The sequence below is a fragment of the Pagrus major genome, chromosome 7 (genome assembly GCF_040436345.1).
Source record: "Pagrus major chromosome 7, Pma_NU_1.0".
NCBI lineage: Eukaryota > Metazoa > Chordata > Actinopteri > Spariformes > Sparidae > Pagrus > Pagrus major.
The window spans coordinates 29,575,096-29,719,274 of NC_133221.1; the positions used below are offsets into that span (position 1 = coordinate 29,575,096).

Genomic DNA, 144,179 nt, shown 5'->3' on the forward strand with positions numbered 1-144,179 from the left:
CTCCTGCGTTTTGGCCGCTGATGGCTGATGAATTTTGCCTTTAATGTGGCCATCCTCAAAATACAAATTTTATACAAATGCTGTCTAGCTTCCATAACCAGTTGGTTGCCTGAAACCAGTGATAAGTAACACATTTTAAGTGAACCTTGTCTGAACAGCCTCCTTTCCTCTCACAATGAGGTGTTTCAAGAAAACATGAAACAGAATTTGTGATGTGTTTGTCAGAGAGCTGCAACACGTCCTCCTGTGTTCTGGTTATACAGCTATACCAAATGGATCCAGTCTGCATGTTACCAATAAAGAGATGTTGAAAAGCCTTGGTTAGAAATAGAACACTACATTATTAACCCTTTGCTGAGGTGCATCATTGGATGAAAGGTACTCTCCCAGAGTAGGAATCAATCAGATCTGACTGAGATGCATCTAGTGAGTCACACTGTTCTACCAAACCAGGTAAATTGAGTGACATCAGATGCGTGCATTCGCTGTATATATTTTTACCTCCAAGTATTTAATTAAATTCCCATCCTTTGCCACCCTGGGATGAGGAATCTAAAATGGAGGGAAATTACCCCAGTGCAAGAGGGAGGGAGAGGCAAGACTCTCCTTGGCTGGCTAGTCAGTGTTGCTATGCTGTTGTAAGGAGCGAGCGAGAGAGAGAGAGGGAGGAAGGAAAGGATGGAGGGAGGGAGGGAAGGAGGCTGAAGGAGAGAGAGAGAGAGGCCTGGCAGACTGTGGGGGAGGCGGAGGCCTCATCTGCAGTGCTGTGTGTAGAAGGAGCGCTTAACAGCCTTACAAAGGGGGAAGGGGAGGGGAGGCAAGAGTGAGGGAGACGAAGGGAAGGGGTGGGGAAAGGAGCAGGGGGGAGGGGAGGGGAGGAGAGGAAAGGGGGAGTCAGAGAGGGACAGGAGGAGAAGCAGAGAGGAGGAGAAGGGAGAAAGAGGGGAGGATGGGGTAGGGGCAGATGGAGGAGGGGGTGTAAGGGGGAAGGGGTAGAGAGAGGAGGAGTGGGGGGAGGGGAGGTGATGGCGGCAGCAGCGGTGGTGGTGTAGAGACTGGCGCCCCCTGTAGCTGGAGGAGAGACAGAAAGGCCCTGGTGTGTGTGTGTGTGTTTGTGTGTGTGTGTGTGTGTGTTCTGTCAGACACAAAGAGGTGCAGGCTGTGAGACAAAACAGCCCTTGTACTTAACAGGAGGGAGGCTAATTGGTTGAACTGGCCACAGGTCAGTTTAGCATTTGGCCCCAACTGACCCGCAGCCCACATTCACCTGAGCACATGGTGAGTGCATGATAATCAGGGCGACGGAGAGGAGAGAAGGGGAGACAGATGAGAGGAGGGGAGGTGAGGAAGTGAGGAGAAGGGACATGTAGAGGGGGTCGTGAGCAGGTTGTAATGCCATGACGGCTGCGTTGGAGTCGCTGATGGCGCCCCCTGTAGGAAACAGGCAGGAGCAGGAGGCGTGAGATTCCCTTCTTGCATAGAAGGGAAAAGATAAATAACAACAAATCTGTGCCAGTGGAAGTGAGGCTTGTCATGTCGTGGGTACAGCATTTCATCATGTACTTCACATCCTCTGAATATTGCATGTCGCTAGAGGTCATCTAGATTGGGGTGCCACACAAACCAGGACAATAACACCAGCAGAGAGACAGAGAGAGAGTGGAGAGAGGATAGGGAGGGCTAAAAGAAGGCCTTGCAGACTGCGGGGGAGACAAGAGGCCTCTTCTGCAGTGCTGGGTGATGGAGTGGGGGGAGGAGGAGGGGGGGTGCAAGTGGGTGGCTGAGGGGGGAGGCACAGACACAGCAGAGGGGGGGACTGGAGAGGGATGGTTACTGACCTATCCCACTGCTAGCGCCTCCTGCAGTTAGAACAGCCTCGCTACACACACACACACACACACACACACACAGCAAATGATTCATGGAAAGAATATGGTAAAATTGAATCAGAGAAAAGCAAGATAAATGAAAAAAGAAGGGGAAACAGCACAACAGGAAGACCTGTAAGAAAGAGAATTTGATTGTGATGAGTGTTTTCTTCTTGAGACTTATAATCCAGCACTTTGCCGTAGCCTACATAAATCCATGCGGGGGCGCCACAGGTAACGCCTCACAGCAAGAAGGTCCTGGGTTCGATTCCTGGCTGGTGCAGGGGGTTTGCCTGTTCTCCCTGGGCCTGTGTGATTTCCCTGTGGGTACTTTGACTTCCTCCCACAGAACAAGGATAGACAGGTTAGGATATTAGACAATATTCACACAGTGGCCATTTTCCTCCAATATCATGGTCCGGGTAGGAAGTTCAAATGTCACACTGCTGTATTTCAGGTTGCAAGTCATATCAATGTAGGGAATCTGGCAAATTGTTATCATTTCACAGCTTCCTGATTGATCAGCAAGTGAAAAGACAAAATTTGTGAAATTTTGTAGGGAGATAGATACTGTATATTTGTTAACCTATTAGCTAACATTAGAGAACAGCTGAGGTTAGCATTTAACCACTTCCTAACTAACATTAGCGTTTGATACAGCACATATTACATAGTACAATATAAAAGGCATAAATTAATTCTAAAGTATAAAACACACATCTTTGACACATTTAAAAGTGGAAGTGAAATGCACTGTATCTAATTAAACAGTAATGTTAACTAGGAAGTGGGTGAAATGCTAATGTTAGCCAATGGGTTTTCAAATATGTTCAAATATGAAATATGGCCTGATGTCCCTCCAGATTTTCAGTATCTAAGCCGTGAAAAAATAATTTGTCTGATTACCTACTGTATGTATTCTACTTGCAACCAGGGACATGGCAGCATAACATTATCCCAGTATTTGAGTTTCCCACCCTGAGTGTGACTTCAGAGGAAAATGGCCACTGTGTGAATGTATGAATCGCCTGTAGATGTGAATGATTGTACGCTGCCCGGCCAAAAAAACTGTAATATTTTGTTGGATAGCCTTTAGCTTTGATCACGGCACGCATTTGCCATGGCATCGTTGTGATAAGCTTATGCAATGTCACAATATTTATTTCCATCCAGAGTTGCATTCATTTTTCGCCAAGATCTTGTATTGATGATGGGGGAGTCCGGCTGTTGTGTAAAGTCTTCTCCAGCACATCTCAAAGATTCTCAATGAGGTTCAGGTCTGGACTCTGTGGTGGCAAATCCATGTGTGAAAATGATGTCACATGCTCCCTCAACCACTCTTTCACAGTTTGAGCCCGATGAATCGTGGCATTGTCATCTTGGAATATGCCTGTACCATCAGCGAAGAAAAAATCCACTGATGGCTGCTGAACCTAGACCTGACAACTGAAGCCACCCCTGATCCTAACACTGCCACCACAGGCTTGTACGTAGGCACTAGGCATGATGGGTGCATCACTTCATCTGCTTCTCTTCTTACCCTGATGCGCCCATCACTCTGGAACAGGGTAAATCTGGACTCATCAGACCACATGACCTTTTTCCATTGCTCCAGAGTCCAATCTTTATGCTCCCTAGCAAATTGAAGCCTTTGTTTCTGATTAGACTCACTGATTTTCTGATAATTTTCTTAATGCTACACAGCTGTTTAGTCCCAATCCTGTGAGTCCTCTTCACATTGTGTGTGGAAATGCTCTTACTTTCACTATTAAACAGCCGTGTCTTCTGTTGATTTTCTACGATTTGATTTCACCAAACCTTTAAGTTATCTCTGATCACAATCATTCAAGATTTTTTTCGACCACATTTCTATCTCAAAGATGATGGTTCACCACTATCCTTCCAGGTTTTAATAATGCGTTGCACAGTTCTTAAACCAATTTTAGTAGTTTCAGTAATCTCCTTAGTTGTTTTCTTTGCTTGATGCAGGCTGATAATTTGACTCTTCTGAAACAGAGTAACATCTTTTCCACGACCACAGGATATGTCTTCTGACATGGTTGTTTAAGAAATGAGAAGCTCCTCACTGCATCAGTTGGGTTTAAATAACCTGTGTCGCCAGCTGAAACATCTTAATCCCTGCAGTAATTATCCAATGGAAGGCTACCCTGTCGCGAGACTTATGTCAGCAGGGATTGGCTCCAGCGACCACAGGATAAGAAGTTACAGCTAATGGGATGGATGGAGTCCGTGCGGCAACATTCAATTATGACAGACCTGCACAGGGTCAGGGCTGAGGTTCCCTCTGAAACTGGAGAGAGAGAGGAACTCAGACTAAAATCATGGAAAATAAAGATATCTTTATACATGTTGGCCTTTGACCCCTGAAAATGAGGCAATGGCCACTTTATCTTCGCATAGTACAAAGACACTAGTTAGTCTGGCTCTGTTTAAAAGTAACAAAGTCCAATAGCACCTCAAAAGCAGTACTGAGAACTGTAAATCTATACGTAAGTAAAAGTATAGTTGCTAAAAATAAAAATCCCCAACTAACAGTGAAAATTTCCATTTGAGAAACTTACATGAGTAATAGTAAACAATTAGGCCTACTTGGTTAATAATAAAATATGATACTTTCCATTGTGATATCTTAATTTAAAAGTAACATTAACGGTGAAGTTGGCATTATGCTAGGTTAACTGCTTTCTAAAAACACACCAGCTTAAAAGCCCAACAGACCACTAGCTACTAGATGACATAATGTCATTATCGTGATATCAAAGATTAATAGTACACATGAAAAATTAACACAGCTAACAATAGCTAGCGAGCTACATAATTACCTACAGTATATGCAACTTACTTCAATTTGCCTGAGGAGGTTGGGAGAGCAGTTTTTAAAAGCTGACATATAGCATTTTTTGGGAGGCGTAGCAAGAATTTCATCACATGACTGTTCCCCCCCCCCCAAACTTAATCCCTGCATTTAAGAGCAGATTAGTTTGAAAGAAGGTTTAAATGGAAAATGTAGCAAAGTAAAAAGTAGACTACCAGCCCAAATATATACTCAAGTGAAGTGCAAAAGTACATGTTAAAAAAGGAGTATGAAAAGTACTTGTTCCTGAACAAAAACTACGTTTTTTTTACTCATGTACGTTACTTCATATGCTTACTACCTATCCCCACTCAAAAGGTGCTTTCAGACAGCGAGCTGTTGCTGCCCTGACCACTGCCCAGCAACCTCAGTGTTCTGTAACTTTAAGGGAGCTGGTCGCAAATACACCCCAGCTCAGGACTACCTTCAGTCCTTCTAACAGCCTGTACCGTACAACACTGGCTGCTGCTATCCACCTGATCTCATCTCTAAAGAGAGCAGGTTGTAGCTTTAAACTGATGAAATGGTTAAATATATGACACTTTTAATATGGCAAGTTTTGCTAACAAACATTGTTTATTATCCCAGACTAGATAATCCCTCCCTGTCCTTGTCGCTGTGTTTACATTGAAAAAAATTGGAGTCAGTAGTGAAACGTGCTCATGGCTCACCCCTATACTGATGAGAAATCAAGTGAAGTGTTGTAGTCCACAAAACATTTCTGGATCTTCACGGCAAAACAGCACAGCAACATTCTCCTAAACAACAGACGTAGATGGGGACAGCTTGTCTTGTGTAGTCCAACTCTCAAAAAGCTTTGAGATCCCATATTAATTTGAAAAGACGTTACTTAAACGCTCAACGTGTGCTCGCCGAGGTGCATGCTAGTGCTTTTAGCTTAGCAGCTACAGTGAGGGTTTTGGCTTAAAAAATGCTGTACATAACATTTTTTCAAATCAATTTGGAGATTTTGATCACACCAGATGAGCTGTATGGAGCCATTATATATATATTTTTTGTTGTTTTCTTACATTGTAAAACAAGTCCCCATCTACTACTTGGAGAATGCTGCAACACTGTTTTGCTGTAAAGCTGCAGAAATGTTTTGTGGACTACGAAACTTCACCTAACTTTCCATCAGCATGGGGGTGAGGAGATTATGACTGAAACCTAAGTCTACATACGACATTAGCAAAGGATCAAATAAATTCAATCAAATCAACGAAAACAAGTTGGTTGCCGGAAAGGCACAAGCCTTCTTGCAGGGAGAGAGAGAGCTGTCATTGAAGAAAAAGCAGACTCCTATGCAGGTGCAGCCAGCTGCTCAGTGAGGTAGGAGGAGCCAGCCAACCATGGAGGGCTTGAAAGCAACAAACCTAAAAAAAGAAGGAAGGGTCCTTAAGTCACCGAATCTTGCTTTGGGGCTGGACTGTGGTGACAGCTGTGTTGAAGTCAATGGGAGATGCATGGAGCCAACATATCTATGTTGTATGACTTCTGATGAAGAATGCCTCCAGAAAATGACAGACCACACTTCAGAGAGCAGGTTAACCACTGATTTGTATATCGACACATTATTCGTCCCTTGATTAGATACAGTGTAATTGCAGTCTCATCAGCTTTATTTGGATGGACTGGCCCCGTTTGGTCACAGTATTATTAGCCCTGTCAATCATTTGGGGAAACAAAGCAGTAGTTAACCTACTCTCTGAAGTGTAGTCTTTCATTTTCTGGAAGCTTTTCTTCATCAGAAGTCATACAACATAGATATGTTGAGTTTTAGTGCGTTCCTCATACATCTCCCATTGACTTCAATATAGCTGTCACCACAGTCTGTCACCAAAGCAAGATTTAGTGACGTAATAACCCTTCCTTCTTTTTTAGGTTCCTTGCCTGAAAGACCGAAGTAGAGGCAGCCCAAAGTGGGCAATGTCATATAATTGTAAAAACAACAAGTTGTGGTTTTATGTGAGGGAATTTATTGGACTGTTTGTTGATTGGAAGCAGTGACTTCCTTTTGTTGCCTTCAGACAGAGCCAGGCTAGCTGTTTCCCCCTGCTTCCAGTCTTTGTGCTAAGCTAGGCTAACAGCAGCTCTAAACTTGGCATTCAGACATGAGAGCAGTAATGATTTCCTTACCTAACTCTCAGTAAGAATAAGAGTGTTCCCACAGTATTGAACTAGAGTTCTGAAGAGACAAAAAAAAATAAATCCATTACTCATTTCAAGGATGGTTCTTGGCATGAAGATGTAAAAGAAGGGGGGATATTTGTGAAAAAAGAAGATTTTTTCTTTGCCTGTTTTATCATGTAATGGCTCCTCATATTGATTTCCAGGGTCCCTACAAGATACCCAAGTTTGGGAACCACTGATATACCACATTAAAGGAATAGTTCACTCTAGAACAAAATTCAGTCATTATCGACTCACCCTCATGCTGATGAGAAGTCTGGTGTAGTTTCTTATTCCTCAAAGTGCAACTGGAGACCCGCGGGGGGACCCTCCTGCAGCAAAAATCCATATAACTAGCGTCAATTGTGCCCGAGAGGAGTCTCCCTCACAGCCAATTGCACTACGGAAGCCGCGCCGGACAAGATGAACAGGCAGAAGTGCAGGCAGATCCCTCTTGTGTTGTGTGTCGCTCGTCACTCAAAGTAGGAAGTAAATACCAGTGTGTATCTATGGCGAGTCTCGTTCATCTTGTCCGGCGCGGCTTCCGTAGTGCAATCGGCTGTGAGGGAGACTCGCGTGAACGCGGAGCGTGCCTCCAGGCAGATATAGCATAGTGACTGTTTAGGCTGTAAAAATGTACTAAATGACGTCATTTCGAGTAAACTCTGGATGTCACCACTTCAGGACACTTGGATTGCAGCGGACGAGCAGTATGGAGGAATATTACAAAGTTCTTGTGTAGTTTTATGGACCTTTTTGTCTCGGGCGCCACTTACGCTCGTTATATGGATTATTGTTGCCAGAGGGTACCCCCGCGGGTCTCCAGCTGCACTTTGAGGAATGACGTTGATAATGACTGAATTTTGTTTTAGAGTGAACTATTCCTTTAAAGTCATGTTACAAAGATGAAACCAGTCTACAGTACATTGCAAAAACTGTGCCAAAAGGTTACTCTTTTTCACTCGGTGTGGAAAACCCTAGAGACCAAAAAGATCTACATTGTTAAGTTAAACATTGTTCATTCCCATACTACCCACACAGTAATACAAAGCCTGTTGAAAAAAGCAGCAAAGTTTCCCTTTAACTGACAGCCAACACATGTTGCAAATAGCCTTCAATATGCCTGTCCACATGTGAATAAAACTTTCCAGGATGTTGCATGAATAGGGCTGCAGAAACTCAGCAGGTGACATAATCATCATCTCACTGGAGACAGATAGAAAGAGAGACAGCGACCCAGCAGACCGAGGGCCTGCTCTGCGATAGTGTGTGCACTGATGGCAGGAGGAGAGAAGGGACCTGCAGTGAGGGGGAGTACATATGTGCGTGTGTCAGGTTCGGACCTACAGTAATTTTTCCATGGAAAGGACAAGAAGCAGAAAAAGGCTGTGCATGGTCACATTGAGGTAGCTATTGGCAACCTTCGAAGGTTGAAAGAGGATGTCTGCTGCATCACATTGCACATATTGCAGAGGGGTTGGTGGGAGGAGGAGGAGTGAGGCACGGGGGTGGGAGGAAGTCTGCTGGGAGGTCAGACACTTTATCTACAGAGCTGTGTACACAGCAGGTCGTGGACAGGGAGAAAAGAAGGGGAGTGATGAATGGGGTGATCCACTATTGGGGAGTGATGTGTAGGTGAATTTAAAAACCAACAATTTTTTCAGGAAATTAGTAAAGACTCATTAATTCTTGAATTGATAAAATTGTGTATGAACTATTAGTGTTGAAATAAATGTAAACATAAGATTGCATAGGTCAGAGGTCATATTTTGATACAAAACAGCAGCTATAGTATTGAGTCTCATTCAAGATCATTTCAGGTAGACAGATGTTTGCCAGCACAGCGCCTGAACCTGTTCTGTCCAGCTGAAGGACAGTATCTTATGACCTATCATCACATGACCCTGCTGCTATGGATATATCTTCTTTTTTTTTTTTTTCAAAAGGAATGAATATGTTTCACATCACATCCTCCAGCTCCTGGACAGCCTGTACTTGGTTAATGCTTTTATACATCGCAAGGATACACTACATTCCTACAGCATAGGTAGTAATCAGTTTGATTCACATGTTGTATGTAATATGCAGTGTTGTAAAAGGTACCCAAATGTCGTACTTGAGTAAAAGTAAAGCTATCAAGTTTAAATATTGCTTTGGTAAAAGTAAAAAATCACCCATGCGAATAGTATTTGAAAGAAAGTCTTAGCGCATCTGATATTCAATGTACTTAAGTATCAAATACCATTTCCTGGCAAAAAAATATACTTAAGTATCAAAAGTACCAGTAATAGTACAATTACACATATATTTACATGTATGTGTATACTGTATACTATGGGTTGACTGATTATCAGCCTGGCCACTAATTGGATCTGATGTTCAGCATTTTTCTGATCATTGAAGTCAGTGTTTCTTTGTTTTTGTTTTATCCAATGGCCGATAAAGTAAATTAATTCAGAAATGTGCTACTTGTGCTCTGATGCAGCATGCAATCTTCAAAGTAACTAGTAACTAAAGTTATCAAAAACTTTGTGGAGTAAAGTATACTATGCTATACTACTATAAAGTAGCAGAAATTGGTACAGTACTTGAGAAAATAGTTACCATCCATCACTGGTAAAATGGAAAACAATGGCTATCTGGGAGAGGGTGACAACACAAAATATATCAAATCTAGTGAAACGTATCCAAATATTAGTAGTAGTACTACTACTGCTGAACAACATGCTGTGCTTTAGTGCTTAAATAAGTTGACAGTGATGGAAACAGAGAGTACATGGTTAGCACATGGTCCGTGATGGATTTGAAGTCGCGATTGTAAGTACAAAAGAATATTGATTTGTGAAATTAATGAGACCAGGTGACTTCTGAAGAGGAAGAAACAACACAATCTTCTGCTGACGCGCAATAAGTTGGTTTCATGAGGAATAAAACGCACCCATGCTCATTTCATTACACTTAGGACTGTTGCTGCTGGTTTTTCTGGTCTGTAACTTTACTGCTTTAGTTCAATCTCAGTGTTCTTATATTGTCGTTTCTGTCTGCAGCAGGCCGCTGTCTTTAGTGTAAATGTGAAAAACCCACGTACACTACTTATTATCATCATCACCAAGCAGCAGACAGATAAACTGAGTGATGAACATAGTGGAGCATTTAGCAGCCCCCAAGAAGCCAGAAACATCAATTATTTTATAGAGCCAGGACAGTGAATGTAAATGTTGACATCTAAAATAGAACTTGGCTTTGAAAACAAAAGTTGAACTCAAAATGGAAAAACAGGCAATGAAACATAGAGGAAAAGAGGGACCTGAGGACACCGATTAATTCACAGCCTTTAATTGTGCAAACAGGGTAACATTTCGACTCCACTGTGTCTTCATCACAATCAAACATTCGTCTATTTGCACAATTAAAGGCTGTGAATTAATCAATGTGCTCCAGTTCCTTTTGTTCTCTTGAAGTTTGCTGTCCTCCAGCTGAGAAGCATCTAATTCAGCTGTATTTTACTGGATGGTGCACAGAGAACGCTGTTTGAGTTGGCATTGAAACAGTGAAAAGTTGTATTGGAACCAAAACAAAGTGGCACACAGAATAAAACCAGATTGTTACGAAATAAATTACATATTCAAGATGTTGATACAGATTTCATAACTGGTAAAAATAAATGCCTGTGTAGACCATGCTATGGATCATGTGGACACTGACAGCGTTCTAAATCTCCATTTTTTTGTAAGTGGTACTACTGTTATGTAATGTTTCTAATGTGCTTTTTTTCTCTCAGTCCTTTCTTATTTATTATCTTCCCCTCTCTCTGAGATCAACTCTGTGTTCTTTTTTTAATAAATATTGGATGTGTATAATGTCAAGCTCTTTCTGTCTTTTGTATACTGTATTCAACGTTTTATTAATATAAATTTTAAGGTAAAGGTCATTTGTGCAACAAAACTAACAGAGGAGTGGTAGATGACAATCAAGCACAGTCTGAGGTCTAATTGGGCACACGAGTGAAAACACCAGTGCAGGTTGACTTTAAATTCCCAATTTTTTCAATCCCTAGAATGTTGTCTAATGTAACAAGACTGACCTTCAGTCATATGTTTCTGTACTTTATTATGCTATACAATACTTGCCTGTCAATACTTATTATAACCCTCCCAGTTTAACCAATTATCTAAACCTACTATGAATTCATATTACTGTATCAGAAAAAACCCTGATTGGTATTTTGTTAAAGGAAAATATGAAATTATACATTGAACTGGTTTTCATTGACATTTGCTTTTACCACTTCATTACTGCATATACTTTTGGGACTAATAACTTTACAGTGTATTCACAGGCTGATATACAATAAGTGTGTGCATACACTGGGCTGGTAGCCAGTAGCAGTGGGCTTATATGGCTTTTGGCCAGAAGATGTCACTATATGATAAGAAACAAGGTGCAGCCATCAATAACATTTACTATCCACATAAATGTTATGACTACATATATTTGACATCATAATGATTAATATAAAATACTTATTATACAATGATATATTGTTATATAACAGCATAAAGCTGATCACACATAGCATATTATAATGCCAGATTTATTTTATGCAATCTTTGGCAGTCAGTAATAAAAGGAATGAGAGTAACCCACCTATGGTGAACTGTGAGGATTATTAATATCCCTAGGAGAGAAATTACTAATGACGTTTCATCAATTAGAGGCTAGAAACTATTAATTCTAACTGTTTAAGGAATAGTTTCTAAGGGGGACATTAAAATGGAAATTTATATTGTTAAATTTTTATTGTGTCACAATCGTTTTAGTAACATTTAACACAGGGAAATATGTGTGAACACTGGTACTTGAGTCACTGATGGTAGTAGGCTAATTGTGCAATTATTAACCAAATCTTGACAATAGTCCACTTAGATGGGGTTTGTAGGATAAATGAAACCTACAAATCATAAAAGAAGATTTTCCTGGTGCAGTTTTGATTGGAGCAGTGTTGGGAGGCCCTGCCAGGACAGTCTCTGGTGCTGGAAGGTAGAGGGGGCTCTTATTTTGAAATCGAGGGTAGGCGAAAAACAGAAGCTGAGCCTTTTATTTTGAAGTGTCATCTCGCCAGCTCTCCAGGCACAGAGAGAGAGAGAGAGAGAGAGAGAGAGAGGGAGGGAGAGGGAGGTAGGGTGTCATGGTCAGAGGTAGACCGAGTGAACGCTCAGTAGTGGTGTAGCTACATTGGCAGCGGCAAGTATGACAGGAGATAAGTTTACAGGGTGAGCTAGGCTGGTTGGCAGCCGCTGTCGCATTCTTGGAGACACAGGGCAAACCGTTGGACGTCGACAAGTCGTTGGACAGCTCGTGTTACTGGAGAAATAACTGGTGGACACACACGGTTTTTGAATACACACCAGCGGCGGCGGCAGCAGCAGGAGCAGCGCCAGTGTGTTTGGCGGCGGTCCCGCTGCTAGCGAAACATGAACAAAAACCACCGAGTGCCGAGCAACCGTTCACTGAGTGCCGTGGAGGTGAAGAGCAAGGTAACGCTTCATATGGAGACTGCTTTGTCAGTTTATTTGCTGTGTTCGCAGTCTGAACTCTCCCCGTGATGATTACTCTGGCTAATTTAGCCTGCTAAGTGGCTTGATAGCAAGTTATGATGTCACACAAATTACATAGATACAGGCTAGAGCTAAACCAGCCAACAGAGGTATAGTTACTCTGACTGGCTCAATGGTGGCTCGCCATATTTAAAACCTTGATTTTAACCGTGTTGTATTTTTGATTCTTTTGATAAGTTTGATAGCTAGCTAGTAAGTTTGAAGGCGGAGGTTATTGTCAGCTGACGCCGCAGTGAGCCAGTGTCACCTGTCACAGCGTCCTCCGCCGCTCCCCTCCCTGCTCATTTACCGAAGTTTGAGTCAAGTTTTCATTTCAGCATAACCGCAAGGGAAGTCTACGTAAGTTACAAGACGTTTAGCTATTCCAAATTAGCCCGGAAAGACGCGTAAATAGCCGCTTGTCATGTTATTTTCATGTGCGTACAGGTGTCACATATGGCCTGCCTGTCATGGCTCCTTCCGCGACAGGCTGCCTGCCCCCTGCCTGTGGCATGATTAAACACACATGCTGAAGAATGAGGCCTCAGGGCGATTTCTCTGCTCCAAACTAGTTTTCATAGCTACATATATTGACACAAACCTCCACTACCTCTTTAGTTACCAATTAAAGTGTCCCCCCAGCCACTTTACACAAAATAGTGGCATTTTTTTTTAATTTCCAGAACCGAGCAGTCCAGAGTCATTTGAAATTTCTTGTATTTGAATGTCTTAATATTGGGGATCTTGTGCTGTTTCCCAGTCTATGATTGAACAATTCTGCTCTGGACGAATGAATAAGATGATGAGTGTCCAGGTTGGCAGTGAATTGTAGATCATCTTTTGTCAGTGCTGGGCAACAGTAACCACAACACTTGGTACTTCTCATCAACACCACCAATGGGACATTGTGCTCTGTCTGTCTCAGCTAAACAGTTGCCTAAAGATTAGGCATCTTCAGCCACTGATCCAGTCAGACCACACTGATGACTTTGTTTTTCAAACCCTATCAACATGTTATGTGAGAATGCATGTATGCTGAAAACATGCAGTCTCTCTTACCAATGTCAGGCTGCTTTATTACACTGTGTTTTTCAGTTGTGAACATATTATATCGACACATCACAAAGTCTCCATTAATAATTCATCACATGTGGTGTGTTAGCTTGTCCACGTGGATGACAGACTCTTGCATACAGCCGACAGTGGTTTTGAAATTAGCTAGGCTACCACTCACAGCCCCAAATCTTTTCAAGACCCTTTGAAGAAATGTTACTTAATATAGCCTGCATGCATTGCAAGCAAACGTTTGTGTTTGTACAGTTGTGCTCATGTGTGTGTGCCTGTCTCCTCCATCCCAGTTTGGTGCAGAGTTTCGTCGGTTCTCGCTGGATCGGTCGAAGCCAGGTCGCTTTGATGAGTTCTACGGCCTCTTGCAGCATGTTCATCGCATCCCCAATGTGGAGCTGCTGGTTGGGTACGCCGATGTGCACGGCGACCTGCTGCCCATCAACAATGACGACAACTACCACAAAGCCATCTCCACCGCCAGCCCTCTACTCAGGCTGTTCCTGCAGAGGAAAGGTAAGCACAGAGGAAGTGTTTTTAGAGAGTGCCAGTTTCCACCTGTTTGTGATGACAGATCTGTTTTCATATGGAAATACAAACAAAGATCTTGTGTTAGCTTTGAATAGTACAGCATCAAAATATGGGGACGCTGTTGAACAGGAAAGTATGTAATCAAGCTTTGTGTATATTGTCTAGATAATCAAAAAGATAACATTTTAAAAGACCACAGTAACGCCTTATATTTTCAGTTTTTTGGGCTGCATGTTGCCCATGTGTTTTGTCCTCATTGAGCTGTCATTTCAAACAAACTACTCAGCACTCCTGTCCTCGAGCTGTATCCTTTGGTGTCCTTCTCTGACCCACATAGCTAAAGGTCAGCGACCTTGCTGAGAAGCAGTGTTTGTTTCCAAAAACAATCTCCCTGCAAGGGCTGGACAAAACAAGAGAAAGGCAACATAACGCGTGATGAAGAGAAGATTAATATTTTGCTGTGTTTTTTCTCACATCTCTGTTATCAGCATTTATCAAACAGCCCACGGTAATGACCTTCTTTGTTAGCACGGCAGTCACAGGGCAGTGTGTCTTTACTGTTTGATACTGAAGTTCACCACGGACACTTTTTGTATACAATACTCCTGTTGTTTCTTACTTCCTCTCTGGCTCTCATACAATCATTACCAATAGATATCATAACTATGCCCTATACAGTATGGTGTCATAGACAATGCCTTTTATCTTTTCAGTTGCTGAGGGAAATTGTTAATTGTTGCACCCAGAAGTTTTGGTTGGTCTAATTTTTGCTCATGACTGCAATGTGTTATTGGATTAACACAAACGTGTCAGACTGAATTTATACTGTAAATATATGTGATCCTGATTGATTTTTGAAGTGTATCCCTAGCTAATGAGTTGCTTAGTGTGACCTGTTGAATGCAGGGGAGACCCCAGGGTCTGCTCGCCGGGGCAGGTCGATCCGCGCGCTCTGTTGTGTTTAAGCTGTCTCGCTGTGCCATATGACCCTATACAAGCTAAGCCACTTTGTCAGGAGGAGATTAGTGGGGTCACTGTGTAGCGCTGCATGGGACCGTGTTTCAATTACACGCTTCAGACTCTAGCCCCACGCTGGGCTCACTGCTGCTCACACACACTCACAGAAAAACACATGAGCACGCAGGCAAGCAGGCATCACACATCAGTCATGCACTCACACACGCACTGCCTTTTAGAAAAGGTGGAACAAAGAGGAAGACGCACACACACTAATGCAGCCACAACCCCCTGCAGACCCCATTGCCCTCAGATCCTGGTTTCCCTCCTGATTTGTCTGCCCCCCTTTACCTTTCTGCTAAGCACTAGTTGGTCCCAGCTTAAAAGGCTCTGCAGTGTGCAGATGCAGCAAATTGGCAGCTTATAGATAATTTATTATACATCTGCAGACACTAGTTATTATCTCTCGTGATGGCTCTATAGTGAGTTAATGGCTTATCTGTGTCAGGGCCAAGCAATTGTGTCAACACACTGAACGCTAAGCACGGTTTGTTTATGTGGAAACTAAACTATCTCACATCTTTAAAATCCGCTCTCTCTGCAACACTATGTCAAATTGACAGATGATTTTATTTAGGAGAAATAGTTTTTAATGATGATGTGTCCTTCATGACCTTGTTTGTTGTTATGGTGGTATCTGCATAAATTACCCTCCACCAATTGGCGACGGTCCGTTTTTAAAACCTAATTTAGTGAGGTGAGTCAACGGCAAACTCTTTCATGTTATCAGCAGCGTAGGAGGAAGTTCATAGTGGAGGGTTATTGTGGGTGGGTCACACTTAGTCACCTGTGCAACCACAGTTTTAAGTTCTTGACTGCTGAGTAATTCCACTAAATATATCAGATCAGTCCAGAGTTTCAGTCTTTTAATCATAAGCTGGCTTGTAATGTCATCAGACCACTATTATGTCCTTTTGAGACGGCAACTGAGCCATTATGTAAATGTCTTAGATGGTCAGTGGTCAGATGTGATGTGATTGGTCATTATTGCATAAGAGCAGGACTCCAGTCAAGGCGGCAGTGTGGACCAAAGTTTGTTACGACTTGGCATTCATTGAATAGTGCTGTGAAATCCTATTACACACATATGACACAGATATCTGGGAATGTGTTTGGAGCTAATCAAAGTAACACCAAATCTCTAGTCTCAGCGATTGTAAACAGGTTTCTGACAGACACTTTCAGTTGACATGAATTGTGTGTGTGTGTGTGTGTGTGTTAAAAAAAAATGGTGTCTGGGGTCGGCACAGCTCAATCCATGCATGTCATGTGAGGCTATTTTTGGCACTGCATTTTATTTGTCTGGAAGGCTAAACCCAGGCTACATATATCCTATGCTAGGTGCTCTGTGGACTTTGTTCATTCATTGGCGTGTGGATGGTCCGATGGATGTTAGCCTGTGAGTGTCTGTTGTTGCATTGTTGTGGTCTGCTTCCTGAAGAATGCCCACATTGTTGTTGTTTCTGCATCGACGCTACATCACTGACCAGCCATTATTGTTCACTGCTGAAAAATGGGCCTGTGTTTGGACTTCTGGACTGTCTTTGCCAGGCATTTTTAAAATTGCTTCAAAACATCAATACAACTCAGTAGTAGCAGCAGGTATCCCCTACATCTCACCCCCATCTGTGAACAATGTGGCGATGACTTCTGAGCCGGCAGGGAGGTGTCCACTGTTTACTGGTTGTCATGGCAGCAGTGAAGAGGCCCGGTCATAGGTGGATTAAAAGTGCTGGAGTCTCTTTAAGGCTAATGGGGGCTGCAAAGCATGCTGGGAGCAGTACTGCTAGCATTTGAAAACACAAACTGTCTTAAGGTTTGTCTGATCTGTCTTTCTACATTTTCATTTGTTGTTTGAATGCATGTGTTATTCTTTTGTAGTTGTAGCTAGACACTACAGGAGCCATCTGAATCAGAATCAATAGAATCTAAATGATGAACAATCTAGGCAGCACATCATAATTCATTGATAGAGAAGAGTTGTTAAGAGCTATTTCCTGGTCCATACCGTTTCTGCTAAGCTCTGTGTAAATGGAGAGTGCTGTGGACATAAGTCAGCTGTAGAAAGCAAAACACTTCATTGAATAATGTTGATGCTAGCTTCTGTCTTGTTGTCATATCAGGGCTGTTTTTAGATGCTGACAAAGAGCAGCTTTTGCCAGACATGGTTGTTTCACATCTGGCCCCCAGTCAGTGGGTCAGTTGTTGTTTGTCATAACGCCTTGTCTTCTACTTAGCTTGGATTGGAGGGATTCAGTAGTATAATAATGTAATACTTTGCTTACAGTATATTAAATGAAACCCTAACACAAAATGACAATTCTCTCACAAATCAATAGGTATTAAAAAGCTCATGGTTGTAGTAAGAGATTTCAATGAAGTGCTGCACCTTATTAAAAGCTAACTGTGTGCTCCAGATCACATCTGTCAAGACGCTACCTCAGCTGTCCGTTCTGTTAGGGTATTGCTTTGTTGGTTGACGCAAAGATTCCTTAATTTTTTTTTTTTTTTTAAATAATAATAATAATAATAATAATGTAAAAAATATCTAGTTATTCATCGAAGTCCCCCTTGTTCACATTATAGCCCAATTGATGCTGGGTTTTTGAGACTCTAATTCAAGCTTCTTAAATGTGAATATATTTAGCTTTCTTTTTTCCTCTATGACAGCAAACTGAATACCTACCTTAAACAAGACATTTGAGGATGCCATGTTGTGCTTTGAGAAACACTGATTGACATTATTAATTTTTTTTTGTTGTTACCATTTTCTGGCATTTTATTGACCAAACAACTAATTAATAAATCAAGAAAATAAAAGATAGATTAATGGAAAAATGAAAAAAAATGTTGCAGCCCTACCACTGGTCAGGTGGCCTGGTGGATTTGTCTGTCTAGCTCTAGTTGATGTTTTCAGTATTCCAATATTGATATTATTGTTATGATTATTATATTATTATTATTATTATTATTATTATGTCATCCATGTGCAAATCACTGTTTTGTACATAGATAAAATAAATCATTCTGTTGGATGGCAAAAACTTTTTTGTCTTTAACCTGTGGGATATGACTCGAAAGAAGTGTTGAATGTTGCATATCAGGTGTAGTTTCTGATCCAAGCATTGGGGAAACTGTGAGCCGCGCCCAGTTTTATGTTTGATTGGCCCAAAAGAGATGTCCCTGGGTTGGAATGACATGTTTGCCTTTATCAGCCATCCAGAACGTATGTACAAGCTCAGCATGCAGAGTTTCTAGGTTGTCATCCATGTAGACATAGCAGCTTTTCAAGCAGTCTCTTTCAGGGCGTGGGTTTGTTTAGTGACATTGCTCATATCTTACACAGTTTCAGCCCTGATTGGCTTGTTACTCATCAGCAGTAAGGTAGAAGGGAAAGGTATGGAGAGGGACAGGAATGCTTGTATTTGTGTATTTCTCAGCAAGACTGCCTTAGTAATTAGTAACCAGTGCATGAGTCATCCAGTCAAGGAAAAGTATGTACAGTGCAAATGTACAGTGTGAAAGTACAACACAGACAAAGTCTACCCACCCTGCAAAGCAAGCATTAGAGTTTGATAATAGCAGCAGCTCTTAGTGTGATAAGCGTTGTACTGAGTGTGTAAAGTAATGAAAGGGAGAGATGCTGTAGGTGCAGATTGACAGAGGTGGGGTGAGAATATGACAGTCACAGAGAGCTGGATGAAACCAGGACAGCGTGGTGGAGAAAAAGACTTGGATGGATGAGACAAAGCATAAAAAGTCAAAATGAGCGAGGACACAACAAGGAAGGAGAGATTTCTACTGTGAGCTTGCGATGGATTGGATTTAAAGCAAGAGAGACAAAGTGCTGGAAGGTGTAATGGATGTCATTTTCCCTAAGGAGCACACAGGAGAGAAGTTAAGGAGCATGATCTGTGAAAATAATATTTCCACCCCTGCTTTGGATCTCAAGTTTTCCACAGAGCATGAATTATTCCCTGGGATGCTGTATGTAATGAGTGAGGGAATGATGGATTCATAGCACTGGAGGAGGAATGCGTGGAGGAGGAACATATCTTAGGCTTAATAAGAGAGATGGAAGGATGAAAGGGAGAGAGAGTAAACACTATTAAAGAGGGAGTAATGTATAAGGCATTGTTTAGGCAAGGCATGTAATTAGATGTGGGGAAGGGAGAGGGAGTAGTGTAAATGTGATAGGAATGCAACGAGAGGGAGAGAGGGAGGGAGAGAGAGAGGGAGAGGGAGGGAGGGAGGGAGGGAGGGAGAGAGCGACAGAGAGAGGGGGAGAGAGAGGGGGAGAGAGAGGATAGGGGGAATAGTATTAGTGCAGGAGGAATGCAGAGTGAGGCCCAAGCTGGGGAGGGTGGGAGAGAGAGAAAGAAATAAAGAGAGGGAGAGATGGATGAAGGAGGGAGGGAGGGGGCATTTTGGGTGGAATGTGGCCAGTCTCTGATCACGTCTGCTGGCTAGATTAGACAGGACAGCAGGGCAGTGCGGACCCTTGGCTCCAGAGTCCGGCTTCATCAACAAGGGGTATATAGATGGACGGAAAAGAGCGAAGAAAGCCGGGGACCAAAAATTAAAGAAAGCAGATAGCCAGAGAACATTTAAAACAAGGGAAAGCGCACCGCCTGGCAGGCTTCAACCTTGCTCTCTAGCCTTTGAAACCTGGCTGGATGAGCCTTTCTGTAGGCTGCAAGAACATGAAGCGAGGGTGGGTTAGATGGAGGAAGACAGTGGGAGTCCAGGCTCTCTGTTATAGAGACTGTCAGAATTTCTCAGCTCAGAGTTGGTTTGAGAAGATGAATGGTTCAAGGGATTGAAGGAAACAGGGGGAGCTCTGAAAAGAAACACAGACTGGATGGGAAATATGGAGGGAGAAACTTTGGACCAATGCGGAAAGAGAAAAGGAGAGGTGAAGGGGAGGGTGAGGGCTTGGCAGTGGACAAACTGGCAAAGTGAAAGGGAGAAAGAAAGTGGACTGTTGACCACTGTAAACCATAAGGGAGAAACTGATAAACAAGAAAGATGGCAGGAGGGAAAGATAGTGAGTGAGCTGTACTTTGCACAAATGCAGCTACAGTAAGGACCAGGAAGGAGTGTATACATACTAATTGTGTCAGGTGAATGTGTGATGTGCTTTAATGGGGATTGCTGACCTTTGTCAGCTTGGGACTCAAAGACATGTCATAAATGCCAGCTGATATATTGCTGCTGTCTGAGAAATCCTTGTGGCCTCATGGATGTAAACTAATAGGTGATAAAACAAAGAAATGTCACCAAACATAGAGGAATTGGTAATCTGTGGTATCTTTTTATTTTGACTTTAGGGCAGACAGATGTAATTCTTTCCTATTTTTGATTAAAAAGCATTCCTTTCGTCTTCAGGGATTGGTGTTGCAGTGATATTGATGTGAAGCATGATAGCTGATACTCTTATCTGTGAATTTCTTCCAGCACACCATTCCAGCATATTTACCCTGGCTAGCTGCACACCGTAGTCAGCAGGCTCTGACATGCAGCTCTACTGTTGCTTAACTACTGTTACTGTTTGTACTTTATTTGCTCCTTATCCTTTCTTTATTAATTAACAGTCTTTACACTTTAAATAAGCTATATAAAACTGATAACAGTAAAGGATAGGTTCACATTTTCTTTTCTCTAACTGAGAATAACGTGTCTTTGTCCATATGTACATTGAAAAGGTTATTGGTTGCTGTAAATGTGAAATTCCCTTACTACAAAGTAAGGATAGACTTATTATTGGACTGGCCGATTATCATTGCCGATATTCAGTATTTTTCTGAAATATCGGAAAATTGGTGTCTTTTGTGTCTGATTATTGATAAATAAAAATTTATATAATCTGATGCAGATTCCTTTCTCTGTCTGTAGTCACCACTCTGTGGTCTCACTCAATCCCCACAACACCGTGTGATTGCCAGGTTATTGCCTTACTTGTTACTTGAAACCAATCACCACTGAATAATCTAAATCTGCAAAGTAGCTAGTAACTAAAGTTATCAAATAAATATAGGGGAGTGGAAGTATAAAGTAGCAGAAAATGGAAATACTCCAGTAAAGTACCTCAAAAATATACAAATACAGTCCTTGAGTAAGTTGTATTTAAATTTCTCATCACTGGTTATTCTAAATTTTGAGACTAAGTTTTTTTGGTGACCACTAACAGAAAGGATGCTGCATCAGAGCCAAAGTATTGAATTTAATTAAATTTTTTATTTTATTGGCAATCAGACACAAAAACCACCGATACGATAATCGTGAAAATGCTGAATATCAGCCCCGATAATCGGCCAGACTGATAATCAGTATACCACTAGAATAAACCATACTGGTCGGTTGGAATTGTGTTTGGAAAAGATCTCTTGTGGCCAGTATGAACAGGAGGAACAATTGCAAGGACCAATAATCTGTTTAATGGACATACAGTATAGGCAAGTAAGCATTGTTTTAATTGCTTGAGCTATAGTGCTGTCAGCTTAAAGTTCATGCTAGCGATGAGAAATTTGCCTCAGTGATTAGATCTAACTGCTTGTTGGCTGTGTTGTCTTCCAGAGCCAAATGCTGAAAGCAGTACAGAGACACAAGCACAGTGTCCCCCTGCCTGTCCCCCCCCAGTAAAGTCCCTATTCAGACGAATGAGCGACAGGATTGTGAGGCTAGACTTGGGTTCCTCCAGTCCACAAGGCTGCTCCTCCCTCCCTTCTTCTCCTCCATCCTCCCCAATGTCTAGTCCGTCCTCTCCCCTCTCCTCCTGGAGGCTACATATACAGTAGTAGAGCCCAGACTCCTTCTCCTTCAGACATCCCGAAGTGACCTGCCTCTGTCCCCTACCCCACCCTGTCCCAAGCTCAAATCCAGCCTCAGCCCCAGGCACATCCCTGCTCCTAACAACACTGAACACCAGGCCAAATCCAAGCATCAACTGTAGTCCCTCCACTACCAGTCCAGGCTGCATGCCCTCATCAGATCCACACTTGTAGTTTCCACGCCATTAAGTCCTGTGCCTGGTTTGCCTGCATTAGCAACAGCAGCTAGGGAGCAGTTCAGCAAGAGTGCTACAGGGAAAGAGGAGCATATTGGAGGCAAAAAGAGGAGAATCTGCAAGACCAAGAGGGACAGACAGAAGTGGAGACACACAAGAAAAAATGGTTCCTGCTGAGAGATTGACCAGAGTGACTGAGGGACAGATTGAGTGAAGGGCATAGGGGAGAGGGTGAGGAGGAGTGGAGGTATTGTAGGAAGGAGAGGTGTTAGAGGTGTTTATGTCAGCACAAAATAAATTGATGGTATTTCCTGGTATTGTAGCGATGACAGAGTGTATTGCTGTACATGAGTGTAGACAGGCAAATAAAATGTATTAATTCTGCATCAAGCCTCAAGCTGAGATAATTGTACACTGCATACTGCTACGTCACAGCTGGTCCCTCACAGTGTAGATTTTAGTTCCAGTACTTTTGATAAATAGCTCTTGCCAAGACATAGTAATAAAGCCTGACTGATGAGTGTAATGGAGAAATGAGTGAGGTTATATGAGGAGACTTAGAAGCAGGCTAATGTTCATGACTGGAGTCTTTTGAATTATGGATTTAATAAGTCATTTGTCAGATTGTCAGCTCCATTACACATCAAGGCTTTGTCTTTGCTCCAGCTTGCCTCACACCTCTGCAGGTCTCTTCCACATCTTCCTTTCCTGAACGCCTAAGTCATATCAGCCCACTGTGTCGTCTGCTTCTCTGTTTTCTTGCTGTCCTTATTGCGTCCTTCCCTCTCAGCACTCTCCCTTTGACCTCCCTCCTTCCATTTCTTTCTCCCCGTCTTATCAGCAGCATTAAGGCACTTTTATCTGGGCTGTGCCAGGGAGGTATGCTCACCACACCAGGAATAGTAACCCTCTGGGAATTTACTCCTTTGAAAATTTTTATCGCCTCCTCCTCTCTTCCTTTTTTTTTCTCTCTCTCTCTCTCTGCTGTGTCTATTTGCTGTATTTCTGTATCTCCAGCCTGTTTCACGTCTTTTTCTTTGACACCCACCCCTGGTTTTTCTCATCGACACAAGTTCACATTGACACACACGTACACTCCCCCTCCTCCCCCTCTTGTATCGTTCTGTGTCAGGAACACCGTGGCACCGGCAGTGTGGTGAACATCCAGGCTTATCATCAACAAAACTGACTGTTTCCAGAACATGACAACCTTCAGCTGCTTGTTGTTAAAGGAACAGTTCATGCAAAAATTAAAATTCAGTCATTAACTACTCACGCACATGCCATGAAGTTTTGTAGTCCACAAACATTTCTGGAGCTTCACAGCAAACCAAAGTGGACTGTTGTGTTGTGGCATTCTCCTGAACAACTGAAGTAGAAAGGGACTTGTTTTAAAACATGAAAGAACAACAAAAGAACAAAAAAAAAAGAAAGGAAAACATAAAATGGCTCCATACAGCTTGCATGGAATAATCCAAGTCTCCTGAAAACACGTTATTTACACCCTTGACGCGCAGCCAAACTGAAAACACCTCAGACAGGTTGGGCACTAACCCTTTAAGCTAAACGGCTATAGTAATTATTTTGTCTTAAAAGGAGTGCAAATAATGTCTTTTCAAATCAGTTTTGGATATCGGGACTTCAAGAGACGCTGGGCAAGCTGTATGGAGCATTTTCTGTTTTTAGGGGGTTGTTTTTTTTTTTACATTTTAAGTCGCAATCTACTTCAGTTGTTGAAGAGAATGCCACAACTCTGGTTTGCTGTGAAGCTCCAGAAATATTTTGTGGATTGTGAAACTTCACCTGACTTTCCATCGGAATGATGACTGAATTTTCATTTTCGGGTGAACTGTTCCTTTAATGTTGGATACTGAAAACAGGTGTCATGGGTAGATGTTATCATAAAGCAATACAGACCGGCCCTTTGCTTTTAGCTAGAGCACTACTCATGCCTGTCTCTGTACAGTATAATACATCTGTGTGCTGTGACCTTGTTAATAATGCTCCATTCCTCACTGCAATGACTGTAGTTGTAATTAACTGGGTCTAATAGTAGCTACAGTAGGGGTGAGTTATTGTGCCATACAATGAAAGAGTGTTCTACTGTTACATTAATTGTATTACTTTGACAGCTGCTGCATAAATATCTAAAATAATACTGTGAATGTAGAGTCGGTAGTAGTAGTAGTAGTGATAGTGGCGGTGCCTATGACTGTCATGTAGCTCCTTCCTGGTTGTGTTGTGTCACCTGGGCACAGTATCGAGTTTCCCTGACGCAGAGCCCAGTACGACAGGTACCAGGAAGTAAAGGATTGTTGCTTTCATTGTTGTCATCAAGGATCATTATGTTACGGGGAAAGCCAGGGCCTTGTCATCTGCATCATCATCATTGTATTGGTGTGTAAATGGGGAAGTAGCTGATACTGAAGAGTGTCTGTAATGAGAGTGGTGGAGCATAAAAGGATGAGTGATACTAGAGAAACAAGTGTATTAAAGTCAGTCATTTCTGGATCTTCACAGCAAAACAGCGCTGCAGCATTCTCCTTAACCACTCAAGTAGATGGAGACCTGTTTTTAAAAAAGAAAAAACCTAAAGAAAAACCTAAAATGGCTCTATACAGCTCTTCTGACCTAATTCAAGTCCCCAAAAGTCCAGAGATCCCACATTAATTTGAGAAGACGATTTTCCCTTTTTCTTAAAGTGGAAATCTTCACTGTAGAGCTCAGTGAGCTCAACCATGTGTTGCGGATGTAAATAACGTCTTTCAATCAATGTGGTATCTCTGCGCTTAAGGCTTAATAATAATTTCATTTTTGGGTTAAGTTTTCCTTTTAATGTCAACTGAAAAAGGTGCAGCTCTCCTGATGTATACTATATTTGTAATACATTTTTGTAGTTTTATTTTTCCTTCTTTTTTCAAATTTTAGACCGTAAGAAAATAATTATCCTATGAGTAATATTCCTGGGTGGAGATGAGTAGTTTGTGTCACAGACAGCAAAATTGGTGTCAACAGCTGTGGCGTGTTCTGAATGCCTGCACATCCCACTTATTCTGAGCCATTAACATTGGCTCTTTTAAAGCCCGAGTCCAGAGTCGGAGCGTGATGCATCCAGAGTGTGTGAAGAATAAAGCACTGAGGACGATGACGTGTTCAGCCATTGCACGCCAGTTCGCACAAGTGGTTTCCTCTCCTTAGGCAGAGTCGTCTTACTCCCTTCAATGTCAGGATAGATATGCATTAGTTGGTCACTCCTTGTGTCCTTGTGTGCGTGTGCTTGTGTGTTAGTTACATACTACAGCAAGGAATGACTAAGCATCACTGCGTGTGTCCTCGCTTGTGACGATGTGTGTTTGGTTGTCATTTTCTCCTCCATTGCTTCGCTTCCTTTGCTCCTCACTGACTCCATTCAAAGTGTGGGAAATCAAAGCAGCAACTGCATAGTTGGAATACCTAACCTGCACAGAGCCATGGCCAGTGCGGGGCCGGGGATTATGTTTTTACTCAGGCTTTGCAAATTATGCCTTTACTATGATACTGATACACTGCAGGTGTTTCTTCTGTTGTGGTTTTTGTGTGAGGAGATGAGAAGGTAACCGGCAGAGCTACTTTCAGGCACATAAGTTGGTGACAGAGTTAATTTGCGGTTGTTAAAGGAGTGATTTCATTAAAGTTTGGCGACTTACAAAAGACAGATAAAGACAAAAATGCCAAAATCAAAGCAGCTGAGGCTCAGATATCCAGACTCTATAATATGAGTTAAGCTCTAAAAACACTGGATCCTACCTTTCCCCTAATGCAACAAACAACCTCTTTTCATTCAACCTTCTTTGGTAACCTGCACCTTTCAAATTCCTACTGTAGTCTCCAAGCCCAGTGCGACTTAACCTCTGATTATGTCACAGTGACGTCCTCAGAGTTATTTTCTCAGACCTGACAGAGCTCCCCTAGAGCCACAGAAGACATTACATCGTTGTTTTCACAGACTGTGTAGTACTATCCATGGCCAGTAAATTGACCGTTGGCTAAACCCTATTATACCAAACAGTGATTGTCCAAATGACCACTCATGAACAGGACTAAAGAGCCTTTGATTTCTCCACATGTTTAAGGTGTGTGCATAGGGCTGTAGCAAGAGCGTTAGCCTGTATATAAAGCATTAGGAGAGTGCTGTCTTATTTTTTTGTCCTTTCCAAACCGAATAAGGAATGTATCAGACAGTGTGTTTGTCAGCCTTGATTAGCTGAAAAACATCCGGCTAACTAGATTATTACTTACTGTACAGTACATAGCGTTACTTCCAAAGCCAAGTACACTATCATTTCGTACCACATTACAGGCTACGCTAAAAAAAAATCCCTTCACAATAGCACATCCTCTGTGAAGTATTTCCACACTGTGTTGATTCCAAGATACTGCTATATCAGAGTGTAGGGTGATGTTGGCGGTCCTATACTGCTATTAGATTTGGGGAAGTTAACACTCCAACAATCCAAGGAATACAAAAACAATGCTTCTTCATTTCCATGTTCTCCATGTATCATCAGTTGTTGAGGAATTGGGATGCTTACTTTTGCCTGGCACATGTTGCTCTACCTTACATCTTCTATCACATGCTTGTAGCCATCAAATGCATGTACAAGACTCCCTTTATGGTGTTTCTGTTTTAAAAGTCAACTGGGAACATTAAATAGTCAGCAACTCATGGAGCGGATGTTAGCATAGTAGCTAGCTAGCCTCTACTGGTAAAATCTGTTGTTGTAATTAGAGAAATGAGATGCCTGATCGGTCTTGATTTCAGACAAGCATAAACAAAAGCAGTAAGTAAACCGCTTAAAACATCCTTGAAGTAAACAAATGGCTTAAAAAATTACAAAACAATTTAATCTGCCACTGTTTTATGTGAACTGCATATGACATGCAAGAAAGAAAAACAAGTGTGACAGATGACAGGTGTAGCAACAGTAACTAAGGGGGGTGGGGCTCAGCAGATAAAATCAGTGAACTATCCCTTTTGTGAGCAATAAAATAATTTGGAGGGAACTTAAGAAAGATTTGAATGAGTAGAGAAACTGTGGTGGAAGACTGAAACGAGCTCTTCATGCCTGCACTGATTTGTTACAAACTGGTCCATAAAAGTTTAAACAGCAGCGCTGTGTTAAATATCCTCTCAAACTTTTGCACCATAAAACTTTCCTATCTCTTGCCCTCATACTTGACCTTAGATTTTTTTCAATGAATCATTAGCCAGACCAGCTGCATACCTGTACACACTCTGTGGCTGAAGCATACCTTTTATATATTTACAGCCTGGTAGTGGATTGTTGCCCTTTCGCTATTATTGACGACAGCACCCAGACTGTGCTCGTCAGTTGTGATTATTGCGTTATTGCTTTCATTGATAGACCACTGATGGTGCTCTGATATTCTCATAATGCCAAATACTTGGTGTGAATGCATCAATAGCACAATGATAGATACATTAATAAACTGAATAGACTAAAATTAATAGATAGTAGGATTCATCAGATTTTTGAATGATTTACATTTCTGTTAATACACAATGACTTAAGCAAACATATAGAATACCTATATACGCTATATGAAGATTTATTATGTTGTATATAATACAGGGAATGACTGTCATATTTCTATAAAATGCGGCGGCTGAGGGAGTAGATGGATGGAGGCCAACATAAGTATTATATGTATACACATATGGTTGTTTTTATGTAGTAAATGTGACATTTTTTTGTTTGAAACATTTGATGGTAGTGTTTTTTCAGAGTATGTTTGGAAGACTCGAGTTTACAATGAATACCATGAATGTCACATTTGCAAGCCAAATAGGTTCATTTTGTAATATGTAGATGTTCCAAGTCTACTGTATTCTCTGAGTTTCCTACATCTGTAATATCCACAGTAATTTTTGTGAGAATAGACTGAGGACCACCCTTAATAATTAGTTTAACATCCTGATGTAAAGTTAGACTGTCCCCAATATGGAATTACTATACAGTGATCTGTTTGTGCTTCCTTGATGCCATTCATTTACCTCAGCCACCCTCATATGCATAAAAGTTAAAGATCACTTCCACATATGTATTACAGTACACATACAAATTCTCTATTCTGAGTCAAGGTAACATTTGCAAAAAAAAGTATAATTAGCACAATAAATCCTTAAAATTACATTTCTTCAGCCTCATTAAAAATTCTAAATGATATGAATATGCCAAATGTTTAACTGCTGGACAGAAGATGTCTCAAGCTTCACTGTAAGTCCATTCTCAATATGTGCAATGGAGACAAGTTTCCAAACTATTTGTGGTCATGTGTGTAAGCCCGCCTCTTAAAATGAGATTTTCAATGAGCACAGAGAAAATTTACACCTTGAGAAGGTTAATGTGAAAACAGCCTTCTATCACACTCTGCACAGACACGTGCATCAATCTACACAGTGAAGCTCAAACATTCAACTGAAGACACAAGAAGAAAAACACTTTTTAGACTGGAGGGGGACTTGGGAGGGTCATGTAATATATTACTTTTTAGTGTCACTGGGACAGTTGGAGTAGTTTTATTCTGGAGCCGTGTGTGCAAATAAAAAAGTGGAAACAAAAGAAGATCATTTGTACTTCAAACGAGGAACAGTGTGTGTTTATATTGTGTGGTGCCTAAAGGCCTTTGTAGCCAATTAGACTGAGAGCTTTACTTCTGTGCCCTAATGAGCTTTAATGTAACTATGGTTGTTCAGGGTATTTGGTTTCTCAGTGCTGCTGTTCATTAGAGCTCAGGCATCACCACAAAGCAGATAGACCTTACAGACACATGTTTACTGTGTGTGTGTTTGAATCTACGCCTGTCTGCTTGCATATGTTAACTTAGTGTGTGCGCACTTACACATGCTGTCGTCAGGAAGTTGCATGCAAATAACATTTGCAACCAGAACAGCATGTCTTTGCCGTGTGTGTGTGCCTGTGAGTGGCCCTGAGGGACCGTCCCATTCCCCTCAACTATAACTCTATTGTCAGGTCTGGCCTTTCATATGCTGGAGATAGAGGGATGGTTTATATGAAAAGAAGTCTAGAAAGAGTGAAATAAGATGTGGAGAGTCGCCTCCTCCTCTGCATGACTGCACTGCAAGAACAACCCTTGTGTCAGCGGTGGAGGGAGAGGTGTGTGTGTGGCGGGAAGAGCTTTTAACATCCACCTGTATGCCCTTTTTGCATAACGCTTCTCTTTATGGCACTGTTTACATGCATGGCAACTGAGGTGAAGGCATGTAGGAACAGTTTGAACAGGGAAAAAGCTCAGATGAGGAAACTAGTGTTTCACAGACTCTTATGAAGCCATTGTAGCTATATTTTTTCTCATGTGGAGTTGGCCCATAAGGTCAGGACTGGCAAAGATATAGTAAGTGTGTATGTACTGGACTCGTGCCTCATGGGAACTGAAACAGGAGACTGGCCGCTCTTTCTCGAGACAGTTGATCCTTTGTTTTGGTTTTAGAGATGGAGAGGGGAGTGGTGGGGTGCCTACCTGAACCTGAGAGCCTGAATCTTTATCAGCTACCTGAATGGATATTTTCCCAGATTACTCACACACACACACACACACACACACACACACACACACACACACACACACACACACACACACACACACACACACACACACACACACACAGAGGGAAAGACAAACAGCAAGGAGAGAAGTATTCATTGTAAGATTGCCAGAGCTTTATTTATAGAGCACTTTCATCTAAAAACAGTTCACAACAAAGTGCTGTAAAAAGGTGAAAAAGTTGAACAAGAAAGATGTTAAAAATAACACCAGAAATAGACAAAAACTTGACTTTATCAGGCAAAAAAAGATAATGAAAGTCACAAAGATGTTAATCTTTAGCTTCTCGGATGGTGCTGGTTAACTATTAGATAGCCAAGGTCCAGTTTTTCCCTCCCTTACCTGGCCAGCCCTTTGGTCTAGTGTTAGTATAAGCATTGTTGGGTTAAAGTCTATAGTAGCGTGACACTGTACACACTTCCTCCTCAAAATGTACAAAACAAAGGGCAGGGTTTCATGGCATCCCGTGACTCATGTAGTTAAAATTTGGCTTTAATATTCTCGGTTCAGATGTGACCTTTTTGGCACGTCAACCTTCCTCAGTCTCTCATCTGAAACAGAGATGCCAAAAACTCTTTATGGGAGTAGTTTGACATTTGGGGGAAAAGCACTCATCTGCTTTCTTGAGTTTGTGAAATGATACCAGTCTTATATCTGTCCATTAAACATACTGCAAGGAACTTTTAACTGGTTATGAAACAGTCTTAGTTCCATAGTAATCCCTCGATATGACTCACATTAGCAAACGCGACCATCAATGAGAAGATTGGCTGTTTCTGTTTGAGTAAAATATTTATTCTTTCCTTGCCAGTCTCTGGGTTGGATTCTGACTTACAGGACAGAAACTATTTTTCATGTCAGAGTGTTGAGGATGACTTTAGGAGTCTCACAGCCTGAGGAAAGAAGCTGCTCTGTAATCTGGTGGCACGGCACTAAAACAAGTTAAATTGTCTCGCCATTGTCCTCTTTGGACCACAGGAGGCTGCTAGAATCAATAACAATAAAAGTTCCTTGCAGTAGCCACTTAGCTCAGCTTTGCATTCTGTGCAAGTGTAAAAACGATGACGTTCCTAGAGGTGACAACAAGACTCCAGGAAGTCACTGCGCCCAGACACAAAGGAGTAAAACCACTTATAATGTAATGTGGTAATTAATTAGTGAGCTTTACTTTGCTTGAAGGTAGACTGTTTTACATTTAGGCAGCTAACTGCACAAGATGTATCAGGCCGATAAATTATTGGCCAAACATTGGGAAATGTATATTATTGCCTATTGCCTATCTCCGTGTCTGTGAAATTCTAACCGATAAATACAAGTGAGAATGTGAAAACAAATTGTTTTCATTGACTTAGCAAGTGTAGCCCTTACAAACAATGCAGTAACATACAGAGAGTAACTATGTGCACCTTGAAAGTTGGTTTGTGATCCACCGATAAACGAGGAGGAGGAGGAGGAGGAGGAGGACATTGTGCTCATGATGTGAAAACTGCTGCACCTGGGTAGAACCACGCACTGTAGCAATTGCAGTTTGCAATAGGTATTCCATAAGGGTATTAATAATAGTAATATTAAATCACCCTTTGCTCACTACATTCTAGACTTTCTTACCCTCAGGTGTGAATGAATAACAGGTTAGGAATTTCTTTCTAAAATGCACAAATGTGAAATTATCGGTTATCTTATCGGTATCGGCCATGAGAAGCAGTTATCGGTATCAGCTGAAAAAAATCCATATCCTGCATCCCTACTTTCCCCCCCTTTGTTAAGTAGTAATGATTTCATTGGGCCTTAATGTATTTCTTGACTTTGCATGCCAGGATTCACATGGACAATCTGTGACACCACCCATATGCTCATTAAATCTGTAATACAGCATCTCTGCTCACCATATGTACCTGCTGCCACCCACAAAGGCGGGTGGAAGCGTGTCAAAGAGTGTTGATGAAGGACTCTCTGTGAGTTGGACTGAGCGCCTGGTTGGCTGGTGTGGTATTTTGCATCAGTAAGACCTGAGAGGAGCTGTGTGTGTTCAGCACAGACGCCCTGCAGGGATGCCTCGGGCTAAGAGCGGCTCCACTGCAAAACATTATTCATTCTGCTGAAACTACATGATGCAATAGAAAGTCAGCCTGAATAATGACATCATGTGTAAAGAGCCTAGAATGATGTTAAAGGAAAAATTAAGCAGCTTTTGGTAACGTGTGTGCTCTTTGTTTCTCTCTTCCCTTTCTCTCTGCCAACCTTTCCCCCTCCCATTTCTCTTCCTCTTCTGTACTTCCCTTCTCTACTTCCTCTACTATTTTGCAGAAGAAGCCGATTACACGACATTCGGTACTGACTCGCTGACCAGGAAGAAAAACACAGTGCTTTCGGCAGTTCTCCTGCGGCCTGACACCAACAGGAAAAAACCACCTGTGATCATCAGCCTCCCGAGGGACTTCCGCCCCGTCTCCTCCATCATAGACGTGGACATCCTCCCTGAGACGCACCGACGTGTTCGCCTATACAAGCACGGCCAGGAAAAGCCTCTGGGCTTCTACATCCGTGATGGCTCCAGCGTACGGGTCACTCCGCAGGGCCTGGAGAAGGTCCCAGGGATATTCATCTCTCGCATGGTGCCTGGCGGACTGGCGGAGAGCACCGGCCTGCTGGCGGTCAATGATGAGGTGCTGGAGGTGAATGGTATCGAGGTGGCAGGAAAGTCTCTGGACCAGGTGACAGACATGATGATCGCCAACAGTCACAACCTCATCATCACCGTCAAGCCTGCCAACCAGCGGAACAATGTTGTACGCAGTGGGGGAGGAGGAGGAGGAGGTGGAGGTGGTGGGGCGTCTGGCAGCTCAGGACGCTCATCAGACAGCGGAGCCAGCTACTATGGCTACTCATCACAGGGTGGGGTCGCCGCCGCAGTGTCCATGCCATCGCACATCATCCAGAACTTCCCCGTGGGAGAGCTGGAGAGCGACGAGGACGACGAGGACCTGGTGATCGAGGCAGGAGGTGAGGCCGAACCCATCAGACGCGCCCCCTCCAACTATAGCATGCCCTCTCTGCCTCGCTATGAACCGCACCTCAACCTCCGCTCTGCCACCACCTCCACATCCGCACTCTCCATCAACGCCAACGGGACCCTACCAGCCAGCGGCAGCAGCGGATCACTAAGCAACGCCAATGCCACTTCGACCACGCCGTCGCCAGACAGAGCAATGGAGCGGCGGAGCCTGGAGGAGGATGGCACTGTTATAACTCTGTAGACTGTGCATTCACACTCTAAACACTGGAAACCAGAGACACTCAAATACTGCTAAACACACCTGTGGGAGTCATGGGTCAGAAAATCAAACATCCTGTTGCATCATTCAGTGACTGTACCTGAGAAGCACAATGAAATGTGTACATATTACATCTCAACATGACAGAGGCATAAATGTTTGTACATCCTAACATCTATACATGTGCACCCCATACTTGCTCCTTTACATGCCAATGACCACGCATGTGTGCCATAGTGGTGACGCCCTCCCTGGCTCTGCAGGCACAAACACGTCGGAGAAAGAAGTGTAGAAAATTAGGGTGGCCCCCTACGCTCCAGTTTATTTCTAAATCACTAGAAGCACTTGTTTTTACCCCAGAAACTGTTGTTACGGTGAGTTTCCACTAGAGGGCTCAGATGAGACGCCCCTTCCTCCTCATATCTTCTCATCAGTCTCTTGAATAGATAAAGATCCTGTGAACCAGTTCATTCCATAACAAAAACGCAGTGAAGCAGGATTTTCGCTCGAGCATTTGACGACAATCTGTGGTTGTTTTCTGCCTTGTCATTTGACACCCCACCCTCTGCACCACACTATGACCTCCTCCCTTCCCCCAGGTGACCACAGCATGCGATTGGTACACAGTTGCGGTACTTTCCACAACAATCGACCAAGTGCTGAGATCTGCAATAATACTGTAGTTTTTATGTAGGAGAAACCACCTAAAAATGATTCTGGGTTCTTTGTGTTGGCTCAGATGCTTTTAACCACTGTTGTTAGCTGTTTCTCCTCTTCTCACCTGCTGTGTTAATGACTGACTGATAATGAAAGGTTGATTTTCATTCTTGGGAGCAACTCGACTATAAGGCTTGTTATTTTTTTTGTTTTTTTTACATTATTTTAATATGTTTTTTCTGTTCCTTTTTTTTTGTATCTCACAAGTGACTGTATGACCAGTTTCCATCTGACTTATTGGAAAGTGTGAGTCACTCCAGAAACACTCTCCTACCTGGGAATGAGACATCTCAGAATGAATTTCCTTCTCATCTTTCCTTCATATTGCACTCCCTCCTTTTCATGACAAGGGCTATTTCCCCTGCTGCGTGTGTACAAATGACAAAATGTGAATGTCATTTAATTAGTTTTGTTTGTTTGTTTTCTCCCTCTCCATTCTTTCTGGACCATAACTTAACATATCTAATCTCAGTGCTGTACAGTTTATTCATCTCATGTTTTTAGCCAGGCCCTGAGTTCACTCGGATGTGTCCTGAGATTTTCACAAATGAAAAGCGATCTCTCCAGTTCTTCTGCCCATTTTTAAAAAATCTTAAATGTCAATGAACTCAATTAATGGTTCAGTATGAGACAATGTTAAGACAGCTGTTTTCAGAATAGAAACTAAATTGATCTATATGACAGATCAATAGCTGGACTGTAACGTTATCAGCAAATACAACCACAGATGTGAGTTGAAATGAGTGATACATGCAGTGAAAACAGAAACTGCCTGTATCTCAGAATAAACCCTGGTTAGATTGAGTCATATTTAAACAAACACACATGTAGGTACACCCGGCACAATACTTTCTGTATTTGATAAAGGCGAGGTCCTGGCTCTGCTCTGTATCTGGTATTTCCATTGAAGCTGTTGCTTTCCTTTTAACAGTTCTTAACAAGGCTGTAATGAATTTTCTGATTGACAGATTAGGGCCAAATTAAAAAATCCTTTCTTCACAGCTGTCATCAGAAACATTTTCATATGCATTTAACAAGTCCTGAATATTATGTATTTTAGGCTGGATAAACACACTTGATGTTAATTAATTAGAGGGTTTTTTGGTAGTGGAGTTGTAAATTGTATTGTCAGATTTCAAGGAAACGTTCACCCCAAAATTAAAATTCAGTCTGTCAATGGCCGAATCTGCCGAAAAGTGGGATGAAGGTTCGTAGTCCACACAACACTTTTGGAGCATCACAGTAAAACATATGGTATATCCTCCTTAACTTCTGAAGTAGATGGGGACTTGTTTTAAAATGTTAAAAAACTGATTTGAAAAGATGTTATTCACTTTTTAGCTGGAATCTTCAGTATAGCTGCCAAGCTAAAAGCGTTGGCATTCACTCTGTCTGGTGTGAGTGAGTGAGGGTTATTGAGGAGCTGAATTTCAGTTGTTTTGCCCTTATAAAACAAGTCCCCTTCTACTTCAGTTGTTTAAGACAATACTGCAAATCTCATTGGCTGTGAAGCAGTAGAGTAGATAATGACTGACTGAATTTTCATTTTTAGGTGAACTGTTCCTTTAACACCTATTTATCTGCTGGTGAAATCACTTAGAAATGTGTTTTCCAGATCACATCTAATGAAAGATTCTCCACAGACAGAAGTCATTCTCACTCAGTTTTAGTTCCTGTTCTTGAAGCGGATCCATAACATTGATGGGAAGAATACTGTACATCCATTAACGTAACACGCTGCTGCTAACTGCCTCCCTGACATGAGGGCAGACGCTTTCGTATTTTCCTTATTGATTTTCAGCATTTGGTCTCCTTTGAAAAGTGATCAGTTGACATTTGCATGGATTTTTATCTCATTCACAAAATCATGGTTCACACACACTGACTCAGAAATGTTTATTGTAATGAACCACAGCACATTATTCAGATCACCATCACACTAATGCCCATCATTTGTTCTGTTCTTTGTTTGTGATGAGCCTATCAGACAGTGAATATCTGTGACTGGAAACCAACACACAGGTCATATATCGTCATCCATTGTTATAGTTCAAGCTGTTTCTTTAAGGTACTGTCTTTTTGGCCTTTTATGGTACACTGCTGGTGGGATTCTGTCTTCTCTCATTCCCGACATCAAACAGTAATGAATGGTACTCTGAATGGAAGACTATGAGAAATCAATGTTAATTTATTTTCTTTGTTTCTAACTTTACCACAGGACACTGGGATTGTAACCACAGCGACGTTGTTATTTTATTCTCTAATCATGCGTCTGCATATTTTCTTTCTTTGTACACATTTTATGACTTTATTTTTATAACTGATACGTTTTTGTTTATTCCTGATTGTTGTTTTGTTTATAAATCTCATGGTAGATGTTATTGCCCAATAGGAGATGATTTTAGAAGATGATTTTACTGCAACAGGAGAATGCATGTGCAAGACATGACACTATTATTTTTTTTTCCCATACTGTGAATTATCAATATTTTGCGGGAGAGAAACAGTTGTATTAGCACAACCCCAAAACAGGCTACATGTTTTGCTTTGTGTCCGATTTTTTTTTTAAAGTGATCGAGCAATGATTTTTGCTTGCCAGATAAATTCTAAGGTATAGATTTGTAATGAAGATTGTCAGTATTTTCATATCGATGCTATATATGATGTACATTTTTATCACATTTAATGAAAATGTTTTAAGATTCAACTGGAGATGTATGAATAAATTAATGTACACCTGTAATTGCTGATTGGAGGAGCTGGATAAAATAAACTAATATGTAGCAACCTTCATTTTCTTGGTGTCTGTCATGTGTAGAAACAGCTGTGAATGTAAACGTTGTAAAGTGTGGTTCATACATAAACATAAACTGAACAGGTTTATATGATTGTGGTGTTTTAGCGCCATCTGCAGGACGTTTCAGGAAACGGTTTATTTTCCTTGGGAGCGCTTGATTTGTTACAGCGGTGAAAACGCCGAAACCACTCCCTTAACATAAGCAGGGGTGAAACGGACCTCAGACCACCTTTACAATATATTAATTCGGACAAGTTTAATAACGTCTGCCTTAGACTATGTATAGACCGCTGCCACTATTTGACCCCGTGTGGGAGGTTACCTGCCGCTCAGGGTGCCGTAGTCAAAACCCAGACAGCTGAGAATCACGTGACGTGACGTGTAAGCAGCATGGCGGCGCTGAGCTGAGGTAGCAACTCCACTGGACTGACACCGATAGCCTGGCTTTCGTTAGCTTTCCTTGTCACCTGCTCATTCGCAGGACCAGGCCGACGATGACGGCCTGAGAGAGGAGCGTCAACAAGACCGAGAGATGCAGCAACAACAACAGCGGCCTCCACAGCAGCAGCAGCACTCGCTTTCAAAGGCAGAAAACAGTAAAACGAAGAGCATGTTTCTGTCTCGGGCGCTGGAGAAAATCCTGTCGGATAAGGAGGTGAAGAGGAGCCAGCACAGCCAGCTGCGCAAAGCCTGTCAGGTGGCGCTTGGTGAGTGGGTTTGTTTTGTGTATTAGTTTGCCGAGCCCTGTCTTTAATGTCGTGCTTCAGTGAAACATATCGGTCGTGCCTGGCTGGTTAGAGACAGGGGGAAGCTACCCAGTTAGCTAACGTTAGCGTTAGCATCTCAATGGCCTTCGTCTGTTCAGCTGTCCGTTGACGTTAACAGGTTGCGTTAGCTAATGTGTGTGGGCGTCACTTTTACACCTTCTTCATATTCTACAATGCTAACGTCCTGCCTCCACCACACCATCACTGTCAACACCGGCAGGTAAACAAGCTAATATGTAGCTGTCGGTAGCTAGTTATGGCTAGGTTAGCTAGCTAAACAGACCAATCCCTGTGTTGTACGTAGCACTGTCACTCAGCCAGACAGCCCAGTCCTGCTCTGCACCCAGACACACAGGCTATCTAACTCCAGGATACTCTGACGCCCGTGCTTTTCCATTCAACACAATCACGGATAGTGTTACACACACACACACACACACACACACACCAGGCTGTCCACGTAATTGTTGCATTGCTGTTTATATTTCAGCTCAAACTGCCCTGTCTATGTGTGTGCACCCACGTCCACATTGTTGTTGTGACAACTGAAATATGAGTGCACAATATGTTGTTGGTACAAAGCCTTTTAAGGATTGTGATTGTCTGACAGTGTATTGGTATTAATCAGACACATTTAGATGTTATTTGAGGCTGTTTTTTGTTTTTTTTTTGGATGGTGCCTCTCAGTCTTAAAGGGGCACTATGTAGTTTTGGAGAAGAAATTCAAACTCAGAAACAATATAAATGAAGTAATAATACAAGCTCAAGTATGTATCTTTTACTAACTGAATAAAGAAGCTGTTTTCAGCTCCCCAGAACACTGTTTGACGCTAGAAAAGTGGCAGGGTCCGCCAAATATAAACAAAGTAAAACTGTGTGAAATTGTGATGTCCTTTAAGGCCAGTTTGTTTATTCAGTCATGAAAAAGAAGACAGTCGTTTTATTTAGTTTGATTCAGCATAAAATAATTCATTGAAAATAATTCACCTTTTAATTAAATTTCTTACCCAAAACTACGTAGTCCACCTTTTAATGCAGGTGATTTGAGAAATGGGCAAACAGGAAGTTGTGGCTCATCTGAAGGGTACAGTTTTGAGGGCACAGGATTGAATACAAAGAACTAAATGTCAGTGAGAGGTTGACAAACAGGTCGGTGCGTTTGAGCCGCTTTGTCTGCTCCTGTGTCCCCGACAGCCAGTGACACTCTCTCATTATTCATGATAGCAGTTAGAACACAACACTCCTTTCTGACTTCTCACTCTTCTAATGAAGGCTATTTTGTGTGTTTCCCATTCTCATACCATTTTAAGCATCATGAGCATCTCCTCTTTCCCAATGCCACAAATTCCATGTTTCTCTGTTCTGTTACGCAGCGGACTGCAGCCCTTCTCATCTGTTGCATCCATGATTAATTAGACTTGCAGTGGAAAGAAAGATGAGTTGTTAATGGCTGTTTTGAATCAGCCTGGCAAATAAAAAAATGAACTTATTATTAATACATTTATACATTTTGGTCCAGCACTAATTTATACACAATGGAGAAAGCTCACATGTTTATTATATGAACTGACATGTCACACAGGCATAGTTATGTAAAATCTATTTGGTGTAAGACTGATTGTGACATTTCGAGTGAATATTGCTCAAGCTTATTTCCTCTGTCGCCCTGTGATGTGGAGAGTTTGTGAGCGCTGAGTTTAGCAGTGTTCACTACCACATTGTGTGTGAATCTAATCGATTTGGTTGGTCACATCTGGCGGAATGCACATCATTACTCTCGGTGTAGCCAAGGCCGCAAAGCTGGTTAGCTGTGTAGTGTGTAGTATGTATACAGCTTTGGACAGATCAATGTGTGATTTAAAAAAAAAAAAATGTGAAGAAATGGAAATTGATTTTAGGGAAGAGCGTAGGGAGCAGAGCGGAGGGGAATGTTTATATGGGGATTAAAACAAAGACCAAAGATTTAGAGGAGGCTGTTCAGTTGAATGTGATTAACAATAAAAGGAGCAGTGTCAGATTAAATCCTGTTCAAGGATGCAAAGAAACAAACAACAGGTTGTACTGCAGATTTTTGTGATTGGCCCTGTAACCCTCAGATCTAAAGTCAAATGAAACACTGCTGTGAGCTGAAACAATCACAGTTCAGACCTCAGTAACATTTCATCTCCTGTGTCTCCCTCCACAGATGAAATCAAGGCAGAGCTTGAAAAACAAAAGTAAGTATTTTTATGCACATACCTTCTCTCCACAGTGGTGGATATCCTTTTCTCTTTGACATGAAGCAAGAAGCTGAGGTAAAGTCTGCCCTGAAGCAGTCTGCGGTACACCCCTGCTGCTCACTGTGATTTGTGACTAAGGTGATTTGCCGCTTTTATAACTGCTTCTTTGGAGTATATCAGCAGCCCTTCAAACAGGCTTCAGGTAATATATCTGCGGCTATAGGCAAGCTGTTATCCCGACAGTGTGCCATTATGCTTTAAGGTAAACGTAAAGCTAAATGCTCTGCTGAGATATAAATGTACAGTAAAATGTTTTACACTGCACTTTTATCTATTCACATCATCTACAGGAGGTACCATTAAGTTTCAATGGGACCTTTAGTGGTTTTTTTCCCCCATATATGAGCCAACAGTGTGTGTTGTGTTGGCTGCTGTCATTGAGGCATTTCCAGTTCACACAGCTGTTTGCTCTGCTCTCACCCTGCAGGGATGGTACAGTGGTCCCACCCAGAGCCAACTACATCGAGGCAGACAAATATGTGCTGCCCTTCGAGTTGGCCTGTCAGTCAAAGTCCCCCCGGATAGTTAGCACCTCTTTGGACTGTCTGCAGGTTAATGCTCACTGACACACACACACACACACACACACACACAATCACATACACAATCTCACACACACACACACTGGACACAAGAACACAGTAAGCTCAAGATCTTTCTTCTTTACGACTCTTTGACTTTTTCACAGCAGGTATTCATTTTCCTGTATTACCCACTGGTGGTGGAGGGGTGGAAATCTTGCTCCACCTGTTTCACACGTCTCATGTGCACTTAGACCAATGGCCCCATATTCCTCACCATGCATACATAGGCACACACTCCATCCTTTAAACCCTTAGTAGCCACCCATTTGTTGTCACATTGGTTGTAATACATTAAAATTCACCCAAAAATGAAAATTCAGTCATTATCTGCTCACCCCTACTCACCCCTGTTGGAAAGTTGGGTGAAGTTTCGTAGTCCACTGACACTGATGGGGGAGCGATATTATAAGCCTGTTCAATTTATGCATTCAAACTGTCGATTTTTAAATCACGTGTCCTTCCTGTACTTGGCTGTGTGTTTTTAGCCTGGATTATGTGTTTAATTTCTTCTTCAATTTGTCAAATATATTGCTTCCGCTCTGCTGCCAGTAGACTTCCATGTTTGCGATTGGTCAGATGCTGCAAACACCTCCCCTTCATGTGAACGCGCTCATGACTGAATATGGAAAACCTGGTTTAACTTATTGAGTTGATAACCAGCTTTGTGTGACTGCTTACCGTGATTGCTGCTGTTAGGGTTAGTAAAGCCAGTAAACGGAAACATATCCTGAGCATGAACTCGCAATGTAGTACAGGACCCAGTCTAAAAGTCAGTATATCTCAGACTCTGCAGCTTCAATTTTTGACAATTCTTTTTATTAATGAATTTCTAGTCCCCAACTTTATAGAAGTGCACTACTAAATTGCTAAACTGCCTCTTTGCTCTTTTGCAAAAATGCTTAATCTTGATCACATAAACCCTTAATACTTGTGGACACACAAAAATTAATCTTGAATTTCTGTCTCACATTCACACATTCTCATAATTTAGCAAAAAAAAAAACAAACAAATGCCATTGAAATAAACCCTAAACTAGCACACATCAACACAAATGCTGAAACACACGTGCAGTGAATTCTGTGCATTTCACCCCACAACATGGCTCTTTGATAACATAAAGACCCAAAACTACTCTGCCTGTGCTGCTCTAACCTGTGCACTGTTTCTCCCTGACAGAAACTGATCGCGTATGGCCACATCACAGGCAACGCCCCGGACAGTAGAACCCCTGGCAAGAGGCTGATCGACCGGCTGGTAGAAACCATCTGCAACTGCTTCCAGGGCCCACAGACGGACGAGGGAGTGCAGCTACAGATCATTAAGGTACACCCAGGACCTCTCCATACGTCTGGCAGCCTTCAGATCCTCCAGCTGTCAGTGTTGTTGTTTATCTAAGACCCAATCAGGCCAAACACTGAGGACTGACACACTGTAGTCCTTTCAGTCACGGTTCACAGTAGTGGAGAAAATCAGTTTGTGCATGATGCATCTGTTCTTGAGTGAAGAAGTTAGAAAAGTTATATTATGTGGAAAATTTAAATACAATTACATGCCGGATTTGCCATTCTGTATGTTTGCCATATGTCTTCATCACGCTGTCAGACACTTATGCTCATCATTTAATATTTGATCTCTCTGATCATGCAGACACTTCCAGCTTAAAATAACATGTTGTTACAAAGCCACTTTTGTTCACTAACCAGTTCTGTGATTGTGGCTGATTGGTCCAACCAATGAATTTCTTGTAGGAGCATGTTTTTAAAAATGGATTTAAAAGGCTTTTTAGTCTGACATCCTTAATTTGTTGCACCATAATGAATCTAAAGACCAGAAAACTAAAACCCATTCCTGTTATTTGGACTTCAGAAATGAACTTTATGTAAGCTTTATCTGTTTAATACATCCTAATTTCTATGACGTTCTCTCACATTTCCTGGTCACTTCTCTTGGCTTGTTAAGCTGCCTTGTGTTTGTACAGTAGGTATGACTCATGACTGCAGCGTACACTTTCCGTCTCAGTGAATGAAATACACATCCTGGTTGTTGGGGAGGCCAAAGTCTCTGCTATAAGTGGCACACATTTATCACTGTTGACAAAAGATTTATAGGACAGATTAATGACTTAACTGTTTGCATTGCATTCACCACTGAAGGAGACCTGAATGTCAGTGGCCCGCCTGAATACAAAATAATATGTAAATGAATCAGTCATGTGGACATTTGTCAAACGATTTTCTTTAAATTGAAACTCATCTTTTGAGTAACATCAAAATAGACCCCAAACAGCTGAATTCTTCACCGTAGAGAAGAATGTGAACCAAACATTTGCGGCTTTAACGTGCAACATAAGAAGGGAAGTGGAATGGTGATTCAGCAGGTGCAGCAGCAGCGTCTTCTGAACATGTGTTGTGTGATAACTCTTGACTTCCTCCTCTCTCTCTCTCTCTCTCTCTCTCTCTCTCTCTCTCTCTGTCCAGGCCCTGCTGACGACTGTCACCTCCCCGCACATAGAGATCCACGAGGGCACAGTGCTCCTTACAGTCAGGACCTGCTACAACATCTACCTGGCCAGCCGCAACCTCATCAACCAGACCACCGCGAAGGCCACGCTCACACAGATGCTCAACGTTATCTTCACACGCATGGAGAACCAGGCTGTTAGTTCCCTTTGACATTGTTACATCTATCTGACATCACTTTTTGGCAAACCATTGATAATTTACTGCCCTCTCCTCTGCACTCATTAAATTGAATAACCCAAAAGGAATTTCAGCTCATTTGAAGTAGTAATTAAAGCGATCAAACTATGGAATTTCTGTCAAGCAGTATTTTGCATGAATAGAAGCAAAACAAAAAGATTTCTTGGCTGCACAAATGCAAGAACATGAAGGCCAAGCTCTGACTGTGGCAGTGGATGGCATTGTTTATAACCAGCTTCTCACTGCAGCACCTAGAATAGGAAAGTTTTAAAAAAAGTTTAATGTAGCCATTGCTACAACCATGGCCATAATCAGAGCAGAGCAAAGCAAAGCAATGCCCATATAGCCACGTCACGTGGTGGACGTCATGTCACGTCCACCTGATCACAGCTGAAGTCACGGCCTGTCTCATTTGAGACGGCAGCGGCAGCAGCCAGTCACAACAATTAACCAATCAAAACCTCATCACTGTTTTTTGATGTGAATCAGAGTCAGAATTTAAGATATGAACAATCTGCAATTTAAGAACAATTTATTTCCAATGTTCTTTCAAAACAGCCACATAACCTTGTATAACAAAGACTCCTCTTCTCCTCAGGCTCTGGAGGCTCAGGAGCAGGAGAAGGACCGGCTGCGCCTTCCCCAGCAGAACCCGTCCCCAGTCCCAGGTAATTTGAGGTCCGGCTCCCCCCGCTCTGACCGCACGCCCACTCCGGAGCCCCAGAGTTCCCCGTCCCCAGCAGCCAGCTCTCCGGACCTCACTACAACCAACACCACCAGCTCCATGCCCCAACCGTCAGACCAAGCAGAAGACACACCATCAATTAATGGTGAACCTGAGGGTGACAATGCACCAGTTAATGGAGGTGCAGAACCTGTTACACCGTCAAGAGGTATGTGTCAACCCAGGCCTCCAACTCTCAGAGGAAATTTTAAAATCCAGTTCAATTGAAGCATGAAAATGTTTAGAAAATAATTAGTTTTTCTGTTTTGGGAAAGTCTGAAGTGGATTATGAAGCTTCTTTGAATCTTCATGACTCTTCATACTGTATTTGTTTACATTAGATTCAGTCTTTGAAGACGAAGGTGCGGAGACACCTCCTACAGCAGCTCAGCCAGCAGAGGAAGGGGACAAAGCAATGAGCAGTCCAAATTCAGCAGAGTCAGAGGTGACTGAAGGAGAGGAGGGAGAGCATCAGCCAACACAGATGCACAGTGAAACAGGTCAGTACCTGCTTGTCTTTATGTCTTCTGTCTGTTTTTGTTCTGATAAATATCAGTACAGTTGTCGGTGACGATGTTTTTTTCTTCTTGGTTGTGACCTGAAAATGCCTATCTGGCTTCTCCTTCAGGAGGAGAGCACCCAGCTCACCATGTCACTGAGCAGACAGAGGTGCCCCCGCCCAGAGTCAGAACAGAGGGTCAGCAGATGAACGGCATCATAGAGGACCGCTCTTCTGTTTCCTCAACTGATATGCTGGTGAGCAGTGTTAATCTTCTTCTTCTTCTTCTTCTTATCATTTGTGTGTAGGGGCAATGTAAGCTTTTATCACAGATCACAATTAAAACCGCTCAGGAATATCCTGACAAGTGACTTTAAAAAGCTATCTAGCTTGATAAAGTAGAGTCCTTTATTGATTTCCTGATTTATTCTGGAGTGCAACAAGGTGAAGTCTGCATTGTGCCGAGCACACCCCCCACAAAGCTGAAATATTTGTGTCTTAAGAAAATGTAAGGTAAAGTGATTCCAGTATTTTTTTAGTGCCTTGAGCATTTTTGATGATTATTGGGATAATGTCGTGATTAGCAATTATTTTGGCCAGGATAATGGTGACATGAAATCTTTATATCATCCCATGCCTGGTCGTGTGCAGAGGGGACTGCAGCCTCTCCTGCTTGGCTGAGTGAAACAGGGTGGAAATAACATTTGAACTGCTACAAAATGGATAAAGTTAATTCTAAAGTACTTGTGGATGATTAAAATAATAAACGTGCACAATTTTTTTTTACCTCAGTGTCCTGGTGTGACTGTGTCATGCAAAAATAGTTAGCCATAGGTAAGGCACCCTGTATGGACAATGTTTATCCACAGCTGCTACGATAATCACCATTTAAGTTTCAGACTAAACTTTAGGGGCTTTGATTCAATATTTTTATATTTTTTTATTTATATATGTATTTTTATGTTGTAAACATTTGTATGTGTGTGTACTTTTTTTTGTGTACGTTTGCAGGCAGCCCAACTACTAAACTTATCAAATAAGTAGAATGCTTCTGCACAAAAGAATTAAGTAAACATAGTGTGTGTGTGTATATATGTGTGTGTATATATGTGTGTGTATATATATATGTATATATATATATATATATATATATATATATATATATATATATATATATATATATATATATATATATATATATATATATATTTATTTATAGTTACAGCATTCTACTTATTTGATTCTTATCAAGCAAAACCGATCATCAGCACTGTTAGTTCCTCTCATCAGTTACACTCATGCACAGCCAAGGCAAATTGAAGATTTGTAATGGTTAGAGAGAATGCTAACTCTGTTTATTTTTAAACATGATGGAGAAGTAGTAAGTAGTGACATGCATTGCTGCTATCAGAATATAATGAGAACTTCTTAGGGAAGATCGATTTTAAACTCCAGCCTCAGGCATTTAGGACACATCTGGAGCTCTGCCACAAACCTCAGTCAATATGGACGTGTCCCAACACAGAAAGGACAAATCAGAGCTGTTGCTTTGCCTTTTTTTGATTCGACTGCCTTTCTTCATCTGTCTCAGGATGCTGAGGCCTTGCAGGGACCCCACAGTGCCGCCCGTTTCTCTCACATCCTGCAGAAAGACGCCTTTCTGGTGTTCCGCTCTCTGTGCAAACTCTCCATGAAGCCCCTCGCTGATGGACCACCAGACCCAAAGTGAGTGTTTTTTTGTTTTGTTTTGTTTTGTTTTGTGACAATCCCTACCTCTAAATACATGATAACTTTCATAACCACTCCTTAGAAGTCTGACCATATCTCAGTTGGCCTTTTGGTTGGTCTTTTTACATCAAAACATGAAGATATTTTTTAAAAGTTTCCTGTAACATCCTGGCATCCTTATCTGGAATCATTATGTATGATGATTACCTGTATGGTAATACAGAACATGCATCTTAAATCATCAACACTCATGCTCTGTGCACCTTTTTTTTGTCAAGCAACAGTTTTCCACAATAAAGTCTTTGGCTTTACTCTTAGTGTTTCATCTCAGTCTCCAGAGGTTAACTTGCCCTTTTCCATCCTGGTGTGGCTCTGTCATCTCTAGTTACTGTAACATTAGACCCTGAACCAGTCATTGTGAATAGGCCAGAGTAAACTGAGCCCGGAAGAAGCTCACAAAGAAGTCAGTCTGGCCTACATTAAATAAATACCATGATGAAACACCTTTATACCCAAGTATCTTGGTTTGCCTCAAATCAGAGTAAACTGGACCACTTTTGATTGTTGGGACAATTTCCATTCAGGATGTCCCAGATATGCCTCTATAGATGTCTATTTTCTTATCTTTAAACCTTAAAGCGACATTATGTAACTTTTTTCCTTAAAATAACAGCTTGTGAATCATGTTGACGGTACAGTGTCTTGTAACAGGGTGAACGGTGTCTCTGTCTCAGCCACTCCGCCCCCCCATTACTTGTTTCTGCACTATGTAACTACACTTAGAGGGGAGGATCACAGCGTTATGTTTACTTCCACATACAAGATGCCAATTTCTACATAATGTTGCTTTAAGCTGTACAGTGTAACTGATGCACATACTGTACAACTTCTCTCCCCTGCAGGTCCCATGAATTGCGATCCAAGATTGTCTCCCTGCAGCTGCTACTCTCCGTGCTGCAGGGCGCCGGGCCAGTGTTTCGCACTCATGAGATGTTCGTCAACGCCATCAAACAGTATCTGTGTGTGGCGCTGTCCAAAAATGGCGTCTCGTCTGTGCCTGAGGTCTTTGAGCTGTCACTGGCCATCTTCCTAACCTTGCTGTCCCACTTCAAGGTCCACCTGAAGATGCAGATTGAGGTACAGGACGCAGATGAACAGTATCAGCTGTACTGTCACCTGTGCTGAGTTAGTTTGTCTGGCATTAAAGTTTTCAGTTTACTTATTAGATTTTTAAAACTTTTAGTTCAACATTGATGTTATGTAGTGACACTGACATTTTATCTCCTTTCATCCACCATCCTCAGGTGTTTTTCCGGGAGATTTTTCTGACCATTCTGGAGACATCGACCAGCTCCTTTGAGCACAAGTGGATGGTTATCCAGACACTAACACGCATCTGTGCAGGTACCACTAATACAATCTTTTCTCAAAATAAAGTTAAGAGGATAAAAATACAGGCAAACTAAAACCCTTTTCTGACATGAAGTATTTCAAGTTGTAAAAGCAAACTTTTTGTGGCCAAGCCACACCAAAGGGAAGGCCAAAACCTCAAGACACACTCGTATTTATATCTCTGCAAAATAGTCTCTATACTACATGTTATCTAATCACTCTGTACACGTTATTTTTGGTTCCCTGGAAGGGAAAATACTGTACAAAATACTGATATAGAAAATAAAAAGTCAGTCATTAGTTGTTATATATTGCAATAATAATCTATAATAGTAACCAAATAGAATTGCCTCACGGCACACCATTTGGGAAACACTGTGTTAAAGTAATGGCCTTTGGTCATTCAGACATAGATGACTTATGTGGTACTTTACGGCTTTATTTAGAGATGACAGGAAATTTATGGAAAGAATACCAAAGCCCTATTCGCATTGGGACTGGTATTAATGATGTGATTTAGAAAAACACGTCCGTTTTGTGTGGCACATTCACACAGGATAAGTGAAGTCTGTATTTCACTTGAATATACAGGCGAATATGATGTCAAGGCTCTGCGTAACATCAACACCACTTTCCGCTAGAGTATCGAGCATAAATACACATTTATAGCTCATTAAGATCAAGTAACAGATGCTTTGTGGCTTGAATATGACAACCTTTTGTTGCTCCTGACCTTCTTTGTCATCACTACAAAACAAGTAAGAAATTGATTGTGGCTCATAGTGCTGAATAGCAGTCAGTATAGCCTGACTGCTATTCAGCACTATGAGCCACAATCAATTTCTTACTTGTTCTGTAATCTGACAACAGAAACAAGATCTTTATCACGTTATCACATAACCTCTGTGTTTGGTGAAGTACAGCAGATAAGATGCATGAAATTAAGATCACAGAGAACCTCCATAATTATTACAAATTACAAGAGGTCCCCAGGTGATATAGCTCCTGTGCAAATAGCCTCAAGGCATTGGGACTCATTTATTCATCCATGCAGTTGGTATGGATGAATAAAGTATGAGGAGGGAGACAGCTGGTCTGATTATTACTGAAGTTGTACAAGGGTTATTTTTAGCCGTGCACAGTGAGAGTAAAAGATCCTTTTGATACACTGATGCGACATGAAAGGAGTCTCCTCAACAATTCGGAATCAGCTTATTCATTGTGATTCACCCGATTCAAACTGATTTTACTTGCTTTAAGCAAAGGACCTGAGAATTATATTCTAGAGATTGTAGTAAGGCAGAGCAAGATGTGTATTTAATCGCTCTGTGTAAACTTGTGCTGCCTCTGCCTTTGTGTTACTGTGACAGCTTTATGTTAAGACGTGTGTCACAGAAATGTTACAGGTCAGAACTTAAATGTAAAAGGGACTCAGGCACTTATTCAGACTTGAGACCAGATTATAAAAATTACCGTCACATGTACATTTCAAGGTGCATGACTGAAAGGGAAGGGACTTAGCTCTCGCAGTTATAGCTGCTTCTCATGACTCTGCTGTAGTTGTCACCATTGCTGGCACTGATCAAATATTGCATGATTTTGTGCTCTGTAAGCATGAGCTACTGCTGACTGCAGTGGGCAGAAACAGATGGTGGCAGTAGCTGATAAATTAATATCTCACAACATTCGAAAAAAGGCTTTGCCAGTGTAAGTTAATACAGACATGCATTAGCAAGTGGATCACCCTGCCATGTTGTATTTTATGTTAGTGCAGCTTGGAGTGATTCTACTGCTGATATTTCAGTTGGCAGTGGTGCATCTATCACCTTGGTCAGGTTTTGGTGATGTTGGCCCACCATTAGAGCCTTTAAATTCTTTCTGCAGGAAAACCCTGAGCAGAGATTTTTAGGAGTGCTGCAAATCCAGTCATTATTTTACCAACATCTCTCTTCCCCCCCAGATGCCCAGTGCGTGGTTGACATCTACGTGAACTACGACTGTGACTTGAATGCCGCCAACATCTTTGAGCGCCTTGTCAACGACCTGTCAAAGATTGCTCAGGGCAGGAGTGGTCAGGAGCTCGGGATGACCCCTCTACAGGTAATTTCTTGCATATTGTAAGGCTCAACACCACAGAAGCACAAGTTTTGATTTAACAGGCTATCTTTGGCCCTTTTCTGACCTGGTATTAACATCTGTTCCGAATGAATGGATCACAAGTTCACTGCTCTAAGTCCGTTAGTTCACACCCGGCATTAACATGCATCTCGAGAGACCACTTGTGATCAGATCTCACTTCCCCGCTTTATTTACTATAAAACACTTACATCAATGGGTTAAATGGACACCATGTTTTTTGCACAAAGTACGACATAACTTTATATAATTTTTTAATTTCAAATTATTAAAAATGTGTCATAGACAGCGTTTCACAAAGTTTATAAAGTTTCTCCTAACTCAACAACTTATGAAAATGCATCATTTTTTTAATGATGTCTTGGGACTTTCTCCACACAGGACAAAGAAGTAGACTGTATTAGTCACTGTTTGCTGTATTTATAAAATTTGACATGTTTACCGTCAGTAAAATGTTGCCTAAATTCATACATTTTGTGTTAAGACACTGAGGCAGACAGGCTGGTACAGCAACCAACGCTTATTACGAGGGAAAAAAAACATATTGTGTTGCATTTAGTGCAGAAATTGCAAAAAGGCCGAAATTATTTACTCACTAAACAGTTCTCAAAATTACACAATTTTAATGGAGTCTGGTGATCTTACAGTAACTAGTTGATACTAGTAATTAAGCTGTTCCCTACATACATGGTTATAATTATACATTTAATTATAAAGTGGTCAAAGGTGAGGCTGGACCTTCTGGCCATGGCCTCCTCATAGTCATGTTTTGTGTGTTTTAGCACTTACATATGTACGTGTGTGTTCTATATATCCACAGGAGCTGAGCCTTCGTAAAAAGGGTTTGGAGTGTCTGGTTTCCATCCTCAAATGTATGGTGGAGTGGAGCAAAGACATGTATGTCAATCCAAACCTTCAAGCTAACCTGGGTAAGTGTGTAGTGTGCAGTAAATATGTTAACAATGCTCAGGAGAGGTTGGAAGTCTACATATATAATTATTGTGTGTGTGTGTGATTTGTTTGCAGGCCAGGAGCATCCGTCTGATAGCGAGGGAGGAGAGTTGAAGCTTCCAGAGCAGCTGACGGGACGTCGGGACAGCATCAGCTCGCTAGACTCCACCGTCTCCTCCAGTGTGCCGGTTTCCCAAGCAGACCATCCGGAGCAGTACGAGGTCATCAAGCAGCAGAAAGACATCATCGAGCACGGCATCGAACTGTGAGCTCTTTTTCTCTGCCTGGTTAGGATTTACATTAGGATCAGCCTTTAACAATGGATTAGTATAAAAAAATGTTCCCTTTTATACTTAATGCTTAGAGACGACAAGCACTGATGTTTTCCTCTCATCTCTCCACAGCTTCAACAAGAAGCCGAAGCGAGGTATCCAGTACCTGCAGGACCAGGGCATGCTGGGTGCCACAGCTGAGGACATCGCACAGTTCCTTCACCAGGAGGACAGACTGGACACTGTGAGGGATTACACAAGCTGCTTTAATTAATAACACTGTGTTCTCAGGCAACAAAAACTTTCATTCAATTTAGTAATGCCCCAACCTCTTTACCTCTATGTGCACAGACCCAGGTGGGAGAGTACCTGGGAGAAAACATCAAGTTCAATAAAGAAGTGATGTACTGCTACGTAGACCAATTGGACTTCTGTGGGCGGGACTTTGTGTCAGCTCTCAGAGCGTTCCTGGAAGGCTTCAGGCTGCCTGGTGAGGCCCAGAAGATTGACAGACTGATGGAGAAGTTTGCTGCTCGATACCTGGAGTGCAACCAGGGGTAAGGTTAAAATCATATCTATTATTAAAAGATGGGGGCTTCGAGAGATTTTTTGCACGAGTAAGGTGGGTTTTTTTGTTTTCTTTTAGTCTTTACAAGTTTTCATTTGATTAAAAACAAACCAAACATTCGACTGTTGCAGCAGCTAACTGTTGCCTGATATGTGTCCTCTTTTACAGACAGACTCTGTTTGCCAGTGCAGACACTGCCTACGTGCTGGCATACTCCATCATTATGCTCACCACAGACCTGCACAGTCCTCAGGTGAGAATTTTATATCCCGATAACGATATATATCCCGATATAGTATTTTTTTCTTGGAATTATATATATATATTCAAATCAATCACATCTCAGCACTATTTTTGATAACCATGTGAATGAAAGGCAAATGAATGGCACTTTCTCCTTTTATTCGTGAGTTTTTGCAGGAATGTCACAACAAATTTGTAAACAAAAACTATTCCAAGCTTTTATGTAAATATAAAAAAATAACGGTGTGGTGTGGTGTGCTAACTGCTAGATGAATAGTATAACCAAAGCACAAAGGAATCTACCAGTGCTTGCATGTGTTTGATTGGTCACAGCCAAGCAGATGCCTTAGAGGATGACATGTTACATTGCGGCAAAAGTGGCAAAACCCTTTTAGCAGGAGAAAAAAGAAGAAAGAAACCTCAGAAGGAGCCATAGAGGAGGAATCCCTCTCCCAGGATGTGCAGGCATGCAATAGATGCTGCAAGTACAGAACAGAACAACAGTATCACAGAGTATACAGATCTCAAATATAAAATAACTGACAGAAGTAGATATAAATCCTCTGGTATGCATTGACCACTGGATCATTCACATGAATGAGGGGCCAGCGCAGGTCTGTTTCTGTCTCAATGCAGCCTTCTATAAATAGCAGCTGCCTCTGATTTATCACTGCTGACAGACCACTGTGACAGAGGAAATTGCATGTGAAATTTAAAGTCTGGGAAAAGCAGGTTTAAAATATGGCCGAGAGTGAGAATAATGCACGGGAGTAAAAGTGAGAGAGAGCAACAAAGAGAGATTATGAGACAGTGTCGGAAAATAAATACTTCGTTGACAGCAATAAGGAAAAGTAAATGACAAGATGCATCACACCGCAAACAGCACCACACAAGACAAACAAAACAGCAGCAGTCTGTTTCATTGGTGTTCTGCTTGTTTCTTTTCCTGACTTTTAATAATCTGACTCACTGGATGTAGTCCACATTCTCCTCCCCTTCCGTTATCTGTATGTTTTGGGTTTCAAAGTCCCGGTCACTACATAAAACAGCAACGATAACCTCTGAGCTAGCAGCCTACACGTTGAAAACGGCAGGTTCTCTCACGTGAACCTGCTTGCTAATGGTATGAACATAAACAAGCCGGTTGGGTTCATTTTTTTGTGCAGTTTCATAAAAATCAAGCTAAATTGAAAAGGTGCTGTGACAAATAATTCTGCATCTCTGATGCATGATGGATGCTAACACCTAATGATGGCAAGATTAGCATTTTATTTCATGCATATTCAATGCTTGAAAAGCTCGACAAATGTTTTCCGCTGTGTCCCATCCTCATACTCCCATGTCCTCCCTTTCAATTAATCACTCCAACTACCTTATTTGATCCTTTTCATTTGTGTAGGTGAAGAACAAGATGACGAAGGAGCAGTACATCAAGATGAATCGTGGTATTAACGACAGTAAAGACCTGCCTGAAGAGTATCTATCTGCCATATATGATGAGATTGCAGGCAAGAAGATTGCCATGAAGGAGAGCAAAGAGTTCTCAATCACCCCAAAGTCCACCAAGCAGAGTGAGTACAAGTATGCTTTCATACACATTCTGTCTGGATTACCCATTAAAAAAAACAATTTTCTCTGAAGTTTGCTTTCCGAGTAGAATATCACACTCACACAGGCTGGTAAAGAGTGAAGGACAGGCTCAGCATTTCTCTGCTGGCTGAAAAACACAAAAACATCAGAAACATGAATGTCCTCCTCCCTCCAGGTGTAGCGAGTGAGAAGCAGCGTCGCCTGTTGTACAACATGGAGATGGAGCAGATGGCGAAGACAGCTAAGGCTCTGATGGAGGCCGTCAGCCACGCTCAGGCTCCTTTCTTCAGCGCTACACACCTGGAGCATGTCAGGCCCATGTTCAAGGTGTCACTTTGCACTTGTTTCATTTACTTTACATTCCTGATTGAACCAGATCTTTAACTGTGGGATCCATATTGGGACCCAGTAAAATATCAGATGTGGATGTACTGTAAATGTATTTCTGTGTGTTGCAGCTGGCGTGGACTCCCTTGCTGGCAGCGTTCAGTGTGGGACTGCAGGACTGTGATGACCCAGAGGTGGCCTCACTGTGTCTGGAGGGGATTCGATGTGCCATCAGGATCGCCTGCATCTTCAGCATGCAGGTCAGCTCATGTTTAATACACAAATTGAGCCTTATATATATATAATTGTAAGCAGCTGTAAAAGGTGTTCATTATGACCTTCCTTATTTTTTTCTTAACAAGTCACATGATACATCAGTAATGTTTCAGGCTCAGTAATGAAAACAAAATGAAACTGTGACTGTGTAGTAACCGGCCTTCCTGTCTGTAGCTGGAGCGAGATGCCTACGTTCAGGCCCTGGCCAGATTCACCCTGCTGACGGCCAGTTCCAGCATCACAGAGATGAAGCAGAAGAACATTGACACCATCAAGACCCTGATCACTGTGGCCCACACTGACGGAAACTACCTGGGAAACTCCTGGCATGAGGTGACTTCCTGCTGATAGGGCTGGTGAACATTAGTGGCACAGAGAAATATTCTCAGAAGTAACTTAATCTGTAAGTGAGTGATAGAATACAGGTAACTCACAGTTGCTAGTAAGTTGGTACAGAATAGTTTGAATCTTTGAAGCTTCATCCAGAACATTGACATTTGAATTCTAAGTCATTCGAATGCTGCTTTATGTTCACGTCTTTTTTTATTCTGTTTACACCTGGTATTTCTGCACAGTTTCAGATAAAGATTAAGCTACACTAATTAATCATTATTATACTATTTGTTGAATTACATTCCGGTGGCTGCCTGACATTGTTTCCAACTCATGTGATCCAAACTTTTCCAATAACTCCAGAGTGTTGTAGAGCCAAAAGTCAAAATTAATTGAACAAAGATGCATGTAATCAATTCCAAAATTCCTAACATGTTTTTACATGACAAATGATTCTGCTTGGATCCATATTTGTTGGTGTTTAGCCTTTCAAAAACAACATCTATACTGCGATCAAAAAACTGTTTGCTCTACTGCTTGCAGCAAACAAAAGGAGGCATGCACCTCTTTTAATGGGGCAGTCTATTTTTGTACTTTTGTGCAACCACAGCTGCAAATAAATCTTTATTGGCTTTAATGCTCTTATAGAAAATTACTTAGAAAGACGAACTCCTTTTAATCTGCTGAATCACTTTAATCAAAGTAAGGATTTCATCTGAGAATATTTTATGTTTTTAAAGTGATAGATTATGATGACAGACGTTCAAAGCCTCATTTAAAAAAAACCTTAATAGAAGCGTCGAATGTGAAAAAATTACGTTCGGAACAGCCCTAGTTGTCATTATTATTATGCTGCTTTAGTTTTATCTCGGTGTCCCTAATACAACAACCCTTCAATAAATCCTGACTTTATTAAGGTTGTAATGTTCATTTTGAATTTAAACTCATCATAAATAAAACGTACAACTCCTGGAAGTAATTTGTGGTTTAATTGTGTGTGTTGTAGATCTTGAGGTGTATCAGTCAGCTGGAGCTCGCCCAGTTGATCGGCACAGGGGTAAAGACACGCTACATCTCAGGGGTGGTCCGGGACAAGGACGTCGGCATCAGGGGCTTACCCTCCGGCACAGAGGAGTTCATGCCCCTGGGACTGGGTGAGACACATACATTACATACACAGCATAATTGTCTCTATCTTAAGGATTCCCATCGAAACTACAAGTTGTGCTTCTACAGTAACTGTAGTTAAACTAAATTGAATCCACTGAATAGCCTATATTAACTCAAAAGAAGCTTGTAGAAACAATGGCTTAACAAAAGTTTTAATGAATTACAACAGACAGGCACACATTCATACATTCTGCATTGTACCTTTGTCACTGTCTTTTTAAAGGTCACATACATTTGTTGTCTGACTGAATACATTAACTTGTGTTAAATATGTTTGATGTTGCAGGTAATCTGGTGGGAAGTCAGGACAAGAGACAGATGGCCCACATCCAGGAGTCAGTAGGAGAGACCAGTTCTCAGAGTGTGGTAGTAGCTGTGGACAGGTAAGACAAAGTGCTCACATACAGGACATTAACAACCTAATGAATGAATAAGTATCTGTTCTTCATGGTGAATGAAAGTTCTCTCCACTGCAAGTAATAAAACTACTTTTGCATTTGCAGGATCTTCACTGGCTCCACCAGACTAGATGGAAATGCAATCGGTAAGTGTGTCTTCACCCTTACACACAGTAACACTGGTTCTGTATGTTACAAAGAAAAGGATGATATTCATGGTGTGTCGCTTTTTTAATTGTTTCCAGTGGACTTTGTGCGGTGGCTGTGTGCGGTGTCCATGGATGAGCTGGCCTCAGCACACCAGCCGAGAATGTTTAGCTTACAGAAGATTGTGGAAATCTCCTACTACAACATGAACCGTATTAGGCTACAGTGGTCTCGAATTTGGCAGGTCATCGGAGACCACTTCAATAAGGTTGGTGAAGTATTTAAAAACCTGAAAACTCTTAACCAGGCAGAAGCATCAGCTACAGTCTCATGTATGTCAGTGAGGGGTGGTGCTGGAGGCAGCTGTGGGATGACACAGTGTTTTGCTGGTGCCGCTTCCTGTTGCTCTGTGCAGAGTTCTGTCCTGTAATGCCTTGAGGACTCAGATTTATTACCCCTACAGAGAGATACTGTAGGAAGGTTTTTAAATTATTCCCACACAGGCTGTGTGTTTGCAATTGCAGCCAGACATTGTCATTTATTTAATTGTAAGTTTACAAGCACACAGCACCCCAACAGCTACCTGCACTGAAACTGTCCTTTACAGAGCTTTTCATTTATGATGCAGTTTCACTTAAAATACAGATGGACAGTTTTTTGGTACAAAGATCCAAAATGGGACTGGACATTGGATCAGTAATGACAACAAAAGGTTGTCATAGTCAAATACAGCTACAAAACAATCTGTTATTAGCTCTAAATGAGCTGTAAACATGTATTTATGCTTGTAACACATGCAGAAATTGAGCAAAACGACTCTAAATGATACTTTTGATGTGGCTGTGATGAAGACGCGCTCTACTTTTCTCACGTGGAGTGCCCTGATAATACTAGTCCGTACGAATGCGGCTTAATTGATATTTCTGCTTACGACTGTCTTCCTGTAGGTGGGCTGTAATCCCAATGAGGATGTAGCCATCTTTGCTGTGGACTCGCTGAGGCAGCTTTCCATGAAGTTCTTGGAGAAAGGAGAGCTGGCCAACTTCCGTTTCCAGAAAGACTTCTTGAGGCCTTTCGAGCACATCATGAAAAAAAACAGGTACGTAACTGAGCTATGGATATTTAGAAGTAACAATGGATGGGCACACATTGGTTATATACAGTGGATAAAAAGGAAACAAAAGTGTTTTTTCAGTAAGATATTTGTTCCATCATATATTGTAGTGGAGTTATAATAACTATTTAAAAAACACAGCATTACACCATGTTAATGTCCTCCCTTTAGGTCCCCCACTATCAGAGACATGGTGATCAGGTGTGTGGCTCAGATGGTAAACTCCCAGGCGGCTAACATCCGTTCAGGTTGGAAGAACATCTTCTCAGTGTTTCACCAGGCAGCCTCTGACCACGATGAGACTATAGTGGAGCTGGCCTTCCAGACCACCGGGCACATCGTCAGTGAGTATGAGTATAGCTCTTTCCTCAGGTGATAAATAACAAGTGGCAGACATTGTCTTTTGTCAGACTGTTCAGCTGACAGTGAGACAGTTCCTCAGTCCTACTTTAGCTTTGATAAGGCTGTGAGATTTCCTAAGATTTTAGAAACCAACCAAGCAACAAATTGAATCAGCATCAAGTTCATTCTTGTTTTCTTACTGTCTTTCCTCCTCTTCATCACTCTCCCCTCAGTGAACACCTTCCAGGAGCACTTTGCAGCCGCTATTGATTCGTTCCAGGATGCAGTGAAGTGCCTGTCAGAGTTTGTGTGCAACGCAGCTTTCCCTGACACCAGCATGGAGGCTATCCGACTCATACGACACTGCGCTAAATACGTCTCAGAAAGGCCGCAGGTAGGAGCAACTGTGTTTTACTGTCCTGGTTCACTGCAAATATATAGTTTGCAAATGATTTAATATAAATCTGTAATATTAAACTTTCTGAATTCATGTTCTCCTGCGTCCCTGTCCAGACCCTGAGGGAATACACCAGTGATGACATGAATGTTGCCCCTGGTGATCGGGTGTGGGTTCGTGGCTGGTTTCCCATCCTGTTTGAGCTTTCTTGTATCATCAACCGCTGCAAGCTGGATGTCCGCACCAGGTAGGAAACGGCTCAAACTGTTACTTCACTGCGGTGACGAGTTTACATTTTCGTAACAGTTTTAACTACACTGTTCAGCTGCCCCTAGTGTTTTACCTGCCCTATTTGATGCAAAGACAAGACATATAAAAATAAATTAAATAAAGCAAACTAAATAGGGTATAACACAAACCTATGCATAAAACTCAAGCGTGACTGGATAAAAACAACAAAATTTAAGAGAACTTATTCCACAGATATCTTGGTGCACCCAAATGAGAGTAAAAACAAAGACTGCTGAGCCTCAGAATTGAGTGAAATTAACATGCCGATTTAATTATTGTAGGTATAACTTATTATACAAATGAAATCTGAGTCAACATCATTAATCTGTAACAATTTTCAACAAAAATATTTTTAAAAAATGGTGTTTTGTATTATAAATGTGTTTTTGTTTAGTTTGGGAGTGTTGGTTGGACAAAATAAGACATTCGAAGATGTTAATATCGCCTTAGGCTCTGAGGAGAACATGCATTTTTCAATATTTTGTGGACATTTAATACTGAAATTTGCTCGATGTTCATTTAAAAAAATAACTGTTAATGGGAGTAATCTTTAGTCACATTACATGTTTACAGAAAGTACAAAACATTCATCCACTTTCCTGTAATGTAAAGTTTTTATACCTGTTTTTAAAAACTGTAATGCAGTCTTAAGTATTTGATATCATCTGGTGAGCTGTTCACTACAGCTACATTTTTGACCCGACACTGAAAGTATTTATATCCAAAAGAACCATGTTTATGCATTTCTGTGCCTCCTATTATAACTATACTGGTCTTTCTCTGGCCATTTAGGCATTTACTGTATATGCATGACTTGCTGCTAAATGTTGAACCCTGTTATCAACCAAGCATGAAGATTAAATTAAAAATAACCAGACATTGGTTGAAAAGATGATATCAGTATGGTGCAAAGAAGCCTCTGACTCATATTGCAGTGCTAGTGATCCCACACTGGCTGCAGAGCTGTGAAGTAACCACACTTATGTGTCTGATGTTTGTGTTTGCTTCTGACAGAGGTCTCACAGTCATGTTTGAAATCATGAAGAGTTACGGTCACACGTTCGAGAAGCACTGGTGGCATGACCTCTTCAGAATCGTCTTCCGCATCTTTGACAACATGAAGCTCCCTGAGCAGCAGACAGAGGTCAGAAGCTGCCAACTCCCATGGTTGTTTTATGTTTTGACAGGCCGCTTAAATATTTGAAGGATATCCTGTTTTGTGGTTCGGAGGAGCAGAAGACCTTAAAAGCTGCCAATAATTTATGTACACGTACATAATGAGAATGGGGCAATTTCAAAAACCTTCCGTACATCTGCTCATGTTTGTTTCTTGTTTGCTTCCAGAAAACCGAGTGGATGACAACAACATGTAACCACGCTCTGTACGCCATCTGTGATGTGTTCACCCAGTTTTATGAGCCTCTCAGTGAAATCCTGCTGGCTGACATTTTCACACAGCTACAGTGGTGTGTCAGGCAAGGTGGGTGTCAAATTCATGTCGACAGTAGTTGGGGACATTAGTAAGGGATTGTATAAAAAGTATTGCGGTGAGGAGGACGAGGAGCTGAAACACACAGTTCACTGACTGGATGTTCTTCATATTTTCTTTGTACACTCTGTAGGCACCTCACAATTCAGTTTGATTCGGAATCCGAGGGCAATGATGCAAATAAACAGATACATTTATTTCCATTATCTTTGCTCAAGCTCAGATGTCCTCACCAAAATTGGGTTTTACAGTTTTTGATTACTGATTTTTCTGCATCGAGACATAATCGTTTGAGAGAATCATGATACATCCAAGAAGCAATTTCCCCCTCTCACCCCTATTCTTGAATTAGAAAAAAATTCCAACACCCGCCCCCTAATATCGCAAAACAGTATATATAACATTATTGAGTCACTACAATTTATACATTTTCGCCAAATGGCACATTGCAAGTGGAACTGGACAACGTTAACATAATACACTGCACCTTCAACTGATATTATCACTGGTATTTAAAATTGCTGAGGGGCTGAAGTGCTGTAACTTTTTTGCCTCATTCTGCGTCCCAAATAATAAAGTTAGAAGAGATGATGTTACAGCATTTGACATTAAAAGGAATAAATTATTGATTTCAAATGAGAAAAAAATATTAAAGTAGATGTACAGACTACTCTCCCCTCTACAAAGAGAAAAATTACATAACTGCTATCTCATTTTGGACCACTCCAAACTAACTTTCTTACAAACCAACCTCTTTAGTGTTTTGGGAAACTTGTTGCCTTTTTTGATAGCAGGCAGTAAAGATTTCACAATAACGAGGGCACAGAGAAAAAAGTAAAGGACATGCAACAAAGCTGAAACCACAGATGCCCCTGTAATGCCTTAATAATACCTTTTAGCAGAATTTTCTCCTCCAGTGCACATGAACGATGAAGCTGTGCATTACAGTATCACAATCCAAACATTCATCTGATGTAACAGGATTCTTTTGTCCAAAGCGTTCAGTCTCTGACATGTTTTGAAGTGGTGACCTTTCCTCTACAGACAACGAGCAGCTGGCTCGGTCAGGGACAAACTGTCTGGAGAACCTAGTGATTCTGAACGGGGAGAAGTTCAGCCCCGAGGTCTGGCAGATCACCTGCTCCTGTATGCTGGAGATCTTCCAAAATACCAGCCCTCACGCGTGAGTCTCTGCACTTTTAACCAGGAATTCACTCCATTTAGCTTGAATTGAATCACCTGAAAATTTTAATGAAACTGCATGTGAAACATTTATGGATGTAGGCTAATGTAAGTAAGTAAGTAAAGTTTATTTGAATGGCACCTTTCAAACAAACAAAATCACAAAGTGCCTTACAAAAATAAAAAACACGATTATTTCAAAGTTATTGTGCTTCAGTGATGCAACAGAATGGAAGTTATCACCACATCTGACTCCAGATCTGCTTTTCTGTTTGCTTTTCACCTCAGCTTGTTGACTTGGCGACCGGCTGGACAGGAAGAGGAAACTGCAGATGGCAAACATTTTGTATGAACATTAACACATACACTCATTAACTTAACAATAATCAGCAGATACTTTGTACTCGGAAACATGATGAACTGCTTTTAGCCAATCAAAGGACTGTTATATTACCTACTAAACACCACTTTAGAACAATGACACTAACCTGTGAATGTCCATGTTGTGTGTCGCTGTGTGTCTCCAGGATGCTGATTTTGACAGCCAGTCTCAGAGCAGCTACGACAGAGCTCTGTCTGAGAGAGGACACAGCCAGATGTCCAGCGATGACACCTGGAAGGGCAAGTCCAATGCAAGTGAGTACACAGCATTCACAAGCACAGACACACACGCACACACTCTCATACACACGTCTAACTTAAATTCTACTTGAAAATCTATTTGAACATGGAAAAAAAAGTGATTATCCAAATAGTTAGTGATTAATTTAATAGTTGAAAACTAATCGATCAATTGTTGTAGGTCCAATTTGTCGCTCTACTGTTGCTGTAAAAATAATCTTACATTGTTGCTTTTTGTCCTTTATCAAGTTAGTTTTGCCCTCAATTGCTCATATCTCCACACGTGTCGGGTTTTTCTGTGCAACAGGAGTTTCGGACCAGAAGCTGTTTGCAGGGCTGCTTATTAAATGTGTGGTACAGCTTGAACTCATCCAGACCATAGACAACATTGTCTTCTACCCAGCAACCAGCAAAAAGGAGGATGCTGAGAACATGGCTGCTGCACAGGTAGGTTACAACAGCTGTTGTATGGGTTCAGTGTTATCTCAACATTGGCATCAATTTATTTTGTGATATATTTGAGGAAAATGTGTCACAGTTGAAACGGTAAAATAAAAGAAGAAGAGAAGGGTTGTGAAAGCTGATAATCGCTCTTAACTTTCTCTGAAATGTTTCTCATTAATCTGAACTATGGGGAAATGATCAAATGTCAGATCAGGCCGAGGCACACAAAGAAAATCTTAAAAAGACAGCCCTAATGATTCCTTAATTGTCAGATATACTTGGCTCAAGTTGTCTTAAACTGTCCTTCTGTCAGCGAGATGCTCTGGACGAGTCGGAGGCTGAGGGAGGCGAGGCGGGGCTGGATCAGGGCATGTACAGACACATGACTTCTGCACACCTGTTCAAGCTGCTGGACTGTCTGCTGGAGTCGCACACCTTCGCCAAGGACTTCAACTCCAACAACGAACAGAGGACAGCGCTCTGGAGGGCAGGTACATAGAATGGAAAAGTCCATTGTGATATTACAGCTCACAACATTGTATCCCTTTTGTTTGCACTTGTTCTATATATTTGACATTCGGTAGCCTGTTTAGAAAATGAACATGTAATGTAAAATCTTTGTTTAATGTAAAGTCTAAATCAGAAAGGTTCAGCAGAAGTGAACCTGAACATTTTGGATGACCTCTGTGAGAGAATACTTTCTTTGTGCTGAGTATTGAACCCACCAGAAAGCTTACAGACATGTAAATATGTTACATCTGCCTTTGCACGTTAGGCCCTTTCTCTTGTTGTTTCTGTTGTTGTTTTTCAGTGTTTTTTTGCATTTTCTGGTTAAAGAATTGACAGTGGAGAGATGACAAAAAATAAGGGGAGAGACAGAAACTCTTCTCACAAAGATTGCTCAATACTGATGCAAAGCAGGCATTCCAAAAGCAAATTAGGCATGACATGCAACACAATATCATCGGCATCTAGCGTGGCGTATAACATACATGCTGGACAGTACTTTATAAACAAAGCAATGGCATAATATGGCAATAATAACCATTTACCGTCACTGTGATATGGCTGTTGATATCGTCCTCTGTCTGAAGGGTAAGGAGCTCCTGGACCTCACTGTCTCCCCAGCTTACAGACATTTTCAGTTGCTGTTCTTCTTCAGTTAGCTGCTAACTGCTGCTGCCAGCTGCCCTTTAAATCTCCCGGTTGTGGGTCGCACACAAAACACATCATCAAAACGTCACACTCCTGTCCCATCCTGCTGCCTCGTCAACAATAATGATGACCTCACATTCACATGTCTTTGTATCTTTTATACACAATGGCCAGCTGCAACAGTGTTGCCTTGAACAGGCTGTTTAAAAGGGGCTAGAGAATGCCATGCAACAGAGGTCCCTGGCTAGACTCACACATTGTAGTTCTTAGCTGTTAACCTAAACCCCCAGTGCACCCTTGATTATTGTTTTAGCATTTTGTGCCTTTGCATTTGAGAGAGGGGTGTGACATGCAACGAAAGCCAGAAACAAACCAGGAACGTTTCAGTTATGTGTCTTAACTTTTATGTCCCGTAAAGGCCCTCTGTTGTTTTTGTCTTTATTGTTTTTAACTAATGATTGTCTTTCTCTTTTGGCTCAGGCTTTAAAGGGAAATCTAAGCCCAACTTGTTGAAGCAGGAGACCAGCAGTCTGGCCTGCAGCCTGAGGATCTTGTTCAGGATGTACTCTGATGTTCAGCTGCAGGACTCATGGCCTGACATCCAGACACGCCTGCTGCTGTGAGTTCATGATCATTAATATTTGACGCAGGCATAATAAGATGGCCAGCGTTTCATTAGAAGATGAGACTGGTTACTCAAATGGGACCAAAAACTGTATTTTTCAGCCACAGATTTGATGCACTGATTATTTCTAGCAGCAGGAGGGTGTATGTGGGATCGCCTCAAAATAGACTACAATGGTGATGAAGGAACTAACACCCAGTGCAACATGTGAATAAGCATTTTTATAGTTTTTAGACTACAATGGAGCTCTATGGCACAGAGGAAGAAGCTATATCAGGCTGTGGACAGAGTATTTGTTGATGGGACTCATTGTTGGTTTTCATGTTTTTGTGGGATATAAGACAAATATGAAAATATAGAATATAACCAGACTGAAAATTGACATTTGTACAAACTTAACAGAAAAGGCATTATTAAAAAACATAGTTGACTTTAGTGCTTTGCAGTTGCTCATCCTCATTACCTCAGAATCTCACCAGTGTGTGATTGTCTGGTTAAACGTGCAGTACTGGTGTTGAGTGAGCTGTTTAACACATAGCTCATATCTCATTATGTATTTATGAAGCATGTGTATGCATTTAGTAGAATATATTGGTATGCTGGTGGCTGCTACAAATCACCTTGTTGTGTTTGTCACTGAGCAGCTGCACCGGAGCAGTTGACTCATGTATTACATCAACAATACGTATGTGTGGTGTTAATCGTTACATGATTGCCGTCTCAGTTAGTGATGCATTATAATAATGATAATAATAATGATGATGATGATAATGATAATATTAAAACTGTGGCAGCTCTGATACGTGTGTGTGTGTGTGTGTGTGTGTGTGTGTGTGTGTGTGTGTGTGTGTGTGTGTGTGTGTGTGTGTGTGTGTGTGTGTGTGTGTGTGTGTGTGTGTGTGTGTGTGTGTGTGTGTGTGTGTGTGTGTGTGTGTGTGTGTGTGTGTGTGTGTGTGTGTGTGTGTGTGTGTGTGTGTGTGGTCTCTCTCAGGGTGTGCAGTGAAGCTCTGGCTTACTTCATCAGTCTGACCTCAGAGAGCCACAGAGAGGCTTGGAACAGCCTGCTGATGCTGCTGCTCACCAGGACGCTACGGCTGCCCGATGAAAAGGCAAGAACACATTGCTTCAGGATTCAAAGCCATATTTGACAAAGTTAAGATCCAGAGCTCCATAATGTTTGCAAACTGTGGTGAAATCTGAACTAGGATCAGAAGTTACAGAAAGGCCTGTAGCAAAAATACCATGAGTTGATTAAGTGTCCATTACTTAAAAATTACAAACAAAAACAAATTGACCCTTGTAATTTCTGTCTTTTTTTTTATTTCTGAAAAATGTTTGTGATTACAAACACTGTAGTGAGCTGTCACCTATGAATCACGCACTTTCAGTGTGCGTGCATGATTCACTGATGATTCATGGCAGCCCATGACTCAGGTTTTCTTTTCAGGGCATTTTAGGCCAGAACTGTAGCAGTTTTGGGATAGAAAACAACCAGCAGGCAGCTTGAAGCAGTAGGAAGTGTCGGCGCCATGCAGCCAGCTTTAGTGGAAAACACCAATACCACACAAACCACTGCATCAACAAAAATGATAACAGCATTGTTAAAGTGGACTGGCCGGCACCATTCTCTTGTGCAGGGCCTGATGTCAAATTTGGGTTGTTGTAACAACAAATCTTAGTGCTACAAATTGTGTTTATTTGCCTGAATGCAATTTCATAATTCAAGGAAATTGCCTTTTTAAAGCCGCAAAATACAGCAAAAACATAAATCTGTCTGACAGAAACGGCTCTAAACACATAAATTTAACACCCTGCTGTGAACTCTTTGGACTCCCAGCAGCGGCCACACATCCCAGAGAAATTGCCCTTCCTTTCTCTCTCATGTATGTTCCTAATATTTCCAAATACACTGGTTACACCTTTGGCAAATAAAGGGATCAAAGCACATACAGCATGCTCATTTACATTTTTTCACTGTCTGCTTCTTTTCCAGTTCAAGCCCCATGCTTCCTGCTACTACCCCCACCTGTGTGAAATGATGCAGTTTGACCTTATCCCTGAGCTGCGGGCCGTCCTCAGGCGCTTCTTCCTGCGCATTGGCTCCGTCTTCCACATCGCTGCTCCCGAGGTGGCGCCTGCCCGGACCCCTGCATCATAGAATGGGTGGGTGCGTGGTCAGGTGTAGGGAGGGATGGAGAAATTGAAATGAGTAGATCACAAGTGGACACATAAGAGACTTTCCCCCTCTTTTGGACTGGAACAGATTACAGAGGGGCTGTAATGTGAGGAGGAAGACGACAAAGACTGTAGCTTTTCTGTCTCGGTTCAGGACTCTGAAAGCATTAAAGTGTTGAGCTTTTCTACTGCACTCAGCTTGTAGGAAAGTGTTTGCCCTGTCCTTCCTTCCTCTCTTTACTCTCGGGGATGAACAGCACTGTGACCAGCACTCTCTGCTGACTGTAGTCATTCATCATCCCCCTGACTCTCATCTCAAAGTGTAATGACTAGAAATAAAACTGTAAACAAATAATTTATTGACATTGTTGCAAACCCTGTACCTGATGCTTTGTTTCTTTTGTTTGTTTTTTTAAATACCTAACAAAAAAAAGGTATCTACATGCTGAGAGCAAATGAACGATACCACAGAATTTGATGAACCTTGCGTTTGCCCTTTGTGAAAATCTCTTTTGGCCACCTGTGCCTGTAAAGAAAATGATGACATCTGTCAGTGTCGCCCTTATTGTGAGTTTGCTGATCTAATCAAAACATGTTGTAATATCTGAACCCTCATGTATCGATGTCCATCCCAAAGCATTGTTTGTCACTTTAATGTTTATGTTCTCTCTTATGTCTGTGTTATTCGGTAGCGATTGTTAAAGAGACTGAACCTCTCAGCTGCAGGTGAACACAATCTGCATCTCTTACAACACTATCAAAGATCTAATGCAGCTTTGTTTGTGAAGGCTCTGCTCTCTGTGACGTGACCATCCTGTCGTCTTTATCATTTCTTGCCTGTCCAATGAGATTTTACTTATTTATTTTGCTCACTTGCTTTACTTTGTTTTATGATTATTTTTTTCAGGATAATTGCTGGTTTACATTGAAAGGTTGGTTGAAAGACTGGCTTCTTCACTCTGTCATGCATTCCTGTGTGTGTGTGTGTGTGTGTGTGTGTGTGTGTGTGTGTGTGTGTGTGTGTGTGTGTGTGTGTGTGTGTGTGTGTGTGTGTGTGTGTGTGTGTGTGTGTGTGTGTGTGTGTGTGTGTGTGTGTGTGTGTGTGTGTGTGTGTGTGTGTGTGTGTGTGTGTGTGTGTGTGTGTGTGTGTGTGTGTGTGTGTGTGTGTGTGTGTGTGTGTGTGTGTGTGTGTGTGTGTGTGTGTGTGTGTGTGTGTGTGTGTGTGTGTGTGTGTGTGTGTGTGTGTGTGTGTGTGTGTGTGTGTGTGTGTGTGTGTGTGTGTGTGTGTGTGTGTGTGTGTTTGTGTTTGTGTTGACCCAGTGAGCCTTACACTGAAGGACTTAACATGGAGTCAACTCCTCCTGGCTTCTGAATCACAGCTCAACCCTCCACTAATCCATCAATTGGCACTGTATGGTGAAGCGACGGTTGTGTATTTCATTTTCCACACTCTTTCGCACATCTGTTGGCTCATGTATTAACACCGCCCAGTATACCAACCTGCCCCGGATGGTTAGAATGCCTGTCAGTGTTTTATCACATTCAAGAGTCGAGTTCAACCACAGAACGGTTCAGGAACGGAGCGTAACCAAAACACTCATCTACAGAGATACTGGAATCTCTGCGTCCTGGATCCTCCCGAGTTTATTCCATGCCTTTTTGAAAAGAAGGATGTATGTAATTATTTAAAGTGCATTTAAATATTTTTTGAGAAGCATTCCTTCCCTCGCAACTATGGATGTCTACTTTTCTTCCCTAAAAGCTAGGGAATATATAAATATATATATATACAGTAAATGAAAAAATCCAGACTGTAAAGTTTTCAATGTAAGATACATAGAAATGAAAGTGCTATATGGTTCTATACATAATACTGTGATGTAATCTTCCGAGCATTTGGTGAAGTATCAATAAACCTGAATTCTGATCCATTCCAGTGACTATTGATTCACTTTTAAAGCGATTAGAAGCTTTCTCATACTAATAACATTAATAATTGTTTGAATTAAAGGGGCACAGTGTGGTTTTGGAGAATAAATAAAAGACAGAATTTTGATACTTACAATATTAATGAGGTAATAATACAAACTCAGAAATATTTATTTCCATAAGTGAATAAACAAGCTGTTGTCAGAGGAAAATAAGGTCCTCAGAACACTGTTTGAAGCTAGGAAGGTGGCAGGGTCTGCCACATATAAACAAAGTGAAATTGTGTGTTTATTTAGTCATGAAAAAGAAGAGAGTTTGTTTATTAAGTTTGTTTAGGTCTATAAAAAGAATCAGTCAATGAAGATCTTTCTCTTCAGATAAAAGCTTCTTCCCCCAAACTACATAGTGCACCTTTAAGGTTTTCTTAGGTATAGCTTAGGGGGCAACTGAATGGAGCAATTCATGTTGTTAATTACACCTGTGCATTTCCTGCCATGTCAAGGCAAAATGTGATTTACTAATTTATTTACTGTTGCCAGTTTTAGCCCTGCATGTGCGTTGAGACGTCACAGTCTCCCTAACCGTAGATCTGCCTCACTGAGCCTCATGTTTGTGTATACAACAGTGGTTTAGTTGTTTGTAAATGTGGCTGTGAGAGTGAAGGTTGGGAACAGGGATCTTCAGTGTCTTTACAGATGTCCACAGGGTGGCGCTGTGCTCAAGCTGGTCGTCGGCCTGGAGCGCGTTAGATTTTGGGGTAACAAAGGTTACCATGGAGACCTGTCACATCCTTTGTTTTGGCCTGTAAAGTGAAACAGCTGCTACATGGAGCCTTTTAAGGAAAACGCCATGTTATTAATCTGTAAAACAGCGACTACACAGGCAAACAATAAGGAACGTGACACTTAACTTAACTATCAATTAACATAATTCATGTCGGGGTGAGACGCCCCAGCAAACTGGCTCACTTTTAGCCAGTTAGCGCTAACGTTAGCCAGGCACAGCTAACGCTTACTAACTAGGACTTCCTCGCTGCTAGCCGGTCCAGCTAGCTCTCATATAAAGTCAGGGAGTGCCCGGGAGTGACTCGCAAATATCACTCCAGTAAGAAGATTACATTTTCCTCTCTATTGCATTTGTGGCAGACTGTTCACGCAGGATGAAAGCTGTCATCTATCTAGCGTGAAGTTACGTAGAGAGCGTAGCTGTGGGCGGATCTGTGGCAGCCAGTAGCTGGCTGTGTGATCTCGGTCGGCGTTAGCCAGAAAGGCTAGCAATGACGGATAGGATTATTCCTGCCGGGGTCTGGATTGTGAGCCAGCAGACATGATTTTATGGAGACCACCCTACAAGTAAGAGTTTCTGGTCATACTACAAATGTTATCTAATGACTGCGGTCGTTGTGTTGGCGATATTATGAAGGAATGATGGCAGAGAGGTTGGATTTTCCTCTCTGAATCTAGCTACTTTGGGAAGGAGGTCGGCAGATTTGGAAGAAGAATGCGTTGCCATTATTTGGTTTCCTGCTCGCTTTTCCCGTCAATTGTCACTCTGTTTGATGCAAAGTATACTTGCAGACTGCAGTAAATGATTTTGCCATTGTTAATACACCTCTCAAGGTTTACATTTTACGAATATGCGACTACACCTACACTGTATATGACAGTGACAGCCATCTTCAGCAGCCTACATCGCCAGTAGCTGCCTACAGTAACGTTAGTGCAGGCGGAGCTGTGTCTGGCTGTAATGCTTTGCTTAAAAAAATAGTTTTTGAAATGGGGATTTCTTGGGTGGTGGAGTCTGTTCAGAGCTGGAACAGAGGGTGGTGTCGCAAAGCAGCATTTTTCATGCGTGGTGTGATTAAAGGTCTTCAGCCCAGTGTTTATGACAGCAGAGTGGAATGGCCTGTGCTGCCTTCAGGGGCTCCCACTGAGCCCGTTCACCCGTTAGTAAATTACATTTGTGCTTTTGATTTGAAAAATCAAAATGTTTGATGAATAGAGTAATAAGGCGCGTAGATCATTTGCAATTCAGTTAAAGGATAGAGAAGCCGTGTTCTTTATGTGTTAGTTAATGCAATTAACAATTTGACACGATCGAAAAATGAAATATATTACTATGTACGACGGTGTCGAACTATTCTTTACATCGTTTGTTAGACTTGAGTGCAGGCCCTTAAACTGAATGATTTTGTCTCTGGTTATAATAACAGATTGAGTTGTATTACATGTGTAGATCTGAGTTTAAAGGCCAGCACAAACGAGGATTGTCGGCACGAGCGTAAAGCAGATATTCAGAGATCTCTGAAGGCGTCGTGCTGTTACGTAATAGGAGGGCTGGGCATTCACAGAGAGGAGGGGAGAGACGTGGGAGGAGACGTGCAAACATACACATCGCACACAAAGTGGTTATCTTACATTCTTGGATTTTGACAGCTTTTGTACACACAGAGCGACAGACTGACTGACTGACAGATTTGGGACATTTTGTCAGAAGGGAGACGGTGAGCGAATTGAGGATTACTGCATGAGATTGTATTCATCACTGCTGGTAAGGCGCTAATGCTCATATATATATATTTATATATATGTCTTACATAGTCTTTATGTCAGAGATGGCGATCAAAATGGAAACGTGAATACATGTTTAATCTGGGGATTTGCATCGAAACGCAGACGGGGCTCACACAGCCAGCACTTACAGAGGCAGTACAGTGTCGCTAACGTGCTCTGGTTGCTTTATCTATAAGTTGCAGTCCAGATTCCACCGCAATAAACATGAACACAGCCCTCACTTCGCTTTATTGGAGTTAATATTTGAGCATCACATCACAAATGTTGCGTTCAGGTGCTACATTTCGCTGGGACTCTGGTATTCCTATAGGAGCTGTGTGGTGTTTACATCAGTGCTGCGCTGTTTAAACCCAAGCCACGTGCTGGTAGCTGGGGACCATGTGGCCATTGTAAACACTGCTGCCTTGTGGTCTCTTTCTCTGGTCTGAACGGCTCTTTCGTGTACTTTGACTACGTATGACGGCCCAGATCGTGTTCAGGACCTCTGTTAGAAAGAAGTGGAAGTTTGCGGACTTGGTGAAAGTTGGTTGGAAGCGTCTGGTTGGCCAGGAGCCAGCGGAGACTATCGGGCTTCCATTGTGAGAGTAGTCATGTATTATGTAATTAAAGCGGTATTTGCATGGAGCACTCCTTCCGTCCGCCTCACGCACCGATTATTAGGTGAGACTACCTCTCAGTTTAAATGTCAATACTGTTGTCGGAAAGGTCACGTTCCCAGATGATGATCAGCGGACAGTCAGGGATCATCGGCAGGTCATGTTTCTCCCACATGTCTTTGTATTCCTGCGTACAATGTTAATGACGAAACTGTGAGATGAGTGACAGCAGAGGATGAGTGAAAGGCTTTGTCACGTTGTCTTTTGTTTCAGGGATCTAGGCCCACTTAATCTCAATTACTGGCTGCAGGGTAATGACGTCAATCTTTAATGAAGTACATTTTTAACTGTAATGTCAAAATAAAAAATATGTTTCATAAGAAAAATAGGTGTCTCCCTCATAATGATCATTAACTGAAAGCAACATTACTGCCCCAGCTATTTGTTACTCACTATATCATGATTGATCAATTATTTGTGATTATTTGTATTGAGCATGATATAAAAAGATTCTTTTTGATCACAGTTACTTTTTCAATTCGTGAATTAGAGCTGTAACTAACAGTTATTTATTTATTTAATTCAATTTCAGAATATTTCCAATATATTAAGTTGAAAAATGTCATTAAACAGTGAAAAATGTCTGTTATAATGTTGTACACCCCAAGGAAATATATTCTGATTGCTGATGTCACTGGTTCTCAACCTTTTTGATGATCATGATCATGAACTCATGTGCACACACATGTTGACTCATAAAAACACACCCAATAAAATCTATTTTAGACAAATTCCATCATTGGTACAGGAAATGTAATTTAAACACTATTCCCAAGTCTAAAATATCTTATTTTGGCTTTTCCTCTCCAACCTTCTGGAGACCTCTGGAAATTAACTTGTGACCCCTGAGAGCTTTCTGACCCCCAGGTTGAGAACCAAGGTTTTTTTTTTTTTTTTTTTTTTACTAACAGTGATAATATGATAATAAACTGAATGTCTGGTTTTGAACAGGACATTCAGTTTATTATCATACAAGGCAAAAGAAAGCTTTAAATCCTCACAGTTAAGAAGCTGGAATGAGAGATTGTAGAGATTTCTATTTAAAAATTGACTGACACAATTAATCAGTCACCAAAATAGTTGCTGATTTCAATTTCTGTCTGTTAATAAACGATAATCGTTGAGCCCTCTAATATGACTTTATTTGTAGATTTAGATATTAAGCTTTATAACCTCACAACTCTTCTGTTTTTCAGCAGCTGCATTCTCTGTTATGCTTTTATTTTTGAACAGTATTAGATTAACAACAATTTGATTTACAGTGCCATTAGGGGAGTTCTTATATCTGTGATTAATCAAACACATTCTCATACAAACTGTGTATAAAGCCATTTCATGTAAGATGTGTCTGTTGTGTTTGTAAACATACCATTCATAGTTTATTGTTGAGTCTGTTGTCTGTTGCGAAATACAGACGCTTTTGATTGGTGGCTCGCCAACCTGAAGCGTTGGTATTTTACGACCGGGGAATGAGACTCAACAATCTACTGTCTCTCTTCAGAGTCATTGACGCCTAGAAATGTCCCTGAACACAGCAAAGATAAGAAAAAGAAAAGAAAAAAGAATAGTCATAGGGCAGGGTCTCTGCAGATACAGTCACCGCCACACACCTCTAGTAGTCATAATTGATGATTGACAGGATTGTTGTTCTATGTCTATTCATTGTTTTTTAGGAATATCCTGCTTAGTATACCTTTTAACAAAGGTACCAACCATTTGTTCATCCTTTTTATACCCGAGTGTTGTCAAGGGTTAATCCCTGTATGCAGACTGCAATTGTTTCATACATCAGTGTGAAACCACAGAATTTCTCAAGATATCCTGAGATGTGTTTGCAAGTAAAGTTTTTCCAACTTTGAGTTCATTAACAGTTCACTGCATTATGAACACCGGAAATTCACTGACATTGCGAGCAAACTAGTTAAACTTTATTGAATTTCTTTAAGTGGAAATGTAATGCACCAACTTATTCTCAGGTTGGGGATATGAAGAGTAAAATTTATAGTTGAGAGGGCAGCCAACATCTATAAGGTTATAGTAACCTTTAATTTATTTTGTATTTCAGACGCCTGTATCACTCACACCTTCATGGAGCAGTTATGCATAATGTGTGTTAATGCATTCAAACCCACCGCCAACGCAGATAATCAGATAAAAACTCGTCAGTTTAAAAGGCAGTTTTGTGGGGGGTGTATGATGATGTGATGGTGCAGATCAGTGTGTTAGTAACATGGACAGCCTGGAGCTGAGACAAACAAGGTGTCTAAAAGGTCACACTGAAGGTCAGAGGTCGCTGATGAGGAGATGGTGACTGTCCAGACTGTCCCTGTGATCTCTCCTCACCTTCCTCACACCACCCCTCCCTTTGTGTCTCTCACTGTCTCTCATCCTCTCTCTCTCTCTCTCTCTCTCTCTCTCTCTCTCTCTCTCTCTCTCTCTCTCTCTCTCTCTCTCTCTCTCTCTCTCTCTCTCTCTCTCTCTCTCACACACACACACTCACACACACCCACACACACATTGGCTCTACTATTGTCTCATTAATATCATTGCCATCTGCTCCATATGTAACAGCCCAATTAGAGAGATGCACTTTGACCCTACCTGTCCAAATTTAATTTGAAAGTCTACAGCCACATTCCTCTTTCCTCTCACACACACACATAGACACACACATAATCAGACTTTGACCTTTCATTGTCGTCTCTCTACAGGACCTGAGCTGATTTGTCAGCCTTGTGTAGGTTTGGTTTTCACCCCCCGAGTGTCCTCTGGATATCAGCTGACCATGGTGGTCTGAGCAGTAAGCCTGGCACAGTGTGTTCACTCTAACACAGCAAGGCTCAACAAGAGGGGAGCAGCGACAGACCGGAGCAAAGAGGAAACGCATATTTAAACACAAAATGTCACAAAACAGAGAACTGGTGGTTTTCTACATAAACTATAAACTCTCCCAGAGAAACTATCCTCTCAACCACATGGGACTCATAGAGTCTCCAAACAGGACTGATGGGGGGGGGCAGAGTTGGGTGAGGAACAGCGGGTAGCAACGCACGCCAACGGGACTTTTAACGGCATGAGTCCTGGCACCCCCCCAGCATCCCCTGTTCGGCAGCAACGGTTGCCGTCAACAACAAACCTGGACGCGGTGAAGGAAGCCCTCCGGGACTCTGCCAACGAGTTCGAGCTGCGATACGCGCGCGCCTTCAGCGACCTGCACAACCAGCTGCACATCACACCGGCCACAGCCTACCAAAGCTTCGAGAACGTGATGGACGAGGTGTTCCGGGACGGAGTCAACTGGGGTCGTGTAGTAGGGCTTTTTGCTTTCGGCGGGGCGCTGTGCGTCGAGTGCATGGAGAAGGAGATGAGTCCGCTGGTGGGCAGGATCATAGAGTGGATGACAGTCTACCTGGACAACCACATTCAGCCCTGGATCCAGAGCCAAGGAGGATGGGTGAGTCTAATAAATACACAAAAACACACAAACATGCACAGAGAAGAGAACTTTTTAAGTGCTTTCAGTATGATGCTTGTGTAGCCCCTTACAAAAGTTGAATAAGCTGAAGTCACCTGTATGGAAATTTCCATGTTGACACTCCACAGCTGGCAGCAACACTGAACAGTGGCCAGTTAGGTTGATTCATGTCCTGATTTTTCCAACTAGTTTCTCCGAAATATTTCCTCTCTGCTGATTTATTTCCAAGAGAGCAGTAAATATCTTTAATGTTTTGTCTTGGCTGCTTACCATCACCTGCCTGGCACTAGCACTGTTTGACTATTTAGGAAGAAGGTGTGCTTGGACGGACAAGTCGACACAGATGTGGCATGGGAAGTTTAAAACAAAGGTGAATCTTAAAGATGATGAATCAATGAATTGATATATCGATCTGGTCTGAATAGACGGATCATTTCAGCCCTAGAAGCCACTGAATAATTTTAATGAGACGTCGGGGCATCTGTAGCTGTTTTTGTGGCAACACAACCAGGTATTTTTAATGAGACTTGAGGACATCTCTAGCTGTGTGGTATTTTCAGCCTAAACAACCCTTTTCCTAACCCTATCGAAGTGGTGCCTGTGGCTAAACCTAACTAGACAATGCACAGCATTGTCACAACGAAAAATAAAAATTGAACCTAAAGAAACCTAAAATTGCAAATAAGAAATGTAAACTTTTGAATATATCCCTGGTTTGCAGAGATGTTCATTGCCGACATTTACCCTGGTGATTGGGTTGGTTTCAGATGTGGTTCTGGTTAAATACTCGAAATACCAGATTTGCTCAAATGTTTTGGTAGGTTTTATGCATCATGTGCCTGTTGGTCAGCTGTGTTTCTGTCTGAACATTGGCTTAATCATTTGTGGTGAGTTGTGTTTCACTTGGGGAAAGAAGATCCAGAGTATATTTGTTATTCCAACATACATGTTGTGACTTATCATATGGAGATTGGCCCAGATAAGCCAGCATGCAAACATTTCAGCTGTATCAGCCCTCATGAGATTGTGACATGGCACTGGGGCTGGGTTGGCTCTGCGACCGGCAGAGGAGAAAAGAACTCAGATTAGATAGAACAGAGAAGACCTGGATAACAGGCAGCACACACGTTCTAAAAAAGCCATTTGTGCTTAAATGCGGTGAAAACAGAATGTTTGTGTGGTCAGCAGCTGGTTCAGCTGTTCTCTAATTGATCAGCAGCATGGTGCTCAATGAGCTGAATCGAAGTGGGAGCTTAACAGGCTTCATCAGGGCTTTGTAGCTCTCTGCAGCCCGCCTGCCTAGGGATCGAAGTTCTCTCATCACAGGGTGGGATGAAGTCCAGAGCTTTTACAGATAGCCCTTTGTTTTACTCCGGTCAGTTGATTGGCTCTGTGCTCTTTTTTTTCTTCTTCTACTATCTGTCCATTGTCTTTCCCCTGCCCTGTCTTCTCTTCTGTTCTGTTCATCACTAAGGCAGCTGCCTGCAGATGAAAGCTCTGTTATTTTTTTGTTGCTGGAGAGTGGGTCACCCTGGTACTGAAAATCCTGCTGTGTGTTTGTGTGTGTGCACGTGAGCTTGTGAACACTTCCAGGACAGTTAAGGTCAGCTGTGTTCCTTTGTGGCAGCCATTTGATGGTATGTAGGAGAGCGGGGGTGAAGGGAGGGGCTGTTCATATCTTCTCCAGCGCTGTATACCGCCAGGTCGAAGGTCGATCCTATGGAAACTGACATCCCAATGACTAAACAGCCGCCCCAAAGAAAATCCCATTGGGCAGAAAGTGGCTATTTGTTGTTTGCACTAGCAGACGCAGAATTTATTTATTTATTTCAATGTTGGACTGAAACCTGGAAATAACACAGAGGAGAGGTGGGCCAGGCAGGATGAGGTTATGGAAACGGGTGACAAGATGTGATATGTGATAGGAAAAGCTAAAGCTCTGCAAAGCTCTAAAGTGATGCTACCCACTCCAAGAGGTCTTCTTACATAAACGCAATACTACCCCATTTTTTTCCTCCATGTTAGCATCATTACTTGTTACAAATAACGTAAATATTATCCAAATTGCAATATGGCCAAGTACAATATCCAAATCTCAGGGGCTGCAATTTTTTTGATAATGGTAAAATGTGTGACAAAACAGTATTATAAGGAAGTACTGTAGTGCTGCAGAGATGCCCTGACCTAGAAATCTGCAATTGTAGTATCTGTCAAAATAATGAAAATATGATTTTTTTTTTGTATTTATTTATTTTTTACCATTTTGTGCAGACCCAGTTACTAGGGATGGCAATGTTGTGTAGGCTTTCAGTTCAACAATTTGGGTCAGAATAAAATATCCCAACAACCCCTGAATGGATTGCCATTCAAATTTTGTATATTTCTATTCTAGCACCACCATTTTGTCAAAATCTCAAGTTGTCCAATACTTGTGTTTAACACCAAATTCATGCAAAACTAATGACATTCGAATCTCCTAGAGCCTCGGCTCTACATTGTTTTTAGGGCTAATAGCAAATGTTGCATGCCACTATGTGGTGATGGGAATCGAGGACTGGAACTGTTGAGAACCAGAGAGATCAATCTTATGCCTCAGAGCTTATCAGTTCTTTTTTTTTTTTATCAATGCCAGCATGTTTTTTGTCAGATGCACATGATGTCAATGCAAAACAAACTTGCATGTCTCTGCTGCTGGAAACTTGCACGAAGAAGAAGTCATGTCAGAGAGGAGGAAACAGCCGGAAGTGTGATTTTATTTCATGATCTAATCATGATTTCACAAACATATGTTATGATAAAAATCGCACCACGCAGGCGGGATTATCATATTTTTTCTGTGACTAAGACAACCATTACGAATAATCTCTCAATTCATCAATTTTAGATGATGACAACTGGCTCTCAGGCTTCAGCAAGCTTGACTAAAATTGATCAGGCATCAATAAGGAAACTGATAAATAATCAGACTGATATTAAGTAATCGATAAAGACATTGATATGAATGAAATCTTTTCAATTCCCATCCCTATTAACACGCTAACCTAAGATGGTGAAAATTACCTGCAAAACATCAGCATGTTAGCATTCTCATTGTATGTTAGCATATAGACGTTAGCATTTAGCTTAAAGCACTGTTGTACCTAACAAGCTTCACAGAGCTGCTAGCATGACCGTATCTTGTTAGCTCTTTGTGGGTACTATTATTATATTGTCCTGATATTTTGTCCTGATACCTTAACAGCTTTTTGTGGAGATCCAGTAAGCACTTGTTCATGACCATGAGGCACATTCAGCGAATAATAGACAAGCAATGAAGATCTAATTTTTAATCTAATTCCTCCTCCTCACTACTAATAAATATTTTTACCATCACTGTCGTCAACCCAGTGTAATCAACACATCTGTCATGTGTGGGTGATGGCCAATGATCTCACATAGCCAAAGTTATCTAGGCACATACAAACACTCCCTCAAACACCAACACACCCACACACACACACACATTCGCACAACATGCTTAGCAACATCATCGGTTGGCTGCCATAGCTGCTTGTGGTTTGTGGCTTGCATGTCAGCGTAACCCAGACTTGAAGAAGTGAATGACTTCATCTGAAATGTTGAATGGATCAGCATGTTGAGAGTATGGTTTCACTTCTGCTGTTGGACAACACTGTCTTGAGCACATGATGCCCTTTCCTTCCCCACTAAGTTTTTCATCATTCACTTTTATTCTGTTCTTGATCCAGTCACATGTTGCTGGGGACCGAGCACTGGTCTGTACTGTGTTTGTTATTCGTCAGTTGACACACCTGCCACAGGGGTAATCCCAAGCTGCAGTGCCACAACTAAAATACACAATTCAGAAGGTGGTTTACCACTAGTGTCTTATCATGTCTTCCCATCAGTCTCTTGCTTTTCCCCTCTTTGTCACAATGCCATTACTTTCTCTTTTCGGTGGTTTGTCTGTTCAAAGCCACCTACACTTTCCCTGAAATGTACCAGAGTCTTTCTCAGTAAACCCACATGAGACTTTGTTGTTTCTCTTTCTTTCTATCTTTTATTTCCCTCTTTCTACCTTCCTTCCCTCCCCCGACACCTCCTCCTCACAGGGATGAAGCACAGAGCCGTTGGCAGATGTGGGAACCTGAGTGAAGCTGTGAGGCAGGTGTGCCCTTAGTGTTAGCTGATGAAATATTAGTCTGCTCTGAGCAGTAGCAAGGTCACTTTCCCCCTCTCTCTCACTCTCACTCTGATTCTTGACAGAGAAAGAAAGAGAGGAAATGGGCAGTTTGTCTGATGGCTACTGCACCAATAGAAAATCTGATTTAAATGCATGATTCAAATCAATCTTATGAAGTTAATCTTGAGATAAAGTCATCAGTGTTGGCATAATTCTCTGATTTTTTGATATCGTTATATCATATGTCGTAAGTGTTTACTTTTCCTGTTTTTAAAGGGTGCATTACAGTAAAATGATGTCATTTACTAAACTTACCAGACTGCTCTACTTGTTCTAATACTTGTCTTAGTCATTATATCACATTACTAATGGTTATCTATCAAAAATCCCATTGTGATAATATTTTGTTAAAGTACCAATAGTCATCCCTACAATATCACTATATCAAAGCAGTTGTTCAAAAGTATTGTGATATTTGTAGATGTTGCCCAGTCCCAGCATTTGAGGAGATCTCAGAATATCGAGGTAGAAAGAGTATTGTGAAGTGAAATTGAAAAATCATTTTACGGCCCAGCTAGAGTCCGAGGGGGGCTCAGGGGTGTTTCCCAAAAATTGGGAATTTAAAGTTTTTGTGGAAGCTCCACAATCTGAGACTTGAGATTGCATTTATAAGCTGAATCCTCATTCGGTAAGCAGTAATTTTATTAAACATTACTGCACATGAATGCACCATTCTGTCAAGAGTTGAGAAAATAAGTTGAGCTATCGATGAGTAGATTGACAAATAATCAATTGACAATTATTTCATTTTTCAAGCAAAAAGCCAAACATTCTCTGATTTCAGATTTTCAGATGTGAAGTTTTGATGCTTTTCTTTGTCATATATGATAATAAACTCATTATTTTTGGGTTTTTGGTCAGATATATCACTGATATTTGATTTTGTCATGCAGTCCTAAGACTAATGAAGTGCTTTTGGGAAGAATTAAAAATATCGAGGTATATATCGTATATCGTGATAAGGCCTAAAAATACTGTGGTATTATTTTAAGGTCATACCGCCCAGCCCTAGTGAGCGGTGACCATAAACATGACACACATGTTTATGTTACATTTGACAGTCTAATTGCTTCAGCCGTAATGAACATACAGCCCAATCTTACAGAATTGTTACAGGTGGTCACAATATTGGGAATTTGGTTTTAAATTTCAAATTTTGACTCTTTTGCAATAAAACATAATCTTCCAAGAGAGTCTCAATGCATGTAAGATGTCATTAATATTGTAAATATTAACCAAAACAAAAAAATCCAATAACAAACAATAATGTCATATATGTGTAAACCTGCCAAAGGCTACCATTCCATGTTGATTTGCAGTACATAAAGACAAAGAAAACGCAAGGCAGTCCTCTAAACTGGTGAAATAGTTGAGGTGACAGTTAAATATTGAGAAGTGAAAGGTGTTTTGCACAACAGAGCAAACCTTGCTGTCACAAAAACTGATAACACCTCAGCCTAAATGATCCCGCCGGAGCTTATTTTGGAGCCTCCACTGCCCAGGATGGTCCTGAGATATTTGCTAGTAGCTGGGGGTGTGAGGTAAGTATGCTCAGCCACATTCTCCCTCCACAGTCTGTGGTTTTTAAAGAAGCGCAGGGGTAAAGCCATATATTGTCAGATAATAAACCCTGGCAGACAGCAGAGGTAGAGACAGTGCCATCGACCTAATAATGCTGTTTCCAGCAGAGCAGGCGATGGCAGTGATTACTCAGTGGAGATTGAGCCGCCTCAGGGTGGGGGTACAGGGTTATTACCAATTATAGATGAATAATATCTCGACCTGCTACTGGGGGAAACAATGTTTTTTTTCTCTCTCTCTGACAGACTAATAAAGGCTAAACTCATTTAGAAGAAGCACACTGCCATGGTCTAGGGAAGCTTGGCTGGAGCTGGACGGGGGTGGTGGGTGTGGGAGGGGGCTTCGAGTGGAGAAACAAGCGGAAAAAAAGAGACCATTATCCCAGTTATCCTGCTTTGTGCTTTTCACGGTCTCGGTAAGGTCAAGAAAAAGTTAACTACAAGCAAAGCTTCTTGTGTGTCTATATTGCCTTGTTTTTTATCACCTCTGCCACCTATAGATGTATACAGAACATGTTGTTATACAATGTTCAGCACTAGCACTTTAATGAGTCCGCTGATATTCTATATTCCTCATCGTCAACAAATCCAATGAAATGCCACTACTAATGAATGTATCCTACTGGCAAGTATTGTTTGTGGATCAAAGCCTGATTTATGTCAGTCCTCTGTGCCATAGAGCTCCACTGTTGTCAGAACACCATGAAAAACACATTAGTGAGCCATACTGTTACACTGGCTGAAATGTTCCTACATTACCATGAACACACACATCATACTTACCAAAGCCCTCAGTTTCCCTGAGCCCAAATCGAGGATGTTAAATTCCAACATACCAAAATCCTGCCATGAGATAAATTACATAATTCATGTCATAATTTACAAAAGAAATACAGCAAAGGTGGAACCAGCTAATGTTTGACATGTTTGCTTGAAAAAATGACTGAAATGATGATTGATTTAAAAAATTTAGAGTGATTAATTTTTTGACCAATCGAACTAATTGTTGCAGCACTAAGCAACACACGTGTGTATTTCCGTTGGGGTGGGAATCTCTCGGCACATAATGATTCGATACGATACAGAGGGCTTGGTTGTTATTATAAAATGATTATCAAAGCATCTTAATGCATCAAAATATTTGATTTCTATACATAATAGCTAGTGATTTACACCGCCCAGACCATCACTACTACCCCATCAATAGGGCATTGATAACGTTGAAGTGAGGTGTCTGCACAGAGCCCAAAGGATACTAAACGACAATAGCCACACAGCCACAGCCTGTTCACCCTGCTGCCATCTGACAAAAGATACAGAAGTATCCACTGCCGTACAACCAGACTTTGAAGCAGCTTCTTTCCTCAGGCTCTCAGACTCTGAGATCTCTTTAGAAAAAAAATAGTTTTTCTTGTGTAACATAAAGGGACTCCAACTTACATTTCATTGTACAACCCTTTGTTATGAAATGACAAATAAATGAACCTTGAATTGGGCTTTTAATATGTGATTATTGACCTCTTCTTTTGTGGACTTCTCCTTTCCAAGAGAGAATCGCGATGCATTAAGAAATCCCCCCCCACTCCTAATTTCCATAGCTATAAATGGCTCCCGACAAATATCATTTTCTTATTTCTAATTTAAATAATTGAGCTTTTAAAGAATTTAAACTATATATGCAAATTCATCTGCAGCAATAACCAATGGTCTGTGGGCTGAGTCTGAATGTATTGAGAGATGGACTAACATACTGTTTGTTTTGGCTTACGACACAACATAAAATATTGTAACGTAAACTGTATGTTGATTATCTCTATGTGTGATTATAAATGTAAGCCTGGCTGTACTGTATTACACTCTGAGGCTATAATTTAAAGTCTATGGAGGGTAAGTCCATTGACTTGTTTTGACAGAAGAAACACCTGAGCTTCCTTTGTGCCATTTTCTCCCTCTCTCTCTCCCCCACTCCCTCACCTTCTCTCTCTCTCCCTCTCTTTCTCCCCCCCCCCTCTCTCTGTCTCTCTCTCTCTCTGTAATTAACATGCACATAGGATAGGCAGTTAAGATCCACTGTGTCGTCTGTCAGACTACCCTACCAGAAAAAAGCAGGAAATGTCACCCTTGGGACTCATCCAGCACGCCTCCTTCTCTCTCCCTCTCTCTCTCTCTCTCTCTCTCTCTCTCTCTCTCTCTCTCTCTCTCCTCACTACCCCCCCACCCTTCATCTTCTATACGTCTCTCCCTCTGTTTCTCTCCTGTGTCCTGCCATCTCCTCCACGAGCACTCCTCCCCCTGCCACCCATTGATTTTTGTCCCTTATTTTTCTATCTGCACCTCCTCCCCCCTCCTCTACTATTCATCATTTTTGAGCTCCTTTCTTTCCCCCCTTGTCTGCCCTTCCTCTCCTTTCTCTCCTCCTTTTCATCCCTTTCCTACCATCTCTACACCCATCCATCTCTCCTCTACCTTAAACATATTACAGAGCAGACATGCTACAACACGCCCCGTCAATCTTGCTGTTAACCCTGTGTACCCATGTTCCACTGCTTTCTCCCATGTTTGTTTATCAAAAACACACACACATTGCCCGTAACATCGTCAGCACTATCGATTCCCTCTGACTTGATCCCCGCTCGCTACCCCCACACCTCCACCACCACCCCCACCTGTGCAGCCTCCACCATCCCTTCATCTTTCTCTTCATCCCTCCTTTACTCCCTCTATCCCATCCTCCTGCTCTTCCCTTTATCACTAATGGTTCATGTGTGGCTAATTAGGAGAGATGTTTTTTCTTTTTCTTTTTTGTTTTAAGGATAGTGTTTTTGCTCAGCAAGTAAAGTTTCCATGAACTGATCATGTGTTTGTTTGTAATCGCACACGTGTCGCGGGTTGTTGTTGTCGTCTCCTACATTCGAGCGTTTTATTGTATGGTGGCGCGCTGCAGAGGGAGGGGACGGCGCCAAGTCAGACTGGTCATGTGACTTTCTCAAACAAAGGACCTGTGGCCACATACACACACACAGGAATTTGCTTTACTGGCTTTCTAGTTGTGCCCACAGGTGTGTCGTGGTATTGCATACAAAGCCGTCGCTGAACAGGACGCGCTGATCTGAAAGTGACTTTGTCCGTGTCTCATTCTTTAACTTGTGACACTCAGAGATTCCACACACACACACACAGTTCTCTCGCAAAAAACCTTTTGCATTGGATCAATGTCAGACACTTTTGTCCAGGCGCCGTCAATAAACGGCTCTCTGCGGTGGGTGACTCTATGCAGATTGATCTCTGAATCTTTTCATATGAATGTGGCTGCTCAGCCGTGGATGTGTCTCTATTGTTTTTGTATGCATCTGCTTAAGCTCGCGCATTAGTTCATGATCTCTGAGATCCAACACGCGCATATGTGTGTGTGTTTGCAGTCAATGGCGTGTGTCAGAGTCACAGCTTGAAAATGGCAGCAAACAGATTGTTGAATTCAGTTGCCTCCAGTTCTGTGACAAGAACATCATGCCACATGTTTTTAGGTGTGTGTTAGTCTTGTTTATGTGAAAACATGCATCCTACATGTTTATATAGAGACTCTTATTTGCCTTTGAGGACATCGACTTGGCCAAACCATCCGTGTGTGGTTGCAGGGGGCGGCTACACGCTCACATTTAAGGGACATTGGGCTGAACCATTTCTGCAGGATCATCCAGTCTGCCTTTAGCTCTGTTTTGGATGTGACAGACTGGTGCAAAGGACATTAGGACCAGGGTGACACACAGATGAGCACACAACAAAACTTCAGATGTGGATAGATTGGAGTGAAAATTCGTAATCACTTTATTGTGAAATTATTCAAGAAAAACAAGCAACATCAAACCAATCAGACACTCAGTACATAGGCAATTGCGAGTAGAGCAAGCCTTAAGACAACTCTGTGTGCGTGTGTGTGTGTGTGTGTGTGTGTGTGTGTGTGTGTGTGTTTACAGTTTCAGTCAGAACATCACAGTTGGTCATGTGAAAGACCTGTAGTCCTGGAGCATCACACACACACAGTTGGAAGCGCACGCAGCAGTGGGACATCAATACGGTCGCTAACGATTACATTTGCTGCGTTTAGACTGCATCAGAATCTCTCTGTGTCTTCTCTCTCTCATTTAGAATCACACACACTGGAGTCAAAGCAGCATGGCGTCCGTATACTCCATATCCAGACGCTGTTTATGTATACAGGACAGATATCCAGCTGTGTAATAGATGAGCATGTGTGTGTCTATACTGCCAGCACACTGCAGAGCGTGCAGCTATTAGAGCCAGACTGGTAGACATCAGACTTTCACTGTAGCGCACCATTATGTGCACCCCCCCCCCCCCTCCTTTGAAGTGTCTGGCAACGTGTGGCAGTGGAGAGCGATGAAGACAAGGGCAGAGAGATGCAGATGGCGAGGAAGGCGAACGGAGAGGAAGACGAGGCTAGTGACTCAGCTAGACGAGGGTGCAGCATGTGGGTTAACAGGTTACGCGGCTTGTGCGGTGCGGTTTGTGTGCGGTGTATATTTCTATATGTTGCACGAACAGAACAGCTGGGTGTTTTTGGAGCGAAGACACCGTTGCCTGCGTGCTGCTCCACTTCTCCGAGGCTTAGCGGTGAAATCAGGTCACGAGCACGTCTTTCCCCCCTCCTTCCATCTTCCTCTCCGTTCGCCCCTCTCCTTCTGTCTACTTGCCCCCTCGTTCTTTTACCTCTCTGCTGCTCCAGCCCACATCACTACACTTCCTCCTGCGCCACATTCTTTTTTATTTTCTCCTTCTTCTGTCATTATGCAGCCGAGCGCAAACCCTCTCCTCTCTGATTGCATTTTATCCTTCTCTCTCTATCCATCTCTCCGCTCTCTGTTTCTCTCTCTATGCTCATATCTGTGATCAGATTATGAGGCATATCATGGGATTAGTGAGTCTCATGGCATGTATTAAAGTGGGAGAGCTGAGGGATGGATAGAGAGGAGTTGATGAGTATTTCATGGTAATGTGGCTCCTACTCTCATATAGCGCGAGGTCTAAATGATGATAAAGAGCATCAAGGCCATCATCCTTATATTCATCACGGGCTTGTTTGAATGGCCGAGGGGGTAGAGCAATAAAGACAAAAGATATCTTGAGTCGCTCTGCAATAAGAGAGAGGAGATAATAGAAAGAGAGAGCAAAAAGGGACTTGTGCGAGGCCTATAGATATTCATCTGGAGAATCACTTTCTTTCATGTTGTTGAACTTTAAGAAAATGAACAGGAAGCCATGGGAAGTGTAGTTTCAAGGAAATGTGTCAGTGAGGCTCCTCTCTCCACGTACTTTTCTCCTCATGGGTTTCCTGCTCCTCAGTTTCCAGTCGTTTTCGTCAGCCTTCTTTTCCCCCTGCAGCCTGCTTCACCCTTCTTCTTTTGTTCTACTTTCCCCTCATTTTTCTTTCTAATTTTGTCTCACTCCCTGCCTCTATTTGTGTCTTTCCCTCTCTTTCAGTCTCACTGTTTCCTCTCTTAATTCCTGTTTCTCTGTCTTCCAGACAGATGGCAGGTCTCGGGGTCATGGTGAGGTGTCTGGGTGGGTTGATGGCCTACAGGGTGGAGGGTTTTACTGCAAAAGAGAGAAAATCCCTGTCTTTTTTCCGTCAGACACCTCTCTCTGTTCTCCTTCTGTCTTTACACTTTCCTAAACATGTGCTCTCTCTGCCAGACGTGCACACACAGTCCTGAGTCCTTGGCCTTCCTGCTGTGCCTCAGCGGTGTATACATATGTGTGTGTATGTGTGTGTGTGTTTGCTGACAGAATGGGGTTTTGTGGAGAGACACAGCCCCCAGAGTCGGGCAGGGAACAGATTGGAGTCTGAGCCTCCATGTCCTGACTCATTAATCTCCTCTTTAATTCATGGTCTCACCGCCGGCTCAACACGTGCACACACACACACACACACACACACACACACACACACACACACACACACACACACACATATACACACATATGCACACACACTTAGAGCCAGCTCCAAGGTCCAAAAAGAGTACATGCAGACACATTGATGCTGGCACAAACACCAGCAAGTGTCACCACTGAGGGGAAGATGATTCAATTTCCTAATTTTTCCTGTTTCCTTTCTACTGCTTGGAAATGATCCATCACACTTCAAACCAGTTCATTCACCCCCACTGCCAGCATTGATATTGAGCTCATACTTACGGTGGCAGTGATCAAACCAAGAACATTAAGTCAAAAGGGGTGTGAAACAGCTCAGTGACTGATGGATGATAACATCTCATGCAGGTTACTGTTGTGCTGTGAAGCTGCTCATCCTTGGTCTTGGGACTAATTCGAGAACTTTTTAAAGGTTGTGCTTTCTGGCTGAGTTAGAGTTGTGTGGCATGCAGAAGAAGAATAAAGAACAGTTGACTTGTTATTATCACACCACTTTCTCTCAGACTCCCCCCCTCAATTCTAAACTTGTTTCAAAGCTGTGGGTCCTTGTGTGCGTAGAGCTGCTGCCTGTCAGCTTGTTGATTAAATGTCATGTTTCCTTATCCCTGGCAGTGCGTCAGAAGAATAAGTAGAGGGGAACCACATCCAGTAAAGAAGCGTATTTATTGAAGTGAAAGCTTAAATATGAAATAGCTACATATGAAACATGCTGTATGAAACATGCACATTTTAAGCGAACACGATTCGAATGGATGCACTCCTCTTCAGGCATCAGCAAATGTAATATGTATTTTTCATGTGTTCCTCTGATAGGCAGTATATTCTCATCTTTTTGGCTGTTGGCTTGAGTAGTCTGTCTTTTTGGATTGTACTTGATTCCCATTTTCTTGTATTTTGCTTCGAATATGTCCTTTTTTTTAATAGTTTCCAGCATCTGCTCCTGTCACTTGCTGAAGTAGAATCTGTAAACCATGAGTTACCCTACTTGCTCATAAAAGAGCGCCAGCTTAATGCCTGAGTTGTAGGATCTGAGTGTGCTGAGGGTTTCTCTGCTCAGTGCTTAGCTCTCCAGTATTTCATACCTATCCCAGTCATATGGGATCTTTGGCAGCTGGCCTGACTCCCTTGCTTCTGAAAATGTCTTGGCAATTGTGGTGAGGATGAAAGGGACGGAAGTCCTCGAGGAGGAGCAGGAAGACATGGAACTCGTGGTGATGATAAGGACATTGATAAGGAAGGAGGAACAGGCACTCACATTGTTGGCTTTTTTTCATACTCAACAAAGATTTGATGTTAAAAAGATCAAAAATTGACATCATTCAACCACAAGGCCACAAGAACGATAAAAGTACTTGTGGTGATGATGAATACAGTAATTGTCATCACATGATGATGGGTTATGAGTTTATGCTGCACTTTAACTAAGATTGTTATTTTTATTATGATACTTATACACTATCCACAGTATATTTATATAAATTCTACCTTAAATGCCAAAGCAAAAGATTTGATCAAAAATAGAAATATACAAAAGTCCTTTATTTACATTCATATTTGGAGCCTTTCTCCAGTACTGTAGAAGCTCTTTCACCACCATGCTTCACTGTACGGATGGTATTAACTTAATTTGCCACAGGTGAACTCCAGTCAAGTTCTTGAGATATCTCAAAGATAATCAAAGCAAACAGAATGCACTTGAGATCAATTTGAAACGCTACAGCAAAGAGACTAAGTACTTCTGTTAAAAGGCATGCATTACAACATTATTCATTCTCTAGAAAGGTCATTAAACGCTCAAATGTAGAAATGTAGGAGAGAATCAGGTGATGATTTCCATGGGTTTGAACATCGTTAGAAACATTTAGGATAACGTAAGTAGACAACTCAAAAAATATATATAACAAAGGTCTAGTACAGCCATTCCCAAAAATAATTTTATTGTAAATGATCTCTTGTGGCCCCATATCTTACATGTGATTCTTTGTGCTAAAATGTGGATGATGTGTTTTGGATTTATCGTCTCAAATACAGTATGTCACCCAGCATGACATAAGTTTTGACAGTGTTCCTGTATTTCATCAGGTGGCTTATCTAAACTGCGGAAGTTAATCTGCTGTTTCGTTTGATCTTGCCGAGTCACTGTGATCCTGTGATCCGCTCATGGACTGTTTGTCACAGTGTAAGGCAGAGGTCACAGCACACACATCACTTGTACTTTATACACCCTGTCTTCTTATATGACATCATTATGTTTCACCTCTCAGAACATCGTGTCAACTCCCCATAGCTGCCTGTAAACTGTATTACATCAGTGACACTGACGCTCAATGACTTTACTCAATAAACAAAAACACGAGATGTGTTGTGTTCTGTACTCTGGGCCCAGGGACATAGCAGCGTGTGTGTGTGTGTGTGTACCATGACCATGCAGTGTTCACGTGTAAACATCCTAAGTGTTGCAACTTGCAGGAAGTGTTGCTCAGCTACAGCTGGGACCGATGACATTTTGAAGTGTATTAAGAGTCAGCTTCTTCTCCTTGTGACTGTCGGGGACCTTCAGGCTTTGGGTCACTGGTGTCTTTTGAACTCATGAAATGTGACAATCCTACTTTCTCTCTTCCTACCTCACCCCATGTGTGAGTGTCTGGCTAAAGTTGCCAGTCTCTGCTGGTTAGAATTTCTTTACATTCCTTTCTGGTCATTCATTGACTGAGTGGGTGGATGTGGCCTTTTTTCTTCCTCGGCACACTCTGCTCACTCAGTCACTCACGCACACACACACACACACACACACACACACACACACACACACACACACACACACACACAGATATGCAGATATGCCCTTCATAACACATGCATATGGAATTCAAAACATGCTCATGGTAGGTTGGAGTTGAATGTGTGTATCAGATGACTGAGACAGTGTCACAGGCTTAGGAATTGGTATCTGTATTGAATCCCAAATACCTCAAATCCCAAATTGTTGATTCTGCTTATCAGTCGAGGTCTAAGAGCCAGAATGACAAAGGAGAATCAAATGTTTTTTTTAAAAAAAAAAACCTTACCCACTTCTCTCTGTGTCATCATAGAAAACTGCAGCCATTATTGATCATTTGTTTCTCTTTCCCATGATGCCTGGCTCCCCACAGAGCATGACCCCCTACAGTCCCAGCAACTTCCCACTTTTGCTTTGTCATGTATCCCATTGCTCTGGATGGGACTGGTTCAAAGCAGGTTGATCTAGATTGTTTTTGTCAAGTCATTGCTATTCAGAGTGCACGCACGCACACACTCACACGCACACACACAAATGCACTCAAAGCGGCCCTTATGTGTGAGAGCGCATGTGTGTGTCCAAGGGGGAGAGCCTTTGTCAGCTTTCTATCACAGTGGAGCACTTTCCAACAAGTGACACTGAACCCTCTGGAATCGTGTGAATGAGACCATGAGCTTCCTTTCTAACGTCAGCACAGTTTTGTCACAGCCACTATCTCTGCGTCTTTCAATCAGTTTCCTGCCACTGCTTGCGGCCAGCGTGGCCTGAACATCATGTGCTCTGTGGGTTGCTAGAAAGCGGTCCTTGTCTGTTGAAAGAGAGCTGTCTGGATCAGATGTTGCGCACAGAGACAGAGAGACACTGACCTTTAAAAAAAAAAAAAAAAAAAAAAAAACCTGTTCGTCTGCTGTATTGAATTGAATTAAATAGAATTTTTTTAAGGAAAAAGAAATTAAAATGCTCTGATTCCAACCTCTTAAATGTGAATATTTGTATTGCTTTCTTTACTCCTCTGTGAGAGTACACTGAATATCTTTGGGTTATGGACAAAATAAGACATTTGAGGACATTATCTTGGGCTTTGGGAAACATTGATCAACATTTTTTACAATTTTCTGACATTTTACACAACCAATTGATTAATCAAGAAACAAATTGACAAAATAATTAACAATGAAAATGATTCTTAGTTGCAGGCCTATTATTGAGAGTTGAGAGAAGAAGTGGACAGCTGCACTCTCATATGTAGCGCTAAGCCAATGACATAATATCACAAATTGTTACTTGTTTCTTATTAAATAGAAAATAGTGAAAAATGCCAATCATAAGTACAATACAGTTATCAGTATATCAGTCACAATAAACTTGAGCTCTAACAGAGAGGGAAGAAGGAAACTGTATAAAACTGGTGAACGGGGGATGAATATAATTGATCCTTGATAAAGATCTTAGAAAGCACACACCTTACACACACAGATATTGTGTAGAGGGAAATCCACGTCTAATAATAACACACACAGAAACGTCAGAAACTGTCATGCAGAGTGCCTCTTTGGATTAAGTCACTTAGAGGCCCCCATTTCTACAAAAATTCAAAATTGTAGTAATATCTTTGGCTGTACGTGGCCAACTCAAATCAATGCATGGAAGATCCAGCTGTCATTTTACTGTTAAAGTGATAGTTGGGGTCTTTTGATGTGGGGTTGTATGAGGTACTTATCCGTAGTCAGTGTATCACCTGCAGTCGATGACCGTCAGCTCCTACGTCTTGCTGTCGGTACCATTTAGCAGTACAATGCTCTGCTTCCCTGTTGGTGCTACACCCTGCTTTTCCACACAGGGGGAGAGCTGACATTCATCTACTGCAGGTAATACACCACTATACACTATACACAAAGGCTAAGATCAGTTTTGTTTATAACATGAGCTGTTGTGTTTCTTTAATTTATTAAGAAAAGGAGAATAGGAGGCCTGAATACAATCCCAAACATCTAAATCATTGCCGTTATGAAGATCCTCTTTCCATTGCTTCACATGTCTTTCAATATAGTGTCCATTAAAGCTCTGCAAGCTGCTGTTTCTAAATTACCTCAAACATGTCCTAGAATTTCTGGCCTGCAATGATCTGACAAACATGATTGGCTAATACTGTCTGATTTATAGCTCAGGCTCTAGTCTTAAGATTTCCTTTTCTATCCAGTAAACGGTCTAAAACATATGTAAGTACTGAGTAAGTAAGTATTCCCAATTAACTGAAAATCCTCGTATTTGAGAATTTGGCACCAGCAAATATTTGCCTAATAAATTATGTAAATTCAGTTTTGAAAACGGTTAACTACTTATTTTATCAATCAAATAATTGACTAGTTGTTAAAGCATTTATAAATACTAGCGATCATTATCACCATCATCAGTTTGTGATGTGTTCACTTTTTGTCATTTTATTTTAATATATTCCAGTATCTGCTCACACAGCCTGATAATCTCAGTATTCAGCTTGAAGTCATGATTGCACACACGATTACTAATATTAAAGCAACGTGCTTTTTCAAGGTGTCCCCAAGTTATTGAATTTCAATTCATCCCCAGCCCCATTTGGCCTAAAAGGAAAAGGATGTGAGCTGTTAATCCGGTGTGTGTCTGTGTGTGTGTTTGTGTGTGTGTGTTGTGGTCAGGGGTTTTTACAATCAGGGGATTTGACTGTTGCAGCTTGTTATGGTGCAACACTGGAGCAACCGACAAGTCAGAGCTGATGAATGGGAAGCTGCTGCTAATGATCGTTAAAACGCTCCTTTCTCCACATGTAGTATTGGGCCATTTGTCAGCCACAGGATGGTCCTACAGGCCGAGACACACTCGCACACATCACACACGCTAATCAGTTGCTTTCCGGTAGCCGTGGCAACCAACTGCAGAATCTCCTTCCCTGTGCCCCTTCACCATTTCATTCCCTCTCTCTCTCTTATATCCAACCTTTTGCTTTCATGAGCTAATCCTTCACTCATCCTTTTTTTTTTCTCCCCAGCTAACGAAGAAAGACAAAGTTAAAGACACTGAAAAGCAAGAGAAAAAAAAAACGGAGACAAGGCCTGAAAGCACTCTGGAAGGCTGCTGCCTAGCACCTGATTTCCTTTGGGAATGGAACAGAGATAAAGAAATAAAGGCGTGACCGTGTGAAAGTGAACGGAGAGAGTAGATAAAGACTGGCTTTACCTGCCAGGTGGGACTAGTGGAGACTGAACATATCAAACCAACAGTGCTGCCTTGACATGTGCATAGTGAGCAGACTGGTAATGCTGGAAAGAAATAATCCAGGGGCTCCCGTGGTTGTACCAGGGGTATTCTGTAGATGTTGAAACTACAGAAAAGATGTATTTTTGATGTTCTGACTTCCAATTGGAAAAATGAAGTTTACAGGCAGAGACTTCATAGAATAACTGGCAGGAAAGTGACTATTGATATTATATTTCAAATTCTGGGTACAGATGCTCAGTAATGGAAAATTAATCACAAGTGGAACTGCTGAGGCAGATGGTAAAGGTGGAGAACAGGAGCTACAGTAGCTAGCTGCAGGTGCTATTGCTAAAGTTCAAATATCAATCATCTGTTTTATATGTAGATTTGAAATGGGGATGCATGATATTGGATATTTTGCAGTGGAGCCTGGCAGCTCTGTTGTGTGTTTTTTGTGTCCATAATTTATTAGTTTTCAATGCAAGACAATACATTTCTTTACAAATTTATAGAAACGCCACCGCTAACGTGAGAGAGAAGTAATTTTTTTTTCTCAAATATTTTGTTAAAAGACGTATGAAGCACTAACGTTATGTGTGCACTCTAAATGTTACAAAGCTAGCATGCCACCAGTGTTAGCTATATATGTCCTCAAACACTTAAAAAGTATAAATAGAGCTGTATTACATTCATCAGTTAGCTAATTGTTCATGCTAAATTTCTTGTGCCACACAGTGCTTAGTCTGTAAGAAATCTACCGCAAAGGTTACACATTTATTCAACGTATTTCAGGCATGTCCAGACTGAAAAAAAAAACTGAAGGAGGAGTTTGACAAACATGACAAAGGTCGGGGAGGTTCCCTTAGTAATGCAAGAACTCAGGGTTGACTCACATATGCCCACAGGCCTATGTGGAAATGAAGCATTAGTCCTATAGGTACCGCCCTGCTGTCTGGATTACTCACTATAGCACCATGTGTATTTGAAAATAGTCTAGCTGGAAACAGTCCCCAACAAATTACCAATCAAAATGACTGCTGCAAAACCTACAACTGCCACCCAAACTAAGCCCAAGTGACATGACAGATTTATAATAATAATAAGAAGAACAATCTTTATCAGGAAGTAGGCAGCCACTGTAAAGCCCCAAACACTCCAAGCCACTGCCTTGGACTAGGGCACTGACTGGAGACTTAACCCATAATACATGTCTCAATGGTAGGGGAAACCCACGCAAGCACTGTGAGAACAGGCAAACTCCATACCAAAGGGCCCAGCCAGGATTCAAACCGTCTTACTGTAAAGCAACATTGTTAACCACTGTGCCACCGTGCTGGACACATTTGTGGAAATGCTGTTGGATGTTCCCTAACGATATACAATACATTGTTTCAGTTACATGTTTACGTTTTAATATTCTTAAGAAGATGCTTGGGCGGCATTCCATCACCCCTACCACCATACTTTTTCGTATTCAAGGAAAGGACTTGGTATGTCCTGATACATAGCATGTCAAAAGCAGTATGGCAAAAATACAGGGATCCAGCTTTTCTGACCCACAATCCCCTGTGTAATGGAAGATCTATCATATCAACAGCTATTTGAAGCAGAGTTTCAAATTGCATAGTTTTTCCTTATACCCCAAATCTTGCACTACTGACTGCAAGGATGTATAAACAGCTGAAATATTTACTAAAAGTAAAAAGAAAAAGGAAGAGATTTGGACCGCAGCTCTTGTCAACAGACAAAATAGAGCTACAACACCAGAGGACCAATAAAACATGAGGATATAAATACTGTATATACGCAAGCATGAACAAGTAATGTTGAACTTTGTAAAGCATTCGAAGGAGCATGCCTTTGCACCACCACATAATCTATACACATTGTTTCATCATATATTTCCTGCCATCGAATGACAAGTCTTGACATGTCAGCTTTACTGGTGACAGTCACCGTCACAAGGTGCTGTAGTTTGTTCTCTATACCCACATTGCTTCATTGTTCTCAAGTGTTTAACAGGAAGGGATAGGCCTCTGCATTAAGAAACACTAAAAGGCCGCAGTAAAACACTGACTCATTACATTATGCACAGTAAGGTCTAATCACACTCCTTCATTATTTACTTTAGTACAGTTTATCAATCCATTGTGGCGAATTCAAAGTGCTTTACTACAATGCAGCTTAGTATTAATGATACTCAAGGCTCACTTTGACTCCTGTCTATTATTCCAGGTTTCATAAGTGACGTCCATGGTTTTAAGGCCAGTGAGAAGGCCAGTTAATCTTCCCTGAAAAATGTTCCTGTGCTGTATCAAGGCCTGTAGGAAGTCAAGGTGAGGTAGAAGACAAATATTTACTCTTCCTTGGCAGCAGACAGTAAAAAGGCTCTTTGATTCCTCACAGTCATTAACAAGGCCTTGGTCGAGTGGGTCAGAGAGTCTGTATATAAGGCCACGGTGTTCCTGTGAGTAAGAGATGAGGAATTATGATTGAGTTGAAGGTGAAATTCTTGCTTCAAGTGAACTTTGTATGAGAGACAGAGAGGACTTCAGTTAAACGTTAAATGTCATTCAGTGCAACAGTGTGGCTCATTGATGTGTTTTTAATAGCCTTTGGACAACAATGGAGCTCTGTGACTCAGAGGAATAAGATATATCAGGCTTTAGACACTGAGACAATACTTTACAGAAGAATACATTTATTTTTGGTTTTGGCTTTTCATTGAAATTCTTGAAAATAACAAAAAAAAAAAAAAAGGAATATCACCAGACTTACCCTTAAATACAGTTTATTTTAAAGGGCTCTAAAAAAAAGCCCTGAAAATAAGCGTGACAGTTGCGTGTTATAACCAATACGCCATTGTGTATGTTACTGTGGTGATGACACATAAAATCAGCTTCCAGTTAGTTTCTGGTTGAGGTTGTCACACACGCCACAGAAGTGAGGTCATCACTGCACCATCTCCCCTCTTATCTTCCACCAGCATATTAACTCCCTGCACTTTCTTAGAATTATAAGCCTCAGTGCAACGATTCGTTTCCTCAGAACTGTCATCACCGCCCACCTACGTCCATATTATTTAGAAGTCATCCTGTAACTTGCACTCTCATTGTTGGCATGTTTCCTGAGAACTCATTGGCAGGTCAGTTTCATTGTTCAAGCTTCAGTCTTTATTGTAGTGGTTCACTGGTGATGATGATGATGACGTCACCACATCAGGCAGCAAGAGAAACTCATGCATGGGAGAGACTACACTCCACAGTTCTGTAATCAAAGAGGAATCAGAATGATGTAAAACTCCTGGAATGTCTCAGGAATGAGATATGCCTACACCTCCTCATTCCTCAGACCCTTTCTCTCTGCGGACAACCTCTGATTGGTGACTGTCACTCCCCCATTACCTCATAGTATTATTCCACTCATATGTCCATTTAGGGTCTGTTACAGAATGTGGCTTTAGTGAAAACTGGAGTTTGTAAAACGTGAGTTGAGGGGAAACTCTGCCTTTTCAGTTCCTTACTTACTGTTGTGTCTCTCAGTGGTTTTCCCCTACAGCCCTGCCTTAGGGCCTTAAGGAGCTCTCGGATGTGCTCTTTCATTTCCTTATTGATCCAGTCGATATCGAAGCTTATTAATTTGCTGAGATTCACGTTGGGAAAGGAAGATCCAAATCCTGGTTGGATATTGGATCGTTCCCCGAGGACAGACTTTACTAACGTTAAGGCTTTTATGCATTCTTCTCATGCCTTGGAACCGTGATCTCCTCCCTCACATTCCAATACTGCACAGTGCGTATTTATCCTCAGCTAGATAAAATGTATGCATTACCCGTCTTTTTTGTGAGCTGAAGGTCATCTGAACAGTGTCCTGTACTGAAATGTTTATTGAAAAGTAAGTAATCTCACATTTTTCATGGTGTGATTGGTCACATTGATTGAATAGTCCTATCATATTGAAGGTTATGTGGCTTTATATGGTCTAAATCATTAATACTGGGTAAGGCTACAACCAGTACTCTAAACTGTGAATGAATTTCTTGTAATACTGCTCAGAGCTCCCAGTCTGGACCGATAGCTGCAGGGATAACCGAGCTAACTAGCTAATGGCATCTACAGTTGGCAACAGATAGCCATTACTCTGGTGATATGCTGCACGCTATTTGTTTAAACTAAACCATACATATTTCTACTTTAAAGGGGCACAATGTAGTTGGAGAAGAAATTTAAACTCAGAAATGTAATATTTACACTCAACTCACTGAACTCAGAAGTATTTATTTTTTCCATAAGTGAATAAACAAGCTGTTCTCAGAGGAAAATAAGGTCCCAGAACACTGTTTGAAGCTAGAAAGGTGGCAGGGTCCGCCACATATAAACAAAGTAGAACAGTATGAAATTGTGTTGTCCTGTAAGGTCAGTTTGTTTATTCAGTTTATTCTGTCATGAAAACAAAGAGAGTTTGTTTAGTTTGTTTATGATTCAAATGTCTTTCACCTTTAAGGATGCGTGGTAAGTGATGCATTAGTTGACTTTGGTGAATACAAATGAAGTGATGACTTATTAACTTCATTCTTTTCTAAATTCTGTTTTTTAAGATATGTTTCATGCATAAATACTTGTTGGTCCCTTGGATAAAAATGGAGGTTTTGCCTTTTATTTACCTGTTGCCATGGCGAATTTTGGAGCTGAATTAATTATGGCATCGGCATGCCCGTGGTCAACTGCAGAGTTTCCCATCACGGGGTGAGTCAACTCAGAGTTCATGGTTCAGATATTGTTAAACCAGCTCTCTGGAACGGATCTTCTAATACTGCTCCGATGATATCCTCTAATTTATTATTATTCTGTTTCCAGTAACACACCCTCCCCTCTTCTTTTGCATTCCTTCACTGATAAGTTCTCCATCCTGTAACTCTCTTCTTCCGGTCTCCTTTCTGAGCAGAGTTTCCAGTAACAGCCCCCCTTTATGAAAAACCTTCTGTCCCGCCTGTTGAGTCCCCCTCTGACTAAGCATCAGACATCTGAATGAGTCATTTTCACATTAGTTCGGATAGAATTACCATGATTTGCAGTTAAGGGAGCATCAGCCTGACAGATCATGTTTACCAAGATGAAGCACTTTGAGTTTTGAAGTGTGGACAACACGAGCATCATCAGTAGTGACTCAGTGGGCCATGTCCTGCTCAGCTGATCTGCTGTTGTGTTTGTGTATAGGATTTGACTCTGTCTGGCGCCTCCTTTTGGCCAGGGATGAATACTGCGTGCTGTGCAGCTGATTTCCAGGAAATGATTTCAGTGGGCGGCAATGTAGGCTTGGCAATCTGAGGACAACGGTGGGAAAGAATTTCAGCAACAACAACGGTTCTGCAGGGATCGGCTGCAGAACTGATGGGATGCTGCAGAGGGGAGGGGAGCTGGAACATTCGGCGTGACCGAGTCCTGATGCCGAATTAAACAATGTGGATTTTTCATTTTAATAAGTGAAATCTTTACTGTGTTCAGCGTTGATGCTGGAGGCTTTTGGGGCTTTTTGCTACTCGTGCCTCACCTGTATGTTTGCTGTGGTGGATGGAAATTTCCACATGTGACCATGTGGGTTGTGCCAGTCATTTGGACACCCAGCTGTGGGTGGCTCAGCTGCAGTGTGCTTGTTTGAGGCCTAGAGACCTTTACAGAAGGGAATCTACCTGACTCTCTGAACCTTTTTGTTCTTTGAAAGGGGAGTTTCAGGGAATGCCTGTGGGTTTTTTCAAATTTGAATACATCTAACATTGTCAGCTGCAAATACACTTGGTTAACCCCTTCCTTTCCCATTTTCTCCCTTTTTTTTCATGGCAGGAGCGCTTTGCCGAAATCTTCGGGCAGGATGCGGCGGCAGAGAGCAGGAGGTCTCAGGAGAGTTTCAAGAAGTGGCTGCTGGCGGGGATGACCCTGGTGACCGGGGTCGTGGTGGGCTCACTCATCGCCCAGAAACGCCTGTGAAGGGAGATCCACGACAACCTTCCCAACACTCTTCCCCGACCTGCCTCCTTCATTCCCCACAACAAGGAAGTTAAAATGAAGGTCCTGTTTGTCTCGTCAGAACTGCTGATGATGTTTACTCTTATTTTTTTTTTCCCCTCACACATCTCACGGTGGACTAAGAACCCTCACATGTTGTTGAACTTTTGAGAAAAAGAAAGAGAAGAGTCACTCGTATTCATTTGTTCACCTTCTTCCACCCTGAAGAAAAATCTGTGGTTATACAGGGACAGACGTTATTCTTTCATCCACTGATCCAATCGTTCCTTTCAATCCTTTCTCCACTGGTTCCTGTATAATTTTTCTTTCTTCATGTTTGTATGTACTAGTTTTAACAAATTTTGGTTTCCCATTTTTGCTCTCAAAAGAGGCTGAAACTGAGTCCACTCTTCACAGTTAACCCGAACCTGTCTGATATAAAAAGTCTGTGTTGTGGGGCCTGAGCTGCTCTACATGTCTCGTCTTGAAGCTTTGTTTGGTTGCTCGTCCCAACAGACAGCTCTACAATAGCTTTGTATGTGCCATATGGAGAGTGAAAGCAGGGGAGGATGTAGCACCTGCCCCTGAACAGCTTCAGTAGTTCCTGCCAGCCATCCTGATCACCACCACATATAGTATAACATCATAATCCATGGTTACAAACACGGATTGTTTTGTCCTTCATGCTCATTGGGTTTTTTTTTTAATGGTAAAGAGATTTTAGTTAATAAAATATGGGAGTCTTAAACTGAAAAAGCTAATGGGAAAATAACTCCTCTGCCTGTTTATGTTTGTTGGTTTTGGATTTGTGAACCATTAAAGCCCCACTGCTCCCGCTCGTCTGTGCTTCATGGTCATACTTGGCCTTGGTTTTATCCTGTTTGTGTTTAGTCAGCCTGCTGAGTGCCAGACCACTGTGTGTGGCAAGTTCTCAGAATCAGTGTAACTGCAGTTCATACAAGCAGGGCGCCATGGCTCACACCCTCCATGTTTACTACACAGTAGCTGAAGAATGCAGCAAACACTGTAGCAACACATACAACAGACAGAGACCGGTCACAGCGACACTCAAACTGGCTTTAAGGTTGGGTATTTGGATGTAAAGGTTTCATTTCGCTAACACTTTATTTCAACCTCTCCTATGTAGTATATATAAGCAGTATATACACAGTTTAAAAATGGTTAATAACACACTGTAAGATAGCTGTGAACAGGTGTAAGGATGTTTCTAAGTGTTTATTAAAGGAGTAATTGTAAGATACAGCCAGAATTTTAGTTTAAGAAATGAACTAAGTATCAACAGAATGTGAAGAAACAACAGTGCTGACATTATGTCAAAGATGTCTATGTATTTTGTTCCAGAGATGTCTACTGAAGTTAGCACGCTAACCAGCTAGCCCCAGCCCACACACTTCTAATCACTTTTTCATAACACCAGAGGCAAGTTTCAGCTGGTCAGTATATGCCAGTGGCAAGTTTGGTTTGCTACGTTTCACAAGCTGTCTGAGCCTTTAGTGTGATAAATGATGAGAATGACTCACAAAATGTCAAGAAAGGAATCACTCTTACATCTGTTTTCCAAACCAAATAGAAAAAAACATCCGTACACTGACAAAATTCAAATTTCACTCTTTTTCTGAACAAAGACGAGCGTAACTGTCTCATTAACTTACCGTAAAACACAACAATAAACAAAATAAAACTCACCAAAACAGTCTTGGTTTGTCTTTCCACAATCAACCGATGATGGTGTCTCCACCTGCCATGTCTTATTGGCCCCAAAGTCAGTCCTCGTCAGAGCTGATGTAAATCGCCTCCGTCGGTCTTAGAGGCTATGCTCTGTCCCAGGTCAGCGTCCAGCCATGTTCACTTTCAGGCTGCCAAATCCAGTTGAGCTGAGCACTGTTGCCCGCGGTGATTTCCCCCCTCCTTGATCTGAGGTCTCGGTCCAGGCAAACTCTAGGGCCACCTGCTCCATGGCTAACTGAGCCACGAGCTAAATCACTAACAATAGCTAGCTACAGCCAAGGATAACTAGCAAAGAGCAGCAGGTGTTGGTGACTCTGGGGATATGCTGCCCCCTATGTTTTTGAATCTACATTTACTATATTCTACAAAAACACACCTTGAATGTATTTGTCAACAATTATATCTTCATGAAACATCCATAATTGGTGCTATAACAAATTGTTGAAACAATATATTAATAATAGTGATATCCTTAAGTCAGTTTAAAACTACATTACAGTGTGTTATAAACTGTTGATTTACTGTTTTAGAGCTGCAAACGATTAGTTAATTGATTGTTCAATGTAGGGAACAATTTTGAAAATCTAGTGATTCCAAGAATTTGCTGCTTTTCTCCCATGGCATTCAATTATATTACTTCATTTCAATTACATATCTTTGAGTTTTGGATTGTTGGTCTGACAAAACAAGACACTTGACTTTGCTCTAGGTAGTGGGAAATGTTGACAGACATTTTATCTACTTAATTGAGTAATGAGAGATTTAATGATTTGACAATTAAATTCACTTTTTATGTGCAGTCATAATTGTTTGCTAATCAACAGGGGTGGTTAAAATAAGGTGTTGGACTTATTTCCATCATAATTTTGCAATAAAATCCCAATTATCTCCTGCTGTGCTCAAGAAGATTACATTATTCCACATTTTGTGTGCTAATTCAGTAATCATTCCTTACTTCTGAACCTTTAGTCAAATCTTCCATTTATCAACAACACAGTAAAGCTTCATGTTATACCAGAGTGAACATCATAGCCTTTTGAAGATTTATGTAGCAAACCGATAAAGCAGCTGTCCAATGCAGTTCTGCATCAGATGTCATTTGAGTTAGTTTAGAAATGTGTCATGATGTGTCTCTTCACCATCTAAAGCGAATCAGCAGCTGTCGGCGGCTGTAGGACCGTAAAACCGACACCCAAACCTTCATATCCCATCTCACACACGCTCACTCCAAGTTATCCATGCATCGCTTTCACAGTCCTCACACCCCCCCTTCACTTCTTTTCCTCTATCCTCCCCAGACACCTCGAATCTGTCAGATCTCCATCCGTCTCTCCTCCTCTCTCCCTCTCCATCCAGCTCCACCTCTTCCTCTGTGGTCCCCTGGCTGTCACTGCACCCAGTCACGTGTGTCAGTCACAGCTGGCCCACCTGCTGCATCGCGCAAACACACCTCGGAACGAACGCACGTTTGTAATGTACACACCTGCCAGTCAGATGTAGTCCATGAGAGACGGGTGGAGGAAGACCTCGTCTTTGTTTCTCAACATCTTTCCATCTTTAATTTAAAGCTGGAGTCTGAGGAGTGTTTGTCGCCTGGTGTTTCACGCACCAACAACTGGCAGCTCTATAATTTACTGAGACGGGAGGGAAGGTGGGGTGTACTCCTCCCTGTTCCCACTGCTTTAATCTTGATCTCATTCTAAATACTGTTGAAAGCGAACATGTCCTGGCTTCTGTTCATGTGTGTTACAGCAGCTCAGTAAAGCACAATACAGGTGTGGTGCAGGACAGACAGGCGCCATTTTCTCATCCAAGAAGGGTTGAGAACTAGATTCACCGTAGAACCCAGAGAGTAAAGCAGTGTAAAATAAAACATCTGTCACTACATTGTCAGTGTGAGTGTCCAGCTATCGGCTGCGCCTCCATCTTCACAGCAGGACTCATGTCTCTTCATCAATGTTGACTTTTGCTCCTCTTCATCACATAATCATGTGCATTTACAAACATTTCCACACATGGATGTCTCTCTCTAAAGACCTGATTATGACCCTCGCAACAAACATTTCACCAGATAAAAAGACTGACTATTGATGAGCATCATCCTCTAAATGCTTGTGTCCTGAGCATCTTACTAGCCAAGGTCTGCTCTCATACATTCCAGTACAGTATAAATATATTTTTCTAGTGTACGCCCCAACAAGAAGCTGCTCGCAGGCTTTTCTCTGCTGTCCTGGCCCTCAGCTGAAACAAGTTCCCTTCCTACACGTATGTGAGTGTGTGTGTGTGTGTATGTGTGTGTGTGCATTTCTGTGTGGCAAAATGTTCTTGAAGGAGGCACAAATGAAGGAAGTGTGACAGCAGCATTGGCACGATCCTATATATATGCTAGTTATTTAAACTGATTAGAATAGTACGTTAGCTTAGTAACATATTTAAGAAAAACTGAACTGATGGCTTCTAAACATTATTTATATTTGGTGTAAAAAGCATAATTGTGCCCCTTCAAATGGCCTTAACTTCCATCTCTACATTGATGTGAATTGTCATTCGTTGTGTTTTCTTTTTAGGATTATTGGACTGCCACGACACACAAAAATGCAAAGTAAGAGGATATTTTGAAAAAGTTAGCGCTCTGATGCATTATGTTGGTCAGAAAGGATACAGAGGTAAAGATCGCAACCATGTCCAATGGTCTGTTTGTGTCTTAGAATGCCATTGTAAAACTATAAATTGCATTGAACCTAATAAAGCCCATGTTGAAAGATGTACTGAGTCTGTGTCTTGGATCGTGAGTGGGTGTGTTAAAACATGCATGAAGAGTTTCCCATTAAGACATGTTGTTAAATATTCAAGGTAGACTATTTCAAGAAATGAGCCAGAAGAAAGTTAATTTTATGGCCCACAATGACTGCTGAACTCAATTTGAGGAAATGGGAATTGTGCATGTAAAGAAAGATTAACCATTGTGCAGAGACAATTCAGATAAACACTTCTAATTTTATCCATTTGGTAAGTAAGATTTAATAGAATTGTCATTATGCAACACACAATTGTAGAATTTGTAATTACCTAAAAAGAAAACTATACAGACTGATGAATAAATAATAATCAGGTCAAATAAACTATTCACAGTGGAGTGTTGAGGATGAGTTCAGAGTCTCACAGCTTTAGGAAAGAAGCTGCTCTGTAGTCTTGTGATACAGCAGCGGATACAACAGGTACAAATGTTACCCAGAACATCATTTGAACAATATTTTGTAAATGACTTTCTTTATCAGGGTGGGGGTTGATTCTCAGGAACCTAAAACTGTTCACCTGCTCAGGTCTGTAACAATTTGTCTGACGTAATGTAGGTGTTAACTACAAAGAAAACTCATTACATCATACCACTGTTATGTGTTGAAATCTTGTATGTTGAAGTATGAAAAATGCAAGATATGACAAACAAGGATAGGCCTTTTTGACATATTTATTGACATGTCACAGCAGCAAAAGCACAGGTGTAATAAGTAGCATTACGGTAACAAAAACTGCTCTCCATCTATCTGTCAGTTCTAGTTACAGGGACATTTAAAAGAACTGAGGTAATATTCTTAGTAACACTTGACCTATTGTGAAGTCAAACTGTGCTGTGAAAAGCATTCTTATGGCAGAATGTCATATGGAAAATACACATTTGATTAATATTGTGTATCATAATGCAACTTGATCTCTAATAATTAAATTATATTTACAATAGCTCATGTGGAGTTTGACATGTAGTCAGTGAGGCTCTTAATTGATTGTCTTTTTATGCCAGAAGACAATTCCATTAATCCTATGAATATTTAATGCGTTCATTTTAATAAGGTAGTTCATTTGAAGCCACATACACTGATACGCTCTGCCTCTCTGTTCACTCAGTTTGTAAGAAAGGGTGAAGCAGTCTTTTTGATTGGATGTACCATCTAATATTAAATGCATAACCTCCACTGGATTATTCAAAACTAGCCTTTTGTTCCTATTTTGGAAACTATTTGCTTTTTCTTCTGATGTTTACTTTTATAATTCTGAGTTCATGTCATGATTATTTTTTTCACTATTTGTCTCGTTTCGGTTTCCTATTTCTGTGCATTCTTTTTAAAGCGCCTCCCAAAAACCTTTTCCCAGGTGCCCAGTGGCAGACGAAACTGTAAAGTGATAACAAGGTTCATAGGGAGCCAATGTAAACATTGATGATTTCATTATTCTATATCAATTACATTTACTCCATAATGATATGTTGAAGCAGACAACATGTTGTCTATTGCAAGTTTAAGGAATCTCAAATAAAAGTATTTATTATGCAGAATGGAATGTTAAATCTGCAAAATCTTATAGAGCTATTTCTGTCTATAGCTGAGTTTTAAAATCATCAAGTCATTATCTCAAACTCAAGTAAAGAAAAGTGCAGTGAAAATTTTTCAAGTTGTATTTAATGTAAATAAACCTACTGAAAGATGTCTACTTTAAAACATGAAAGCAATAACACAGATGGCTATCATAGAAGTATGATACCTTATTTTATAAAATACGTGACCATTTTTGCATCAATACCAAGTTGAAATATTCTTACTGTAGACTTTAAGGACTAAGCTATATTTTTATTTTTTTAACCATGGATCAATACATAATGTTGAAGCAAATCTTTTGTATAAAAATCCCCAGCAAAGTAGCCAAATATATAAGGCAGAGCGAAATTTCCCTCTCAAATAAAGTGAAGTAGTAGCCAAAAAAGGAAATAACCAAGTAAAGTACCTCAGAATTGTATTTGAATGCAGTATTTGAGTGCATGTATTAAAGAAAAACATTATCATTTCAGGGTTTTTTGGGGGGTTGTTTTTTTACATTTTAAAACAAGTCCCCATCTACTTCAGTGAATGCTGCTTTGCTGTGAAGCTCCAGAAATGCTTTGTGGACTACAAAACTTCACCCGACTTTCCATCGACATCACGGTTAGTAAATAATGACTGAGTTTGCCTTTTTTGGATGAACTTTTCATTTAAGTTACTTTCCATCACTTTGAGTGAGCAGTGTAAGGAATGAATCCAATGATGAGACTCTTCGTTTTAATGATGTCTCTGTACGCTGCTTTGCATTTGATCAAATGTTGCCTTGGCACTACAGAAGCAGGCAGATAATCAGTTGAGCGCTTACTCCAAAAAATGAATGGTTAGACAGAGATACAAGCAGGACTTTTTTATTATATGTTTACAACAGGACGGATACAGTTGTCACCATGACAGCAGGCTGCAGTGGTTGAAGCGGAGAGAGCCGCAGGTGGCACAGATTTAACTGGCCCTAGATATATTCACAATGGACATGCTCCATCTTTATAGTGGTTTTGACAGCTGCAATGCAACATTCAAAATGACATGGACTTCAACAGCAGCTTCATGGAGGCGTCTCTGAGGTGATGGGTCCAGGCTCTGTGCCACCTCAGCCACACGCTCTTTACTTCCACTGGCCCTTCTCATAGTCCCACTTGGCTGAGAAGCCCTCGATAGGGTTGATCCTCATGTCCAACATCCTCTGTAGCTGCTTGGCCTTCCACTCTTCGTCGAAGGTCCTGGGGCGTTCAGGGTAGACTGGAGCAAAGGAGGAATAGAGACATTGTAAAGCACGTCAATCAACTCGAGTCAGTATATTCAAAAACATGCCTACTGACACAAAAAAAACGTGTGATTGAAGTTTTATTCTGGTCATAAACCTTTCACACAGCAGACATTTTGACCTGTCAAACACTGGTGTAACTCATAACATTACTAAAGCCTGAAGTCCATTAAGATTATGCATGCTGGCTGCTCGGTTTCTGGTGAACGGGGATACTTAAAAGGAACAGAGCCACTGTTAACGTTGTTAGTTACAGCTCTGCCTTTTCTGCCATAAGTCAAACTGTGTGCTGTGAAAAAGGTCTGAGGCCAGTAAGAGACAGTGGCACCAGGTGTGTGATGTGGAGGCAATAAAGCTCTTCTGTTCCCGGCCACTTGCACTGTCCTCGTCAAATTTTAAAGAGATGGGTTTGTCCTTTCAGAGATTTACCGTAGATGCTCTGCCACCAGACAATCAGGCCAGTCAAGCCTAAAAGGATGAAGATACCCCCCATAACAGTCTTCCACTCATCTGATGACTGCTTCATCTCTGCGTAGGTCTGACAGAACATCAGCCGGTACACTGCAGGAGGGATGGCAGAGATAGAGGTCAGGAAGACAAATGAGGAAAGTGTACTGTTAATGCAATGTGGATATTTTTCTCCTTTCTCTTGTTCTGTGTTATGTCACTATGGTTGATATAAGTTGGACTATAGAGTTATGGAGATTAAATTTTAATCAGAAGAGAAAGACTGACTTGATTTTTTTCTGCCTCAACAAACTAAATAAACAAACTCTCTTTGTTTTCATGACTGAATTAACTGAATAAACAAACTGACCTTAAAGGACAACACCATTTATATTGTTTTACTTTGTTTATATGTGGCGGACCCTGCCACCTTTCTAGCTTCAAACAGTGTTCTGGGACCTTATTGTCCTCTGAGAACAGCTTGTTTATTCACTTATGGAAAAAATAAATGTTTCTAAATGTGTATTATTACCTCATTAATATTCTGAGTTTGAATTTCTTCTCCAAAATACATAGTGCCCCTTTAAATATTAATTTTAAAAATATGGAGTAAAACAGAAGGTAATCCCATTCAAGAGCTACAGTTCAGTTGATTCACCCTGTTGGTCCAGAAGTAATTGGTGTCACCCACGCAGGAAGTGGCGAGCTGAAAATTAAACTTTGGAATGAGGTCAAAACTAACTGTTTATTTGAAGTGGTTTGGTTTTCAGTAAAAGCATCCACCGAACATGTGGGTGCAGCTCATGAAAGTTCTCAGATTTAAAATTCTTACATCTTGCTGAAAAAACATCCAAAGTGCAGCTTTGACTGAGTGACTGGGTATTTCTGCTGTAACCAAAGTGTTGATTACCACAAACCCATGCTGTGCTACTTCATTTTATTGTTATTTTACCATTTTTTTAATTGATGCACAAAACAGTAACAGAATATCTGCATGGTGTCCTAGGTTTGATTACTTTGCATAATTTTCAATCAAGTGGGATAGTGTGGGGGGATTGTTAATGCAACACCTGGGGGGAACCAACCCAAAGCGTCCAATCAACTATCAATCAAGAATCACTTTTTGCACCTTTAATGTTAAAAACTTTGTTCTTTCTTTTCTGCAGAGTGTAAAGCGCACACAAAAAAAAATAAAATAGTTGTGCATTTTGACCTTTTGAACTCTTGCCTCATCTCTTGGTCTCAAACACTTCAGCCAACCCACTAACCATCAGGTTTGGAAACTAAAGTCACCACCATAGTGTCATCTCAGTCAGGTGGTATAAACTCAAGATAAAGATTATTTTTGAGATTGCACACTGTATGATGGCGTTACGGTCAAGGGGAGAAGTATTCAGATCCTTTTGTTGCCTTTACTTACTTCCAAGTCTATGGAAGCCCCAAAATCCTAGATTGATTTGAGAAGGTGTTATTTACACCCTTGACTTGTGGTTGAGCTTCAGACGGTGTGTGTGCTAATGCTTTTATCTTAGCAGCTAAAGTAAAAAGGGTGAAATGTGTTTAAAAAGGGCGTAAATAAACATCTTTTCAAATCAATTTGGGATCACTGGGCTTCTGGAGACTTGGATTAAACCAGACGAGTTGTATGGAGCCATTTTATGTTTTATTTTTGGTTGTCTTATAACACTTTAAAACAAGTCCCCATCTACTTCAGCTGTTTAGAACAGAAATTTGGGACAGAAATGTTTTGTCGACAATGAATCTTCACCTGACGATCGATTGGAATGAGAAGAAAATAAGTAAAAGTGCAGCAATATGATCAGCAAAATGTACTTTTAGTAGTAAAAGTATTAGTACCCACTCTGCAGACTTAATGGCCTAATGAATTATATTATTAGATACAATACTGGATTAGGCCTATTGTTACTGATGCAGTTACATGTAGTGTTTGAGCTAGTTGATAGTCTTTGCTATTTTTCTTATTTCATATGCTCATTGTAGGATTTTAAAATCTTAATCTGTAAAGTAACAGTAACTATGACTTTCAGATACAGTAAATGTATATGTAAAAGTACAGTAAGTACTCCACTACTCTGAATTGGAGTGGAGGTAAAACGCAGCATAAAATTTAAATATTGAAATACAAGTAGGCCTACCTCAGAGTTATATTTACTGTATTTATACCACTGGTTTCCCTGCGCTTTTCAATAGATCCTGGTCTTGGATTTATACTAAGTGTTTTTAAACTTGTTGTGTGTGTTTTTGTCTGTACTGTGTGTTGTCTCAGCCTGTGTGTGAACAAGAACCTACAGGCAACCTTCTCCTCTTTGCTCAGCTGGCTCCACGGTCCTTTCTCCTTCTGTTTCAGGCCCTTGTCAGCAGCGTCCAGGACATCTTTGTAGGCTCTGTCAGGCAGAGGTGTGTCCTGACGGTCACTGTACAGTGGCTTAGACATGTCCACCGTACCTGCCACCTCTGCATGGACAGAGACAGGAAGGGTCAGTGTACATTAAAGATTTAAAAAACACCACCCTGCTGTAGAATATGGTCACTTATTGTCTCTAATGTGTCCCACACTTGATTAAGCACAACTGTTTATATGGCTATCTGGTCATGAGATGGTACAACAGCGCCATCTGCTGGACTGAGGCCTGTTCTGCTACATGGGCCTTCTGAATAGTGGAGAAAGGTTCATTCACTTAAAACAGGGAGAATTACTTTATTAGCTCAAACTTCTGTTATCGTACTTTGCTGTGCTCTCCAGATTTGTCCCAATTTCAGCAAATTAACGTCCACATTAACAAGCTCCAGGTAAGCTTTTTGTAAAATATGTAACGCCACAGGTGTTACACCAAATTCTGATACCCTGTAGAAGGACTGGAAGAAGCTCGAGGACTAAACAAGTGAGGGCTAATCACCGTGAGCTCGCGCTAACAGCAGCCATTTCCGGGGACATGTGAAATTGGCAAACTTGTTTATTTCTACTGTTGTTTTCAGCCATAACTGTAAGGTTTAAAGATATAGTCCATAGTTAAACACAGGGGTCTGACCTCTGACGTTTTGTTATCTCATTTACTGAGTTGCTTTGCTAGCGTCCTTGATATTTAACCGACATCTCAGACTAACTGCTAGTTTTGGGTAAACTCGAGCTGTCATTTTCTTCAGTCTGTGGCCCAGCAGGAAATTAGGTCTCCAAACTAACGTAAGTCAAAGTGTTGTTATAACTGAGATATTAAAGCATCAAAGATGCATTTTAAACAGATGAGATGTATACACTTTGAAAATACCACCAATAATAATGCTATTTAAATTATACGTAAGCTTCTACACGACGGACAGAAGTTATTGTGTGCAAACAACCATTAGCTTGGAACTATAATGGTCGACTAGATGTTCAGTAGTGTAGGTCTAGTGCTTTACAGTCACAGACCACACTACAGTTCATTTATGATGCTCTGTATCCATTGGGTATTCTTTTTTTTATAACAGCAGCTATAACAAAAAAAAATACTTGAAATACTATGAAAAATGTAAGCAGTAGCACTATTGCTAAAATTCCTAATTTGGACACTGAATTTGGTGGAACACCTTTGCCAGCAATTAGCTAGCCAAGTTTGACCTCATGGAGACATTTAAAAAACCGCCCCTCATTCTCTCACAGTTTATCCAGAAAACTGTCCATCCGACACGTCACGACCATATGTGCTATTGTTTTACTTCAGAGTTGGTAAGTTCAGCAGCAGATATGAAAAAACACAATGGTGTCGGTGTACCGTGGCCGTGGCTTGCCATCCCCGCGCTGCTGGTGGTCAAGGGCACGGCGGCGCGCCGGGCCAGGAGGCTTCCCACGCGCCCTGCAGTCAAGCGGAGCATCTGTAAACAGGTGAGCAGTGACAGTTTATTACATATATCAACAGCACAGGCATTCCTTTGAAAAAATGGATATAAGCTCATGATCAGCTAATTACCAGCAGTTATCATCTTAGTTTAAAGCACCATTATGTAAGAAGTTGGCATTTTGTGAGATTTGGTGCCCCCCACAATTTCTGAGTGCAACACCACTGTACAAATCCCAGGTCTGTGAAAATGAATCAGACGTAATGTAGGTGGTAACTACAAACATACTCATCACGTCATAACAATGTTATGTCCTGAAAACGTATCTAGAAGTAAACATGTATGTAACACTGTGATCCTACCCTCTCACTGAAGTTACATAGTGCAGAAACAAGTGATAGAGACAGAAACACCATTCACCCTGTTACAAGAAACACTGTACCATCGACATGATTTTGAAGCTGTTATGTTAAGGTAAAAAAGTTACATAATGTTGCTTTAATAAACAAGTTAGGTAATGCTTCTGGACAAAAAATAAGTACCCTACATACAGTTGACTTATTTTGATTATCTAAGATGGATGGAAGAAAATAACTAAGGCTACATACAGTCAAGTGCTTCAGTCGCCTATTTAGGAGTAATAAAAGAGAGGTGACCTACTTTTAAATGAGTTTGACTGAATTAGGTGTTGAGAATTTCCCAAAAGCTTGTACAATCTCCCATGTAAAACAGTAGGGGGCCTGTGTTTAAAGGGTAACTCCCCCAAGTTTACACAATGAAGTGTGTTTACATGTCTTGGAGAGCAGTACTGCATATGTTAAAACAGTATTATAAAGCTTTTTGTGTCTGTAGAGGAAGCTGCATGTGATCTCATCCATTGCCTCCAGTGATGTCACTCAGTGGCTAAGTTGCATTTTGGGTAATGAAGGCACCAGGTTTTGAAAAGGAAGAAGAACACATGGAATAAATAAGTGATTACTCTGGTTCTGCTGTATTGATTTTGATCATTTTTTTTAAAGCAGTCCATAATGAGTTCATCAGTGTTATAGGATTGCAATGCTAGACCAGTGGACTAGTTTTTCAAAACCTTGCACTTGCATTACCCATAGTGCATCTTAATTACTGAGTGACATCACTGGAGGATATTTATCAGATTAAATACAGTTTCATCTGGAGACACAAAAGGTTTTTTTTCCACATATGCAGTAGTAATACTCCCCAAGACCTAAGTAAAGTAAAGAGTAAAGTTGGTGGAGTTACCCTTTAAGGGCTCAATCGTGATGATCATTCCAACTGAAGGTAGTAGTGCTGATTTCACATTTATTCATGGCTTTAGTTTTGTGCCTATAGTTCATTTAAGTATATTCACTTCTCTTTCACTATTTCTTTGACTAGTTATTTCTGTTTACATGAACAAACGTAAATGCAAAGACCACATGTGGTATTATGTAGTTACGCAGTAAATCGTATTGTAAACAGGACAAAAGCACTGGAATACACCACAAGTTGTATTTATGACACACAGAGGAGTACTTTAAAGGTAGCAGTATGTTCAACCAACAGTTAAGGCAAGAGAGATGGCAGTAAGGTTATTTTTGATTATTTCACACACACAAACACTCACACTCTCCATTTACACGTGATGACTCTTCTCTTAATATCTGTTGCCCATTATGTTTCATGTTGCCACAGTTTGAATATTAAATTGGCCATTTGTTCTATTTTAAAAGCAAACAGTGTGTCTGTGTGTGTTTGTCTGTGTGTCTGTGTCTGTGTCTGTGTGTATCTGTGTTGTGAACTTGTTGTGAACCAGAAAATCTAATTAAGTGCTTTATAATGGCGGTCTGGATGAAAGCCAAATCCCTTTTTTGCCAGTCTGGACACCTCATTAGATTTTACTGTTAGATATACTGCAGTGGTACCTGAAAACAGCAGCCACTGAAAGACAATTCAAGATTGTGATTGTTTACAGTTCAGATATGATCTTTCAGTTCTTCCAAAAAAATGTTATACACAAGTCAATGCAGCACCATTATGGATGCTCAAATGAAAAGGCGTTACGTCACACTTATTTACCAGTCATATGTCTATTGATATTGGCAATATACCGTATAAATAAAGGATAAGTTCACAAAGATAAAAAATTTAAATTAATTTTCGTAGTCCAGAAAACATTTCTGGAGTCAAACAGTTTTGCAGAATTCTCCTAAACAACTGAAATAGATAGAGACTTGTTTATAAACAATAAACTTGTTTATTAACATAAAAAAACAATTGAAAAAAAACCTAAAATGGCTCCATACAGCTTGCCTGATGTAATCCAAGACTTTGAAAGCCCTGAGATCCCAAATTAATATGAATTGATGTTATGTTCACCCTTTTTGAAGCCAGAACCTTCACTGTAGCTGCTGAGTTAAAAGCGGGTGCATGACCTTGACCGTGCACTGAGGGTGGACTGAGGGTGCACTGGACTACAAAACATCACCTGACTTTCCATATAACTGAATTTTCATTTTGGGGTGAACTGTTCCTTTTAGCACATTGAGATATTAAAGTAAAATTGTGTCCTTGGTCAGTGATATGCAAAATGTCATATTATGGCATACAACAGTACATTTTCAGTTTGTAGAGAGTTCTTCATGTTCACAGTCAGTGATCTAAGTTTCTATGTAAAGAGGAATAATGTTTAACAGTATCTCTAATGTTGCTTTTGTGTTTGTCTTTTCACCTGTCGTTCTGTGGCTTATCCCACGTACACACTCTCTCTCTCACTCTCACACTCTCCCACACACACACACACACACACAGCAAATTAAAATGGCAGAGAAATTGGCGGATAGTCAATTCAAAAGTCCGAGCTGACCTTCTGAGAGGGACAGGAGTAAACAGAAACATTTCACCTTTTTTTCTAACACCTTTTTAAAGACAAAGTAATGAATCACTTAAATCACTTAAAGCCATACAGTTACTGCTCTGAATTCTGTTTTTGTTACGTTAGAGAAGGTACTAGAAGGAGCAACGACTGCCTTCAACAAGGAGGCTCAGTCAGCCTTGCTGTTGCATACTTTTTTAAGCATTTTGAAGAAAAGCCAAGTACTTTACTCTCTGCAGGATCAAAATTGCATGTGATTGCACTCAGCAATCGTTTTTATTCCAAGCATTAGATCATGGTTTTATTCTGGTATAAATATAGCACCATTAGGTCTGACTTACTTTCAGTCTGTCTCCAGAGCATTTTCAGTTTCCTATACAAATACAGCTGCAGCTCTAGAAAATCTCTCAGCTCGATCTGTGACATAGTTTACAGTCTTTTCTGCACGTCCGCCACTCTCCCTAACCGTGTAGGGTTAGAGGAGGGGTGAGTCTGTCCCTCTGTCATCCCCTCTCTGCTGCTTGCCAAACACAATTATAGTCTGTTCATTTGATTTGGCAGAGACAGATACTCACGGTTGTTGTAAGAGAGTAAAACTGCAGGACTAGAAGATGCAAGTCTTGAGTGAAAAGGGCTGTTTAGGGCCTTCTTCCTTTAGTTTCGTCTGCGCTCTTATCGCCACATAACACTAAGCAGGAACCAACTGGTGGGCGGGTGAGAGAGGCGGGATGTGAAGGAGAGAGAGAGAGAGAGAGAGACGTAGAGGGAGGGAGCTCTGAAAGGAGCCAAACCAGCCCAAGTAAACAATCGATCAAAGCGTGTGATAAAGAGAGAGAAAGTCAGAAAGAGAAAGAGCTTAACTGCAGATCACAACGACCGCGCAGAAATACTTTCTCTCTTTTTTCTCTCCCATACATAGTTCTCCCTCTGCTCTCCAGGCACAGCAGAGAGTATGGGGTTGTTTTAGGTGGGGTTACATCAGGACACAGAAGGGACTATATTTCACGGTGGGCAGGAAATGGCGCATGTGTGTGAGAAAGTGGGACGGACATTTATGGAAATAAGAGCCAGTAAGACAGACACAGTGAGAGATAGGTTGCAGGATTTTACCCTAACGCCTCCACAAGTGCAGGTTGGCACAAGGCCACCATTTTCTCAGAGTTGTCTGGCAGTGAGCCAGCAAAGACGGGAGGTGAAGTGGAGGACAGTCCCAGGGGTTGGATGAGGACAGACCTGTTCATAGAAACCCCACAATGCTGCTGTGTGAGCTTCCCACAACACAGCTTAGGGAGAATGTAACAGACCGAAAGTCTCTGATGTAACTTAATTCAGCAACTCTAACTAAACTTAGGAAACTCAAAAAAAGCTCAAACTTATGTTCTTTGAATTTTAATTCTATTGTTTTTGTGAGTTTAAAAGATATTAATAGATTTTTTTGCTGATTCTGTGAACTGATTCCACTTAAAAATATGTTTGTGGTATTGAAGGACAAGTTCAACCAAAAATGAAAATGTGAGTCATTATCCGTCTTACCCCCATGCTGATGGAAAGACATTTCTGGAGCTTCACAGCAAAGAAGTGTTGCAGCATTCTCCTAAACAGCTGAAGAAGATGGGGACTCAAATCTGAAAAAATAAACTAAAATTGCTCCATACAGCTCATCCAAGTCTCTGGAAGCCCCAGTATCCCAAATTGATTTGAAAAGTTGTTATTTACTCCCTAGGTGTATGTTTGAGCTCATGCAACCACTTCAGATGGGTTGCGTGATAATACTTGTAGCTTAACAGCTAGAGTAAAGATTTCCCTTTAAAAAGGGTGTAAATAGTGTCATATCAAAACAGTTTGGCATTTCAGAGTTTGCAGAGACTTGGATTACGCCAGACGAGCTGATGGGAGCCATTTTATGTTTTTAATTTCAGTTGTCTCCAGCTACTTCAGTTGTTTAGGAGAAAGCTGTCACGCTGTTTAACTGTGAAGCTCCAGAAATGTTTTGTGGACTATGGAACTTCACCCGATTTTTCATCGGCATGGTGGTGAGTAGACAATGACTGAATTTGCATTTGTGGGTGAACTGTTCCTTTAAGCTTCTATTATTTGATAAGTAGAGGAGAATGTAGCAGTCAGTCAGGCGGCTTTGTGTCAGTGTTCAACTCTACTGTTGTGTTATATAACTCTAAGAATGCATGGTATAGCTCACTGTCTGAGTTCAAGGTCTGCATATTCACCTGCTGTCCCTCCACCAACACAGGACAAAGTACATTCACAGTAACAATGTCATGTGGCAGCAACGGGCAAGTGCTTATGAATGGTTATCCTCTTTATAATTCTTTATGTTCATTGAAGCAGATAAAGCTTGTGTCGCAGTTGTACTGTAGTGTTTCTTAAACTGTACTCTATGGTGGTGCAAAGTAACAAAGAATACATTTATCAAACGATTCCTCCGTACACTAGGCACATGTACTTTTCTCTCCACTACATTTATCGAACAGGAAGTTAGTTAGTTACTTTGCATAATCAGATTTTACAAACAGAACTTGAACTCAGTTGCCAGTTTTTTTGGCACACCCGTTGACGGGCACACCTAGCTTTGTTCAATGCAGTCTAACAGCCTTGCAATAAAACCTGCCTTTATGAAGTTAATTAACTTACTGTTGGAACTGTTCAGGTGTATTCTCATAAATAAACAGAGCATACATGCACACATCCAAAAAAACATCTGCTTTAGACCCATTGTTTATTTCTGTCATTTTTGGATAAGCAATATATAAATATACAGTATAATATTAAGTTAAAATATTTGTTCCTTTTTTCCTTTTTTTCATGTCTAAGCTTCTACGATCATAGTTTAGTTGTTGGATGATTCATGTGATAACATTTTACAGATGAATGTGTATTACATTTTACTGACTCATTTTATGTATTAGATGTTATATGTTCCTGTATAATATACTTCTCAATATTTTGTAGGTCAGCCATTCCAAACATAAGAATGATGCATCTATCTGTAACTTTTTTTTATCAAAACACAATCAACACACAAAACTAAGATCTAAGTCATTTTTTGTACTTTCTTACTCTACTTTAAGTACTTATTTTAATCACTACCTTTACTTCCAATAGAGTAGGCCTACTTGTTTTTCCAAAGTAACACTACTTACACTACCAGTCAAAAGTTTTGACACACCTTCTCATTCAATAGTTTTTCTTTATTTTTATTATTTTCTACACTGTAGATCAATACTGAAGACATCCACACTATGAAGGAACACATATGGAATTATGCAGTAAACAAAAAAGTGTTAAACAAACCAGAATATGTTTTATATTTTATATTCTTCAAAGTAGCCACCTTTTGCTTTGATGACAGCTTTGCACACATGAGGTAGACGCCTGGAATGGTTTCCCAACAGTCTTGAAGGAGTTCCCAGAGGTGCTGAGCACTTGTTGGCTGCTTTGCCTTCACTCTGCGGTCCAACTCATCCCAAACCATCTCAATTGGGTTTAGGTTGGGTGATTGTGGAGGCCAGGTCATCTGACGCAGCACTCCATCACTCTCCTTCTTGGTCAGATAGCCATTACAAAGCCTGGAGGTGTGTTTGGGGTCATTGTCCTGTTGGAAAAACAAATGATGGTCCCAGTAAGCGCAAACCAGATGGGATGGCATGTCGCTGCAGAATGCTGTGGTAGCCATGCTGTTTAAGTGTACCTTGAATTTTGAATAAATCAAAAACAGTCTCATCAGCAAAGCACCCACACACCATCACTCCTCCTCCTCCATGCTTCACGTTGGGAACCACACGTAGAAACCATCCGTTCACCTTTTCTGCGTCACACAAAGTCACAGCGAGTGGAACCAAAAATGTCAAATTTGGAAAGTACAGATTTCGACTGGTCTAATGTCCATTCCTTGTGTTTCTTGGCCCAAACACTTCTCTTCTTCTTGTTGTTCTTCCTCAGTAGTGGCTTCTTTGCAGCAATTCGACCATGAAGGCCTGATTCACACAGTCCCCTCTGAACAGTTGATGTTGAGATGTGTCTGCTACTTGAACTCTGTGAAGCATTTATGGGGGCTCTAATCTGAGGTGCTGGTAATTTTTGGTTTCTGAGTCTGGTAACTCTAATGAACTTATCCTCTGCAGCAGAGGTAGCTCTTGGTCTTCCTCTCCTGGGGTGGTACTCATGAGAGCCAGCTTCATCATAGCGTTTGATGGTTTTCGCAACTGCACTTGAAGATACATTCAAAGTTCTTGATATTTTCCGGATAATATGGATAAGAACAGTAGTCGAATAGCGCTATTCACTGTATTGAACTGTGTACCAACCCTAGCTCTGCTGTCATCAAAACAAAAGGTGGCTACTTTGAATAATATAAAATATAAATCATATTCTGATTTGTTTAACACTTTTTTGTTTACTGCATAATTCCATATGTGTGCCTTCATAGTTTGGATGTCTTCAGTATTGATCTACAATGTAGAAAATATAAAAAATAAAGAAAAACCATTGAATGAGAAGGTGTGTCCAAACTTTTGAATGGTAGTGTATACTTGAGTACAGTTTTTGGCTACCCTCCCCCAGCTGTCTCTCCATATTAAACTGACAGCTCTCAGTAAGACAGCTAACTGTGTGGGAGAGACTGAATGTATAACAGAGATGAGGAGAAACCTGACTGTGGATTTGTCTCACTGAAGAATTAGACAACAGCGTCTTAACAGGTAGAGTATCAACAGATAACGGCTCCATTAAAAAAAAAAAAAAAAAAAAATCTGGAACACTAATTTCTAAGCCCTGGCTATGGCTCTGCACAAGAACAATCACATAGCTGGTGTAATGTCATATAACAATGCCATTCATAATAACTACTACTTAATATAATTAAGTACATTTTTTTTTTTTACATTTTACTTACACCTGAGTAGATTTGTGGTGCCACTTGGGGGCTGAAATGAGCTGAAAACACAACATTGACTTATCCCCTTTCAAGTTGATATGCCAAGTGTGTTAAACAGCTGCTAACAGTTGCCTGTTTTTGGAGTTCCACCTGCTCGGTCCTCTAGGAAATATTTGGCACTTAAGCTCTAATATTTTTACCTTTAGTTGCTAACTAGAAGCTACCTGCTGTGACTGGAAACAATGACAAAAGAGCTGTGAGATTGAACCAAAGCATTAATGTTGCAGACCATTACACCATAAGAGTGAGCTGAAAGAGGCTAAAATTCTCTGTGGATTCTTCACCCCCCTTTCACATTTCACATTTGAGCCACTGCTCATAAAAGATTCAGTATAGCAGCCTTCAGTAAATTTATGAATGCAGTACACTTACTTGTCATGGATAATTTTTACAGTGTGGTATTGCTATCAATACTCTGGATAGATTGTTCTCTGAATTATCCAGAGTGACAGAAACACTAGACAAACTTTTATGTTCATTTTTTTAGATGTGCTGTTTCAATGCCACAAAATAAATGTACCTCTGTTGTGTTGAGCATTTAACAGATGGAAATCTCCAAACCTGGAAACGTATAACAAAACTATCTCCGTAGCTATAGACAAGGGTTTGATGAGAAACCATGGAGTGACCCTTTACAAAGGGCACTGTATATTGTGTTGAAGACCACATATGTCCACTAGATGGCAGCACCACACAAACATTTGAGGCAGTAGCGAACATAGAATCTGTTTGGATGCAACTCATTTGAAAACGAAAGCATTTAATCAACAAAACAGTGAAATGTTTGTCAGTTACAATTGAAACAAAGCCAACCGTCTATCTTGTGGAACTTGTCCGGGTCATATTTCACTGGGGTGGAACATTGTATTGTATTTTTTTTTCAGCCTCAAACACTTGTCTCAAGCATGCAGAGTAATTACAAGTATATACATTCAAATTCAAGCTCTTAAAATAAATATACTATAGAAATATACCGTGATGTGTACTGGTATAAACAGGCAGTAATAAATATATATCCAACAAACCGTATAACAGGTTGTAAACAGTAACTAATCAGGTAAGTAAGCAGGTTGACTCAGTGCAGTCCAATATGTATGTGTGTACATTACCAGTGAGTACAGTATTAGTGCAAAGTAAAAGGAAAAATTATTATGCCTGAAAGGTTGACTTTAAGTATTTTAATTACATAAAAATTTTCAATGGAAGTGTCACATTTAATGTAAAGTTTTCTATCATGTTGAGTTAATGTGACTAAATTAAATAACGAATGCAGAATTTTATATGTAAACCTAATGTGTTTGTTCAATTATTACATATAAAGTTTGGGGGAACTTTACATCAACATTAAGGGCCCTATTTAGAGGTGTATAGCACTCGGTCTAAAGCACAGTGTGCTAGTGCGTTTAGGGCTTGTCCAAGTCCATTTTGCTAGTTAAACGGTAGATAATCTGGGCGCAAAGTGCAGTGCACAGCGCAAAGAGGTGGGATTTATTCTCTGAATTAGTCGTGTGTGTTTCGGGCGGAACATAAATCAAACCAATCCGAGTGTCGTCTCCCATTCCCTTTAAGAGCCAGGTGCACCAGGACCTGCACATAGTAAACAGTGGCACTCGTCTTCGCTGAGGGAAAGTGATGTGATCCTCAGCTGCTGGACCCTATGCAAAATCATCTGTCCCATCAACAACTCTGACTGCATATGAAAAAATACACTGATAGTTAACTAGGAGGAGAAGTGCTGCTGCATCCCTCTGTGTGCAGATCTCAGTCCGTGGATCAGACGGGACGGGTCATAAAAAGATCATTCTGATCAATAACAGTGGGATTACCTGCATCGATCCTCCAGCAGCAGAAACCACATGTGTATCTGTACAATAGTAGAATTATATACAATTATATGGAAAATGTACATGTACATAAAATGCTAAAAGTCACTGTTTTAGGTGTTTTTTGAGTATATGACAGTAGTATAAAATAGTAAAGTGTATAGTAACGTCCATGTATCAATAAAATGTGAGTAAAGTCACAAAATAATGAGCTTTCGGGCACAAAAGTTCCAAAGTCTCGTGGCTTTGGGGATGAAGCTGTCCCTGAGCCTGGTGGTGCAGGACCGGATCCTGTGGCACCGTCTGCTGGACTCTGATTGGGGCCTCTTATGATCCTATTGGCCTTCTTCCTGCTTTGCTGGGTGTAGAGGTCCTACATGGATGACAGCTCCATCCTGGTAATGTGCTGGGCAGTTTCTACAACCCTCTGTAGAGTCTTATGGTTGAGGTCGGCGCAGTTGCCATACAAGGTGTGTTTCAACACTGCTTAACTACCATAGAATTAGAAACAGGACAAATGACTTCTCTGTGAACAATAACTGTTGTCTTTTAATCCGACAGTATTTCTGGTGTTTGGGAGTATAACCATTTGCACAACAATCCAAAGTCGAAATTTATGCAAATACTTAAATTGTCAGACAAATTTAATAGCTTTTCAGATAATAGTTGAAAATTTCCCGATGTCAATAAATCAATTGCTCTGACAAATAAAAGAAAAAGAAATCTAGTAAGTGTGACTGTTGCACGCCTGCTTGTCTTGCATGGGCTATGTGGATATATTTATAAAGCAACAATAACCATGTTGGTTGTTTATGTTCATCATAATAATGTTTTTTTTTTTAACGTTGTGTTGTCTTACATATGAGTGACGCATGAGGTAAATCTAACATCCAGTTAGCAATGACACGATTGCGCTTCATTCCCAGTACACAGTCCCTGGGCCTGTTGTTCAGCAGCTAACTCAGGAGCACAAAGCACACAGCCCCTGAGCCAAAGAATGAGTGAGCAGCTGCAGCTCATTCAGAAGCTAACCCAGTTAGCACAAAGCACACACCTACAGAACTGAGTAACTTTCATGTTGGGTAGCCTTTTCGAACTGAGGTACGCTAGTGGCGGCTATTTTGCTTGTGTTTATATGATTTTTGCATTTAAAAGAGTTGTTTATGTAATGATTAGACTAAAAAAGCTAAGAGAGCTTGTTGAACATAGTTATTTGCTGCTAACACACATCTCTAAGCTAGTGTGTGTTCATGTGTTTGGGAGGAGTGGCTCTGGAGGGAGGGGGTGGGATTTTGGGATACTTTAAAAATGTAGCTTGCTCTTTCTGGTTTCTACAATCTTACCAACCACAGCTTTAATGGTTAACACAGATGCGCTCTAGCTTCTTGTGTGAGCTGCTGTCTGTTAATATCATTAACGAGCCACATTCTGCCTGACCAGTTTTACTTTTCATTTCTGGAAAAGCATCCGAAGCAAAGAGGCACAAACACGATCAGGGTGCAGCAGATTTTCCAGAAATACATCCAAAGCAACCTCACAGATGATTCAATGTTTGAAAGTCAAGCTTGATAAAATGTATTCATCGACCAGACAGAAATAAATGTGTTGAAGCTACTCCCTTGTTGAAGTGTAGTGAAGATATTACGTTTGTCAAACAAGACAGCAGCTGCCAGTACAACACAAACACAGCAGGGCACGCGTCCCCGATTCATTTATGGAAATTAGGTGAGGAGTGTGACGGTGCAAATAACCCCAAATCTACCCCCTTCTCCCCCCCCTGCTCCGCACACACTTTGTCCTTTATGCCCTGCAGGGTTTCACCCCACTTTGACCCAGCTGCCCTCTCCTGTCCCATTAGAATTGGAGACGTCTATCTCTCCAGAGGAAACGTTTGTCATCAGTCATCTCTCTTCTCCCGTTTGTTCGGCACTCTCCCATTGTCCCTTTTTATAACAATAAAGCAGCAGAAATGAGGATTGAAGGAAGAGAATCGGCCCTCCGAGTGTCAGCTTGGAGTCAATCTGGCACGTTAAACAAGTGGCACGCACACACAGATACGCCTCTTTAAAACAGTCCTAACGGCAGATCTGTCTGCAGCCTAGTCGAACACGTTTCCCATCTGACATCCTGACAAAAGACAGAATCAGCCCACCGCTTGCTGACAGTGACAAGGATGTCTCTTGGTATTGAAGGGAGAGAACGAGTCAGGGAGAGTGCTTTGTCATCCTCATCATCTCAGTTTGTAGAGATGAATGCTTCATCACATTGTTTTAATGAATTCAATTTAGTTTGCCCTGCAGGAAAGTGATTCTGAGGGTGACTCGTTTCTTGTGATATTACTTTGCTTTGCAAGTTTTTTCTCTCAAGTTTCTCTTTCATCTCTTCATATAGAGCATACATAACAGTGTTACAGCTTACTCAGCTGAGGGGAAACCGCAGGGCAGGGAACAGAAGGAGACAGGACCGAGTGTCTGCTTGTCACTCACAAGAATACGTCTGCAACAAACCCTTAATTCCTCTAACATGGTGAATGTAGGTCACGGAAAGCAAAAACCCAGTGTGATGGTGTGTGGCCTCAGATCTTTCTGTCACTGCTTGGCTTCGTGCTCTGTATGTGTGTGTGTGTGTGTGTGTGTGTGTGTGTGTGTGTGTGTGAAAGCCTCAGACGCGTGCCTGCCTCTATCTGACACTACCTAACCTCAGCATGTCCAGGCTTGTTGTATTTGGCCTTACACTTTCCTGCAGAACTTGTCTGGACCTTGGCAGAACATGACTGTGTGTGTTTGTTGGCACGTGAGTTTGCACGACCGTCGGTCCCCTCCGCTTCCACCCCTTGAGGCATTGTGCGTAACTGGGTCATACTCCCATGCTAACGATGTTGCTCCTCCTCCTCCTCTTCCTCACCATTCCTCATCCCAATCGTTCATGCCATATACCGCTCTGCTGCTTTGTGTTGTATTGGTGGGCCCTCTACCCTCGCCCCCTTATTGGCATCCCTTCAAAGAGAACACTGATGCATGACTAAGGATGAAAAGGACTGGGATGTGGCCGTGATTGGGTTCTTGCTCCACATGCATAATCCATAATAGTATCCAAACATACAGCCTACATTTTCATTATTTGCATGCAGAATGCTCATCATTTCAGCATGATTCACTCTGTAGAGCATCCACCAATTTCTGCTGTTTAATTAGGTTGGGGTTGCTGTGGTAACAGGCTGTGCAAAGTAGCACATTCATCCTTCTTCCTCGCCAGATCTTCCACTCTTACTGGGAGATCCAGAGGTGTTTCCTTCCTATGTAATCCCTTCAACATGTTTCCAGGTGTTGGACATGCTCAGAATATCTCCACATGAAGACGATGAAGAAGAAGAAGAAGAAGAAGAATCTTTATTTAGATCACATATCATACAATGTACAACATAGTGAAACTGATACTCAAACTTTAACCCATCCCAAGTGAGCAGCGGGCAACTGTCGTGCCCGGGGACCAACTCCAGTTCTGAGCCAATGTCTTGGTCAAGGGCACTGACTGGAGGATCACCCTAGTGTGCGTGTTTTGATGCCGGGGAAAACCTGGAGGAAACCCACGCAAGCACGGGGAGAACATGCAAACTTCGCACAGAAAGGCCCTGCCCCAGCAGGATTTAAACTCCAGACCTGCTAGCTGTGAGGCAAAAGTGCATCTAGATGGCATCCTAATCAGATCCCGACTGGACTCCCTTTAACTCAAGGGAGCAGAGGTTCTACTCCGAGCTATCTTCTGAAATCCTAGCTTCTCTGTCTCTGCGAGCATTTGACCGGTGAACCATTTGTGTTTAATCACCTCAAACAGCCAATGTACCAACTGTACAGAGGTTTCTTGTATGCCAGCTAACAAAAGTTGCACCGACAGTGCCTTTAGTAATGTGCCTTTGTACATGCTTAGCTCAGCCTCTGACTAAACTCAGAACTCAGCAGGAACTTGAACTCCTTCTGTTATTTCTCTCCAGTTTCTCCCCCTTTTTTTCCTGTCCCTGTTTATTTATGATCCAGATTCATAAGGCCACTCCATGCAAATGTCGATTCCTGCTGCTCTCGGAGAATTTGTATCTAATCACATCTTTCCATCTAATTTGTATGCAGTTGTTCCACTTATTTGCTCAGACACGTTCTGCCGAAACACACATTAAGAGTGAGGACAGCCATCCTGCAAGGGAAACTCATTTTGGCAGCTTGTATGCATGATTGCATTCTTTTAGTCATTACCCCAAACTTTTGTCTATAGGTAAGAGTTTAAACATGCATTGACTGGTAAACAGACAGCTTTGCCTTACATGTCAGCTCCCTCTTTATCATGGCATTGCGATCCCTTTTCACACTCCATTGTACCCTCACTTGTGAGCAAGACCTCAAAATGTAGCACTTGAATTCCCTCATGTGTGGCAGTGACTCAAGCTTAACTCGCTTTCTGAGTACCATGGCCTCGGACTTGGAGGTGCTGACCCTCAACCCTGCCACTACAGCAAAACCATCCACAAAAAGCAGAGATGCACCATACTGGTCACTCTCCAAGCCTAGGCTGTGCTGGGAGATCCTGTACATGAAAATCAAAAACAGAATCAATAACAAGGCTCAACCCTGGCAGAGCCCACTAAGAGTGCGCTTGATTCCTTGCTAAGAACGCAGACACACCTCACAGTCCAGTTGTGCAAAGACCAAACAGATCATAGTAACAGCCACGGCACTCCCTATTTCTGCAGTACCCCCACTGTTTCCCATGTATGCATTCACAAACGCCACAGCGCCGCTTCTAAATGATTAGCGCTGCTGCTATATAAAAACTTCCCCAAACGCAATAGTCACTATCTCTACTTAAGCAGCCAGAGTCAGGGATGAGTGAGGATTATAAATCAAACACCCCTAGACATTGCCACCGTTCAGCGGTTTGTTATCATTTTTGGGTCTTTTGAAAGTTCAGCTGGGAGCAACGAAGGCCATAACCCACCCTTCCCTCAATAAGCACAAGTCTCCTTTCCATCACCCCTTCGTAAGTCTCCTCAGGGAATGCTTTATATCATGAAGTGGGTACTTTCTGCAATGTATTCATTAGAGGAACATTTGAAGTTTTGCAATGAAAAACATTCTCAGGAATTTCCTTTTGGACAAACATTTGGCTTAATGCACAGCTTTCCAGATTGGAACTGCAGATTAGATAGCATGTTCATCAGCGGGCTGTTCAGTAACACTCATAATTATCAAGTCATTTTCCATATGTTCACACACCCAAAAACCTTTACTGTGTTCTGATGTTGGCCTGGATAGCAGTGAGAGTTCTCCTCTTTGTTTACTTTCACTCCCTCCTCTCAGTTCCTCTTCTGATTGTACATTTCTAAAGTAGAGGTTTTGGGAGGTGTGATAATGTCAGTTTGTTTGTCTTGGAGAAATGGATCTCTATAAACTGAGTCTCTCTTAAACCTTTATCTTGATTAAGGAAACCAGGTTCCTCGTTTAATGATGAGGAAGATCAGGAAAATGTTGGTACTACCAGACAATCTTTACTTTAATTAGGTATCAGTATGAGGTACTCTCAGTCCAAACCACACCCGAGGCAACAAGGTTAATAGAATGACAAGTATACAGTATACATTTTGTCCCTTATTGTATAAGTACCTTCCCTACTGTCTCAAAAGGTTCATTCATATTGGAAATTCATTTGTCAGACATCATGTAACATGAAGGAATTAAATAACTGTGATACCTCACAAACTTGAGTTCAATACTCATTGGTTTTGGTTAGACTGGTTGGTTTCCACTGTTTCCCCTCGCTGTTAGTATTCGTGTGGTGTAGTTTTTAGCTCTGTTGTGTTCGTTGGTTACCGTGGCAGCGAAGGGTTGGTTTTGTCTATGCCCTGAAAGCTGTGAGCCTTCCTCTGTGTGTCAGCGAGGGTTCAGTTCCCATGATGGATCACCTGTGGATACAATACCAGGGTCCCGACCCAATGGGGTTCCCAGCTACGCCCTAATTAACTTAATACCAATTAATCTACAAGGCTGTGCTCTCCTCTGTCACCTCTGTCTGTTTTGTTCAGGGGACGAAATCGCCCGGGGCCTCGGGCAAACGTGACAGGAATGAATCAACTCCTTCTACGTAATTGGTGCTAATGATTTTTCCTCTATAGACAACAGACAAACGGGAGAATGTTGGTTAGTCATCAGATGTGCTCATGACCCCGGGTTCAAATGTTTGTGTGTTTCTTTGAACATTCCAGAGTTGTAAAGGCAGATGAGTGTCAAGGCAACATTGAGGTTACAGAGGTGCCCTTAAAGAACCAACACAACAATAACATTTCATTCACTCTCAAATTATAGTTTGGCGTGAACAATGAACTTAAAAAGGCTTGGTTCAGTTATCTTGTGCAATATGAGGACTTTCTGGCTCTGAATAGAAAATGAAAGCAGAGCTGCTTCTTTCAAAACAGCTGTGTGGGAAGATTTTGGGTTCCCAGTGAACCTGCCAGCACTGGAGAGAGAGAGAGAGAGAGAGAGTGGTGGATCGGACGAAGACAGTGTGCCAGCGTTGTTAGACGGTTGTATGTCAGTGGAAACATGTCGAACATGCTAATACATAGTAGACAGTATTACCCAGATGTGTCAGTCAACAGAGCCTGCTGTTTTTAAGCAGCCTCTAGATTTGAAAGCAGACAGAGCCAAAGACCTTACCAAGCATCGGCCTTTACATCACATTTGTTTTTTATCAGCCCTGCAAATAAATATGACCAGTATAAGAGGGTATGCTCACAGTTTACTGCTTAATGCACTACCAACTATCTCATGGTGGCACTGGCTGACAGTACAGTAGGTGCAACAAAACCTTATGCATTTGGAATTCTTTGTTGCTTGTTCACATTGAACTGAACTTGTAAATAACATATATAAAAATGTATAGTATATACATATATAATTTATAATATACACATAATATATAAAATGTTCGATAGCTTCATGTGTATGCATTAAATGCAAACCAACTTGACAGCACATAGCAAATAGGCCCTGGCTTATAAACAGCTTATCATATCCATTGGCAATGGATCGTGCTACGAGTGACACGTTAACAGCCAATTATTTATCAGGTGTGTAGTTCAGTTGCACCATCGCCATGTGACAACAACAGAAGAGCATGTCAGAGGCGTTACTATGGACTGCAGTTCATAGACCAGCCATGCTTCGCCTGTAAAACTGCTGCCTCTTTGTGTCACTCATCCTCCTGAGCAGCTCTTTGCTACAGGAGTGTCTCTGGGCTCCTTATGTAGAGTAGACAGGCTGGCTCCGACCGCCGCTGTTCCGCCATTCGGCCTGTTTGCTCTATCTACGAGACCAGAGACTCTGCATCTGTGACAGCCAAAGTGTTCGGTGTGACATTAATACCAGAGTGAGAAAATGAGTGCTGACAGAGAGGAAATTGTGAATAAAAAAAGAGCAGGTCAGCCAGTCAGTATGGCACTATTTTTTGTTTGATTTGTGTGATTCATTGTCAACATCATTATAACGTGTGTCTTGATAAAGTTTTTTTCGGCTGGTCTTTAAAAATGACAAAAAGAGACAGGTCATTAAAAATGATGAATAATTATCGATATCAACTGATATGAACTTCACAATTGTGAAGACATCAACATTTCCATGAACATTCACACTTTTGGGTCCACAGTTGAATCAGTTAAAATTGCATTGCCATTTTAAAGATTCTTGAAAGCTACAGTGTTCGTTTTGATCTGTACAAATGCTGAGCAGTCATCAGGAATCAGCAACAATGAGTTATTGGAACAAGCAAAATAGGCATGGAAACATATTAACCACAAATTAAAACCACTTCAGGGGAAATTTAAAGGAAAACCTGTGTCCTCATTGATTAGTATCAAACAACATTTCCTAGCTCAGACAGTATGGTTAAGTCATTCAAAAGCACAACCCTGTGGAGACTGAGAGGACATGTAAGGTATCTGTATAGTTTTTTTCAGTTGGAAGTAAAGCCTGCTACAGGGCAGGACCCCAGGGCATGTCAGTGTGTTTTGTTGACATACAGTTGGTTAAATATTCCTTACATGTTCAGTCAACCTGCACAATCACACATTGCAGCAGCTCTTATGCAAAGACTAGCATGTGATGTTTCACATGTTTACATTGTACTGTCATGTCACGTTAAAACAGCCGTGCACGCAGCGACACGGAGTTAGAAAAAACTCCTAATCCACAGTTTTCCACACAGCCAGACACGTGTTGGCACATACCCACCCTGGGAAGAGAACCAGGAATTCTCTAAAGGAATGCCTTCATATCCTGGTTTCCAGTCAGGTGACATGGGGGAAGCGAGAGTGAAGGATGGACCTGCCTGAGGTGGTTTGAGCAGCTAGATCCCACTTCCTGGAATTTACCTCCTCCAACATGCCGCAGTGTTTTTGCTTTATATCGAACCCCTCATGATGAAACACATAATACTAGAAGATTACAAGAGGAGCATAAATGCCCTCACTCACTGCCCTGTCCAGACCTAATATTAACTTCTAACTCCTGAGTGATCGGATCATATATGGACAGCTCTAAGTACAAGTGTGAATGCCCCCAAGACACATTGAGGACACATTTCAGATCTAATCAATCAGACCAGATTCGGGAGTGTTCTGAAGCGCATGTGACCACGTTCTTCTAGCCATGTAAGACAAATGTCTGCCAATGTTAGCAGCAGATGTTGTTGAACACACCATCTGATTCTACTGATCTAATGATTGAACTATTAACTGCACTACCCCTGGACTCAGAAAACTCTGACACTGAAAAGGCCTGTAATTTTAGAGTTGTTACAGCAAATTCAAAATAATTTGCCTCCTTGTAAATTCGGTCAGTTGTTTCTTTCCTTGTACCCAGTGTCAGTTTGTTGCAACATTGCTGTACCAGCATGTCTGCTTCAGTTTCTAATGTGCATCTTACCTGCCAACATTTAAAAGCTGTTTGGTCACACTGTTTAAAATGATTTCACTGTTTGCATTAAATTTATGAATGAAGACAATATTTTATATATTATTGTAGCACTGTTTTTCTATCTATCTATCTATCTATCTATCTATCTATCTATCTATCTATCTATCTATCTATCTATCTATCTGTCTGTCTGTCTGTCTGTCTGTCTGTCTGTCTGTCTGTTAAACTGCGATCACAGTTGCTGATGACTACACCAGAATATTTGAGGCAACATTAACTCTCCTAAATCATCATAATTTGAAGTGAATGAGACTCACTGTCCACTTCACCTAAATCACATCGCTGACACAGTCACTTCTCCTGAATATTTTTGAATCAACCAACCTCAGTAGCCAGAGTAAGAGCAGCAGCTCTCAACTATGTGACTCTTTAGCTTCTAAAAAAAAAGTAACATCAGTGCCAAAGTTTAGTTTCATTTGCACATATGTCTTTACTTTTAGCTCTAACAGAATGTTTTTGAACCATGTTTCTTTAAATTTCAATAATAGCTTATTTTTGATAAGCTATATTACATTACAACAGAAATGATTCACTCCACATTAACACCTTCTTTTTGTTCTGTCCATTGCCATTTTGTACCCCCAGAACACATATAGCTCTATTCCGTGTGGAGTCTACAATTTTAGATTCTTTTAAGCCCCACACCACTCCAACATAGTTCAGTATGGGGGAGACACATGCATCATAAAGTGTGGTAAATGTAGAATAGCCGAGATCATTGCATAATTACATTATTGCTGACAGATCCAAGAACCCTCCCAGTGGAGCCACAAGGGACTGAATACTAACCTCATAAGTCATAAATTCATCAGGAGAAAAGAATTTACAGTATATGTTCGAACATATTCTAAATAACAGAAATACATTTATATAAAATTGGTGCAGTCCTCTCTGAGCTGAAGCAACACTTTCAGTTTTGGCTCTGTGCAAAGCAGAAGTCTTTTTAAATTGATATCTAGGATTAAAGAGATTGTGATAGGGCTCAGTAGAAAATAAAGACATAATGATTATCAAACCACAGAGATTCAAACTATTATAATGTATTTACTGAACCTGATCAGTGTGTTTGTTGGCAAACACTTTGACATCACAACAACATTGTGTTGAATCTAATCATCACCTCTCTGGAATGATTCATCTCTCACTGCTTATTCCTCATCGCGCACAACTTCCAGCACCAGCTATGTATATTATCTTCCTTTCATTATTCATTTTCATACGATCCATAATTCATGTTTTGGTGAAGTGCCTCCATATGCGCACAGCTGAGGGTCTGTGGGGGGTTCCATGCTGCTGCAGACCGGCTCGTGCCACACACTCTGCATCATGTGTCCCAGATTATCAGGGATGAGGAGCAGAGGAAACATGGAGGAAGCAGGCGGAGGATGGGGCTGGGGGTGAGGAGCGGGCGATGAGTGTGCTGATTAAGTGGTGGAAGGGGGTGAATCTGCAGAGCTGTGGGATACATAAAGAGACAGGACATCCTGGAGGAGGAAGAGACTGGTGGAAAAGAGGCTGAAAGCAAGATTAAAGGAAAGGGAAATACCCTCATTCACTTTCTTTCTGGAGTCTTGTTGTCACTGTATAGTTGTCGGGCAACCGGCAAACACTCCAGGAAGTCAGTAGGTCCAGCTCAAGCCCCCAAGAATGGAGCTGGGCTGTGAAGCGACTTTAGCATAGTGGCTACATGCATGGGGTATTGCAATTTTCACTTTTATCATGTGATGCACACTTTTCTTAAAAAAAAAAAAATCTGATCCAGTTACATTTGGAAAGTCTGTAAAAGCTGCAAATTATTTTATTCCATTCGTTTGTGGAAGTCAGTTCGCTTGGCCAGTGAAAGTCTTTGATGCTCCTGCTCTCAACCAGCTTGGCTGGAAAAGGACTGTAGTGAGCATGCTCTATTGGCCCAGAAGCAGGAAGGAGTTCACGGAGCTTTTTTCACTATATACGTCCAATATAGTTTCCAAGGGCAGTTATTTTATGTTAAAAAAGACCAGGCCCCTATCTAAATGAATGAGAGAGCCATATCTTAATTCAATGGTCATTGGGACAACTGCATGTATAGAATCACCAGTCAAATCTGATGGAAAAAAACACTTAAAAAGTTTGGTGACTTTCCCCCAAAAATAAGGTTTAAAACGCTTTTTTCCCACAGGCTCTACATCTACACGTGCACAGTACGACAACACCAACTTCATTTACAGCTCAGTACGAAGTGCTGTGACGTGCAGCTGTCAGCTGTCACACCAGAGCAAATGTGAGCTTACTATCATATGTGTTGATGACTTCACCTTTCTTGGTAATCCTGTGCATTAGCGTAATATCCTCCTCTTCAGTGCCTGGTAGTCCACACCAAATCTGTTGAAGCTTTTGTGAATCTTAACTGTGCCCTGCATGATATCAATGCATAGACACCTCTTGCTAATACATTTCCAGGTTCAGCTGTGGAACTATTCTATTCAGAATGCTTTTAGTTGTTTGTCCCCTCTCTTATAACGTCTCTGACATAATGCTGAATTTGTGCAATATAGCAAACTGAGAGAACAAACAAACCTCCTGTCATTCCAACTCTGGAAAATGAGCTTCTTTTGTTGCTTTACAGTGTCAGTGCAAACAAGTGAAACCAGATACGAACAGTGTATGGATCATTTTAATAGTGTCTATTAGTGTGAATATTGGAATAAAAAAATTATGTAATTGCCAGCAATGGTGGCTTTGGAGCCATGTTGTCAGTTTGTTGACACTTCTTCTTTCCAAGTAGGCGATATCAGTGCTGTCAGACATGCATGATATCTCTGAGTTGGAATTTAGAGGCTGACATGAACAGATTTCTCCACCCGGCTGCTCAAAATTACAGTTTGAAAATTGTGGCCTGAATGCACCATAAGCACAGCACAGCAGTGTTTTTGCACATTTTTTTTCAACAGATTGAACAAATGAGTTATGTTAATTAGTGAGGCCAAGAAGTGCTGGTAGGCTGATTCTGTTACCCTTGGACGAACAAGGCGAGCTGTTTCCCCCGTTGCCAGACATTTTGCTAAGCTAAGCTAACCATCTGCTGACTGTATCCTCATATTTCCTGTAGATACGAGAGTAATATCAATCGCCTCCTCTCACTCTTGGTAAGAAAGCTAATCAGTGTATAAAGCTCAAGTGTTTCTTTCAGAATAAAGGTGGTGCGATCATAGCAGTAGCATGATTGATAAGTACGATTGTCCATTCCTGTCTCTAATATCACAGCTTCGATCTCTGTAACATTTCCATCAACAGCCATTTGTCCTCATGTTCCTTCAAGCGAGACATAGGACTCCTGCCATCTCCTCAGTGTAATCATAAGCTTCATAAAGTGTGCATTCACTGCACTACACTTCCACTTTTGCTCCAGACAGCTATTTTGCTCCTCTATCCTTCTTCCAAAAGTACAAGTTTACCATTTCTTTTTAATGTGCCAAACAGCATCCGAGTGCAATGTTATGGAAATTTCTGAGTGAATGTTTTAAGATTTTTACATTATTGCTGCTTGCTGACGGCAGCTGCTCGAATAGAAACAAAGTGAAGCTGTGTGACCTGCTTTTTCTTTAATTGCATAAAATGTGTTTGAGGCAGCACTTTTCTAAATAAAAAAAAGAAACATGAAACTTTAAGAGGGAGAGAGGAAAGGGGAGAGATGGAGGAGCATTTCAGGTGGAGGGTGGTTGGAGAAAGAGAGAATGACAGAATGGAGTGATTATGGCTTATCTCTTCCCATGAGCCTTTGCATGTGTGTGTGAATATGTGTGTGTTTGTGTGTCTGCTGGAGGTTGGTCGAGGTTAGGAGGTTTTCTCTCCCCTGGGCTCTGACCCTGACTCTGCTGTTAAACCCAAACCCTATATCCTACACCAGTGGTTAAACCCCATAATAAATGTGTTGGTGGGGGTCTGTTGGACTGGGACCCCCAAAGGCAGTTAGGGGAGACCCCCAGAGACCATCAGAAATGTGTGTGTGGGACACCAGAGCTCAAACCGAGTGATAAGCGTGTGTTATAACAACAGAGGTAGTGGAGGTGGAGGGGGGTTGGACACAAAAGAACGTGGCACATGCAGGCCTGACCTACGACCCGGAGCGTCTAGTCGCACCCATCCGCTCCCTCCCTCCCTCCCTCCATCATCCTGCCAGCCCTTCTTTCTCCATCTCTTGTCGCTCTCCATCCCCTCTTTTCCTCTCTGGGGATCATCCTTTGCTCATATGGAGGTGTGGAGCAGCAGCTGGTTGTCTACAAAGAAAGGAAGTAGAGGTGGCAGAGGGGTGGATGAGGGGAAAAGGGAGGGGAGCATAGAGAAAAAGGAAAATTGATCGTATTTATGACTTTTTTGTAACCTTTGGCACAGATTTGCACTGATGTCACATGTCATGACTTCAGTGGTCGTTTTGGCAAATTAGTTATAGATTTACTACCATGCAGTGCTCATCACAAGTTAAAGGAAAAGTTCACCCACAAATGAAAATTCAGTCATCTATTCACCACAATGCTGACAGAAAGTCTGGTGAAGTTTTGTAGTCCACAAAACATTTCTGGAGCTTTGCAGCAAAACAGCGTTGCAGCATTCTCCTAAAATTTAAAATGTAAAAAAACAAATATATTTCAAATATGGTTTGAAAATACTTTATTTACACCCTTGACCCGCAGTTGAGCTCATCCACCCACTTCAGACAAGTTGCATGCTTTTAGCATAACGGCTACTGTTAAGATGTTGGCTTAAAAAGGGGTTTAAATAATGTATTTTCAAATTTCATTTGGGATATTGGGGCTTCCAGAGCCCTGGATTAAAAGTCCCCAGCTACTTCAGTTATTTAGGAGATTGATGCAACTCTGTTTTGCAGTAAAACTCCAGAAATGTTTTGTGGACTCTGAAACTTCATCAGACTTTAGATAATGATTGAATTTACATTTTTGGGTGAACTGTTCCTTTAAGTTCTAGTATGTCTTTTTGAGTGTAAAGCATTATGTACATTTTTTTTCTGAAAAGATTTATATTTTGGGAGATACTTTTTTGCTTTCTTGCTAAGTTAGATACAAAAGATCGATATCAGTCATATCTGTATGCCAAATATGAAACTACAAATCTACCACCAGCAGGCAGTTAGCTTAGCTTAGAATACATTTTTGAAAAAAAAAGCAAATACTATTTTCCTATTTCTGTATTTCCCTATAACTTTCTAATGTAAATCCATACTCTCTTTCCTCCTACACAGTAAAATGCTGTAATTACCAACAATATCCTATACAGGATTGGTACAAAGGTCAGACCAATAATCCTGTCAACTGAAATGAATCATTTAAGAGAGACATGTCGGCAAAATGAAAGCTTACGCTTTCTCTTACCCACGTTTTTAGCTCTTTTCTCTTCCATGTTGTCAACATTTTTCTCTTTTTCCCTCTTCTCTTTATGCCTGTTGACTTCCATGTGGCACCCCAACGGTGTCTGTGCTGTCCCTGAGGGAACCTGCTGTGGAACTGTGCTAAATCACCATCTGTCTCAGCTCTGTGATCACCTGACCTGAAATTGTCAACCTTGACCTTTACCCTGCACCCCCGCTCGTGCCTGCTGGCCTGTTACCCTGCACGCATGCACACACACACACACACACACACACACACACACACACACAAACACAAAACCCTTACAACATATTGAAGTGTTTAGAGCTTTTTTCTGTTTTTCTCTACCTGTGTGTCTTCTCTTCAGGGTTTGCTTTTTTCCATTTACATTTCACTTTTGGAGGTTAACCTCAGTAGCAATATGCTTTTCCAGACTCTTTGTACATTTGACTGTAGAGGCTGCCTGACAGAATGACCCACAGTGGAAATATCATTTTACCTTTTTAATTCATTTCTGATTAAAAAAATAGTAATAACAGTTTCAATTTAAGAGCTTGTGGATGCATTATTGCTGTTCAAGTATGATAAATATTGTTCATTTGGTTTTATCCAAGTTTCTGCTTACTTCTCCTCAGTCCTCAGGGGAGCTGCTCAGCATAACTGGCCACAGCAAAATAATGGTGCATAAAATATTTCTACACTAAAAATAGTCCATAAATGAATAAAAAAATAGCTGAATGGAAAATCATCTCGAAGTGAGAGTGAGGCTGCATGTTATCTGTACATCCACAGATGCATTTCTTCCTCTTCAGTGGCTTTTTGCCTTTAAATCCAGCATTTTGTCATTTCGCTGTCACTGAATCTCGGTGTCCTCTTGAGCACACAGAGCAGCAACTGACCTAAATGTCAGCCTGTGGAGGTGAGGAGATGAGGAAGTACTGACAGCTGCTCGTTCTGAACACAGACAGGACAGATATTTATGAAACATGATACACTGTTAAACACATGGACACATGTAAGATTTTCTTCTTTTCAGTCTTTCAGCTTTGGCCAAGGTAGCAGCTGAGCTTATTTAAAGGGACACTATGTGGTTTGGAAAATACATTTACAATATTAATAAAAAGTAGTAATACAAGCTTAGAAATATGTATTTGATGAATATATTTCCATAGCTGATTAAACAAGCTGTCTTGAAAAGGAAATAATGTCCCCAGAGCATTTGAAGATAGAAATACAGTAACTTAGAAGTGTCTTCTAAGTTAAACATTATGAAACTGTGTTGTCATTTGAGGACAGTTAAATTAATCATAAAATGTAATCAATGAGGATTTTTCTCTTCTGGTTAAAATTTCTTCCCCAAAACTGCATAATGCACCTTTAAGGTTTAATTATCCTTGATTATATGGACTATATTGTTTATTCTGCCATAATATTTCCGTCACACACATTTCTGATTTAACTACAGAAAATGTAATACATCTTATTCTAAATATTAATATGAATGTGCACTTACCCACTTATCCTGCCCCCCTGCTGAAAATACATTCCCACATGCACTGTCACCAGTTAGTCCACAGACTTTGCTGTCAGAACGACTTTCTATGCGGAAATAACCAACGACTGTACACACAGTAACTGGGTCATTGCTTCAAGAAAGACCAACGGCGCGTGTTTGGTTTCAGAAGTGGGGCGACACAATGAAGTCAGAGGTTCTTCAGACCAAATAGATAAAAATCAGTAAAACCAAGTGCTGTTTCCTGCATTTATATATACATTTATATCAGCAAGTAACACATTATGATAAAAAAAAAAATGGTGTTGTGCTTTTCTGCATTATTAACACATTAACCAATCATGTTTTCTTGAAGGAGACATGATACGTAATAATAAATATCATGGTCCATCTTTATGTCTTTTTTCCTGCTTTATGATTGATTGATGTTCAATTGTAGAATGTTATTGAATCTAAATGAAAACAGATTTTTATTGATCCCTGAAGGCATGCAGAGGTGCGGTTGTTATTTCAGCCCTGAGTAGTGCCTGCAGGTCCTCCTCTTGGGTTGCATATGGTCCCAACAACGTCCTGCAAGTAAGATTATATGTTACCTGAGAGGCAAAAAAATGCTGCTTCTGGTAAAGCTAATTGCCAAGAGTGCATAATTGAAGGTGACTCAGATGATCGTATCGACATTTTTTATCTCGTGTCATCTGGATTTTGACAGCTGGAGAGTAAGAGGACACAGTGTGACATGACACCACACACCTAGTAGAAAAAACTCTGTTGAGAAAAGCACATTTTTCATATAAGATTTCTAAATGTTTTTGAGCAGCACATTCCCTTTGCCTGTATAGTAGTGTTACTAGTACTAGTACGCTCAAAGTTTCTGTGGTATTCGTCCAGTTACCACAAGGAATGAGAAAGAATGGGTTTTTGTTGTGATTTGGGTGACATGCCCCTTTAAAGAGCTTGCATGTCTGAAAGAAACACGTTTAGGAAAGTGAAAAGGAACAGAGATGTGCTGGCTTTCTGTCTATAGTTAGCCTTAAGTGTACAGTGTATTGAGTGGTAACAATATCTTCAACTAAAACGTGTTTTGCACCACGTGAGCATGTCCATGTCCGAGTGGTTGTTGCCACATGTGAGTAGAAATGTGTTGACTTTATGGTGAGCTCATGGACGAGCTGAATGTAGTTATTAAGCAACTGCCTTTTTATATGCGTGTGTCAGTTTTTCCGTTTTTCTCACATTCCAGTGAGTGGAGGTAACACAGCTGTACACTACCATTATAAAACCCAGAGGAACGCTGTGGTTGGCTCCGCTGAAAGTCTCGTCTGCTGCCCGGGCAATTGCTCCGTCCGCAACTCACGTTTCAACTGGAACGCCAAGGCAGAGGCAGACTAATCCTGCTGCTCGAGACTGCGCCCCATTGTTTCTCTCAATGTTTGTCCCCCTGTTGCTGTCATTTTTGGGACATTTTGTCCACTTTGAGATCGCTGGTTTGGTTTGACCTTGCAGTGATTTCATGTCATGTGAAATTGTTGAGTTCATATGTGACATTAACGTATTCTTACATGTTTAAATTTGAGTTCACATGTGAAAATGTGGAGTTCACATGTGACAATTTCATGTGATTTCATGTGTCATGTTTTGTTTCCACACGTGTAAATTCTAATCTGCAGGTGAAAAAAGCCAATCGCATGTGAAAATGTGTGAAAATGTGGAATTAACATTTGATTTCATGAGCCATGTTTTCTTTCCACATGTGGATATGCTAACAAAAAGCCAATCACAGGTGAATGTATGTCAAATTGTGATTTTCACATGTAAAAGGGCGAATTTCACATGTGACATTTTTATAAGGGTAGTCATAATAATTCCTCACTGTTATCCCTCCACTCTTGGTTTAAGGTTAAGTAGAATTCCCGAAACAATAGATAAAGAAGAGATAAATCTTGATAATCGCTCTTGTGAGTGTTTTATTTATAGCTTGTCAAATGAACAGCAAAAACAGCAGAGCAGCATCCAGGGAAAAGTTGAAGTAATGTGATTCCAATTTTATTATTTCAATAAGAAGTCAACAGAAGACGATGCTGTTATTTTTGTACTCCTTCCTGAGCTCCATAAATAGTTCTGAGAAGGAAACTGCAGTGTTGATGAGGAGTTAGAGACAACTCATGGATGAATCAAGAGGAAGACTTTAGAGAGTGGAGCTGTCAGTTGTGATGGACTACCTGTTTCCAGGCCAGGCCTTCTCCAGCAGCAGCAGCAGCAGCAGCAGCAGCAGCAGCAGTGTCACGGCCTCTGAATAGCAGGAAACCAGCCATATAAATAGCTCTATGGTCTTATGCCTGATGGAGAGAGATGATAAAAACAACATAAATCAACATATATGGTCAGAGCGAGAGGGAAACGATATGCTGCCGGAGAAGGAGCTGACTGGACATTGTACTCCGTGCTTATTTCAATTCACCATTCTTTCTAAATATAACTTGAGGGCAAGGAGAAGGCGATGTGACAAGAGGCAGAGGGATTCGTTGATTGCTTTTTTATTTCAAAAATATCCGGAAAAAAACAGATTTCAACAATTTTCTGGATTTTTTTTGTGTTTGCATTTATAAGGAATGAAAGTCACCCACACAGTTTACCAAGGAAACAGGGAGTGGAGGGAGACCGGCGTAAACGTGACACTTAATAAAGGGCAGATGCGTCTCAACAAGTCTAAATTTGTCGACGTATTTAGGCTACAGAAGTGAAATACCATCGCTGACTTGAGTAAACACACACACACACACACACAGTACTGCTGCTCCTGGTTGTCGGATGCATTGTTAGGCATCCAATAAGATATCCCAGGCGTTTTTCCAGGTAGTTTTGCAAAGCTCTTCGGAGGAACCTCCAGGACAAGTTATACCGTGTTGTATGTAGTAACCTCGCTCACAGTTCTGAGAAGCAAGGAAGAACCTTGAGAGGGAAAAGCATGTTTACTCTATTACTTCCTTTTGTTTGCACACACATTGGCACCATGGTTATTTCACTGTGAACAAAGAATTGTTTATTGTAAATTTGCAACTGATGATTATAATACATTGTAAATTGTTAATAAATACTGCGTAGTTCATCTGTAAACATTATTTAGATGGCCATTATAAAGTTGCAACTGATGTTTATAAACCTTTAGAACTGCTTGATAAATGGTTCATAAAGCACTTCATTGTTTATTAACAGTCAAGTGACTGTTAACGAAAGTTCAGTTGGGTATAAATGTACAATTTATTAATGATTGTTATTATAAAGGACTAAAAAACAAGTTTTTACTGAAACTGGGATGAAGATGTGAGGATAAGGCAGTATTTAGACCAAATCAGGAGTTGAAGCAATTAGCGCATGGTTGTTTGTTGATGTAGGAGGACCCGATTGGGTCTGCCCATCATTGTTTGGTCCGAGAACTCTCCCTTTGTAGCTCCTGGTTTCTGGTTCCCGGTTTGGGAGCAACACTTCTACTAGAGAGGCTTTTTCCTTCCATGCTGGTGCAATCTCCTAACAGCACAACATTGTTTGACGCCAAGCAACATAATAGAAAGTGATTTGGCGGACCTCTGAATGTTTGTGCATTGGTCTGTTTGACACTGAATATGTCGTGTCAACCAGTGCTTACAATAAAACATGAAAGCTTTAATTATATGTATAGCACATTATATTTATTATTTTATTATTATAGCTAAACTTAGTGTAAATGGCTTGAACAAAAATACTGTTGAGCAGTTTGTGTAATTGGCAACCCCTGCAGACTTAAATGAACTAATCATGCTTAAAATGAAAAGAAGGAACAGTATATCTATCTATCTAACTTGTGTTTTTAGCATTCAGTTTTAAAGGTGCTCCAATCAATATTTTTATTAAACCAATGGATAAAATTACAACGTGTAATGTGAATGCTGCTGCTTGTAACACAGAGTTATCACCTGACTGCCATGAACTCTTGTAAATACATTCATTGTTCCCAGATGATGTTTCACTGACTGTGGTGATCCTCTCCTTTCCTTCTGGTGCCACCATGAGCTTCACATTTCTGGTTTTGAGTTAAATGTCTCAACTAGTGGATGGATTTCCATGAACTTTTGTACAGATGTCCATGTGTCCCTCAGGATGAACGTTGATCCTATTACTTTTTATCTAGCATCTTATCATCAGGTCAAACTTTCACTTAGTCCAATGCTTTGGTTACAGCCTTGGTTGTAATGCATTGTTAACCAGCTAAACATGCTTAACTAAGATGGCAAACATTGTCAAAATTATATCTGATTATCTGTATATTAGCACTGTCATTGTCAGCATGTTAGCGAACTTTTGCATTCTGCTCAAAGAACTCTAAATGAATGCTAAAGTTGCTCTGCAGATAGGCAGCTAATAAACGTTTAAGCTTTATACAGACTCCCACTCCAAGAAAAGCATCATTACTGAGGAATCTCAATAGTTCTCCTTAAAGGAAATACTAAATGCCACTGTAAACTATAATTCACACCATGTGCAGTAAAGGAGACCTATTATGCTTTTTTTGCTTTCCCTTGAGTGTTTTATTTATGTTATTGTGCACGTAAAAGTATTTGAAAGTTAAAAAGGTCAAAGTCTGCACCAACAGAAGCTCCTCTCTCCCACAGAAGACACTGCTCCTGAAATGCCTCGTCAGTAGACCCGCCTTTAATTCTGTGACTTTGTGATGTCACACTACATCACCATGCTACACATTTGCATAATTTATGTCTAGTGTTTTGTTTGGCATTTAAAAATTCATTTAACTCTGTTGTTACTAGCCATACTGGATCAGGCGTGTGTAAGCTGACCAATCAGATGAGACTGGGTATCTGGGAGGGGGGCCCTTAAAGAGACAGGAGCTAAAACAGCATTAGACAGAGGAGGAATACAGAGCTGCAGCACTGGACAGTATGAGAAAGCTGATGTGCTTTTGAGCATTAAAGCATGTAAACCTATTCTAGTAGTAGCCCAAAATAAGATTATGAGCCTGAAAATGGGCATAATATGTCTCCATTGTTGATGCAGCGTATACTGTAAGAGCTTTCATGCCTGACTGTATGTATCACCCTGTGTGACCTAAAACAACCACAGCACCTGATGACGTTGTGTCTTGCAGGGGCCCCTGAATGATTTCCTCCTTTCTGAAGTCCAGCGGTTCGACTGAAGGTCAGAGTCTGAGCTTTCGTGAGCTTCCTCCTCCTTTACTGGAAGTCATCGAAAGGACAATCACCCAGCACAGGTGGAGCTGTAAACAACAGTCTGCCTTCTGTATAACTGGCTCTTGCCTGGCCCGATTGTGACACGTGGAAATTATGTTACTCGGTGGGTGAACTATGTGCTGTGTTACATAAGAAGCTAAACAACATGTTTATGAATGTAACTACGAGCACTTCTGGTAAATACTCAAGAAGCTGAATATTAATTGATAAGCAAAGTGCCCCCAGCTGTTTCCTTTTATGAATACTTTCACTTTGAGAGTTTATGTTTTCCTAAGTGTGGGTTTGTAGGGGTGTTTTGATGCCCAGGGATAAGGTACCAGATAAGAGAGATAAGACAGTTATGTAACCAGAAAAATGAGGACCTGCCACCATGCAATACTCAAGTTTGAAGGAAGTGCACACCCCTGCTACACACTTACTAAATAAAGGCACAGTCACACAGTGAGCCACCAAAGCTTTTGTTTTGTGACACGTACAGAGTCAAATAACTCTTTGCCATGTCTGATTTAAATCCTTCTCTCAACACTCGCTCTGCTGCTGCTGATCAGAAAGATGAAGATATCATTTCTGATGCTTCAGATTTAGCATCAGAGTCTAAAACGCCAGTCTGTTTTACCTTCTTTGTATGTATTTCCCTTATTTTCATGACTGGTGACTGGATTGAATACAAGTTCTATGTTTCCAGACATCTGACTATAGCTTTAGATTTGCCAAGAGGTTCTCTCACCAATAACACGGACAACATTATGCAGTAAACAGGAAAAGCAGTGTTGTTTTCATGTCATCTAGAGTGACAGTTTGCGAGTAAAATAACAGTGTTAAAGCCCTCACACAGCAGGGATGTGATGAATGAAAGACACAAAAATGCAAAATACTTTTCTGCGAATATTTCACTTCAAAACTATTCACACTGGCAGTAATGCAAATGTGCGACACTGTTATATTATCACATTGAAATGATAGCTACTGCAGACAAAGTGGGACAGGGGCTGTTAGAAAAGTGGCACCAGCATACACGCACCCATAGGACCTTGGGGGTCTCTGGGGGCCACACTGACTGGCTCTTTGATGGGTAGAGAGAGATCACATTCACCAGGTTCATCTGAGCTGCCTCTCCCGAGGCCCCAGTCAGGTTTGGTCTGTTAAGATGGATTAATACGTTAAAACACCAAAACAAGCTAACAGATCGAGGCAGCAGCAGACCAGCAACTCCCATGATCTGGGGGTAAAATTATTGTTTTTATCAAAGTAGTCTGGTGGATTTGAAGTGAGCACAGATGGATATAACAGCTTCAGTTCCCCATCCGCAAATCCCTACTACTGTAAATAGCAGTCTGTCTGTGCACGGAGGATACTCAGCCAAAGTCACTTTTGCCTTTTAAAATAGTTTTGTCCTTTTGTCCTGACAGGGTGATGACAAACATTAGCAATGAAGAGGTTCGCCATTGTTTTGACAGGATAATCGTTCTGCACAACATGATTGGTTGATACCTTCGTTCGAGCTCAAGCTCAGAAAATCAACCTCTTTCCAATAAAAAATGATATTTTTTCTGTTGTGTTATATTCTCTTTCTATGTGAAAGTACTCGTGACCAGAACAACAGCTTGAAAAAAAAAGAAAAAAAAAGAAAAAGAGAGGGATCGCCTCCGATGTTTAAGTTAGGTGAAGGTGATGTAAACCAACTCTAAAGCTTGCAGTGTGATTGAAATAAGTGTTGTTTGGTGGATTGGTTTGTGTCAAACTCACAGTACAAACAAGTGATTCAGAAAAGGATATTTTACAAGGTGTGATACACCGACAAGGACTCATTTTGTGCCAGATTTTATAATAAAGTCTGGTGTGATGTTCTTACCATCCTAACAAGTTTATTGGGCTCAGGAAAGGCAAGTTGATACTGTAGTGCTGATACTGCCTGTCAACTGTGATAGTCTTTCTTTTTCTCCCATCCTTTATTTACTTCCAGCTCTATACATGCTTGTTTTCTCAAGATAAGCAGTAAAATGTGGGCATAGCACCACAGAAAGGTTACAGGTCAGACGTTTTATTGTTCTTTTTATATAACACTAAGCAAAATCCTGTTTCTGACATGAACACGTCTGTTAAATGCATAGAAACTAAACATCCACCACCAAACACCCGCAGCTATAATGTTATTGCACTATAATCGCCTCACATCCTGCTCTCGGCTGCTCTTTGATGTGTAACAACTCATTGCGTCACTCTGTCTTATCGACACTTATCCAGACGTATAGCCCCAGACTCTTTGGGTTCTGAGGAGAAGAAAACAATGATTGTCCTCATGGGAACAGTGCGGTAAGTGTTGCATTCTCCGCTGCATGCACGTGGAGAGAGGCGGGAGGACGCGCTCCTCTCTCCTTAGAACTGAGGTCATCCTGAATTAGTTAATTAAAGCAGTTTGTTGCCAAAACATTAGATCATCCCACAGCTTGTTTTGTCATTAGCTAAATCCAAGTCCCCCAGCCGGCCTCTTCTCTTTGAGAAGGAGAACATGAAGGAGGGAGATCGTGTCTTCACGTTGGAATAAGTGCAGGAGAGCTGCAACCTCTCTGGATGTTTTTTTTAGTGGCAGGAAATACGGTATTCCTGCATATTGTAGTCTGTTTGCACTTATTAGCAGGACTATAGTAATCCTGTAATAAGGGAGTTCATTCCTGAGTGGTGGATTAAGCATATCATCCCTACAGGTGTTACGATGGGAATTATGTTAGATTAGAGAAGTAATATAGAAGATTACAAAGGATGGACGGATTTCACAGTTGTTAGACGCACTAGGTTCAGAATACATACATATACTGTATGTATACGTTCACAATTTAAAGGGGCAATGAAGATATGTCCAAACTTCTAGTTTAAAACATTTAAAAGTTTGAATTATCAAGAGTGTGAAGAAACAACAGTGTTAACATTATAACAAAGATGTCTGTGTACTGTGTTGCAGGGATCTCTACTGAAGTTAGCATGCTAACCAGCTAGCCCCAGCCCATTCCTGTCTCGTAAAATAACCTTGTACCTTTAGAGGAAATAGTCTGATGGCTTTAATTGTAATCAAAAAAGAAATAAACTCACATGATGTAAAAAAAGTAAATATTCTTACACCTATTTTCCTTACCAAACACAGTACAACAATAGACCTTCTGAATTCAAGTTCTTCCGTGATCCCAGGTCACAGTCCAGCCAGACTCCCGTCAGCCACAAGGGCCCCTTAGCTGCACGGCTAACTGAATTGACTTGCTGACAGCAGTTTGTCGCTGTAGCCAAAGATAGCTACAGCAAAGAGTGTAGTGAGCAGTAGTTAGTGGTTAGCTCCCCTCTATAGTTTTGGAGCTACCACAGACAGGTGGCCATATATCGTACAAGCTACACCTTTAATACTGAGGCCTATATATATGACCTGCATAAGCAAAGCCAGATCTAGATCTTTACAACATGTGGTCTACTTATTTTTCCACAGGGTTGGTTTGATCATTTTGTATTCATGTATGAACAACCTCAACAATAAAATAGATTAATACAACAAATCCACAGTTTTCATCATGATATTCACAGTGAATATTTTCTAACTGTGAAATAAGCCATATTAGGCCTATTCCTTTGGAATAAAGACAATGATAAGTATACATCTACATTTAACTGATACATATACAGCAGGTTTCTATATCAGACTCACAAAAAATGCATTTATTTAAATCTAAATTAAACAGAAGCCTAATAGAGTATATTCCTTAGAGGGGTACAATATATTCAATAGGATTTTAACGTGTAGGCTATGTCATAACATTAGTCATTATAGGAAATGATAAATTCTTTATTCTTACTGCAATGATCTCTTA

At 41.1% G+C, this 144,179-nt stretch overlaps 4 protein-coding genes across 4 annotated transcripts; 3 read left to right on the forward strand and 1 right to left on the reverse strand.

Moving 5' to 3' along the window:
* Positions 1–12,109: 12,109 nt before the first annotated feature.
* On the forward strand, positions 12,110–34,747 carry pard6b (par-6 partitioning defective 6 homolog beta (C. elegans)). The gene is made up of 3 exons (XM_073470581.1): positions 12,110–12,452; positions 13,871–14,093; positions 32,065–34,747. The coding sequence occupies exons 1-3, from the start codon at positions 12,390–12,392 to the stop codon at positions 33,012–33,014; spliced, it is 1,236 nt and encodes a 411-aa protein (XP_073326682.1). The 5' UTR covers positions 12,110–12,389; the 3' UTR covers positions 33,015–34,747.
* Positions 34,748–36,946: 2,199 nt separating this feature from the next.
* Positions 36,947–65,847, forward strand: arfgef2 (ADP-ribosylation factor guanine nucleotide-exchange factor 2 (brefeldin A-inhibited)). The gene is made up of 39 exons (XM_073469810.1): positions 36,947–37,253; positions 39,499–39,529; positions 40,020–40,143; positions 41,354–41,500; positions 42,655–42,834; positions 43,475–43,769; positions 43,942–44,100; positions 44,229–44,356; positions 45,691–45,824; positions 46,730–46,964; positions 47,132–47,231; positions 49,180–49,319; positions 50,176–50,284; positions 50,382–50,571; positions 50,711–50,822; positions 50,930–51,135; positions 51,315–51,399; positions 52,789–52,960; positions 53,155–53,306; positions 53,438–53,566; positions 53,757–53,915; positions 54,922–55,069; positions 55,372–55,468; positions 55,589–55,629; positions 55,729–55,898; positions 56,578–56,729; positions 56,916–57,088; positions 57,320–57,480; positions 57,600–57,730; positions 58,789–58,918; positions 59,119–59,254; positions 60,308–60,446; positions 60,734–60,791; positions 60,973–61,081; positions 61,374–61,513; positions 61,824–62,001; positions 63,146–63,284; positions 64,282–64,399; positions 65,284–65,847. The coding sequence occupies exons 1-39, from the start codon at positions 37,079–37,081 to the stop codon at positions 65,446–65,448; spliced, it is 5,547 nt and encodes a 1,848-aa protein (XP_073325911.1). The 5' UTR covers positions 36,947–37,078; the 3' UTR covers positions 65,449–65,847.
* Positions 65,848–68,662: 2,815 nt separating this feature from the next.
* On the forward strand, positions 68,663–102,399 carry bcl2l1 (BCL2 like 1). Its single transcript, XM_073469938.1, is given in 4 exon segments — positions 68,663–68,746; positions 73,335–73,631; positions 73,634–74,077; positions 97,724–102,399. Coding segments are annotated over 3 exon segments (696 nt in total). The 5' UTR covers positions 68,663–68,746; positions 73,335–73,523; the 3' UTR covers positions 97,868–102,399.
* A 2,437-nt stretch (positions 102,400–104,836) lies between these two features.
* Positions 104,837–113,413, reverse strand: cox4i2 (cytochrome c oxidase subunit 4I2). The gene is made up of 5 exons (XM_073470139.1): positions 112,997–113,413; positions 109,486–109,585; positions 108,023–108,187; positions 105,695–105,826; positions 104,837–105,240 (listed from the first exon to the last, which is right to left on the reverse strand). Exons 2-5 carry the CDS (start codon positions 109,583–109,585, stop codon positions 105,107–105,109), a joined length of 531 nt encoding a protein of 176 aa, XP_073326240.1. The 5' UTR covers positions 112,997–113,413; the 3' UTR covers positions 104,837–105,106.
* Positions 113,414–144,179: the final 30,766 nt, after the last annotated feature.

Coding starts and splice junctions, on each gene's coding strand:
- pard6b (XM_073470581.1), top strand. CDS start 12,390: ATGAACAAAAACCACCGAGTGCCGAGCAACCGTTCACTGAGTGCCGTG. Junction 12,453..13,870: donor CCGTGGAGGTGAAGAGCAAG/GTAACGCTTCAT, acceptor CCTCCATCCCAG/TTTGGTGCAGAGTTTCGTCG. Junction 14,094..32,064: donor GCTGTTCCTGCAGAGGAAAG/GTAAGCACAGAG, acceptor ACTATTTTGCAG/AAGAAGCCGATTACACGACA.
- cox4i2 (XM_073470139.1), bottom strand. CDS start 109,585: ATGCTCCGCTTGACTGCAGGGCGCGTGGGAAGCCTCCTGGCCCGGCGC. Junction 105,827..108,022: donor CAAAGAGGAGAAGGTTGCCT/GTAGGTTCTTGT, acceptor TCCCTCCTGCAG/TGTACCGGCTGATGTTCTGT. Junction 105,241..105,694: donor CTGGTGGCAGAGCATCTACG/GTAAATCTCTGA, acceptor CCTTTGCTCCAG/TCTACCCTGAACGCCCCAGG.
- arfgef2 (XM_073469810.1), top strand. CDS start 37,079: ATGCAGCAACAACAACAGCGGCCTCCACAGCAGCAGCAGCACTCGCTT. Junction 47,232..49,179: donor ACTAACACGCATCTGTGCAG/GTACCACTAATA, acceptor CTTCCCCCCCAG/ATGCCCAGTGCGTGGTTGAC. Junction 53,916..54,921: donor TGGGAAACTCCTGGCATGAG/GTGACTTCCTGC, acceptor TGTGTGTTGTAG/ATCTTGAGGTGTATCAGTCA.